This window comes from Lycorma delicatula, chromosome 6 (assembly GCF_047948215.1).
Source record: "Lycorma delicatula isolate Av1 chromosome 6, ASM4794821v1, whole genome shotgun sequence".
In the NCBI taxonomy this organism is placed as follows: domain Eukaryota; kingdom Metazoa; phylum Arthropoda; class Insecta; order Hemiptera; family Fulgoridae; genus Lycorma; species Lycorma delicatula.
This window is the reverse complement of record NC_134460.1, coordinates 126,902,788-127,045,160: the sequence shown is the minus strand read 5'-3', so window position 1 is coordinate 127,045,160 and position 142,373 is coordinate 126,902,788. Positions and strand designations below refer to the sequence as shown.

The window sequence follows — 142,373 nt, the reverse complement described above, 5'->3', positions numbered from 1 at the left end:
CGTTTCAGTTAATCAGAATTGCAAACATAAATTACAATCACATTGTTACAAATCGAATAAAATTGATTGAATAGCAGTAGCGTAAAAATGCAAAAAACAAAAGTTTTTATCCCTTAAAAAATTAAAATTACCTGATAATGGTTTTTATATATATATTTGAAGAGTATTGAATGTTTTCGTCTAGTATAATAAGAAATTGGGAAAATTTGTAATCGTTAAAAAGTTTTTTTACCTTAGTCAAGGTCGAATTTCAAGAAATCTAGGTTTTTATTTATTCACATGAGAATTGATTGCACACCAAAAATCATTAAAAAATACCAAAATTTGTTACCCCAGTAGTGTATAATTATACGATCCTGGGACAAGGTCAAAAAATATATTAAAAAAATTACCTCATGCTGGAAATTTGTCATAACGTGAACCACGATACATGTGCTTGCCGACTTGCACTAATCTTATGTACTAATTAACTTTTTTATTTTGAAGTATCAAATTATAATCCATTGATGATAAAGCCTATGACTTCGCGTATACTACAATAATTTTCGTTGTGTTGCTTCAGACTTGTTTGTTTCAAGGAATGACAAACCTAACGGATATAAATTTGATAAACTTTCATTGGGTTGTTCAGTCAGATGGCAGTCGCTCAACAGTGAGGAGCATCGTCGTGCTCTTCTCTGAGGTAAACGAAGTCTTATGTTGAAGAACATTTAGCTTGAGTATCCCCTGCATGCTCTAGTGGCTTGGAATTCAACCTCCATCCACGAGAGTCCCTCGAACAGCAGGAGACAGCGAAAGCCACTATGCGACACGCTTTGAGCAACCTCAGCGACAGAAGTGAATCAAACTCTACCACTCACAATAACTGACCAACACACTGCCCTGCACAGTATCATCCTCAATTCATGACTGCCCATGAATTCATTCCACCAAAACAAAAACCGACACCTGTCATCATACCTGCTTAGGTGAGCAACTCACCAGGTATATTACATACCTGTAAATTATGTTCTGCTGAAAAGCCCTCAATTAATTCACCGGCATCATCGGTGAAGCCGCTTTGCCACGAAAGTGACAAAGCGGCTTCAGTGATTCCCAGTTTGTGCGGATGTGAACGATATTCACATCCGCACAAACAGGGAATCGACTGGCACCTGAGAATCTTAGGATTTTATACCAGACCTCAAGATGACGATCAGCAGAATATCTAAATTTAAAAAATGAACTTGCACCAGCAAGTTGTTGACCAGATGCAAGGTCTGTTCATCAACACGGACAAAATCAAGATGATAGTTTGTGAACTGCTTTATGAAGTTCGTTTCTGCGCAGATGAACATTACTTTATATTTAGTTTATGTTTGCTATGTTTAACGTTAAGTTATAAGTTACAAAGTTATTTTAAACCACCAAGACGGCATACAATTAAACAGTCCTTCAATAATTAACAAGGTATTGTCTTCATTCATCACCTATGGACGAACACATACAGACTACCCTCGCTCTAAAATCTACCGCAATGCTGTTAACCAAGCGCGTCCCGTCAATGTCGCAACAAATGTACAAATCATTCAAGTGCTTCAAGAAGCAGAAACTGTGGTAGTTGACCAATCATGTTTTTACTGGTAAGGTTCTCATACTGGCCAGATATGATTAATCAACTTATTTTAATCTAAACATTACCATCACAATAAACTGTATTTTATAAAGTTTACGGTTTAGAATCTTACATATAACTTAATATATGAGGGCTAATCAGAAATTAATTCCCTGGTATTTTAGACCAGATGAATAACCCAATTCTAGTAGTATTAATGGAAATATCATTTGATTGTTTGTTCCTGTAAAATTTATTAATTTTTCTTTAAATTTCTTAATCCCGCCTTAAAATTTGGCTTCCAGTGATTGTCACCTTTTCCCAAAAATAAAGAAATAGTTAGAGACAGTGTTTTGAAAATTGAGTGAAAAGTGGTGTTACTATACCTTGCTTAATTCATAGATGGAAGTTATGTAGAAAATTACTAAAAGATGTAGATTTTTATCAATTTGTATTACTTTCCAAATAGCCTCCATAGTTTTTATATGATTGAGTGCATGTACACTCAACCATTCTGAGCAATTTACTTGCCTTTCCCTTTAATTATAAAATATAAAATTAAATTAGTATTCTCAAAAGTTTTTATATGGGAGCACAGTGTAATACCACTGTTGAAATGGATCACTCTAAATTTAGCAATAAAATTGTGTTAACACTTTTACTCATACTCATAAAAAGTGAACACAGACTTATGATGGAAAAATTAAAGATTATGCAGCTCTACAGCTACATCCTTGAGTTCTTTTTGCAGTGAAGATTGTAAATTGGGAGTTGTTACAATTTTTTTAAAGGATAATTACCATGTAGTGAACTTTCGGTAGAGCAAATGTTTTGTTTAAGTCCTGGTTTTTGGACATAACAGCTACCTGAAGAGAATTCAGAAATTTCCTAATAAAATGATCAGAGATTTTAATCTTGTCAAAAGAAGTGTGAAAAACTTCAACTTTTGCCAGTTATATCAAAACTTATTGAAAGAGTAGTATGCGATCACTATAAAGATTTTTTTGGAATAAATTTATTAAAAAAAAAATCAGTACGGCTTTTGTTAAAATAAGTCTACCAGATTCTCTGATTAAGTAGATGCACTTATGCTACTGATGTTGGCAAGAGAGTCATCAAATGCTTTCGTGATCTGTTGAAGGCTTTCGACTATGGCAGCACAAATATATTGTTGAAGTGAAACAGCGTAACAGTGATTTGAATCTAAATTTAATAGGTAGAACATCAGTTACCAAAGTTGCAATCATCAGCTCCACAGACTGTAAGTTGAGGGATGGCACAAGGGTCTATTCTTTATCTGTTCTTTTCTAGATCTATATCAATGGCATAGAAGATAATATTCATATAGAAAACCTTTTTTCTATTTTCAGATAATACTAGAGTGTTTACTTGTATTAAAATCAGTGACCGATTTGCTAGAGCAGGACACTTTAATAAACATTAATAGTTTAGCTCAATATTTCTATAATAATAATTAAAAATAAATCCCGGTTTAAAACAAACTTTGTGTTTACAAACTCCCCCAAGTTAAAATTCTAAGTTAGTTGTGACTCCTACAATCTTATTTATGTGTAGAAAGACTAATGAAAAATAGAATGTTATGTTTGGGGGATAAACCAGGGCAGTAGAATTCTACTAGTTAGATACAGTTAAGAGAAAAAACTGTCAAAAGATCTATCACCCTATAGAAAGGTACTAGTCTCAAATATAGTTTTTTGAGAGCTATTATATTCAATTATTCTGAGGAGCAGTTAAGAAAACTTTTCAAAAGATATATGGCAAAAAACAGCTCTGAAATATTTAGAGTGTATATTTGAACTCATTGTGAGCCTTTGTTTAAAAAAAACCCACATATTTTTTGGATGAATATACTGTACTATATTCATATATACTATGAATTATATATGAAACAAAACATAATTAATGTAAAATTCATTCACCAGTATATTATTAGAATTAGGAATGGTTATTCAGAATATCATAGGCTGTTTGAGAAGAAACCTAAGTACTCGGAAGCATTACTGAAAGTATTAAAAAGTTTCTTTTTCTTATGTTTATGTATATTGTTATTTTTGTATGTATGCTGCCTGAAGGCAGATACTTGTTAGGTCTATGTAATATTTACTGGTCTAAATTATCTTCAACTGAATGTTAACAAAGTATTTCTTTTTCATCTGGATTACAGCTATAAAATATTTTATTATATTAGAACCAGAAATTTTGTTTGGCAGATTTTGCTATAACTAAATTAAGAAAATCATCCAAAGGTTACCTTTGAAGAAGTAATAAAAATAATAAGCTATACATAATAAAAGCTTATTTCCTCCTCCTAGTTATTTTTATTAGTAATTTTATTTTCTCATTATTTTATAACTTCCGATTGTAAGAATGAAAAAGAATTGTAAGATTAGAAGAAAAAATTTATTTTAGAAATTTGTATGAGAAACATTTGGAACAAATTAAAGCAGTTTATGAAGATTCATTTGAGTACGTTTATGAGAAGATTCCAGCTGTTGGCAAATTTCAGCCTGATAGATATGATCTTGTTATCACACCTATTTTGAGAAATTCAAGTGAGTTGATAAATATTTTAATTATTTTCTAATATTATTTGCATTAGGTGAATTTATACCATGTAACATATTTATACAGGAATTCATTTTGAATTGCCTGTAAATGCCGCTTTGATGTTATGTTAGAAACCATTATATTTTAGTGTGATTTAAATGTAATACAAAAACCTTAGAACTAGACTGGGTGCATAGCTTACAATATAAACTTATTGATAATTAATGTAGCTGGCGTTATGATAGTGTTAAAAATCTCTTTTCTTTTCAAATATATTTTCTTTAAACAAGCAAACAAACCACTTTTAATTTCAAATTAGATTAAAACAAAGAAAGATGAAAAGTTTTAATAGCCGTCATAATGCTCTAAACTAATGTAAAATAATATGACATTTAAGAACAGTTAACACGACAGCACTGAAAAGACAAAAAAACATTGAAAATAATTAAGCATGTTTAAAGGATTTACTACCCTTAATTAATAGGAAAGTCCTTCATCTTTTTATCTCAGTTTTTTATGAAGCAAATTAAGATTGAATCATTGTTTATTGAATCAGATTATGATATAAATTGTTGAATTACATTTTTTTAGGAGCGATTCTGATTTCCTAGTATGCCTAAAGGGAGGGTATGTTCTTAAGCATGGTTATGCAATTTTCACTTCCTTGTATGATGTAAAGGAAGTATTGTGATCAATAAAAATTTCGGTTTTCAGATTTTTAAATGTAAATATTTATTCAGACAATCCCTGAATCCATTTTTGACTAGTTTTGGCATGACATCTGCACACGTATTTAACTCAAAAACGATTCGTTCTGAAAATTTTGCATGCATTACTGCTTATGAAGTAATCAGACCATTCTTCTTCACTGAGCCAACAGTCACTAGTGCGAGTTATCTAGACGTTTACTGAAGTATGCAGTACCACAAATTGAACATCAGCAATCATTTACTTCTAACAAGATGGCACATCGCACTAGGGTTTACATGTTAGGGACCCCCTATATAAACCACTTCCTCAATGTTAGATTGGCCGTGATTGACCAATTCCATGGCCACCGTGACCCCTGACGTTATGTCATTATCAACTAAGGTTGTCAATATCAGTGAACTTTTCAAAGAAGAATTTAAGGTGTAATTAATGGAATAACTCCAGATATTCTTTGTAATGTGTGGCGTGAAAATGAATATTGCCCAGATATTTTATGTGCCTCAAAAGGTGGTCATGTGGAACTTGTTTATTAATATAAGTTTTGCAAACAAAACTGTTTAAAATTCCAACAAGGATTTTATTGTTCAAAAAGATGCATGTGAAGTACATTGCTTTATTTTTTTTATTTACATCTAAAATCTGCTGAATAATTTATGACCAATTTACTTTTGAATATGGAATCCACTGTTTACAATCTGTCTTCATATTGTATTTTGTAGGGAAAAACAATGAAATTGTAATTTTTTTTTATTGTCTTGAGTTAGATATAAATCCTTTTTCTGCCCATTGAAAAAAAAAAACAATGAATGGTAATAATCAGAAATCACAGATTTCAGTATTGTTCTTTTTCATAATAAAATTACTTATTTATATGATAATTGTACTGACACAGTAAGATTGCTTTTAATTTGTAATCTTTTCTCAGCTACATATTATGAATTTTTTTAAATAATCAAAGTCATTAGTTTTTAATTGTATTTTCAGATTTAAATCATGATGATTAAACTCCTCAGAACAAAATTCTTATACTAGACTGGAAATGACCCCTGATATACTTTTGGATAGAAGAAGATCCTTTTATAGCAGTTTACTGAATAAGACCAAAAATTATCATGAGGTATTGTATATTTTTTTATAAGTTTTTATTTATTGACCAACATTAATTATTTGACAACATTAATTTGTTCAAGGCTTCTCTACTAAACAGCTGATGAATATTTATTCTCAGCAAAAAAGTATTTTCAATAAATAGCAACAGGCAGAGATCTATAGCTAAGAAAATCAATCAACAATGACTATGATTTTAATGACACCATTCATAATTCTACTTTATGTAATAGGTATATTTCACAGAGATACACATTTATACTTTTCAGTACTGCTTTATTGAATTTATGCTTTTAGGCATGGTGGTCTGGTGGTCTGGACCAATCTTAGTTTTTTAGTCTGTTGTTTGAAAGTTATTACAATTAACTAATTTATTACTAGCTTAGATTTTGAGTTAGAATTATTTTGGTTGAGGTGGTGTAGAATAGCAAATGTGATAGAAATTATAGTGAATAAAGAAATTAAAAACTCTTTCTTATTTAGATGTAAATGAAGTTTTGCAATTTATATTTTTCAGACTATAAATCTTGTGATAAATTTTAAAATTTAAATTGCATTTTGAGTATTTATTTATTAGTTGGAAATATTTTCTTATTTTTCCTATATTTTTTAAGAAGCAAATAAATTTTATCAAAATTTTAATATGTTCTATGTTGCCTTCAGAAACAAACAAACATTTGTTGATAGATAGGGATTTTTAGTTATATAAGCTTCATTTTAAATTTATTTGTTCTCCTTTTTGTGAAATATTTCCTTTTTAATTCTCCACTATTTATATTGTGTAAATTCAATGTACATTCACTCCTGTTTTCTTAACCAAACTCTTTAGTTCCTGATTGTTCCCATTTCCTTTCAGATTGTCTATAATTTTCAATATAGTTAGGATATATATATCTTAATATAGTTAAAAGAAGATAGACTTATTGATCACATATTAAGGCATTCTAGAATAGTTGCTTTAATATTGGAGGGACAGGTAGAAGGAAAAAATTGTGCAGGCAGGCAACATTTGGAATATGTAAAACAAATTGTTAGGGATCTAGGATGTAGGGGGTATACAGAGAGCTGAATCAAACCAGTCAAATGACTGAAGACAAAAAAAAATAAATTTTAATTTTATTTTGTCCATCTGGCATTGCAATATATCTTTTCTTCATAAATAATATGACCCAACCTGTAATTTATATTTTAGTCTGTTTAAATTTATTGGGCGTATTTATAATGTGTATTTTACAGTTCTTATTTGGGAAATGAGTTAATTTGTGTAAATCATGAATAAAGTTTTTTTTATCTGTATTTTATTACAGGAATTCCTGTTAAGCTTGGATCCACCACTTCATGTTTCTAAAGATTCTATTACAAGGTGGCATCTAGAATTTGATGTTAATGGTGTTCCTGATATTGAACCTTCTCCTCCTCTTCCTGAACCACCTAATATATAAAAAGTTGCTTCTACAAAAGATGTTTTAGGTAAAAAAATTTCAATAGAGTAGTAAGATTAGTTGCTGCTATATATGTTTATAAGTATTACCACTCAGTGGCTAAATAATCATAGTTCTAACAATTGTTAATGAAATTTTTGTTTCTTAACATTCTCATCACTCCCTATCAAGTGTGATGCTGGTTTGGCTCCAAAACCTAGCCATGCATCTGATAGACTGGGTCCTGAGTTTTTATTAAAACAAAAAATGTTAGTCTCTGTTACATTACATAATATATAATTAAAAAATGTTGGTTAAAATTTATCGCACATGCCATTGAGCAAAAATTTGCACCACCGGATAAATATTCCATTGCTGAACAAAATTTAAGCAGTGAAATATACTTAAAAAGTAGCTGTTAAGTTTAGCAGTGATTTAAGTTATTGCATTCATCATTTCCTATGCTGAATCTTTTTATAAAACTGGAAGGATCCATCTTGGAATTTCGGGTCTGTACCAATAGCAACCTGTGGAAATCTGCTAAACTACTTTTTTCATGATATGCCATCTATTCTTCGACATTTTTGTTATGATAATGAAGCTTTCTTGTTTCTCTCTGCTCTCAGAAACCAACTTTTTGAGAGCTTTCAAAAAACAGCCAGTCTCCTATAGAGGCTGGTAATTGTCATTAATATTACAGGACTCTAGGGAATCATTCCTAGTATTTCAAAAACTGTTAGCTAAGATATCTATTAGATCCTAGTCTTTTTAAAATGTAAGGTATGAAATGTAACTATGAAAACTTTTACTTTATAAATGAAATGCATAATACCATATAAAATTAACTTTGTTTAAATAAAGATTAGAAATTAATAAAATATGATAATTCTGTAATAAAATTATCATACTTTGAAAAAAAACCTGGTATAATTTCTGAAAAGGTGACATAAATGGATAGTAGTGCATTCTCAATGCACAAAATACAAAACATTAAAATACAACATTTTGTATAATACAAAAGTTTTAGGGAATAGTGTACTGGTGGTTAACTGTCTGTTGAGATGTCAGAAGAAATGGAAATTTTTTTTTTGACCAAAAACTAAAATTGTATGGTGAAACTGATTCGGAATGATAAAAGTTTTGAGTGGTTTTTATGAAAATTCAATTAGAAAAGCCCAAATTTGGAAATCTTTTGTCTTTATGGTTCTGCCATTTACATTATCCTCAATTACCTATAAACTGTTTGTTTTTTTTACTTAAAACTAAGTATAAAAAGTTTAGTTTTGAAGTGCATATAATCCAAAATCTGATGGGAAATTGTAGTCTAATTTAATGCGTAATTTTTACTCTATTTATCATATCGTTTAGAAAAAAACAAAAGAAAATTAATCATTATGAATTTTTGAAAATTTTTCTTTTGTTTATGTAAGTAAACAATAGATCAGCAAGTGCAGCAAAATCAACTGTTTTGATTTCTATTGTAAATTGAATTGTTGTGTGATAAAATAAAATAACATGAATTAAACAAGTAGGAGGTACTTGTTAGTAGCGATTTTACTACATGCTGTAAACATAAATTACAAAGTAGTATCCCAAATGGAATTTTTCTAGACTATTACAAAATTTAAAAAAAAAAATCCTTTTTAATGCTAGATAAAATTTGTTGTTGCTTAGTGATGAGACCTGAAAAAAATTAAAATAATGCCAACAAAAAAATAAATATTAAAAAACAATTTTTCTTCCATAAATAAGCAAGATGAAATTTACCTCCCATTCCAACTAAACTACTACCGAAAGGAGCTCCAATAATTGTAAAAGAAACAGGAAAACATTATTTGACCTATTTCATTATCAGTCAAGACTACCTAAACAAATAAAAAAAAATAAAAAAACCACCAAAAATACAATAAAAATACTATTAGAAAGATTAATATAAGGGGGAAAAAAGTAAATTAAATTAAATCTGTAAAGAAAAGATTAATAGATCTGTTTATTCGCTTTATTTTGGTACCTAAAATGGTTCTAAGAACCAAAAAAGACTAAGAGAATTTTTTTTCTCTAAATTCTGCTTCAAGTAAGAGATATTTCAAGTTTCATGCAATTTGTTTTTTGGAATAAACATATATTTAATAATAGATGAGAACTGATTGTGTCTAAGCTAAGTGATAATTTAATCAGTGTTTACTGTATTTTTGGCTGACCTTTTTCTTTTACGTGGTTATAATGAATTATAAACAAATTAATAATTTATATATATATAAAATATTGTAAATACATTTATATATATATATATATATATATAAATACATTTATATATATATATATATATATATATATATATATATATATATATATGTACATATACAGAGTGTCTGGAAAGGGGTTTAATTACACATCATGTAACATTGTAATTTCATGCAGGAAATGATTCTGCAAACTGTTGTCCAACCACTTTGTTCCTTATTCAAAATTTATCAAGATACTCTATAACAAAATTAGAAACAGCTGATTCATTCCATCTATTATTTAATTTAAATTTAAAATTTTATTTTATTAAAAACTTATTTTTAATTATTTGTAAAAAGTTTTTTTTTCAAGAAAATTAACATGATAAAAACATACCAAATGTGTACTAAAATCACAGCAGACGTTCAACGTGGCCTCCTCCTACTTGTTGACAAAATCCTGGACACATGTAAAAATTATGTACAGCATTTTGAATTGATTCCCTTGATATGACAGTAAATTGAATTATGTAAAACAATATAGAAAATTCTTCTTAGTTTTACCAGATTCTCTAATTAGTTTTATAAACTAAATATCCCCAGAAGAAGTAGTCTGCTGGACTTAAATCTGGTGATCATGGAGACCATTCAATTTGTCCTCTTCTACCAGTCCATCTTGCTGGAAAAATATCATTTAAGAAAGTGCAAACTTGAAGAGAACAGTGGGCTGGAGCTCAGTCTCGCTAACACCATGAAGTTTTCTCAAAAATGATATTCAGTAGCTGGAATAATTTGATTACAAAGCACAGACAGCTTCTCATACAAATCCCCTGTCAAATTTCTATCTATTACAAATGACCCTATCAATGTATCCAATACAATGCCAGCCCAAAAATAGTTTCATCTGAAAAGACAACATTGAATTGCACAAAATTCAGCACACAGATCAAAATCATCCTTCAATAATTCTTGATGCGGCTGAATTTTATAAGGCTTATATGTTTTTCAGTCAAGACTTCATAGACAGGATTTGTTTATATCAAGGTGCCTTCTAATAAACAAAATTGATGTGTGAGGATTTTCTGTTACCTTCAACATGGTATCTAGTTTTACATCTTCATGTAATCACTAAACATCAGACGGTTAGCAAAATCGTTATCCTCCATAGCTTCCTGAGTTTGTTGAGGTCATTTGGTTATACCTTTTAAAGACTTTATATGATATGGTTTCAGTCTTAATCAAGTTTGCAAAATCTTGCCGACAGTCGGCTGTGGAATATCGAATTCACTACTAGTGCATCGAGTTGACTTCTTCAGGCTACAAATGAAACTCGCCCTGAGTCCCTCCACTGTTTTATGTGAAACGCTTGGGCGTTCAGTGCTTTTACCTTTGCACAAACAACCAGTGTCTTTAAACCTTAGAAAAATACTGGTAGTATTGACAACCAGTGTCAATACTACCTTAAAATGCTTTAGTGGTCTGATGGTTCTGTTTCAGACCATCTTTGGAATAAATGCTGCACTGTAATAACAGATAAACATTTCTAATACTCTAAGATACAGAATGCTTTCTGTTGTATAGATGCCATTTTAGAAACTGAGCTTGGGCTACCTGTCGGCGACATAATAAATGATGAATCATCTGTAATCACAGATATATATATATATATATACAAGAGGTGGATCGAAAAATAAGTTCATGTTCTTGAACTGAAAGGGATATATTAATGTCTTGTAGTGGGAGCACTGGTTGTGTTGTCTTTAATGTCTCTATGGCCTTCAGTACGTGTGTAGTGTCGTCAATATGGTGTGTGTCCTGTAGGGGTTTTCATCCAGATTAGAAGTGCATTCAGCAGTTTGATTTTTGTGGGCAAAAAATTACAATTGTTTTGAAATTCATAGCCAAGTTCTTAGGTAAACAGCGAGAATGCAATGTCACACCCCATGATCACAAAATAGTGCCAAATGTTCAGAAAATAAAAAACAAATGTGAGTTATGAATTGCATGCTGGGCGTCATTCAGGTGCAAACCCAGTGGGTAACATGGAACATGTGAATGAAAGGAATTTGAGTGACCAGCGCATTTAAATTAGAAAGTTTGAAAGTGACCTTAACATCAGTTTTGGTAATTTGTTTGTGATTACTCATGATCGGCATGGTTACCGTAAGACCCATTATGCACAATGGGTGCCACATCTGTTGACAAACTTTGTCTGCTCTTTTTTTCTTCAATGTTATTCCTAGACTTGCCCACAGTTTCTGAAATACATAATCACAGGGGATGAGAGCTGGGTGCTTCATTACACTCCTGAGACTAAACGAGCAACACATGAAGAGAGACAACAAAAATTCACCGCAGCAAATGAAAGTGAAAACTTCCCCACATGTTTGAAAGGTTATGCTGACAAGTCGTATTTAATTCTGAGGGAGTTGTTTACAGTGAACAATTAATGCCGAATCTTACTATGAGACTTCGGTAAAGCCATTGAAGATCAAATACCTGGAAGATTGAACGCTACTATTTAGCTGATGTGATAAAACGAGTTACTGCAAAAATTCAAGTGGGAAGTGTGGTCTAAACCACCTTACAGCCCTTGTCTAGCACCCTGCAACTACCACTTGTTTGGTCTCGCTCTGGGAAGGGAGTATTTCGCTAATGAACCGCTAACTGAAGGAAGCGGTCCTTAAATGGTTGAAGGAAATTGGATGAATTTTTTATGAGTGGAACTGAAAAACTAGTAACAAGTTATGAAAAGTGTTTAGAAAAAGTTGGTGATTATATTGAAAAATAGATTAAAAAAATATTTTGTTTCTTGTTCAATAAAAAAAAAAATTGTTTTATAAATATGTTTGTTTCATAGAGGGGGTGTAAACTTACTTTCTGATAGTCCCATGTGTGTGTGGATATATATGTATATATATGTATTACTCTATGAAACAATATATCATAGAGGATGATATAGTTAAAATTTTTTTTTTTTTAACTGTTCTTGAATGTTTCTTATATATTAGTAATTTAATCTTTTTTTATATATATAAAGTATGTTATAAAAAAAAAAGTAGAATGTACATTAAAACTATTGTTTTACTTATTTTTAGGTGATTTAAATAAGCATTTAAACTTGTTGCAAGAAAAGACACCAGAATGGCTTAGTTTTTGTACACTTCGTAAGACAAATTTTGTGAGATTTGTGAAAGATGCAGATATGTCACGCATAATGGCTCACTTGGAATCAATTGCTTCTGACCACTCATATTGAAGCTTTCTTTTTTACATAACGTTCTAAGATTCATAATAACGGTATTTAATATTAACAAACTAGTTAAAATGGTATTTAATTTGTCATTTCTGTCACACTGATAAAAACAATACAATATCTGACAAAACATTAAACAAAATATTGTAATTTTTTCTTAATCTTTTTATTATATTTTTACATGGAATGCTTTGCCTAGAATGTTTTATATGTAATGTGTACTATTAGTTTTTAATTTTTGTTTATGTTGATAACATTTTACTAAATAAATAAACAAAACTTTTTACTATGTTTTTACTGTGTTTTTATTCTATGTTAAATTATTTTTAGTCAATTTTTTTAAGCGTAGAAAAAATATTGATCTACATTTTATTATATTTTTGAAATACATGTTCAGCAGAATATGTGGATACTATGTATGTAGCATGTTGCAGAACAATATACAGCAGCAAGTCTAGGATGGTTGGTTCAAAACCTAATTGTGGTACTTAACACATCATAATATTGTAGCTAATTTTCCTGGTAAATTTACCCTGGTAGATTATAGATGAGATTAAACGAGTATGTATAGTTAATAGTCTGCAGCAGAACATCATACAAATTCAATTAAAAATTACATTAAAATTCAGTTAATTCCATTTAAAATTAAATGGCTTTCGAAAAGTTTGATTAAATTACTAAAGTCTAATATGGCAGATTTGACTTATGAAAAGATATTAAGACTTTCTTTGTAATATCTTTTTCAGATCATAGAAAATGATAAGTTTAACATATTAATGATAAATTAACAATGTTGCTTTAACTAAAAAATATATGGTAATTGATCAATATTTCATGTTTAATTACTTAAAAAACCCACCTGTTGACCAGGTTAGCAGAGGGGTAAGCCAGTTAAGATTACAATTAAACTCCTACTTACTCTAGTTAGTTCTGACTTGATTTGGTTAGGTTTTAGATGGTTATATAAAAAATATATACAGGCATTTCTAAAATAGTGGGGTGGCAATACTTTTTCAAAGAAAAAATGCCATTTTCTCCATCTCCCCCTGTCCACCATGTTATTTTTATATAAAAATTTATATCCCAAGTTCGGATAGAGAGATTACATTAATATTTTGTATAAGCATCTTTGTAATATTTTTAAAATTAGATAAAAATCTGGACCTAAATATCTTCTCAAATTACAAAATAGCGGCCATTTTTATTTTTAAATCCGTTATATTTCCATAAATATAAGTTTTATCAAGCTGTATGTTTCTGCTAAAATATTAAGCTTTATTTTGAACAAAATCACATTTATTTTTTTAAATCCATTAACAAATAGCAGAGTTATGGCAGAAAATTGATGTAATTTTGTCTGTTTTCATGTCCTCCAGTTTATATTCAATTCGATTAAATATTTTTTTTTTTATTCATTTTAATATTGTAAATTAATATCAAATTCAGTAATAATTTTTTTCTCATAATAAAATTTAACATTACATAATAAAACAATTGATATTAATTTTTCACTTTTGAATAATTTTGCACAGCGACCATTTCTGTTGATCATGTTAACAATGTAAAAATGAACCTTCTTTCAACAGGAATGGTGGTCAAAACTATCATAACCAGTGTATCTGGTGTGACAAGAATCTTTTAAGTGGTCTCTCGTCAACAACTGCAACAGTTATCTGTTACTGTATGTCGTGCCTGCCTTTTTAATTGTAACTATCGAGGAGGCCGGACCTTGGACTCTCTTCTTCGTCACTTCTTCTCTCTCTCTATTCAGTAAATCTTCCATATGTCGTCAGCCTTATCTAACCTACAGCCCCAATATTCTATAGCCTTGCATGTCTTATCTCCATATCATTTGTAAAATATGATATCAATTATGTTATCTCCATATCGGTTTTCAGCACTGCAGACTGTATAGTAATTTTGTAACATTGAGTAAATTTAATTTTGTAAGATTAACAACGGGTTACCCAAAAAGTTTTCATGAATGAAAACCACTCTAAAATTGACACCCCACATGGTGATTACCGGGGAGGGCTGTGGTAGTATGGTGGGGTGGAGTTATTTGGGGGAGGGGTTGATAATTTGTATGTTGCCAAAATAGGGTTGGAAAATTTTGGGTCAGAGGTCGGATAGGTCAGAAATGGTGTGAAATGCCTAGAAACAGAAGGATTTTTGGGGGGTCAGGAGATAGCGGAGGCCCTCTGTGGTAATCTGGGGGGTTTTGCTCTGGGATAAATAGGGAGTCAGAAAAAAGAATAAAAGTGATCCCCCCTTATAATTGTCTCTGTGAGGACTTGGAATATTTTCAAAGTCCTTGTTTACTTCATTTGCGTGATGTACACTTGCACAGTCTTGTTTCCTATGTTATAACATCAGAAAAACTGAAAAATCTAATCAGTCCATTGTCCAAAACTCACCAAATTTTGTGTCCATGTCCAACAATCTTTCACTAACAAAATCCAATTCAAGAAAATCACAAAATAACAATCAAAAACACCGAAAGACAGCAGAGAAAAATCTACACGTGTCTTACCACTAACGCAATCCCATCTCGACTATACAAAGACGCTTACAAAATATTAATGTGATTCCTCTATCCAAACTTGAGATATAAATTTTTATATAAAAATAACAATAGCAGACTGGGAAGAATGAAGGAGAAATTGCCATTATTCTTAAGGATATTTTTTGTTTAGTTTTACAAGTAGAATCCAAAAAAGTATAGCCAGCCCACCATTTTAGAAACATTCTGTTTATATATATACGAGGTGCGACAATAAAGTAATGAGACTGATGTGAAGAAAAAAATGTTGCTTACCGTTTTAGTCATGTTTAGTGTTGTCTCCTTCAAAGTAGTTCCTCTCTGATTGCACACACTTATTCCAGCGCTTCTGCCATTGATGGTAACATTTCTGGAACTCATCTTCTGTAATATGCTCCAAGACCCTCGTCACAGCTTTTTGGACATCTTGAGTTGTTTGAAAATGGTGTCCCTTGACCGCCATTTTGACTCTTGGAAATAGAAAAAAGTCGCACTGAGCGATATTTGGTGAATAAGGTGACTTGGTAGTACTGAAATTTGTTTTGAGGTTAAAAATTTCTGTACTGACAGAGCAGTATGGGATGGCGCATTATCGCGATGCATAATCCAATTATCAGCAATGTTGGCACGGACACGAAGAACTCGTTTACGAAGTCTTTCTAAACTTTCTTTGTAGAAATATCGGTTAACTGTTTGTCCAGGAGGCACCCACTCTTTATGAACAATTCCCTTGGAATCGAAGAAGCACACAAGCATGCATTTCACTTTTGACTTTGACATGCGAGCCTTTTTTGGTCTGGGTGATCCCTTTGAGCACCATTGCGAATTTTGGCGTTTTGTCTCTGGATCGTATTGAAAAAACCAACTTTCATCACCAGTGATAACATGGCTCAACAAATCTGGATTGATTTCCGTTTGCTCTAACAGATTGGCTGCTACATTTTTTCGTGTTTCTCGCTTGTTGTGTGAGATTTTTGGGGACCATTTTGGCACATATCTTTCTCATACCAAGATCTTCCGTTAATATTAGACGAACCGTTTCTCGATTGATGTTGAGTTCTTCTGCAATCATTTTCACGGATAATCTTCGATCAGATCGTACGATTTCACACACCCTGGTCAAGTTGATATCTGACCGTGAGGTTGATGGTCGTCCACTGCAGTCTTCATCTTCAACATTCGTTCTGCCTTCACTAAAAATTTTATGCCACCGAAAAACTTGAGCTCTTTACATAACCTCCTCTCCAAAAGCCTTCTGAAGCTTACCATAAGTTGTCGTCGCGTTTTCACCCAATTTAATGCAAAAAGAAATGGCATACCGTTGCGCAATATTTTGTGGTTTCATTTCTGTGACGAGAGACGCAAACACGTGTTCACTTATTACAGCACAACTCACGACTGAGCAGTTGCAACAATGTGCCGCTTGGACTAGAAGTAGCTTATAGACCAAGGTCAAAGATGGTGATAATATGAACAGGATATTAATAATTAAGGATGTATTCTGTATAAGCGGCATCCGGTATTGATAAACGACAGCCTAATATAACTATATCTATGTGATTGAATAAGGTACTTCTAAGAAAACGTTTACTTTACATAAATTATCCTGGCTAAAGGCTATGTTTCAAGTAAACTCCGCACCGTGGACGACAGCGTGGTACACATCTTGTTGAATGAGGATTTTTATCCCATAGTTAAAAGACGAAGTCTAACGGTAGTGAGTTTTTCTTCGTCATGGTCGGACGAAAATTTAATTAAAAATTAAAGATATTTACATTCAGGTTGATGACACCAAGGTCGGTCCGTCTAGTCATGCCGAATATCTGAGGGTGTGTTTGCGAAGTCCTGCCTCCATAATAAACATATCGAGGAAATCACCAAAAAAACTGAAAGGGTGATAAACTGGCCAAATTTATGGGTAGCACGTGGGGTCTCAGAGCAATTAAGAGGCGACTGATTATGACAGCATCCACGTTGGTACTTTTGTACGCTGTATCCGCTTTGTCAGAAGCGCTAAAGAGGAAGAAAAATGTAAGTAAATTGGCCTCACTCCAACGGTGAGCTATGATTAAAATTACAATGACATACAGAACAATCTCCAGAGAAGCAGCCGCTTTCTTGGCAGGAGTACAACCTATTCACTTGATAGCCTCTCAGTTAACTAGAGTCAACCAAGGTACGTCCAAAACAGAGGCAAAAAACCTGCTCATTCAGGAGTGGGAATCGACCTAGGGTAGTTGGACCAGAGTACTGATACTTAGATTAGAACCGCGAATTGGTAGGAGGTATGGTGAAGTGGATTACCACCTCACATAACTCCTGTCTGGACATGGGGAGTTCGGTGTTTATCTACATAGTTTTGGGATAAAGACTCCCCACAGTATATACTATGGGGAGAAGGACTCCCTTGCACATACCTTTTTTTGCCTGCTCGAGGTGGTTACAAATCAAGACAGAAGCTGAACTAAACTAGAACAACACAGGCAATATTATAACACACATGCTTGCAGGGCCACAAGAATGGAATTCGGTAAAGAAATACATTGCGAGGATCATCCAAACAAATGAAGCAGAGCACAGAGAATGGAGTGCTGATTAGCTGACTTTAAAGACTAGATAAGAGAAGATAGAGCTGGAGAGCAAAGAGGTGAAGGACAGCCCTCTGCGGAACTGTCGTTTGTCCATGCTTGTGAGGATGGGCATCGGTAATGAGGCACAGGGACTCCTGAACCCCTAAGCTCAAAAGTACCCCTGGGGCTGAGTAATACTTAATTGCTGGACTGGCCCCAGGAGGGGAGTATCAGTGAGATAGGAGAAAGTTTAATTGTTAGGGCGCAGGTACACATACACAGTCTTAATAACATCTTGCGGAACCTGTTAGTGAGCCCAACACTCAGTATGTAGATGGTATTCCTCTGAGTCACTGGAAAAAAAAGCACCAGCACTATTTTTTTTGTATTTCCAAAATTCTGTAGGTAATAACCATATTCCAGAAAGATGGTTGCTCATGAATCCAATTTTATCTTTAATGCATTAGTGGTTTTTACTAACAAACAAGTCAGTAATAAACAACCACATAATTCTAACCTGCACAATGTTATTTGCTATGATGTAGCAATTTTGGATTTAGAACATAATAAATTAGAAGTGATTGGTGAAAATCTTCCGTATATAAATGCAGCAACTATAACTCTTTATGGAAGCATCACAAAATCCATACATCTCTATTGACTTGACCTGAGAATTAATATTAGGTTTTACAGGTAGATTTATTGTAATTAATTCAATCAAGTGTAACTGATCGTGCAAATTGAGCCACTGCGTCAATATTGTATTGGATAATGTGTCATCCCAACCTAATTTAAGTTTCTGCAGTACCTGTATGAAATGTTTATAAGAAAATAGAATAGACCCAATAAGTCCTAAGGGATCGAATACACCTGCTATGATAGAGAGGATATCTTTTCTTTGTAACAACTGGATCTATTAAAATGAGTTGATTGAAATATTAATGTGTCTGTGGAATTATTCCATCGGATTCTTAATGTCCATAAGTTCTCTTCTTGGCATGTAGGAGTGGTAGAATTGTGTTCAGAAGAAGAAATAACACTGTTATTGCAAAACCATATTGTTGTAATAGTGTAGAAATGCCAATTTTTTTTGAATAGCTTCGTTTAGGTTGTCTGAACCTGTAAAAAAGTCATCGACATAAAAATCATATCGTATAGTCTTACATACTAATGGTAGGTCATATTTATTTTCATCAGCTATTTGTATTAAGCATCTAGTAGCTAAATATGATGCACAAGCTGTTCCATATGTTATGTTAGGTAGTGCGTAGTGCCTTTCTCCTGATCGTGAGTCTCCAGATCAGGAGTAAATTCTAATGGTTAGGGCGTTGTAAATTCAAATGGTTAGGTGTTGCTATTACCTGACAGTACACTTTTGTTATATCTGAGATGATGATATAATTATGAATCCTAAATCTAAGTAATATAGAAAATAGATCTTGTTGGACCACAGGTCCAACTAACACACTATTGTTAAGGGATAAACCGTTAGTGGTTTTCGTTGATCTGTCAAAGATAACTCGTAATTTAGTTGTTAAGCTTGATGGTTTAAATACTGGATGGTGTGGTAAATAGCACACATATAGTCTGTCAATTAGCAAATCATTGGAGTTAAATGTGACCTACATATCAATATTCTTGTATGAAAGTGGAACAGTCCTTTTCAAGATAGAATTGTTAATTAATTTCCTTTCTAAAGATAAAAATCTGTTTTTAGCATTAGTTAAGGAGTCGCCCGATCGAATATTATCAGATTTGTCTGGTAATGTTACAACAGATCTGCTCTCATTGTATCGAATAGTATTTGATTGAAAATGTTCTTCACATTTAGAATCTTTATTGATTGAATAAGTGGTAATCTCTTCTGTTCTCCAGAATTGTTCATATATGTTTGATAGATTTTTATGATTGTTACGAGTAAGAAAGGATGCTACAGTGTTTTTGCCCTTGATATTAATAGGAATGCAACCGCTAATTATTTATCTTAATTTAGTCTCTTGAATAATAGGATATCTAAAGTTTTAAACGTATTTCCCTGGCAGGATAACACTCAAGTAATATTGAGCTTCCATCAGGATGTCAATGTTGTTTAGTATATTAAAACTAGAAACAGCCAAAAATATGTTATGAGGTAATTGAAATGTCAAATGCGGATGAAACGAGGCTGTCAATAATATCTGGTAAAACCTTGAAAATGAAATGTCTGTATCTGGAACACAATGTAATTTTGACACTATATTCTTATTGTGATAAGGAATTGTTTATTTCTAAAATAGGAAGATCATTTTTCATAAGTTTGAGTGCTAATTTGCGGGCAAAACTAAATGTTAAAAAATTTGCTTGTGCACCAGAATCTAATAGTAATTTAGAAAAGGTGGCAAGAAAAGTGTGATAAACAATAAAATCACCTTCGCCGATTACAGAGCCTATAAATCAATGATTTTTGTGTTGATGTTTTTGAGAATCAGCATTCGAATGGTAATTTTTTCCTCGTCTTATTTTTGTTTTTTTTTTTTGTTGAAATTATTATAATTACTATGATTGTTGTTAATGATGATGCTGATCATGAAGTACTCAGTTTAATGTGTCTGTTTAGATTGAGAGATCATTATGTCAACACTACAGTCACAAACAAACGAGCTCTGGTGAACTACAAATGAACTATGACAACAAACCCTCTCTTTTTTCTGTTTAGCCTTCAGACCCACCGTAAGGTATTACTTAGAGGATGATATATATGAATGCAAATGAAGTGTAGTCTTGAACAGTATCAGGTTGACCATTCCTGAGATGTGTGATTAATTGAAATCCAACCACCAAAGAACACCAGTATCTATGATCTAGTATTCAACTCCGTATAAAAGAAACTGTATTTACTAGGATTTGAACCTTAGAACTTTCAACTTCGAAATCAGATGAGTTGCAATGACAAGCTCATCATTAGATCAAACCAGTGGGATATGAGGACTTGTGGGCCACTGTAATTAGTTTGACTGTCTCAACAGTATCAATATCATATTTCTTCATGTTTACTTTATATTATTATTGTTAGTTTACTTTATATTATTTTTTTTTGAGATGATTTTTTATATTATTCAGAGATGACTGATGTAAATCGTGAAGTAATCAAAGAATTACATCAACCGGCTAGACGAAATTACTCTACTCGTAAAGTAGAGCTGAAACAGATGGTTCTATTTCATTAGCTGGACAACAGTAAAAAATTTATATGATACTGTACAGCAATTTTGTAGGTGTAACAATTTAATAATTTCTGCAACAGCCATGAGAGGATAAAAAAAATTTATTTATTCTGAACACAAATTATTTAACAACTTATTTAAAATAAAACAAAATTCATAATATCTAATATTTTATTTTAATGTTTGTAATATGTTACTTAAAAAAAAGTAAACTTCTTTTTTTATAAAAAAGCTAATCCTATTAAAGTCAATAACACCATATTTATGTACTTTTTGTTTATAAATTAAATAATACTTTTGTTTAACAAAATCCATCTGAAATCTCACAAATAAAATCATTTTCAAAGATAAATATTTTTATTTAGTATTGCTTGAACAGAGGACATTTACACTACAAATATACTAATTCTATTAACATGTACTGATATATATATCCTTACTTTTTTTAAATTATAAACTTAAATGGCATTAACTGTTATGATTATGAGCAACTATTACTTGAATGAAAAGTATGTATGAACAAATAATAAATAAGTACATAAAAGAATTTTAAAAAGTAAATTTTCTTATTTCAACCTTAATCTGAGACAAATTATATAAATAACCCAAAAGGGTAATTACAAATTTTACATTAGTATTTTTAGTACGTTTTTCCTAATAGAGAACTTGCTCCATGTTGAATATGTTCTAAAGTACATGTTTAAATTAAAACATGTTTTAATGAACTTATTTTTAGGTTAAAACTTAAAAAACAAACAAGTACTTTAATCTTGTAGTGATGGCTTAATTTTATTGAAAATATCTCAATAAAATTTAAATAAACAGTAGTTTAAATAAACAATAAACATATTTGAATTAGCAGAAAATTACCCAAAATAAGAATAATGTGACCCAAAAAATTATATACATAGAATTTTTTAATGACCAAAGCGTTAATAAACTGACCCTGTTACAAAACCCTGTGGATCAGTGAATCATCATTATACTACCTTTGACTTTATAATATAATTTTCTTATTATTCCAAAGAATACAATTCCAATTTATTTACTTATTTAATTGTTTTTTTCTATTAATAGCATCTTTGAAAAAGCTGTCAAACAGCTGTATTTGTAGGTCTTACCTTATTGAATTGCTTACAGATTTTTTTGGGTATGTTTCGGATAGTACATTATTGATATATAAAAATATGTTAATTACAAAACATATTACTTCCTATGGTATAAATACAATAAATATAATAATATTATCACAGTAATCCATTATTATGATGTTTCATTTGAACAGTTCATATTAATATCATGGAATGATAATGAGAATCTTATTTTACTTAAGTATATCAAATGACTAGTAATTTATAATAATAGTTTAAGTATTTTAAAGATTGTTTCCTTTTTTCTAATTTTCAAGATCATCTTGGTTTAAGTAGAACTGTATATCCTTTCCTTTTTTCAGGTTTACCAACTCCACTTTTTAAAACTGCCATATAAGTACCATCTGGAACAAAATTTAGTCAATAGAGTAACATTTTTATAATTATTCATAACAGCATCCAATAACACGTTTTAACATGAGAACCAACTTATGGTTCTCATAAGTGAAAAATCTTGATCCATTTATTTTGCTAATGTTTTATTTAATAAGGGTTTTTTTTATAAATAATGACTTTTTTGGGGTAATTTAAAAAACATTTTTATCCATAATATACATAATTTTCTTGACCTGTTCAGTTCAGCTTATATAACACTGATTTATCTTTCTAGGATAGAAAATCATGTCAATCAACAGCTGTAATATTCATTAAATGCATCATATACATTAAGTATCTCTTTAACACTGTCCTAAAACATCTTACTTCCCAGCAGAATGGAAAGTACCTCAAGTGGTAATGATCTTGAAACGAGGAAGGCCTGCACATGAGATTTCTTCTCAAAAGGTCATATCTGGACCTATCTAGACCCCTCTAGGTCATATCTAGATTATTTGAAAAGTTATTACTTTGCAGTCTTAGGCCAGAAAGGCTGGCCTAAGCTCTAGGCTTAGGCTTTGAAAGAGCTGCTAACGGCATTGGACCATGGCAAAAAAAAAAAGGAGGATTATGATTATGACCTAGTTAATCATAAATAAACAGATAAATTTAAGCTCATCACACTTGCCATGAGAAGGTGTGAACACAGTAATCTAAGCATATCACATTCATCATGAGAAGGTATGAACACAAACAGTGTCTTTATCCCATAAATAGAAAGTGTAACCTAGAACTGCACCTAGATTGGCGTTTGACCAGAAGGTATCGCATCAAGATGAAAAGAAAACAACTGAATGTGAAGTATAGGGAACTACATTGGCTGCTGTGAAGAAACTCTCACCTCAAATTGTCCAATAAAATTAATTTACAGAGCTGCCCTACGCCCTACGACCAATCTGGATTTATGGTAAGGAGTTGTAAAGGACAACAAGTATTAGTAATGTAGATGTCATACAACATTTCCAAATCAAGGTAATGAGAACAATTGCAAAGGCGCCTTGTTTCACACGGAATGATGAGATTCATGAATATCTGGAGCTTCCAACGATTCATGAGGTTGTAAAACAGTACAGTGTTAAATTCAAACAATGTCTAGAAAATCAATCATGTCAATCACCTTGCAATTAATCTGCTTGATAACAATGGCTATGTTCAAAGGTTAAAACTTTATGTGCTTAACTTAGAGACTACTGAATGACAGTTTGCAGTTATTAGTTGTAAGGTTGTAAGTGAAGAAAAATATAAATATTTTTTTACATTTTTTTGCTTGATGATATCACCATTGAAGCTTGTGCATGATATATGGAGATGTAATTTAGTGGCATATGAAAAATGCCATACCTGACTGGGATTCAAACCCAGGACATCAGGATGAAAGCTGAGACACTACCCTCTGCCAGTAATGGACTTTAAGAACATTACTTAATGATAACGTTTGTTATGGATTAACTTATTGTGGGAGTTCCTTAGGAACCCCGTACCGTGTACTTATTATCATACAATTTACTTACTGTTCCACATAAGGAAAATTGTAAAAATATACAACAAAATTTACAGTAACAAATATAAAACAAATATTTACAAATTTTGAAAAATATATAACAATACAAATTGTAAAATATACATATTATTATGTAACAAAAAAAAAAAATACAAAAATTATTAAAATTATAAAAATTGATCTGACTAGTGAAATAAAATAAAAACTGAACTTGTGTTGTATCTTATAAAGAAATAAAATAGAAAAAAGAAAACTAAATCATTTTTTCAATGTACGTAAATGCAAAGTTAATCTGATTGAAATGGAATAAAAATTCTACTTCGTTTCTTTAATTTTCCCATAATTTAATAATGTTAACTTTGTACTATTGTTAACTATTTCATTTCATTTGTAAGTATTGGTAAGTATTTCATTTAGAAGATGAGAATGGGTGTTAGTCTCAAATTTCCATATATAGGGTTCCTAGCAAATTTTAAGATTAATTTTTCCTGACAAATTTGGCAAATATTTTGTGACTTTCATAATGTTATGCTACTGCTGTTTACTCTTCAAAATATATACATATTTTATTATTTTGCAGCCTCCACCACCCCTGTAGCTGCCAAACTCATGCCTTTTTTATTATTTATTATTACATTAATTTTTTAAGTTTATTGTTTTAATGATTTTTTACATATACATTTAAAAAATTAGGCTATTTTTTGTGATAATTTGTTTCAGAGTAAATTACATTGCAAAGTACAAATAAAACAACAATATTTAATAAGTTTCTTGTATAAAAATGAACATCATGGTAACTAAAAGTAACACAGATAACAAATAAAAACTAACTAAAGCAATTTTTAAAAATAATTGGCTCTCGCCTAAGATTGCTTAAAAATTTTTCATAAAAACTAACCCCACATTATACCACAAAGTAAACAAAAAAATAATATTTAATAATTTTGTTTGCATAAAAATGCTAACACAGATTTCAATTTAACAAAGAACATATGTATGATCACAAATTAAAGAAAACTAAAATCACTCTGACTAAAAGTAATACAGATAAGAAAACTAGAACTGAACACCTTATTTTGTACAAAAAACAAAGATTTACTTGAAAAATATTTTGTCATTATTATTCTAATGTTTACCAAAAATATTAAGAGGAAAAATATGAAATCTCATTACATATGTATTTATAAGTATGTATAAAACACAGGGCAACTTTTCTTCAATATAAAGATATCGAAGAAACATTTGACATTTTCTACAAGTTTAATTTTGGCAGCTATTTGATCTTCTGCCAAGATTGTAGCTTTCAACTTTTCCCTTTCTTCCTCCAGTTTTTTAATTTCTGCTTGCAGTTTTAGGGCTCTGTTCTGTTCCTGAGAGGTGTTTTTTCTTTTTTCTACAAGACATTCTTCATATGGTCTTCTAGAGCTTCTCACTGCAGTAAGCATTTTTCTTTTGGTAATGGAAACATTCTCCTTGTCCCAGCAACTACAATTGCATCAAAAACCTTTCATTGATAAATTATTGTCTCTTGATGCAAATTCTCCAGAAGAAGAGATTTGTCAATGGAAAAGCCACCTCTGAAAATGCAATTCTCTGACATTTTTTGTAATTTTTCCTGACTTCCTGATTTTTTCTAAAAATTCCTGACCAAGTTTATATTTCCTGACTTTTTCCTGTGGGAATGCATATACCAAATGAACTGCCCATACCAGAACATTAATATTGTACCTCCTTTTCATAAGAAATTATTATTGTGTTAATTGTGATTATTTTGAAGTTAATATCATTTTGTAGTCATTTTATAATATTGATGGATTTCTTTGCACGCTTTTTATCTTCAGTATTAATCCAATTTGATTTTCAAATTTTTATAATTTATAAAATTAAAAATGAACTAAATAATTTAAAGTTAAAAAATAGTTAATAAGTAGAGTAAAATCATAAAACTTCTTACTTCAGATGTATAACTGCTGTCACTATTCTCATAGTCATATACATATGTATATATATTATATATATATTTTTTTTTTTTGCAGAAATAGCATACATCTACACTAATCAAACAATATGAACTATACTTACTTAGTATTTAATATATAAATGTTATTAAACTTAGCAATCTTTGTTCTTTGATTAACACTTTTTTAAATTTTGGAATGTACAATAAATCTTTAGTAAATCTTACGTGTTGGCATAGTGATTTTCAGTTTTGCACACTGCAATGTTTCCAATGAACATTTTAACTGTGACCAACAAGTTTGTATCACGTAATTTAAAAAACTTACCCACAAATCATATTTTTCTTAAAAATATCAAAATAATATTTCATTAAACCACACACTCTACTATGTGAAAATTTATTGTTTACTGTCAACATTAAGAGCAACTTTAGTCACAAAATTAAGAAATTCATATTTTTTTCAAGATAATTATCAAAAAAAAAAAAAAATTCCCATGAACCTTACTTCTATTAAATTATGCTGGATGCCAGGAAAAAAATATGAAAGCTGTAAAAAAATGGGGAAAAAATTAAAAACATGCATTATCAGAATACATAGGACCTGTTCTAGTACTTACATCTAGATTCTTGTTTCATTTTTGATCAAAGAAAAACTCCAAAGATGATTTTTCAGTTTCCTGATCATATTTTTAGTAAAAACATTTTTGATAAAGTTTATCTTAACTTTATCTAATGCTCTCTTTTGCATGAAAAAGTGAAAATAGCTACTACCTTTCTAGGTTGTAGCTATTTCTAAAAACTGACTGTTTTTAGAAATTTTTGGTTTTAGAAGTTTTGGCTATAGAACATGTTTTTGGTTTTAAAATCAATTAAAATATATATATTAACATTAATCATTAATCTATAGTTTCTTAATAGAATGATGAAATATACATAGGTAATAAATCAAAATTACTCACCAACTGTAAAATTTCTTGATGCTTTAATAACAACAGCGTTACACATTGGATCGCTATTACAAATAGGAACAGCAAGTTGCAAACTATCAATCATATGAATACAACTGTTATGTGATTTTGAGTTGGTGCAATTATAATCTAAACCCAACACTGTAGTATCAGTCAGCTCTTTGTAACCATCTGAAAAAAGTTGCATGTTAGAGATATAATGAAGTTGTATGAGCAGTAGTGTAATACTTAACAATTAAAAATTTTATACAAATTTTAAATAAGGAGGTCCTGGGATCGAATCCTGGACAGGCAATGCATTTTTCATATACTACAAAATTCTATTTCCATCCCACACACAAGCTTCAAGCTTATGTGGTGATATCAAGGAAAAAAGATAAACATAAAGAAGCTATTATTAAATTTATAATGCATTAAACATATTACTGAAGTATGTGTAAAAGCTGAAAAAAATATTACTGATGGAAAAACTTGTACAGATAGAAAATTTTAAAATTACAACTGTAATTTATTATAATTACTTTATAGTTTTTTTATAATTGTTTATTATATTTTGTTTATTGTAAGTGGCATTAGGGAGAGACAAATACAGCCCCTCTAAGGTAGTGCTTTATTTTGATAAAACATCCATGAACATTCCTTTTGAACTGCATTTGATATACTCCAAATGATAACATAAAAGTACTTTCTTAAGTGATGCTGAATGAGAAATAAATGTTGTTTGGACATCCAAACAACATTTATTGTTAGTTAACAGTGAAAGAAATTTCTTTCAGTCAAAATGTCATGGCATGATCCAATCGAGATGCTAACCTGTTCTGCAAGTTTTCTGACAGTCAATCGGCAATTCAGTGCAATCAGTGCACACACTGATCATAGATTTTCAAACGTGATTTTCATCAGTTGAAGTCAAAGGTCTTCCTGGTAGAGGGTCATCTTCAATTGACTGACAACCACTGTTAAACGGTGGAAACCATTCATAACAATGCGTATAATCCAGAGAATCATCTCCGTAACAAACTTCTACAGTTTGTTTCAAAAGTTGAAACGTTTCTGTGTAAGTTTTCCCCAGTTTATTTTTTCGTTATATCATTGCTCCTGAAATTCGCACATTACAAAAATCGCTACTAATAGTTAAACACGTTGCACTCAAATAAAAATAACATGAAAACTAAACAAGATATCAACAATCCAAGAACATGTGGTTACAGAGGAGGTATGTGGAACACAATGCTATCAATCGCACATCACTAAATATCTCTGTTGCTGCGTAATTAAAAACGTTTGGTTATTTTCTAAACAGACCTTGTAATTCTCATCAATCAGTTTATAATAACCAGTGAAAAAATTTTCTGATAAACCATCAGAGTCTATAACACTACTATTAAAAACTTACAAGCTAGCTTTTCAAGTTTTTAGCTTATGTTCATCACACAATTTTTTTATAGGTACGTGTGTGTTGTTAACACACATGTTCTTAGTCTAATAAGAATAATTTTCACTTTTCATGCACAGGAATAAAGCCTTCAATAATAATTAATTACTGATAATGAAGTGACCTAAGTGTCACTTACAAACAAGAAATACCCTTTAATTTCATAACAATGCTCATTACTTATGAACACAGTGATAAAATGTCTTTAACAATCATACAATTAACAATAATTAGAATGAGAAAATGTAACAAAAGATGATTTAATTTCATTAATTACAAATGAATTTTGTAATTTTAACAATTATCATAAATAGATTGTATGGCTGCCTGTACTAATTTACATATCTCAATCTGTATATTCCACAGAAAGAATTTCATTTTTTAATTTTTACAAGTGTTTTATCAGCTATTTTTAAAACTTGCAATAAGTGAATTTGAAAATACGAGTTTCTACTAATTAAAACCAAAAAATATATACATACATTTATGTACATATAAAAATATATACAATATATATATATTCCTTTTAAACAATTCATATTTTGAAACTTCAAAGTTTTTAACTTAATATTTTTTTAATTATTCATCTTTATTTATAAATCATCTTATCAAAACTTTTCTGGAGTTGTACTCTTATGACAGTAATACATCATGAATATTTTTCAATTTTCTACAGCCTTTAAGAAAATTTACCTTACATCCTAAAAATATAAATTCTTGGGAAATTGCAAAACAAAAACTAATGTAAATGAATTATTTTAATACATTTCTGGTCCCTGCGTAGCTTTTTTACTATAAGTCTTATCTCCATAGCTTTATTTTCATCAGTACCCTTGCACTTATAATGTTTCATTAAATTTGAAACTCTCTCATAAAATGAGTTTTAAGTATTGACACCAACAAAAAAGATTTTAGGTACCATTGCACACATGATGCTATTGAATGACTCATTATCACTATTATTATTAGTGTTGTCGTTAGTATATATTTCTAAAACTATTGGATCAGCCCCCAAGTTTTAAAAAGAACTGGTTTAATAACTTCCATTATAAAAATACTGATATTTTTATCTCTGAATTCTGATTTCAAAGATATTAGTAAATAATTTAAGGAGAATTTTTTTTGGAATAAAATAGTTTAGATAGTAAGAACATCTGCTGAATAGTCTTTATTGTATCTAGAAAAAGTTAAATAAAAAGTTCATATAAACATAGGTCTGGAAATGCTTGATTTTCGAGTTATGGCCAGTGAAAGATTTCGCCCAGATTTCAGCTTTTCTAATAAAAAGAAGACCTACTTTAATTTTGGGACCCAAATTAAGGAATAATTTTGGTGGTTTCTTACATAATTTAGCTGGGAAATAGGATAAAAGAAGTCCCATAATTGTAACTTCGATAGGTTTTAAGATATCCGATGTAAAACACAAAATTCAGTGTTGAAATACAAAGTTTTGTAGGTTTGCAATACAACAGCTTTGTTAAAGATTATTAAATGATTACACAATTCAAAATCCCATGAAGAAAACTCGCATGGTGTAGTTGAATCAAATTTCAACAACGATTTTCAGTGGAAATTTTTAGTGGACAAAATCAATAACCAATAGGACCTTTCATGAACAACGTGTCACAAGGAGAAATTATCTGGAATTTTTAAACAATGATTTTCTTAAGGTGCTTGAAAATTTCTCACTGGCAAAACTAATTAAAATGTACTATCAGCTTAATGAAGTACCAACATATTTCACAAACCAAGTAAGACAATTCTTAGATGAAAAATTTGCTGATAAATGTATTGGATGTAGAGTGCCGGTAAATTGGCCACCTAGATCATTGGACCTTACTCCTTTAGATTACTGTTTAATGAAGATAAGAAACGAGAAACAAATGAGAAGAGGGAAATGCAGTTGAAAAGTGCATAGATAGATGTCAATGGTGGAATTTTCAAACATTTATTGCAAATGAATACAGTATAAACCTGAATAATTTTTTTATAAGTTAAATTTTTTTTATAGTAATCTTAAAGTATTTTAATTTTTCAAAATTCTAAATCTATTATACTAAAAACAGCTGTTTTTAATTTGTACAGATTTTTACAGTTATTTTATTATTTCTAACAATACTTAATTTTTGTTTTGGTTTTCATAGACTTTATTACATTATTAAATTACAGAATTAAATTCTCTACAAGTTTTGATAATAAAATTTACACATTTAATAGTCATTTAACAAAGTGATTGTACTTCCAACCTAAAAAAAAAAGAACTTGTTTTTTGTCACTGAATATTTATTTTTTACATTGGATATCATGTAAACTAAGGGGAACACAGTTCTGGGACCTCTTTTATTTTATTTTTCAAGTCAAAAAACATAAGAAACCATCAAGTTTAACTACACATAACAACGCCTTACAAAATTTCAGTACACCTTATTTCACTGGGGGAACTGAAATTCAGGTGAGATTTTTCGCTAGCCGTAACTTGATAACAAAGCATTATTGATAAAAGCGTATTTGTATTAACTTTTTTCCATATTTCAAGCTCTATTATCAGTCTCAAACTACTTCCCTTTCCTCTTGAATCACTTGTATATATGTATGAAATACTTAATATTTTCATACCCCCTTTTACTAAATTTTGATATTTTTAATTAATTATGAGTATGAACAGACAAACTATGTACCAAGAACTACACAAACATACAAGTAAACAGTGAAAATCGTTTACAATATTAACCATAATCACAATATAAATATTATTAATAAAATTATAAGTTTACATTTTTAGGACATAATGCAGACTTTCATAAATCAAGAAGGTAAAAATACACCATTAAAAATAAATTAACTAAATTATAAGTGCAAGAAATGAGTAAATTAATATATACTTGTCTTACTTTTTTTCAGAAGGGATATATTAATTTGTTGGTTTACATTATCTTCCTTGATCTTTTTTTGGCTAGAATATATGTAAAGGACTTAAAAAATATAACCCTAATCAGGTTGCTTTCTCTAACAAAAATTGTGTACCTCCATAGCCAGTGCCTGTGGTAAACAGAATGGTGTCAATTATAGAGCTGGACTTCTGCAGTTTCATTTTGGTGGGCTTGATATATATATATATATATATATATATATAGCTAATAGTATGTTTTACTCAGTAAAAAAGGGAACAAGAAACCACTTAACTCTCACTTTCCTTTTAAGTTTGGTGCAGGATGTTTGTACCTTTGAAAATGGCTATGCCAATTTCAGGGGTGACATATCTCATGTAAGGTCATCTACAGCCTTCTTTTTGGCTTTTTCACCAAACAATTATGCATTTAATAATTTCAGTAATTATTATAAATAGTTAAAGAATTGCATACCATAATTACTATTTGAATATTTTCCAGATGTGTATTTCATTAATAATTTCTCTGTTGCTTGTAATATTCTTTCAGAATTCCATGAATTAGATCTACTATAAGCATCAACCAGATTCTGAATATGTGGTTCCAAAGAAGATGGAGCCCTCAACGGAAGAAACTGACGAATAAAGTGTTGACCAGCACGCCAAATGTTAAGTCTCTCATTATAACCCACACAAAACCCATGACTGCATGGAACACCATCAATAACTGTAAAATGAAACACCAAGAGCTTTTATTATTAATATTAAATACACTAAAATAAATTATAAGAATTGAAATAAACTGAAATAAATATATTTTAGTTCCAATAAACTTGATTTTTTATTTTTTTTTTTACAAAAAAAGTAAAACAGGATAATTGGAGGACAGAGTAATTGTCCAGAGACATAATATAAAAGTGTTACGATTCTAATTATACTGAATGATTTACAAGTAATTAATTTTACGGATTCATCCACAGGAAACAAAATCTAATGGAATAGTTGAATATAAATTTCTGTAGGAAAATGTTTAGGAAAATTTTTTATTCGCTATGTACTCTGAACATATCCTTTGCTAGAAATACTCTAATCTGTGCAAATTGGACACAGGTAAATTGTTATCTAAATAAATAAAATTATAATAGAACTTTACTGATTAAAGTGATTTCAGCTACAACCAAATGTTAATAAATTTTGAATTCAATGCCATTTTTATGGAGAAAAATCAATATTTTAAAGAGTTTTTTGGACAACACTAGTAAAACAAAATAATTTTTCTATATCAACAAATGCATGACTGTGTGTTCGAATTAGGTAAACCCACTATTTTTGAAAATATATCCATCATCAGATCTTTCGAAAATAAACATTGCTGAATTATTAAAAATTTCATGGGTCGTAAAATGAAAACATTAGATGAATAAAAAGTCATATTACCTGTGAAATTCTTTTACATAATTGTATAAGTACATTATTTCAAAGATACAACTCTTTTTTATTCTTTTCTTTAAAGAATTATCTGCAAAATTCATACAGACTTTAATTTTTACACAGCTTTTTATTATCAATAATAAATAAAATAAAAATATCACTTACTGCTTGTTCTTTTTAAAAATTCACATTAGCACTTTTGTGGTGCGCACCACTTCATCAGATGTGTTAAAAATACACTTTCGTAAATACATTGGATGAATAATAATAATTATATGAATTCTACTATTTGTTGAATACATTCATAATATTCAAATTTCACCTGCTCATTTATAATATTAATATCATTTTTTTTATTGTATGAATTTTTTTCAAGATTCTATGTTTTTAATTTATTATTACTTATTTCTAATACTTTTATATCCTGTAAATTTGAAAATATATGTTTGTTGTATTTTATGTAATCTCCTTAGTTTGATTTTTGTTTATTATAATTAAATGACTGTAAGTGTTCCTTAAATCTTTTTTAAATGTTTTATTTGTGAAACCCTATACAGAATTTATTAGTTATTGGTAAAATTAGTTTCCTACACACAGTAGCAACTTTAAAGTAAAATATAATACTAATAGAATAAAAAATAAAGATAAAAATAGCTTAATAATAAATTCAAAAATTTTAAAAACAAAATTAAATTCAAAACATTTAACAATTTTATTAAAAATCTTCTATTTAATTAAAAAATAGTTCAACAATACTGTTTTTATTTAACTTGCTCCAGACATAATTCTTAGTTTTCATTCATCAAGATAACTAAAAAAACTTTTACATATCAAAATGTTTTTTGACTAAATAATCAAATCACTATAACCAAGACAAATTTTATATAAGCTTAAGAATCACTTTTGGTTAATTTAGAAAAGCGAGTTGAAGAAAAAGGAACTAAAATGTCATTTGTATTTCTTAAAAATGTATCTGCGAGTGTAATAGAATGTTTAAGATTTTGCAGATGATAGGACTGAAACTTAAAGAAATAAGAGTTATTTAAAATTTCATAAAAATCAGGTAGCTATAAGAGAAGAAACTGAGAAAAGGCTTACTGCAGAAAAGAAAAAAGTAAGATAAATATGTAGCTTACTCTTTGCTTTTTTTTATTTTTTATACAGAAAATGCAAAAAAGAAAAATTTGAGGGCAGAATAACGCTCCAGAGACAAAAAATAAAAAAAAACATTTGCTAATTATATTAAAATATTTAGAAGTAATGAAAGTTATTGATTCATTGTCGGGAGAAAAATTTAAGTTTATTAGACAGTAAACAAGAGTAAAACATTAGTAATAAAATAAAAGCAGTTGAAATAAAATATTATGACTTCAATTTTAAATAGAATAAAATATAAAATTCTATGGTGGAATTTTTTTATTTTGGATAGTAAAGTTACAAAGGATGGTCAATATGGTTAAATCATAAACCCAGTAGTAGAACTATATGCAGAAAACTTTAGTAGCATCAAATTTAAAATTAAGAATCTTACAGACAGTTATATGATGTGTTATATGGCAGTGAAAACACTGTTAAAGAGGAATGTTGGCAGAATCTCAGAGAAAGAACAAGTTTGATGGGCCATATAGTAGGCATCCAGCATTAATAAATTCAGCTTTAGAAGCAAATGTCTCTACACTTTTTTCTAACATATAAGTAAGCAGTATGTTTAACATAAGAGACAGAAAGGAATAGCGAAGGTGTATCAAACTAATCCCACAACTAATGCACAGAAATCTTCAGTTTGTTTGTAACTAGAAATGACTAAATGATCTCTTTGTATACAACAATAATTTTTAGTTTATATATTATTAAAATATCTTGTAAACTAAACTTACTAGAGCCATTTTGAATTCCATATATAATACAGTCTTTGTCTAAATGACAAGTTGGTTCTGAAATGCCAACATCATCAACATCCGACAACTTTAATGTATTGCCAACTAAAACAAACTGTTGACGACGAAGATCATGCATTGCTAAAGAACCAAGAGGAGAATGAGCAAAATGATGTAGTATTCTAGCCACACCAAGTGCAAGCTGTAAAAAAAAAATCACAACATATTTTCCAATGAAAACGAAATAAACATTACTTGAGATTATTAAATATACATTATAATTATTAACATTACATTATGAGAACTAAGCTTAATTACAAAAAAATATTTTATTCTTTTTAAATATTATTTTTTATAATGTCTGCATAGTTTGTTTTTTGCATATTATTAACGTGTGTACTGGTGTAATTATCATATTCCTCAAAGTTTACTCTAATCACAAATGTTACCCAACAATTTTAGGAAATTACATCATAATTTTGAATTATTTACACATGTCTAAACAAACTTCTACAAATTACTTTTTGTAAACAAAATGAGGTACAATTATTATTACTTTTTTTTACTAGGTTTATATGCACAAAATACATCATATTTCTTGAACATTTAACAACAAGACCATATTATCCACGTATTAATGATATGAAAAGATACTAACATTCATACATACATTTAAAAACTTCTTTGACCTAAAAAGATAACAAATGTACCAACTTAAGCAGTATAAACACAAACATTTGAAGGTTTCTTCAATAAAACTAAAAATCACCCCATCAATCCAAGGTCGTTAAGGAAACAAGAATAGAAATTGAGATTACACTAATCTTGCTATCTAATTGAAAGTTTCCGGATAAATGAACTTAAACAAAGAGAAAACTCTTGCAAGATCTTCTGAAGGCACAGCACATAATGTGAAAGTGAATGGTTAATCATTCTTAATACTCTTTTTTAAGTTTACCACATTGCATCATGCTTATCAATTAGTCACATTAAATTACATTATAACCATGTAATTTATTTGAATTCTTCTTATCTGGACATCTGGCTAATCCTTTCTTTTTCCTGTTTAGTCGGCGGGAATTCCATTCAGGTATTACTTCAGAGAATGAATGAGGATATATGTGAGTGTAAATGAAGTGTAGTCTTGTACAGTCTCAGTTTGACCATTCCCGAGATTTGGTTAACTGAAACCCAACCACCAAAGAACATTGGTATCTGCAATCTAGTATTCAAATCCATATAAAATGCGTTCATTACTAGACCAACCCTGAAGATATCTGGATAATCCCGGATGACTCAGTAATGAGATGTATTAAACATACATTCTTTTTAATGAAGATTCATAACCCATTTCTCTCATTTCTTAAATTTATACTTTTCATAATTTTTGATTAGAAAGTGAAGGACACAATATGCCATAAGGCCTATTATTAAGGACCTTGTAGCCCATAAGTTAGTGAATGTGAGTGTGTGTGTGTGTGTGTGTGTGTGTGTGTGTGTGTGTGTACAGAAAAAAGCTGTTAGAAACTGCAAAGGCAACCCACCGGGTTGGTCTAGTGGTGAACGAGTCTTCCCTAATCAGCTGATTTGGAAGTTGAGAGTTCCAGCGTTCAAGTACTAGTAAAGTCAATTATTTTTACACAGATTTGAATAATAGATCGTGGATACCAGTGTTCTTTGGTGGTTGGGTTTCAATTAACCACATATCTCAGGAATGGTCAACCTGAGACTGTGCAAGACTACACTTCATTTACACACATACATATCATCCTCTGAAGTATTATCTAAACGGTAATTACCGAAGGCTAAACAGGAAAAAGAAAAAAAGAAACTGCAAAGGCAGACTGAATTCACCCATCCTTCCTTCAAATAAATACTAATGACAAAGTAATCATATTACATGCTTATTTCTTATTTTATAAACCTATATTCTCCTAAACTGATTAATCTAAAATTAAAATAAAGTTTGAATTTATTATTATATACAAAACGTATGACTCTTGAATTGCCCAAACTTTTATCTATCTGGATCTCATCCAGTCTTATCTAGTACAATTTAACAGTTTTATGATGCTGTATATTAATTTATGAGATTATTTTTATATAACCTATATAAATAACACAAAATAAGTTAGATCTAAAATTCGAAATTTATTTTAATACATAAAAACTAAACTACTCCATTTTTAACATAAATATATTGATAAAAAATCTGAGATATAACATACATTACAAAATCAATATAAATTAGTTAATACTATCATAAAGGTCAGGAAATAAATAATAATGTTTCCATAATAATATATAATTAAAATCAATTCTGACCTGTAATCTATGTTCCCATGATAACTGTAGTAGTTTCACAATATCTAAAGGGTCACCAAGTTCAGTAGCAATAACAACTGGTCCGACAGCATCTGGGACACAAGATCCAATAACCTGTAAAATAAATTCAAAATTCTATATTTACTAATAAATCAAATTAAAATTGTAAAATGAAGGGAAAATGTTTTTTTTTTTTACTGTAATAACAATTAAAAAAAATAAATTATTGTTAATTTAACTTACTATAATGAATTTGTTGAAAGAAGTGGTTGTGATTGAAGTCAATGACTGTCTACACCTACAAGAACAATCATTTCTAGAGGGCAAGTTATTTATAGAAATCTGAATATAAACTTGCACAACTATCAAAACAAGATTTTTAATGTTATGTATTCTTTATTGAAAAAGAATATGTTAATACAACTCAAATTGCTTTCTAAGTAATAAAATGTAATTTTTCATTTCAGTTCAATTTTATCCTTGATTAGACAAATGTTCTATTCGTCTAATATCATACACAGATGTGCAAGTTAGTTCAAGGTATCATCATGCTCAATCACCTATTTATAATCTCACATAATTCATTTAAAATTATATTAAAATGTATTCTTTCATAAAAATAATATTAATTTGTTACAAATTAATTTTCAGTTGAAATTTCTAAATGAATTATATAGCATATGAAACCCCTTACTGGTGTTTAAATTCAGAACTTTCTAAATGAAGGGCAGCGCTACTACCACAGTGACTTAGAGAAGAACAATTATAAGTTTAGTTACCGACTTAAAATCAGAGGTTTAAGAAATTATAATTTTTCTATTGATATATATTTTTATTGTGATCAGGTGACAAATATTTACTTATAAATGTTAATATTTTACAGAAATGTCATTAACGGCAATTTATGTAATTTATAAATTAACTACATAACAAAACCACAAAAATTAATTTTCGAAAATGGATTATCATATAAAATACAGCTCATAATGGTATCTGATATATTTAGATAAAATTTTACAGATTTGATATAATTATCAAATCGTAAAATATATGATGAATCAAAAAAAAAAAGAAAAGTTAAGCCATATACGTTCTAATGAACAGAATTATAATTCACATGTATATATACAAGCTGTTAATAAAAAAAAAAATGTAAACTCCTTTTGTGTACAGACATATATAAAAAATTATTCGAAGATAATAGCAATAGGCGGTTAAAATAATATTACAAATTTTTCAAAATTTTTAAAAACTTGCTTTATACTTTTTAGTAATACTTTAATAAAATTATTATCCATATATTGCATGAGTTTATTTATTAGGTTAATTTGAATTTCAAAAGATAACATCATATTTTGAAATTTCTAATATATTAATAAAATATCAAATAAATTTTCAATCAACCATTTACTATAAAAAGTAACGAAATAATGACGTTTTTTCATAGTGAAGTCTTTATTTCATTTACTTAATTAAATTATTAATTAAGGAACTGTCTCAAAATACTACCCACCAAAAATCATCTGAATATACAGTATTTCTAAAATGGTGGACTGTCTATATTTTTTCCGATTCTACTTGTAAAACTAAACAAAAAATATCCTTAGAAAAAATTGAAAATTCTCCTTCGTTCTCCCACTGTCCACCATTTTGTTATTTTTATATAAAAATTTATATCTCGAGTTCGGATAGACAAATCACATTTATATTTGGTAAGCGTCTTTGTAATAAAATTAGAAAAAAATTACGACTTAAATACCTTCGCAAATTACAAAATGGCGGCCATGTTTATTTTTCAATCCGTTATTATCTTCATAAATTAAGTTTTTTTTTTATAACCTCCGAATCCACCATTAGGCATAATTCAGAGGATGAGATGAATGATTTGTAGCGTCTGTGAAAAATGCCATGCCTGACCGGGATTCGAACCCGGGATCTCCGGATGAAAGGCCGAGACGCTACCACTTGCGCCACAGAGGCCGATATAAATATGTTTTATCAAAATGCATTTTTTTATTAAAACATTAAGTCTTTTATTTTGAAAAAATTACATTTTATTTTTTTAAATCGGTTAACAATTAGTTGAATTACGGCAGAAATCGATGTTGTAATTTTGTGTTTGTTTTCATGTCTTTCACTTTACGTTTAATTCGATTAAATATTAATTGGTTTTATTTATTGTTATTTCTAGTAATGTAAATTAGTATCAAATTAAGTAATAATTTTCTCACAATAATGTGATGACGAAATGTTGTCAAATTCGAAATCACAAAAACTAACAACGTACCAAGTTTTTGTCATTTTTTAATGTGAAACGGCTATCGGATTTGTCATCTGCGACCCCCAAAACCCCGCATAGCTGTTTTGCAGATTTTGCAATTTTTTTTACATCCGCACCCTTAATTTAGCCCCGTATGGAAGGATGTTTACAAAAAAAGTAATAGTGGAATATTGTATTGTCACCCACCCGACCTTAGCAACTGTCCAAAATTTCATCAGTAGTTAATGTCAGGAAGTGTGTTAAATTAAGGATGCTAGATTTGAGGACAAACATGAAAAAAAAAACATTATACTATAAGAAAAGCAAGTAATTACAAATGATAATTAAGACGGACCGAACTAAATTTTAAACGCAATATCTTATTTTAAACTTAGGTCAAAACATTTTTAGCAAAAAATTGAATTGAAAATACAATAAGAAACGAAAAGAAAGTTAATGTTTTTAACTACGCGTATAAAATTAAAATATTAAAAGAAAGATAACAAATTAAATAAATCTGTTAATAGAAAAAAATACATAAAAAATGTATAAATTTTATTGACTTAAATCTTTCTGGACGAAAATAGGGTACTAAAAAAGAATGAATTAAAAAAGAGAAAGAAAAGAGCAGATGATTTTTAAGATAAAAATAAGAGAGTATAAAATAAGATTGTCGAGTAGTATAGTGTGGGATGATATGAAATAGAACGGCAAGGGAAATAGGGTGTGGGTCGGTATTATAGTAAGATAGGTCCTCTTGAATGAATTTACACTTTAGTTCTTCTGATCGATAGATGGCACGGTTGCTATGGAAGCTATGCGTTGTCAAGGTGTTCCACTACTCCAACCATCTACCCTCTCGAACAACAATATACCCGTCGCTATAGAGTTGTGACAACATAAGTGAGAGAGAAAAAGAACTATGGAATGAAAAGTAAAGAAGAAATAAAAAGATGACAGTAGTCTCACAATAATTCATTATTTCGTGTGGTCGTCTTCTATGTTTGAATTCATAAGATACGTAACGCCTATCTACAAAACTCATAATATTTTATTGTTCTTTTCTCCCCTACATAAAACATAAAGTTCAAGGGTGTGTATCTGTAGTAAAAGAGGAAGTGACAAATTTTTATCATCTGTCACTCAGATTACTATTACTAATCTACAGTTATTTTCACATTCATGACAACGAAATTTAATAAACATTATTATTATGATATAATCGGTTAATTTATTATTATTTTTTTTAAATATCTCATAATCGGAATAATATAATAAAAAGATGACAGATAAAAGATAAAAAAGAAATTTTCCTTTTTTTTAAATTTTAAAATTAGCTCAAGTTATGTTTATACAATAATTTCAGTTAGACTCAATAAATAATAAAAAAAAAATTACAATGAAATTGTAAACTGTACGGTAAGAGTCTCGCACATATCATTTCTTCCGCTCAAAAAACAAAAATTTCTGTAATATAAATAAAACTGTTTTTTAACAAAACGATACTGATATCAATAAAGGTAAGACACTACTACATTTATAATATCAAAATCGTTTATTAATTTAGAATTTTCTTTAAAAAAAAAAATATATGTAATGGACAATAGATAAACAATAATGGATAATAAAACTATGTTTAAGCGTTACATATAATAAGAAAAAAATAAAATAAAAATTTATTACAAAACTCTTACCGACCCGATTTTATTTATTAAACAACGAATAATCATAAGAATTGTATTATTTCTGTAAATGTGATATGTATTACATATAAATTAAATCGGGCCGATAAGAGTTTTATAACAAATTTTTATTTTATTTTTTTCTTATTATATGAAACGCTTAAACATTGTGTATTATTTATTATTGTATAACTATTGTTTATTATATATATTTAACATGTATTTTTTTTAAATAAAATTCTAAATTAATAACAGATTTTGATAATAGGAATGTAGTGTCTTACCTTTTTTGACATTAGTATCGTTTTGTTAAAAACAGTTTTATTTATATTATAGAAATTTTTGTTTTTTGAGCGAAAGAAATATCTGTGAGACACCGTACGGTTTACAATTTTATTGTAATTTTTTGGATATCACTGTGTTTTGTTAGATTATTCTTTTATTTTTTCTACGAATTACTAATTGTTATCTTATGGACTTATAAAATCCATTGCCTTAGAACAAACAAATTTAATTTCACGACCAATCTTTTTTGTGGATAAGTCATATCATTCACTTCACACCACATTTTTCCTTTTTTAATAAAACTAGTATAATGACCTTTACGAATCGAAAATCAGTGATGCAATTATTACTTTGTAAGTAATAAGTACACTTAATTTTTATAAGTTTTCAACCGAAGGTCCCGGGTTCGAATCCCGGTCAGGCATGGCATTTTCACACACACTACAAATCATTCATCTCATCCTCTGAAGCATTTTGATTTTACCAATCGAATTTATTTCTATTTTATTTATTCCTTTTTTAATAAAACTAGTACAATCTGTTGTAAACTATTGCTTTTATTTTTTTTTTTTTTAAGAAGTGAAGGGAATTAACTTTCTTCTTTGACGTTAGTTGGCTTAATTGGGAGTTTCAGAATGAATAGGCCTAGGTACAGAAAATTTACAAAATTCCCGAACGTTTCTAATATTTACGTATTTCTGTAATTCTTATTAACAGATTTAAGTTTTTAAAGAAATATATTACTCTATATAAGTGCACTGAGCACGAAAATTAGTTAATAAAAATCAAACTGTACTAACTTTAAAAACCACAAACTCTGAAAAATAAAAAGATAAACTATAATTATATTGCACAGCTGATATTAATGAAATTTTACTACTCAAATAATACTCAATGAACTTCACTACTAAACGAAATAAATTTTCTACTATAAAACTGTTATGATAGAAATTGAATTGTTACACCAGAATTAGTTTTGTTGAAAACTGTAGTTTACAAAAGTTGAAAATTTATTTTTCGGGTACACAAAAATAAAAATCGCTCGGGCAGTGCATTAAAAAGATATATAAATAGGATTCTAACCTAAAGGAAAATTTAAAGCAAAAGTTTATGCTCCAGATCTCCATACATAAAACACCTGTTAAATAAAGCAATAACTGGAGAGACGCTTTGGTGGAGCTTTTTTACAACTAATAAGATAATTGTAACAAAAATGAACTGAATTTTTATGAAGAGAAGCGCTGAATATCTTCAAAGTTACTTAAAAAAATCATACACGAGTGATATATATAATCTTTTAAGTTTGCTCTTAATGGAATGCATCATAACAGAGAAATATTGTAAAATAATTTTTTACCTATACAGATTAGGACCGTACAAAGTAAAACTTTAGGTTCAATGTTCAGTAAATAACTCAATTTAGATTAAGATAAATATATTCTGCTAGTTTCATAAAAATTATTTCACTGTTTTTTAAATGAAATCGTAAAAATTGATAGAAAGATATACAAAAAAAAATTGGAAAAAATTCTTAAAATAACAACTAAATTAGCGGGCAACACAAATAAAAACAGAACTTTTTAAATAAAAAAGCAATAAATCCGAAGCAGGAAGACGCGAACATTATATATAAATTAATTGATACGTGTACATATAATTTGTAGACGGTTATTTCTAAACATGAATTATTGACAGCGTTAACTAATACAGTTAAGGATGATGCATAATATAACAGACAACTAAATTGAAACAGATGTTATTTACGTTTTCAAACGCAGTTAACATAGAGATAAAGCTAACTGACACACATTCATCAACGCAGTACACTTTGTAGAACGAAAATTAATCAATTACTGGCAGTAGAAGAGAGAAGTGTTGTTAGAAATAATAGTAGTACTAATACATTAAAGTTGTGACATGACAGTTGGTAACCCTGATTTATAACCCATGTCAATAACATGACACAAGTGAATGTGAATGTAATAGTGATAGAAATTGTACAATGAATTACCAGAACTGTACGACAACAATGATGTACCTACTCTTCCTTTAACAATGAATCCACCACACATATACACATTATACAGCTTACTAGTTCAGCCCAAATAATGATGTACATTGAACGCTTTTTCCATCAGAACAATACGTTCCTTTAAGGGTAAATATAATCTAAATCAATCTAACCTACTTTTAATTTGCATTCTTTTTTCGTCACAGTTTTTGATAAACATATTTAAAATAGTAATATTGCCTGGATTTTATTTTTCATAAGAGTGTCGGATTTTATTTTATCTTTATGAAAAAATAAATTCAAGATTCTTTAGCGGTGTGATTAAAATTATTTAAAGTGAGATTTTTCTATAAAATGATATACAAAAAGATACGTAAATACTGTCTATGTTCGTCTGTGTGTGTTTGCTCGCGAGTTTATGTATGTTTTCAAGATCACACACATATTCAGTTGTGGAAATTGTTCAGTTGTGATAAAAGATTCAAAATAAAACATGTAAGATATAGGTTGCATTATAATATGAGATAATGCACAATAGCCACAATACAACCACTGGCTTGCGGATGATATTTTAACCCTACATGGCACAGAACGTATAAACGCAGTGTGGTCGTAGTCAATAAAGAAGTGGATGCAAAAGAGATGTGGGAGTCTTTCTATTTAAACAAACCTTGTTTAGACCGCCAGCAGCTATATACATAACACACGCGCGCGTACACACAAACACACTCATGCACGATAAATATAAGGACGGCAGACTAGTTCGTTTGCTACGTGAAAAACGACCAACCTTGCCTCGCTTTGCTTTTTCTTCCTTCTGTATGCAAACAACCACACTCGTCTCGACAACACCGCTCTTGCCCGTACCTTCTTTACAGTCTCTTACCTTACTACAACCAATCTTAAGTCTATAACCTCAGCACTGTTTTTATTCATGGCATTAAATTTTCTTTTCTACCGAACCGAACTATATATGCAATGCAATCTACTCCCAAGTATGTATATTTTATTTACTTCCAAAAATAAAAACTCAAAACACATTTAATAATAGGTTTTCTAATCTTCATATCAACAAATAAATTTCATACCGTCAAAGAATTTACAAAGATGAAGAAATACGAAAGAAAAGAAATACGAAAGCTCTTTCCTTTCCTTTTAATGAAAAGGAATCGAATGAACTGCAATTATAAAACAAATTTATTATTTAGATACGTTTTCGTAAACTTACAGGTTACAAAAGGTTAATCATAAGATCACCATGTTAACACCGTTTCTCTAAATAATCAATTACTTTTATTAAAATTATTTATTTATTTGTCTTTGTATTGATAGAAAGAGTTATAGCATAGTATTTAATTCTAACAAAAATCCTGACAGTATTTTTAATTCTAAATACAATAAGAATTTTTAAAGTTGTTATGCCAAGATAACCCCATCTGCCTATTTATCGGATTCAGAAACATAATTTTTTTTCCTTCTGTCGAACCACATTTTCCTCATTTCATCAATACTATTGGGTATATATTTATTTATACAGCAATTTTTGGCTGTGTCGAGTTAATAGTAGCGATGTTTAGTGAAGTATTCCATGAAACATTACTTTCTTAAATCCTGTTTCTTAAGTAATAGAATAATATAGCGACAAAAACGTCCATAATAAGCAGCAGAAAAAAAACATTTAGTTACGCCAATTTTGATATTAATTTTTTGCAAGTTTGCTTTAAGATAATCTATTATTTATTTCAACGAAGATTTTTTAAAGAGTTCATTCAACGGCTTTAGATGGAAATAAGTTTGTTAAGAGTAGACAATTATCTAAGATGGTTAAATCTCCTTCACGATTTCCATTTTTTGTCAATACGGTATATCTTCATCAGAACCTGTGTCTTTATTCTCATAATTAAATTCTCTAAAAGCTTTGATAATAAAATTTAGCCGTTCAGTTATTTGACATATTATTAATAATAATATGTAATTTAACGAAGTTATTGCACTTCAAACCTAAAAGAAAACCTGTTTTTTATCAACTAATTTTTTTTTTTACATCCTTATTCGAAGTGAATGATGTATTGTGATCGCGAAAAATGTCGGTTTTCAGATTCCAACGGAAATATCCATTTTGACTAGTTTCGGCGTGACGTCTGTTCGTACGAACCCATGTATCTCGCATAACTCAAAAACGATTAGTCGTAGGACATTAAAATTTTGGATTTTAAGACTGTTGTAACAACATCTAGTTGTGCACCTCCCCTTTTGATTGCAATAGACTGAACCAAAAATGTCCAAAAAAAGCCCAAAATCCATAAGCGGTACTTATTTTCATTGGTTATAGTATTCCAGAGTTATAGCCAAATAAAATTTTAATTAATGAAATATTTGTATATTAGGATAAGGTACATCGGTTCGAATCAGACTTTGTCTTTTTTTTTAACTTTTTTTCATTTAAATATATTGATTTATTAATAATTATTAACCTCCGATTGTAAAAAGAAATTGTATCGATAATAATAATAAAATGAAACTATTAGAAGTTGTTAATGAAATTAAATTTTATGTACTTTCATTTTTTAAACAATGTCTATATGTAATTTAATAGGCGTGCAAGGAAGTCATGTGGTGTCCACATTAGATTTTTTATGTTGGATATCATAAAAAATACGGGTGATACAGTTACGGATCTGTTTTATTAGATTTTTCAGGTCAAAAACATAAGAAACCATCAAGTTTACCCCTTACATAAAGCCTTAAAAATTTCAATATGACCTTTTTTTTACCGGAAGAACTGAAATCCGGGCGAAATTTTTCGATTAACTCGATAGCAAAGCGTTTTCGAACAGTTTGTATGAACGTTTTCCTTATTTCAAGGTCTAGGATCAGTTTCCAAATTACTTCCTTTACCTGAATAACTTTCTTATATAACCCATCTACTTTGAAAATCCTTTCATCAGCAGACAAGTAAATGATTTATTCCGGTCGGTAGATAATAATACAATATATATATTATGCAATAATAAACTATTCAGGAATGGGTAGTTATGCTACTCCACAGATAAAAAAAAGAACTGTACCAGCATTTCTCACGGTTAACCTTGATCAGAACAGCTTCAAAAAAAATAAACTATTAATTATAAAATAAAAATTAAATGTGATTGAAATTCATATCAGCAATTTCAAAAAATACATGAAATAATAGTAAATTAAACATGTAATATATTAAATTAAATAAATGAAATTCAGTAAATGTTAACAATTATTATTTGAACAAAATTATATACGTACACGTTTAACGAAATGTAGAAAATTCTGTTTTTTTTTTTTAATTTTTTAATTGCTGCTATTTAAAACTCATCTATTGCGTAAAATTCTTTTCTGTAAAAGATAATCTTTAAATTTTATTTTTTGAAACATGTTTTTATAATTTTTGATAAAGTAAATAGGATATTTACTATTTTACTATTACTTAAGACGAATAATCGGCGAGAAAAAAATGTAAAACAGATAAAAATAAAAATATTAGAAAAAATCTGTTTGAAAATAAATCAATCCTAAAAATATTTTAGTGAGCGAATGATGAATATTTCAGCGAATATTATTCTATATTTTAATTGGCTAATGAGTTTCCAGTTTGAATGTATAAAATATACATGTGGTTTGTAAAGCACACCGTTGAAATATTAAGTTCACTATTAATATTCTTACGTTATATCTAAGTATAATACGTATATGTGAACCGGCATTTTATTCATATGAAATTTAATTTCTAACAAAAACTAATATGAATGACTTTGTAGTATCAAAAAGAACGAGTTCGAACTTCGGGATTAAAATATATATATATATCTGATGAGAAGAAACTAATCCATTGAGCTGATACTGATATACGTATGTTAAAATACAAAGGAACTTTTGTGATAGAGTTAGGATAAAGAAGGAAAGAGAAGGAAATGGAGAAGAATGATCAGAAAAAGTGAAAGCTACGTTGGTAGAAATAAAAATGTAGCAAATCTACTTCAATCGCAATTCAAATTGAAATATGAGGTAGAAGGTAATGTTGGTACGTATTTATGTACATGCGTTGGTGTGTTTGAAACTGAATAAATTTTGACTGGATAAACCGATTTTGATAACATTTTTTACAGAGACAAAATCGTATATATGGATCAAGTTTTTGGTAAAATTTTGGGAGTCGATATATCTAGGAGGTAAAGGGGTTTTTTGGGGTCAATTTTCTCAAAATTATGCAAACATAACCCCACTTTATATTAACATTTATTTTATTTATATACGTCCATGCTTCTCACCAATTTAAAAAAAAAAAAATTGCCCCAAAATTCCTCCCTTCCACAAAAATTGAAAAAAGCTATATTTTTATTTATGCATATTTTTTAACTGATTTTTTTTGTTGTTGTTATCTTCCTAGGCATAGCAGCAGTGCAAGCAACTCCAAAAAAAATACTTTTGAGGGCAATACTGGGGTGGGGGAACCTATCAAAGTTTAAAAATATCGATTTTTTTTTAATTTTTCAAAACTTTTTTGTGTTTATTTAAAGTTTTAGTAATAATACTACAATAAAATTTCATCATAATTCACCCCCTCCCAAAAAAAATATAAGGTAACTTTTTATTGGTTGTACACTTTTTACTGGAATTTTTTTTTGTTTCTTCTATATTGTATTCTAATATTGTAAACGAAGAAAAATCAAAAGGTGACTTTGGGGATAAAGGAAGAGAAAAAAATAAAATACCGAGTTTTGAAATTTTAAAACGTTTGTTGTTTATTTAAACGTGTAATGATAATTTTACAATAAAACTTCATCATAAATTACTCCCACTCTAATTAAGAAATCTTAGGTAATTTTTTTCATGTATAATTATTTTTCCACTACATAAGAATAAATAACCAACGTCAGGAAAGTATTACAACTTTGTTGTCATATTTTTATTATTATTATTTGCATATGGTAATTTTACTTTGTTTTAAATATATACTGGACTATATATAACCTGTACACGTTTTTATAGTTAAGAAAACAGAGTAAACATTGAAGCATTAAACTAAACAAGTCGTAAAATTTATAACATAGCTGAATAAACAATTTTAAATTTATTCTACAAAATTTATGAGAGAATAAATTCTTTATAAAAAATAAAACAGTAGGAAAAAATATAAAAGCTTGTGGAAGTTTCTTAACTACTTTATTATCTAAACAATAACAGTTTTTTCTACTTCTTATTGCCAGCAGCATGTGCAATCTGTTTCTTTTAACCCCTGTTTTGAAATAACTTTTAGATTATTTATGGAACAGCACAATAGCGTAATAGAATACAACTAGAATGTATTTTACATCCAGTAACAACCATAAAAATAAGTTAACGTCTACTGTACATTCAATTTTACAAAGGAAATGTGAATAAATTAATTAAGTATTTAAATCTTGTAAATTACTTAAATAAAACACAGAAAATATTATATTATAAAATAACTTTGTTAATTTTTTTATATTTCTTCATGTAATTATTAACTAAAAGTGGAATTTACACTTTAAAGACTAAAAAAAAAACTTTTATTACAAAAACAGCACAAAACAAACAAAAAATTATTTTCTTTCTGTCAACTAAAAGGTAAAACATAATGACATGGCAGGTGACAGACGTCAGAAACTAAATAGGGAAAAATTATAAATGTAAAACAAACATGAGGTAGGATATCTTGTTTTCCTTTTATACTTCTTTCTTTGTTTATCTACAACATGTTGTGTTAACTATCTTACGCTGTATGCTGCACCACAGAAATGTAAGTATATTATTTTACTAATACTTATTTCATTTATAAAATGTAAAAATTTACTATACTGTTATAGTCGCGATATATGTTTTATCTTTACTGATAAGTTTGGAATTAAAATTATCCCTTCATTTATTAATTACATTTTACAAAAGTAAGAAATATTTTATTTCCCATTCTTTTTCCTATTGACCTAAGCAACTCTTTTGAAGATTTTCAATTTTTTGAAGATTGTCTTTAAACATTTTAAAAACCTAAAAAAAAAATTAAAAAAAAAAATCTTTTTGGTTATTCTTTCACATCCTATTATACACTCATTAGAAACGCTCAAAATACATTTGAAAAGCCAAAATAAACAGGGCTAATTTTTTTCTCACTATCCTCAACGACTTATTTTTATGTATAAAATATTTACTAGTTAGTTACAACTAAAATGTTTCAGGCGATCTAACAAAGATACAAGTCACTCCCGAAACTGCCATAATCATTATCAAGAATAATAAGCACGCTATTAACAGGATCACTAAAGAAATAAATACTTTACGAGTAACATCATTATTCTCAGAGAAAGCATTTTTGCCCCCTCATGCCTACTAGAAAGACTAGTCTAAACTATTTATTTATAACCTACCCCTTATGTCGAGAAACAATGTAATATACACATATTGCCTGTACTTGGAAGGGAAAATAAAACACGGATTTTGAAAAATAATCTTAATTACACGTAATTAGGAAAAATACATATTGTGTTTTGTAATTTCTTACTTTTCACTTTCCCATAATTTATTCTTCTTTTTTGTTTCAATACGAAATATAAATCACTCATTTCATAAAAAATATTGATTCCGTTCATTCCTATTTTCTAAGATATTATTTTTTGCTTTGGCTCATTAATATAAAGACAAAAGGGTACATAGCCTTTTTTAAGTAAAACTTATTTTAAGCAGTCATTTTTTGTTTTTTAATAAAAAATATTCGTTTTCACTATCTGTCTCCATATTTTAAATAGCTATGACCACATATACACCATTTGAAGAATAAATACTATTAACCAGAATTACTTTTTCTGTAAGTAATAATATCATACAGCCGCTCACTGAAATGATCAGAATTAAGGTAGCATTAAATATCACTTTCATTTCGGTGAGCTTGGCTCATTGGTCATTAACATTATATTTGAGTCGGTTAAGATGGGAAACAACTTCACTAATTTTCTTCAGTATGCTGCTTATTTTTGAAAATAGCTTCTCTATTTTGAAAGACTGATTTAAAAAAAAAATCATTTACAACTATTATAATAAGACGTAAGAGAATACATTAAATTGCAATTTTAAAGTTAACAATATGTGTTTGGTTAATAATCTATATTAAAAGTTTTAGTTATTATTATATAACTAAAATGTAGGTGGAGTTTTTTTTTTAATTGTATATATTTGGTCAGACTTTCAATAACAGAACATAAAAGGGAAGGTAATTGATTTTTTTAAATAGATAAACTTTCAAATGGGCTGACATTAAAAATTGCAGATATAAAAAATGTTCAAATTGTTTTGAGATCTCTACAACATTTATTTGCAAAGATTGAAAATTAAAGAATAAAAAAATACAAAAAAAAATTATGTGGGCAGTACATGACTTCCTTGAACGCCTATTAAATTACATATACACATTTTTTTCTAAAATGAAAAGTACAAAAAAATTTATTTCATTAATAACTTGCGACATTTTTTCATTTTTTTTTTATTGTTATTGAATTATTATTTATTGTAACTTTTTTTTACAATTAGAGGTTAACAATTATTAATAAATCAATATATTTACATTAAAAAAAAAGTTATAAAAAAGAAACTTTTGGCTAAGTCTATTGCAATCAAAAGGGAAGGTACACAACTAAATGTTACAACAGTCCTAAATCCAAAATTTCAACATCCTACGGCTAATCGTTTTTTAGTTAAGTAAGATGCATACGTACGTACGTATAGACATCGCGCCGAAACTAGTCAAAATGGATTCAGGGATGGTTAAAATGGATATTTTCGTTGAAATCTGAAAACCGACATTTTTCATTTCACAATACTTCCTTTTCTTCGTACAAGGAAGTAAGAGTGTATATTTTAGTACACGAATAAATTGAGTCAATAGTGGAAATGAGGCGAAGATGAATAATTTAATTTTTCCGTCAATCTCGTAAACACATCAGACAATTCATACGAAAATAACTGACATTCAACCCCTAGCCAGTCGAACATCATTACTCTACGATTTATATTATATTTATTGTTTCACGTATGAAAAACGGTGTTAACGAAATTTTTAACTCAAATTCATGATTATTCCTGCCTTGTCCCCCCAAAAATAGAACGATTTAAAGGGTTTGGTTTAAAGTTTATGTTAAAAAAATTTAATATAATTTCTAAAAATAGAATAACTATGGGGGGGCATCCAAAGAGGCCAAGAGTTGGTTTGAGCATGCGCACTTGTTACTAAATGCCCGGATAGTTCTTCGGTCCTACAATATTCAGTATAGTCTGTTTAGTATAAAAAGCAGTATAAAGACATATAAATAATGCATTATTATTATGTATGATGTAATAAAAATTTAATATATTTTTATTGCGAAGGTGAATAAATTCCGAAGCAGATTAATAACCTGTTTTAATATAGAAATTTTTATTTTAAACTCGGAAATTACTTTCTGCAGATTTATTCCTTCTAGATTTAGCACAGTTGGTTTTTAATTACCCACTGCACTATTTAAACTGTAATTCATAAATAAAGCTATAATCTTATTTAGTGATCAATAGTAAATATTTAAAATGTTTATAACAAATGATATAAGGAAGAATAATAAATATTATTAACAAGACTAATAATTAGCAAACTTTATTTTGGAATAACATATCTTCAAAATGATACAAACGATCCATTTTTTAATAAAAATATCCAGGTGATTCAAAAAGGACTTCAAACTATAAAGGCATATAAACATTTACATAGATAAATTTGTATATTTAATAGTTAAAGAACCCACTTTCTAACAGTTCTTTTGTATATACGTTCAAGCGCTTTCACAATAAAATTCCATCATCAGGAACTTAGAAATTATATTATCTTACGTTACATAAACAAATTTACATAACGAAGGAGTTTTAGTTTTATTAAGATTAGTCAAGTCCTGATGATGGAATTTTATTCTGAAAGCGCTTGAACATATATATAAAAGAATTGTTGGTAAGTGGGTTCTTTAATTATTAATTATATAATCATACCAACGGGCCATGTTTGATAAAATTATTATAAATTTTTTATATGCTTTTAAATTTGTGAAGTCGTTTTTGAATCACCCAGTAGAATAAAGTTAATATAATTTTATTTCGGTTGACTTTCGATGTATTTGTATATGAACGATTGTAAAAAGAAAACCCTTAACATAAAATTACGTTTTTAAAGAAACATTTTCTAATATTTCTCCCATTACTTGTAATAAAAGTTACTAAAATTGTGATATGAGTGATTAATTTTAATACTTGGCAAGTCATGTTCTAATACAAACGATCGTACCCCGGCGAAGCCGGGGGTTATTGCTAGTTCATAACTACGTAGGATATAACGTCCGCGATATGATCAAAGACTTAAAGTATGGAAACGCGCGCGCGCAACGAGAATGGGCAAACATTAAAATAAATAATCTGTATGATTGATGATGTATAAATAACAATTTAAATATTCAGAAAGGTATTATGGAGGCATATGAACATAACTGGCTGCATTATAAGTACATAGAAACGTCAAAAAAGACTAATATAAAATATAGTATAATTGTATCCGGCCTTATATGACAAGAGAACATTTACATACAAAATCGTAAAGGAGTATAAATAGCTGTCATTGTATAAGGCGTTTTCTTTCTTTTTTTATCATCATCCTTTCTCTTTTTTATGCTTTTAAATTCATCTCGCGTCTAATTCATAGTGCGAATTACAGGGGACCACAACAATTCAATTCCAACATACAATAATGATTAGAACACACGTTTTGAATATTTAAAATCTAATTAATTTCATCAAGAATAAAAGTTTAATAATTCATTTAATAAAATTCAACGTGTAATAAATATTAATAATGATTAAAATAGATTCATATGTTGGTTAAGAATTCAAATGATTTATCTAAATTACCTAAATTATTATTTTTTTTTGTTTATCAATTATAAGAATACAAAAACGTCAATCAATTAAAATGTTTCTGATGGGTACAGTATTAATAGAAAATTAATCTGATTTAAACAATGAAATTATAGGTGAAAAATCAAAATATTTCCAAACTTGGTACCACTGGTACAGAAGCCGGTAACTGCTAAACCAACCTATGAATATACACCTTTATGATTATATCTTCAAGCTATACTCAAAAGGAAACGCACTAATCTAATTTATTTTTTTAAGGAAGTTCTTCTAGTGGCCATGTTCTCATATAATTTGAATAGAAGATATTTTAAACAAAAATTATGTATTCCCGTAAACGATTCGAAGATATTCTTTGTTATTTTTAATTATTACTTAATACGAAATTGTCAGTAGCCTGAAATAGGTATAATATTCTAGGTATTTTAATTAAAAGCTTGAAATTAAAAAAATAATACATTAACCTGTACACCTTATCCGACGATCAATAGATGTTACATAACTTTTCTCCACACAAGTTTTGTAATTTCTATCTAGATGCTACTCATTAGTTTTTGATGCCAAAACACCTTTCTTTCTTTTCATACGTGTTTATCTTTTTTATCAAAATGAAATTGCTAAAAATAAACTTAAAAAATCCTGGCCAAATATTTTGAAATACTAGTCTATTACTCTTAACCCGAACAAAAATTTGATTTCAAAATCAACAACACAAAAAAGGAAAATTCCAAAGCGCTGAATCTGGAATAAGTCCAAAACATAGTAGGCGAACTCAAAAACAATAAAACGGCTGGGAAAAGCCAAATCGTAGCGGAAATTTGGAAGAAAACCAATCGAAAAGCGAAAACACGCTGGTCCAAATTCTATAAGAAATTTGGGAGAGAAGAAATTCAAATTGACTGAAAAATAGCTCTTAACATATCCGTTGGATAAAAAAACAAGATATACCCAAATAACTATAGAGGACTCTCACTGCTGGAAATAACGAACAAATTTTTTATCTGAAGCTCTGCTGAATCGAGCTGAACCACAACTCGATCTGCAACTGGGAGAATATCAAGGAGAGTTCAGAAGAAGTAGATCGTGTGCGGAACAAATATTCCAGCTCAAAAACAAAATGGGCTACTAAAAACTGGCAGGAAAAAAATAAGTGATGACATTCATAGATTTTAAAAAATCATACGATTCTATATATAGGAAATTATTAAGATCCATGCTAAAAGAATTCTGACAATTTAACAATATAACGAGTCTGATCAATGTCACACTATCAAATACCTATTTCAAAGTAAAATTCTTGAGTGAAATTTCCAAACTGTCCGAAATCAGAACGGAGTCAAATAAGGAGAACGGTTTTCACCCATGCTCTTCAACTGTGTTCCAGAAAAAGTAATCAAGGGATGAATTCGGAGAATGAATGAAAACGGCGGAATCAAAATAGGAACAAAAGATTTGAAATGCAATTCCTTAGCTTTCGTGAATGATATCGATCTGCTGGCCTAAAGCTGGGAAAAAGCCGAACTGCAAATACAGGAATTGAAAACTCAAGCGATCAAGATCAGATTGAAAATTTCCTTTAAAAAAATCTAATTAATTATTGACATAAAATATCCAACGCAACATCTACTTAACATACAAAACGTCAGTATTTAGGAGAATGGATAAGCTGGAACGCGTCCGAAAAGAAATTGATGAGAAAAAACGAAGAAGGTGTAATTAGCATTCTAGCTGACCAAAAAAATTTACAACAAAAAGTTATTTAACTGGAATTCCAAACACTACAAAACAGTAACAAAATCAAAATCTCTGTACGCAGCAAACACTACCAATAAGTAGCGAAGGACAGATTGAAATACTGAAAAAGAAAAAATTTAGAAAAATCCTCGGTGACATTTTAAAACGATGAAACAAAATTGAAATAAAGAACTAAAGAGGAAAATCGATAAACACGCCAAGAAGATGAGAAAAAGAAGAATCAGCTTCTACTGCCATATCAAAAGGATGAACCAAAACAGATTGACTAAACAGATTTTTGACTAATTCACAAACAGAAAAACAGACTAACCGGTTCAAACACACTCAAGAAGATATAAAAAAAAACAACTAAAGATCCAACAAAATAACAATACCTTTAGACAAAACATCAGAAAATAAGACAGATACTGAAAGTTCTAACGTTTAGAACTTATCTTCTGTTGGAAAAAACAGTTACTGAAAACTTTGACCTAAGATCTCAGTCTAAAGCGGATCTAAGATGTCAAAAAAAAAGGTGGAAAGCTACCTCAGAAAAAATAAAATAATATTGACAGAAGAGAAAAGAACACAAAAAAAAAGCTTGATTTAGTATATTTACAGGCGGGTAAATTCGAAACAAAATCAAACCACTTCAAATAACGCACTCGCTAAAAGTAATGCTATTGTTATTTAAATTTTACTTTTTTGAATTCGATGTCAATTTAAAAACATAATTTACCACTCTTTAATTAGCCGCTGACTTCATAAATTTTAAATTTAAAGAACTAACTACAGCATCAGAAACGGTGTACTTTCGGTTTTATTTTTTGAAGTTTTCCATATTATCTAAGAAAACTAAGAAGAAAATCCTATGATTTCTGATGATGGTCCTTATTCCATGAAGGGTAGTATTTAAAAAATACTCTTTTTATACTTATTCACTCATACTAGCAACGGTAGGCTGCCATCCATTAACAATTAGTACTTTTGAATGAATGTTAAACTACAGTATAAGAGAAAACCTTACCTTGTAAATAAGACAAACACTTTGCCACATTTGTCAGCCAAACAGCATATTTTTTAAATTACTCTTTTAGGTAGATTTCATTTAATCTTTTAGGTAGATTTTCTATTGTAACGGTAGTACCATGAATCGACTTCCGGAAAATTTTGACATATCTTCGCGTTTTACATCCCCCAGACCACAAAACGTCGGCTCAAAATTCTATATATATATATATATATAAATACATATTTTTCATTTTCTTGTGGACACGATAACTGCCGCAATTTTGCGCCAATTACTTTCAAATTGTTCCTTAAAAATAATTCGTCCCAAAATCTCAGTCGGGTTTGTTAACGGTAAAATCGGACCAATTGGGTGGAAAGGGGGGACTTCTTTTTTTTAAAATAAAATATCACTATAACTTTCTTATTAAGAAAAATATCGAATTCGGTTAAGTTCCTACTATTCTTTGGATAAGGGCCTATAACTTATATAAGTAAAGTTTTTTGATATCGCCAACCACTGGCCCAGAGAGTGGTAAAAATGGAGTTTTGAGACAACAATGTCATACTTCCCTTAATAGCCTTTGTATCAAATCGGTTTAAAGTAGTCGTTATTCTTCTAAATATTACCAAAACTTGATTACCAATATGACCAACTCTTACGGTAAGTGATGAACAAAATGTTGCCGGAATTGTAAGAAGATAGGGTTGTCGTATGCTGAACATGTGAAACTTTTTTTCACATGCAACTATTGAAGTTTTTCTTAACCTTAAAGTGGAAACATTTTTTGTCACCTACTTAGAACCGATGAAATCTACCTCCGTCTTCCGGCGTGCCGAAAGGGATTTTTTTTAATTGGCATCTTATTTGTGAAAATTTTATTTTTAAAGTAACATTAGTATTTTTAAAGGCGCTGAAAATATAATATATTTTTAATTTTATTCCATTGTTTTTTTTTCTGTACTAATTCCGAAGGACTTTTTTAAATAACCACTCAAATTTCTTTTGTTTTTATAGACACAATTACTTCTAATAAATTATTGTATTTACATATTTTTAATGCACAATATACTATATGAAACCGCTCAAATATATATTTCTCTAATTGAATTTTGAAAAAAAGGTTTTATACGATCAACAAAAAATATATTTTTTAATATTACTTTTTAACAATTGAAGGAAATATATAAATCTATAGTCTGTCATTCGGTTTTCATTAAATCTTTATACAAATATAAAGCACATGTATAGTATGATAAATCATTAAATTCTAATTAAATAAAATCGGTTCAGACGTTCTGCAGTTACAAAAATACTAACAAACATTAACTAACACATTCCCCTCCTCCTTTGTTGATGGGTAGAAATTAAAAAAAAAATCGTAATTAATTGAACGTGATGTCTAAGAAAAAAGTAACAACTAATTAAACCAATTAAAAAGATAATAAATTCCGAAAAAAATTAACAATAGAAAATAATTAAGGTCAAATAGGTCTACTGACTAATAATAGTACTACGCACAATTAAGAACTAAAAAAAAACAATACACAAAAATTGAATAAAACGAATAAAATTCAGTTTAGTTAATTAACAATAGCTAGCATTATTATAACAAATCTACAAATCGCTAGCGTTGAGCAAGGTACTAGATAACAGAAGTACATACAAATACACGTAAGGCAAGAAAGCTGAAACAAATGGTGTGTGTGTGTGTGTGTGTGTGTGTGTGTGTGTGTGTGTGTGATGAGGGGAGGGAGGGAAGAGAGATGAGTGACGACAGATACGATGTGGAACAATTAGGAAGGCTGGTTTTCCAACTTGATTAAGGCTGAAACATTAGGTTTAGCAAGCAGCAAGCCTAGCAGGATATAGAATAGTAAGTTGGTTGAAGTAAGTTGCACGATGCTTGTTAAACTTAATTACAGTACTTTGTTTATGTAATTTAGTTTTGCATAATTATTAAGGGAGTGCTACATTTGCTTGTTATTATTGTTAGTTAACCGATCAGAATATTATTAAAATTTTATACTTTTATTTAAAAATTTTATAATTACAATAAATACGGTGTCTCAAAAGTCGCTTAACAGAGGAGAATAGACAAATTTATTTTTTAATTAATTTTATATACTTGAACGACATTTCCTGTTTATAGTTTAGGAATCACAGTTGCACCGCCATTGAATAAAACGTGACTGTAATTATTTGTATTTTACGAATGGTAAACGTGGATAGTTAACTTTTAATAAATCAGCGTGTATTTTATCTTACATCATTAATGAACACCAAATTAAAATATTAATAACTTTAGAAAAAGTTAACTTAAGAAAACTTTTCCAGGAACTTCAGTGACATCAAGATAACCCATCTACACTTTAAAGAAAGGTTTTGAAAAGATAAATTAACTATCGTTAAGTAATTTACCTATGAATGGGAAAATTCAAACAGTTCTAACTGACGAAAATATTACAGTTGTGCAAGCAACAAAGATTTAACGCAGCACACTATAATTTCATAATGATATCGAATTAAACGATTATAGATTACAACCCAAATTTCTTAATAGTTCACAACAAAATGTGTCGAAAATCAAAATTTTCATAATTGTTTGTAAACTGTTGTGAGGCTGGGCCAGATTTTCCAAAACAACTACACCAGGGCAGAGGAAGTAGTTTCAGGATGAATGGTCGCATAAATATTCATAAAGGTGTTTACTGGGTTATAGAAATTAAATTATTTAAGGTAGTACAATCGTAAATTCATATTTTTAATATAATACTGTAACTACAGAATAATAACCGGATATTTAAAAAGAAATAGCTTTACTTGAAAAATAATAACGGAAAATAATCACGGAATTTCAAAAATCTTTCACTCTGCCGATATCAGTAGTGGAGTAGTTGTGTTTCAATATTTTATCCGAAGTTCTCGGATTCAAGTTACGATCAAAATTAGCATCGTTTCTCTATACTGAAAAAATGCCAGTGCAGCAGAGGACAGTTGAGTAGCAACAATGGCTGAGGTTCGCTTATGAGGTTTGCAAGGCTGTACTGAAATAGTACTGGAAGTACGAGAACAATCACGAGGTACAACGGCAGTGGCAGGGAAAAATTAAAGATGTCCAAAAGAAAAGATCCGGCCGATTACGAACAGTTGTTACAAGTCCGACGTCCAGTGCTGCGGTGTTGCAACATTTCACCCGATCACCGAGAAAATCAGTGAACCAGGGAGCGCGCGAAAGTGGAATAAGCCGGTCAAGGTAAGGCGCATTCTGAAAAGTGGATAGTGCATATTACAAGACTGCTACATACGATGAATGAGGACGACCCAGATCGAAGGCTGAAGTAATATGAATGGTTTCGGCACATAAGACGATAATGAGAAATTTGCAGGGAAGTTTCCGTGGACTGGCGAGGCGCAATTCAAACTTAACGGTACTGTGAACCGCCAGAATTGTGTCTACTGGGCTCCTGAAAATCCTCACGCTCATGTGCACAGGGCAGTGAATCTCTTTTTAACAACCGGATTCCACGGCATCCGGTTGTTAACCGGGTGCCGTGGCATCTTGGGGTTGCTGTGTGGTGTTGTCTATGAGTGCGTGGTTTGACTGGTTCCTTCTTCTTCGAAGGTGCCGTAACTGGTGAGGTATATGCTTTCGACAAGGATTTTGCCTGCCATCCATAACCTGTACGATGATGAACTTTTTTAGGTGCAAGAAGACGGAGCCCCGCCTCACTACTATCGAGATATCAGATTGTACTTCAATAAAACTCTACCCGGACGGTGGGCGGATCGAAGAGGTGCTATTGAGTATCCACCTCAGTCACCTGATTTGACAACTCTGGACTTCTACCTCTGGGAGGCCGTCAAAAATGATGTGTATCGATTAAAAACCAGCAACAATCGACGAGCTACGTGAAAAAATCGTAGAGCCATGTGCTGCCATTACACCAGATACTAACAGCAGCAGTTCGGCGCGATAGCCGTTTTATAGAAGCTGCTGGTGGTCATTTCGAACACATACCACAACACCCTTCAGTTCCAAAAATCGCCACGTCAAATCAAATTTGTTACGAGATATGGACTAGTAAACAGTGGGTACATTTTTTGGACCCCTCTATATTCATAGTTTTTTTAAAAGTATAAACTTTCAACAAAAAATGTTGGAAAAATAATTAAACCGAAGGGAGAGTAAAAGAACAAAAAACATTAAATTAAATAATTTAAGAGATGGAGGTTGATTCTGTTAAAAAAGATTTTTTTGGATTATTTATATATTGCATTGTAGGTATCAAATTTGCTTTAATAGAATTTTCCCTAAGTTGCCTCAGAAGATATCGAAACTGTTTTTTCGCGATATCCCGCCACCACCTTAAAGAATTTAAAAAAAATTAATATGATCAGTGACCCATATATATAAATATTTGAGCCAAAATCGGTTGGTCAGTACTGAGATGTAAGGCCAAAATCAGTGCGGCACATATCCACAAGGTAGGTACATACATGTTTTTTTTTTGGTCTAAATGAACCAGTTGGGCCCTAAAACGTAAATATTTGCGAAAAAAACCGATACCGCATTTTTTGACATAAATACCATACTTTTCCCTTTAATATTCTAGCTGTATTCGCCGGGGAATTATGATATATCACATCAAATGAGTAAATAAATTACGGTGAGCTGCAGTTAAGTAATCTATCTTATGCTATTTATTTTAACAAGGATTTCATGCGCGAATTCCATTCTCTTATATATCTGATATGTTCTCCCACACCTTATGTGTTGTGTTGTGCGTGCGCGCGCGCGCGCGCGCGCGCCAAGTGATGTAATCATATGAGTGAAGTCAAGTTCATGGTGTACGCCTTGAGGGAACGGATAAATAAATCAATTTAAATTGTTAATATATGATAACGTATAAACAAAAAAAGTCACCAAAAAACTAGATTTTTTTAATATCTGTCAAATGTTATGAATAAAAAAATGTTTTATGTCTAATTCGTTTATTTCAGACAGCAGATAGTTGAAACAAGAACAAAAACATTCAGATTACTTGGTATTTTGCCAAACCTATACACATAAAACTAACTGCGTTTATTGTTAGTACACTCTTAAATCTTTACATTGCATCATACCGTTTAAAAATACGTTCACAATTCCATAATCGACACTATCTATATAAATAGATCATATTATATTTTTAAAAAAAAACAAACAAGTAATAACAAAATTTGCCTTTTATACTGCGTTTTCCAAACTCTGTTTTATTTAACAATGATTAATAACTTTGTAATAAACCACACAATGTCTACAAATAATTTTAAATAAATTCTCAAATATTTTTAAGAAAGTCAATGTCGGAAGATAATATTACTTTACAAAAAGGTTGAAACAAAAAAAAACTGAAATTATAATGTTATAAGTACGTAATAATTAAAGTGGGATATATTGAGTTCAATAATAGATGAGAAAGACTGATTTGGATTTACGATTAAAGACCGAAAGAATATTGAAAATATAGCTGAATAACTCATGACGAAAAGTAAAACAATCAGCAGGATAGAAACGTTACTCTAGTAAATGAACGACTTGATTACAAATCTATCAAATCATTGGGCAAAGTGACGAATGAAATCAATTGAACAAAATAGTTTACAAATAAAACACAAAAATATCCTTCAGAGTATTTTTAATCAGGCACAAATTCTAGTCTGGCCTAAACTTAGACCGACAGCTTACCTGTTAAGATTTACAATGAAAGAAATAAATGCTGATCTCAGTGGTGGAAGTGGTAGCATTTTGGCCTTTCATCCGGAGGTCCCGGGTTCGAATCCCAGTCAGGCATAGAAGTTTTCATACGCTACAAAATTTTCATTCATCATATTGCCATGCCAAAGTTTCCAGATTATAAGGTGAAATAAATCATCCAAAAACAAAAACCAATGATTGATTTTTATAAACCAGAAGTATCAAACGTACATATTGATGGCTATTCAACTACAAAAAATAAGAAAAGAAAATCAAAATTATTACTGAATAAAAAATTATTTATATTTAATTTACTACGTATCTGGCACCGTTGGTATTAATACAATTGTATAAAATAAAGTTCCACTTACCAAAAATTTTAAAAGTATATATCCGAGTACTTTCGGAGCCGTTACTCCATCATCAGGGATTTCCCAAAAGATGTTAATTCAAATTCAAATGTATAATTGCATTTAAATTAAAACTGTTACGTTCATAATAGTCGGTGGTCAAGAAATAAAATTAAACTGTAAGTTACTACGACCGTAACATCACGTTCGTAAGATGTTAAATTATAAAATAATAAATTAAATAATTAAAGTAATAAATCATAAAAAATTATTACTTCATATAAAATATCCTTAAATCCGTCTCAACATGCGCGGACAAAATATTCTCAAATATATTTAAGAAAGTCATGTTGGAAGATAATATTACTGTACAAAAAGGTTGAAATTAAAAAAATCTGAAATTATAATGTTACATAACTACGTAATAAATAAATTGGGATATATTGAGTTCAATAATAGACGAGAAAGACTTAATTTGGATTTACGATTAAAGACCGACAACGAACTTAAAATGATAAAAGATACTAATCAAACAAAAAAAAAAAATTATATAAAAAAGGGCTATTTGTATTTTATGTAACTTTGGGTTACATCAAGTGAAAGGAATATTTAGTTACTTCATTGATTCCCGTAAAAAATACTTAGAATTACTCAAAACCCAACAACGTAATACAGAAAAATGTAATACACTTCAACATTCCGCATGAAAAAACTTAACCACGAAAATTTAGAAGCTTTAGCCACGATGATATAAGCGAACACTAGATACCTAACCTACATTCTCTGATATTTTAACAATCACAGAACTACAAATAAGTCACACATCAAAATTGCAGAGATAGCACCGAGTATCTTTTAACTTAACACAAAACATTCAATTTAGTATAATCCGGTTACCGTTGTAATAATTAAAGAAAAAAAAAGATTTAATGAATAATTCATGGAAGATTTACCCAAACAATTACTTAAAACACTCTTTTTAAATTATTCGCATGCTGTATAATTGAGAAGTTAGCAATCTTGCTAAAATGTAACTGAATTCATGAAAAGAATTTACAATCAGGAAACGAAAGAAAAAATATAAATAAATGAATACCAATCTCAAAACTCTACATTTATACTAAGCAAAATTCATTTGAAAAAAAGAAGGATTGGATTTAGCAAGTTACAATGTTAACTGGGAGTGAAATTATAAAGAAATGAGTAAAAGATTAAACCTATTACTCATTCCTTTAACATCTATAATACTAAATAGTACAAAATCACGACTGTAAAGTCAATTAATTATCAAACTTCATGCTACATTAGACGACTAAATACTAAATCCATTACCACTTGTATGTTATTTGGTGTGTGTGTGTGTGTGTGTGTGTGTGTGTGTGTTGTGTGTGTGTGTGTGTATATATATATATATATATATATATATATATATATATATATATAGCATTTGGTGGTGTTTATACAATATCTAAATAAGACTGTTATGGGTATTTAAACATATAAATCAGTGTATAAAAGTAAAGGACAGTTTCGAGAAAAAAGGAATTTATTCCTGAAAATATGCATGTACAAGAAGGAAATTAATTGACAAATTATACATTACATAATACGATCGGTATAAAACCTTGCAAAAAAAATAAATCTATTTTTAACTGAATCTTAAAATTCCATTTTGAATTTAAAAACACACAAAAACTACTATTAATTTTACATGATAACACAATTAATTTTCAAAATCCTTGGTACATTTTTTGTAAACTGTTTGATAAAATTAAAAAAAATATGGAGGCTCTCAGTTCGACCTTTTATTACATATGTTCGAGGCTTATTATTCATTCTACTTTACTAGATACACTGATTTCCATGACTTATATTTTAAAGAGGAAGTTCTTCTAATGGTTGCATAATGAATTTCAAAAGAGATAACTTAGTTTTTTTTAAACAAAAATTATATAGTTTGTATGTAGGTAATTTCAATATGTGTGTGTATATATATATAAATGTTAAGTTCGTTTACGAACTTAATATTAAGTTAAGTTAACTATAAAATGTTAAGTTAACTTAACTTAACATATTATAGTCGTTGTGTACGGCTTCAAAAACTCAAAATGTTCTGCACCGATTGAGCTCAAATTTTAACACGATATATAACCCGCATTAAAGATTGTTTTCATCTATTTTTAATAAATCTATCTATTTTTAATTTGTACAGTTTTTTAATAAATAAGAGGCTAATAAATCAGATGGAAATGTAAACAAAGGAAAACCAATCAATGCAAGATGGCCGCTGTCAAACACAACTACCAATCACAAAGAGCCCGTATGGCCGTTGCCAATGTAAACAAAATCACAACTGATTAAGTAAAAAATTTCTTTGAACTATATTTAACAGCTAAAACATCTGTATTTTATTTAAAAAAAAGAAAAGAAAAAACAGCCACCAAGAAGGATGACTTACAGTAAATAAATTAAAATACCAAACTTTCTTATAGCCCAGATAGACTTAAGACTATGCAAACAAAAAAAGCCGCAATAACTAAATACACAGAAAATAATATCCCTACATAATGACCAAAAAATTAATGATTTATAGCGTATGAAAATGCCATGCCTGACCGGGATTCCAACTCGGAACCACCGGATTAAAGTCCGAGACGTAACCACTCGCGCCACGGAGGCCGGCAAACATATTCGTTAGGAGCCGAATAAAAACACGACTTACCGATATGGCGTTGTGTGTCAAACCAATTTTATACGGACTATAATTACTTTTAATGCGCGAAACCCTTCGCAATGATTGAACGTTAACTTAAACCTCTTCATAAATTATTCCTTTTAAACTAAGCCACATTTTGATATCATTGTTTTTGTATAACAAGGCTGGAATTCTTTTCGTTTAATGATAAGAAGCGTTGTCGAAGACAATAACCGAATTCTCTTCCAAAGGACATAATACACCGCTAAACTATTTCTTAATAATTCAAATTCGAGTAATTTTTTTACGAATCGCGTTTTTATCAAAATCTCACCTTTTTCTCAATTGTCCTGCGGGGTTTTGTTTTCTTTGGAGACCGTAATTCATTAGTAGATTCATACTCGAGAATCACGTTGTACACTGAAGCAGCACAACTTCTACTTACGTTAGCAGTTTATTAACATCTGAAATCAACGCCGTTTGATTATTCTGTAATTTGTAAGCATTACTTTGCTTTTGTAAGCATTTAAATGATGTGTTTTTTAAACACATCATTTTAACGTGCTCGGTTTTACTGCGAAAAACCGAGCCTTTTGCATCCCAAAAGATTTCATCATGATTTTCCTGCTGATGGTCGGGTTCGGAATGTTTTCCAAAGGTCGATGAACTCGTGTGCCTTAATTTCATGATCGGTCTTTTGGACTCCGATTCATAATTGTGAATCCATATCATAGGTTAGAATAATGTTCATAAATGCATCACCATCTAATGCATACCGTTGTTTCATCTCTGTGCAAATGCGAAGTCTTATTTCCTTATGATGGTCAGTCTACTCTCTCGGAACCCATCTTGCGCTTGTTTTACGGTAATCAAGCTCGTCTGCGATAATAATATACATTGTATCGACACTTACTTGTAATTTTTCACCTATAATCTCAACTGTAATCCGTCGATCTTATCGGATGAGAGGGTCTACGCGAGTTCCAAGTGCTGGAGTGAAACTTTAATCGGACATCCAGAACGGTGCTCATCAGTCACTGAAGTTCGTCAGTCTTTAAATTTTTTTATCGCTTGTAAAAATGTTTGCGGTACATAAAACTTTGCCCATGTTTGATCCTAAGAGAGTAAATAAAAATAAAAAAAATTGGGTGGTTTTTTACCTTCGCAAAGTAAAAAATTCATCATACTAAATTAATTCCTCGTATAACCCTATTCGCTATACACAAGGGTTGTTCAAAAACCCTCGTATGTAATTTAATATTAATGTGATTTTCAAAATATTTTCAAATAAAAAAACAAAAGAACTGAAATGTTCCATTAACGTGCCCAAAATTTAAATAATAAATTTAAAAAAATAATCTGAAAAATTTTTTTCACAGTCATGTGCAAAAGTTTCAAGTTTTCCAAAGGTTGTCGGCGATAATAGTTTCTTAAGCCATCTTTTGACATTCCCTTTGGTATTTCGAGAAATAGTTGTCTCGACTTTGGCGTTTTCTCGAATACCTTTTTTCGTAGGGGCAGCGGTACTTATAAGCCTAATCATATTTTAAATAAAAAATATTTTTTTTTTAGATAAAATACATTTTAAAATCTTATTTCTGAAAAAATACTGTAAAAATAGTATTTTGTTTTCAATTATTCTTTAAATGTTTGCTATTTGAAGATTACAACAAATAACTTACTTTAATTGTTAATTTGGATCAATTTTAAACAGCCGAAACTTAAAGAAGTGAAAATTAAAAAAAAAAATTATATTTAGTATATTTAAACCTTTAATATACATATCGTTTAATTTTTTTTTCTTAATCTAAAAGGATAAAAACTTCACGTAAAAGTTTCACTTTTTTTATAAATATTTTAATAATTTTCATAAAATTTAAAAACAAATGTTGCTTTTAAACTTCACTCCTTACGTTAAATAAAGTATATTCCTTCATACTTTTAAAAATAGTTCTGATATACAACGAACCATTTTTAGCCGTTTGCGGGTCATACAAATATTACCATAAAATAGTTAAAGAGGGGAAGTAACATCACATACGTTTTAAATGAATACTATATTTGGGTAGGGATGACACAGATACTGAACCACTAGTGGAAGAAAGCCACTTGTATTAAAAATATACTTAAAAGAGTTTCTTTTACAAATAATTATCGATTTTTATTCATATGAAACGTAATAAATAAAATAATGTGGTAATTTGAGGTTACCGTGAAATTATTATTATTAGTGAAAAATCAGACGTCTTTATCACGTAATTCAGAGCGTGCCTTGAGTAACGCAACATAAAATCTGTAACGAGTTGTGAACTGCAATAAAAATTGTTACAACATTCTCTTTTCATATATCATCAAAAACAACCAAACACATTAAAGCTTTTTTGCTCGTTTCATTTGGCTATTTTTTTCTCTTACTTATTTTTACATCTCAGGTTTTTATAGTTTAAAGAATCACTGGTAAAATAAGGTTTAGTCTAACTGGAATTGTTATGCCAACATTTTGATGGCATTTTTTTTTTACATTTACGTTTTTTAATGTTAGGTTATTTTATATTATACCATACCACAATTTGCATCTACCATATATTAAACGACAGTTTTACGACTTTTGTTTCGCATTCATGCTGTCCTCAAAAAATAAAATGTCCTTTTAAAAAATATTTAGATTTTAATGTTCAAAAATATAATCAATTCTCTGTTACCTGCTGGGTTTTCTATTTTGTTGTTTTCAATTTAAAATGAAAGACAGATTAAAACGCTAGAGCAAAACCAAAGAATTATGGATGTGAAAATGATTGTCTTCCAAGTTGAATGCAATGATAGTGTAGAGATATATACTCGTGTGTGTAAATATATATATATATATATATTAGGATACAGGCGAGAAGGGGTTTAGTACATTTTTATTTATTTTTGTTTGCATCGTTCTGTTTATTTATTGTAGGGAAAAACTAGCTTATTTGCTCGTAAGTAGATCTATTGAAAAACCTCGTATCCGGCAAAGAAGGGAATTAATCTACTAAATATGCAAAGAAGGAACTCAAGTCCAGCGCATCATTCTCTGTACTCTGAATATTCATCCTGTTTTAATGAAGATCATCATTACTTATAAAACGGTTCATTTAAAACAACTTAATTCGGTTTTAGTAAAATTGTTATGCTGTGAATACGTACAATATTTTCTATTATCAGTTTCGTTTTTGGCTTCATTTTTAGTAAGTAATATTTATTTTATGTTAATGATAACACGAGTAGAAGGAGTGAAAGTAGTAGAGAGTGAAGGAAATTATAGAAATACACGATTTAAGAAATGTAAAAGCTATGGCAGATTAACTGTCGTTAGTAAAAAGAGTAAATTAATCATTAGTACGACGATGATTGTAGATGCTAATGAATTACATGTCTGAGGCTGTTCCAGTTGCAGGTAGAAAACAGATCCTTAATTTAATGAGATGAATATTAATGACCGAGCAGAATGTTTATTTATTTAAGCTAATAATGGTCGTTGTTGTCCAGCCAAAATTTAATAGGCAGTACGAAAATGATGCAAATTTTAGGTAGATAAAGCTTTATTTATAACGTAAAATTTGACATTGACAAAATAGTTTAAAAAAATTGAAGTTACAAAAAAGGATTTATTTCTATCCAAAGAGTAATTAGGAATAACTGAACGCTTCAAAGATTTATTTGTACATCTACTCAAGATCAACAAGGTAAAAACAAAAATATAACATATTCAGTAACCGAAAACGCTACTGCTACAATAAAAACAATATTGCATCATTTAAAGGCCTGATTATTCGTTACACTATATCAAATACATATTATTTTTTCAATATTTTTCTAATTAGTTACTTCATTTTTATAATTTAATGTTTTTTTCCTTAAAATGTATAATCATTTAATTACATTAATAACATTTTTCAGTGATATTAAAATTATATGTAAATTATTTTTTCATTTCATAACTAATTTGTTGTTTCAATATAATCTATAATGGGGAAAAGTTGTTAAGTCCGCAATTTAACCCTTTTTTTTGTATGTAAATTTTTTTATAAAGGTAACGAATATGATTACATTTTCCTGTATTTGATTTACATTTTTAATGGGATTGGTATTTTTAGAAAACATTTATCGATATGGACCATTAAATAAATTTCAAAAACTATTTTTTTTAACAGTAACAGATTTTATAAGAAAAGAAGCTCTCAAAATATGACTACACCCTTTTTTCTCCTTATATATATATATATATATATATATATATATATATATATATATATATATATATATATATATATATAATTCAATATTTATAAAAAAGTACATAAATATTTTAAAATAATATTTAAAATAGGATAGTACAAGTAGATAACTTACTATAGTAAAGTAGATATTTAAAGTAGGATAGTACCACAAGTGTCAAAATGGAAGAAAAAATTAACGTTTTCTTTTGTAAGAATAGATATTTTTATCTATTAGGAAGTCTAAATAATTGTTTTTTAGATCCTCTTAAAAATGAAAACCAGCCCACACATAATGGATAGAAAAATTCGAAGAACTGCTTCATTATGAAAAAACAGCTCTTTTAAATTGACATAAATTGACAAATCAATCTTGTCACATCCAAAATAAACAGAGAGAACAATTCCAAAAATCCCTGCAGAGAGAGCTTTTCACCCTATTTTATAAAAGAATCTATTGGTTGAGAGGATAAAAAAACGTTTACACAAGTTTGCTTTAACAATGACAGCAAAATGCACCGGAACGAACAGCAGCTTTTACCTGCTGCTGACTATTGTTGGTATTTCGTTTCGAGTGAAAAGGTGTGTAAAGTAATAATGGATCTTTTTATTATATAAAAAAACATGTTTGCTCTTTCCGGACTGCGTGTGTCCTTTTCCAAACAATATCTAAAAAAAAAAACATCAGGAATTGATTGATTTATAAAATAAATTCTATAAAAAATTCGCACAAATTAGGAAAAAAAAACATTGTAAATAGGAGGCATGTTAAAATATATAAACATATATTTATCTTCCTGAAATTGTCAAATTAATTCAATAATACTCTTCAATCAGTCAGCGTAATATCAGCTGTACCAAAAGGGCCGGATTAAGCTAAGCCGGGTGTGTTGATAAATATAACAAGGGTCTAGGGCCCGTAATTCATAAGAGCTCAGCTACAGTACAGGAAAAACAGAGTTAAATGAAATTTTAAAAAATATTTTTTTTTATTTTATGTTTAATATTATAGAATATTATGATATATCTAAGTAATACAAATAAATTTCATCGTAATAATTGACAAGTAATAAAATCGGATTAGCACCTCTAGCTGATGCGAGGGAGGTCAAGGGGGGTCCCCCTTGGAGGTTAATGAGCTTTCTTTTATAAAAGGTAAAAAATAAGTAAATCATTAAAATTAAAAAATCTGATATAGACACCACATAACTTCCTTATTCGCCTGTGAAATTACATATACACATTTTTAAAAGTACATAAAATTTTATTTCACTAATAACTTCTGATTTTTTCTTTTTTCATATTTTATTTTTTTTTGTTATTATTGAATTATTATTTATCGTAAAAATCTTTTTACTATCAGAGGTTAATAATTATTAATAAATCAATTTACTTAAATTAAAAAAAATAAATTTAAAAAAAGGAAACATCGGATTTGAACCAACGTGGCTTCCCCTTGTAAGATCAAAATATTTCATTAATTAAAATTTTATTTGGCTATAACTCTGGAACCAATGAAAATAAGTACCACTATTATATATCGTTGAAAAGCTCTCAACGGTAGCGTATTACAGTAGTTCAAAATCCAAAGTCCAGGTTTTTTTGGATTTTGGGCTTTTTGAACATTTTTGGTTCAGTCGATTGCAATCAGAATGGGTGGTGCACAACTAGATATTCAGTCCTAATTACAAAATTTCATTATCCTACGGCTAATGCAGGATTTATGCAAGACGTATGTACACGCGTCACCCCGAAAGTAGTCAAAATGGATTCAGGGATGGTCAAAATGAATATTTCAGTTGAAATTCTGGAAAACGAAATTTTTCGCGATCACAATACTAACTTTACTTCGTAAAAGGAAATAAAAAAAAAAAAAAAAAACAATACATACAAACTTATATAAATAAATCCGACATAAAGAACACACTAAAAAAACGTGGTCATTTATTTCTGAAGTATACTTTATACATTTCGAATAAGATTTTGGGTTCTGAAAATGAAAAATTAACTATTTTATTTTGAATTCATAATTATAATGTGATAACTAAAATCGAAAGGAAAAATATAGCTCCTACATTATTACTAAAATTTTATAATGTTGCCTACAAGGAAACGTGGTCTCAAATTTCATAATACGAAAAATGAAGAAATATGCTAAACTTTTAATTTAATACTAAGAACCTCCAAAAAATGTACTAAAAAGTAAAAAAAAAATAGTTTAATGTTTCTCTAAATTTCAATTCTTTTCAGTCCTCGCTAAATTAAAAACAATAATTTTTCATTTGGCATCTACAACGAGAAAAATATTTTTTTTTTTATCAGTGACTGGTATTATGCTAAACCCCATTCCTTTCTGTCCGGGGTGATAGATAAAATTTTAATATTTATTTTTGGTAAGTATTTTTGATCTTTTTTTGATTTTAAGATTAATATTTAACCTCAATACATTTACTACAGTCTACATTCTCAATCAGATATTCCACTCTTGTCTTCCTGCCCTACACGTTCCTCGATCTCCAAGTTAACTAAATCTGAATGTTTCTCTAATGTTGATCGTTGATTTAGAAAATTCTGGTACAAATTTCACTACTTTCCTACTGGTCTTAAGGGCTGTTCATTTCGAATTTAATCGAAAACAGGAAATGTTGAATAGTTTATTTCTAATCGTTTTCTTATTTCTTACTATCCGTGCTCAATTACCGTGTTTATAAGTGCTATATTCAAAAATTTCTTTCAATAGTTAAATTCATATTTGATACTCTTACGCGTGAACTGTTCTCCTTGGTTATGCCAGTCTGCTCTTCTTTTCTTTCTTTTTCCTGTTTAGCCTCCGGTAATTACCGTAATTCAACGGAGGATGATACGGATGAACGGAGGATGATATATATGAGTGTAAATGAAGTGTAGTCTTGTAGACAGTCTCAGTTCGACCATTTCTGAGATGTGTGGTTAATTGAAACCCAACCTCTAAAGAACACCGGTATCCACGACCTAGTATTCAAATCCGTGCAAAAATAACTGACTTTACTAGGACTTGATTTCGACTTCCAAATTAGCTGATTTAAGAAGACGCGTTCACCACTAGTCTAACACGGTAGGTTATGCGAGTCTGCTTTTATCCTTTTTAAATTTAACTATCTTGTTTATTTTCTACAACCAGTTTTCCAGCTATTGTTGGATCTAGGTGTGTGTGTGAGCACACACACATACACACGTTTGTATAGGCAAATGCAATTACTGCTACCGGCTTGCCAGACCTGACGTAACTACAGTGTAAGTGTATATGCACCGGAATCATGAAGTCTAGAACACACTCAGGTCGATCACTCCTGAGACTTGTGGTTATTTGAAGCCAAACCATCAAAGAACACCGGTATTACAGTTTAGCGTTAAATCCATATAAAAACAACTCCCTTTACAAGATTCGAACCTTAGAATGCTCAAATTCGAAAATCAGCTGATTTTGCGATGAGTTTAAGAATTTTAGCTTCCTAATTAACAAAATTTTCCTATTAATGATTCTCAATCTTAATTATTAAGAATGCCCTCAAATTTCCGTCATTTCATTATTTTTGTTTTACTTTATTTTTTTTCAGATTAAATTTCTTCTAATAATATTCCAATGCCATGGTTAAAAATAAATCTATTTGTTAAAATTAAATCCGTTTGAAAAAAGAAAATCTCTCAAGAAATAATAAAAAAGTACTGGCTTATTTTTTTACTTTTTACCGAGTTCGTTTTTTTAAATATTTATTTCTTTTTGTTTATTGTATCAAAAATTTCAGCTTTAAAATTATCAAACACGATTATATAATCGTATAAAGTATTAACTTTTCTATTTGGCTTAGGTAGATTTTTAAATTTCGCTTTTTAATATAAGAATGACGAGCGAATTATAGCGTAAGTAGTATTGGTATTTAGATAATATTAATATATACATGTATTTATTTAAATAATTTATATATATTTTATAAAACATTAAAAAATGCATAGTAGACTAAAAAGAAATAGGTTGAACATCTCAGTATTTTTGTTAATTTAAATAATGAACCCAAAAAATTTCAATATTTAATTAACATTATTTATATAAAAAGAGAATAAGAAATGTCTATATGTAAATTTTCTATAAAAGGAAGGAAGGAATAAATATTAGAGAAGCGGCGATGGAAGGACGAGGTAATATTTGTTTTAGATTATTTAATTAAAGGCGATTTAAATTACCTTACAGTGATTTTCTACTTGAATTTAGTTACGTTTTATATCTTTTATTCGCCTACGTAGTTATACAAAAGCTAGGGAAGTAGGTATAATATCGTATCATATAAATGGATCTATAAATTGTTTTGAATGTTTGCCTGGAAGCGATTTCGTATATACTGTACTCGTTTTGGTGGTTTAATAATTAATTCCATTTGTATAAGGGAGAAAGAGAGAGATAAAAGTTGACGGTAAGAGAAAGAGGGAGATAACAGGCATGAAATAGTGTCGATGCTGTGCGGTGCACGACTCACACATAAGCACCAACCTTGTTAGAAGAGGGTTAGAGATTAAGTGCGGAGGGCGGGACCTGCTGAGTGAAACCTGTTCTCGGTGCTAGGTCCACGTCTCTCTCATTTTATCTCTTTCTCCCCTTATAAAAGTAAACTTTAACTCTAACCTCGCACACAATATCTTTTAAACTTCCTCCCCCGTCCCATTCGTTTTCTCTCGATAACTCTTTACGTAGCCCCGTGTAAGTCTACACAGCCACCAACATGCACAGAGCCTAGCTATAGACTCGAATATATTATACATTCACAAATCGTGAGTGAATACTAAGCAGTTTATTGTTTAACTTAGCTACATTAGAATGAACCATCCTTTATGTTTCTGTCTTTCTGAGTTTTGCTTAGCTGCTTGTTTACTCAGCTATACTATAGGGTGTATCACAAAACAAAATACTTTTTGTCGTCCCAGTAGTGGTGTGAATCTTTCACCCTTTACTACGCTATATTTTATCGCTCGTTCTTATTCAACATTAAATGAAACGAATTTATCACAATTCATAAATTTCCTTGCATTAAAAAAATTGTGTAACTATGTTCAATAGTAACAAATTAATTTCTTGGATACTATAAAACGTGAAAGTTGAATGAAGTAGAATTGCTATGACGAATATATATAAATAAAATTTAAAAACTGAACATGCTAATCGGAAATCAGTTTACACGCACGGTTAATCTTGTGCAGTCAGCCAGGAAACAAATGTAGGGTTACCGCATGCAGCAACATTATCGTATGAAAAATACACTGTATTTTTAAATGTCATTAATAGTTTACTTAATGAACTACGTTACGACGACAAATGTGATAAAGTTTTGAATAAAATTCAAACGCAAGTAAATTTTATTTAGAATGAAAAAACAAAATTTACTGTAATATTTCACCAAAAAGTATCTGAAAAATATTTAAAGGTCTAAATAAGATAAGGCTAACGATTTTATGCCAGGTGACTCAATTACAATTTAAGAAACTGCACTTCTCTTTACAATAAAATTAACGAAAAAAAAAAAAGATTATTTGGTATGTAAGCAAAACTGTCTAAAAGAAAACTAGCATAAAAAAAAGAAAATACAAAAAAATCAATGCCCTGTGAGTGTTTTTTTGTTTTTGACAACTATTTTGAAAAACTTTCTTGAATTCTACATCAAGCTTAAAATTTAACCCCTCCATTAATAAAACTTGAATTTTTTTTTTTTGCTTTTATCAATTTATTTATTTCTTTAATTACAGTTTATTAATAAAAGAAAAAAGTATATACATCTAATATATATTATATTATTTTATTACTAATTATTAGATGTTTTAAGTTGTTTTTAGAAAAAAACTCAAACTGATGATAGTTTGAAATACTTAAAATGTACAAAATTATATTTTTTAGTGTAAAAAGGAATATATTTTATTAACAATACCGATTTTCGAGACTGAATCGTTGCGCTTCGGCCTTTCCTTTCATCCGGGGTCCCGGATTAAAATCCCGGTCAGGGATTGTATTTTTCACACGCTACAAAAATTCGATTTATAGTATATTCCCACACACAAGCTTGTCTTGCTTCTGTCGTTAATTACTTCATCAAGCAAAAAAATGTTACTTTAATATTTTTTTTTTGTAACTTAGTTCAAATAATTTTTATTACACCACAAAAAGCTGGTCAATTTGCAGTGTTATTCTTCATTAACTGTATGTTATTTTGTTCCTATTCATCCATTTTTTTTTTGTTTTTTTTTTTTGTTTAAATGGAAACCTATGTTCTGCCTTTTCTCTTAATTTATAATATTATTACTATTATGATTTTACATATAAGTTTTTTATAATTAGGTGCTTTTTTTAAAAGTTTGCCAAACGTGCGAGCACGCGCGCACACACAAACATACACACACACACACACACACACACACAGAGAGAGAGAGAGAGAGAGAGAGTGAGTGAGAGAGAGAGAGGGGGGGGGTGGAGGATACTATATTTCTTTAGTTTTATATTTCTTCTCTTTCCCTCTCTTAAAAAAGATTCATTATCTTTAAACGAATTTATTATAATAAATGCTTTTAATAATCGAAACAAGAAGAGTTATGTATTGTTATCTGTTTAATTATACAAAAAAACTCTGTCGCCTTTCAAAAAGACAAGATCAGAATATTGAATATTTGATGACTTTTTGAAAAACGGTTACTACATTTTCTTGATAAATTTAAAAACAAGTAGTTTAGGATTAAATCTAATGAAAAAGGTGTGTGTATGTATGTATGTATATGTATGTATATATATATATATATATATATATATATATATATATATACATGTGTGTGTGTGTGTGTGTGTGTGTACATATTTTTTATAAGCCTATAAAATTCTGGAATAGAAATTTTACTATTGGATTTAACCTTAAGACGTCGAGAAATACGAACAACACAGTAAGTAAAAATTAAAAGATGTATGTAATAATAAAACATAAAACCTGTAAAAGAATCAACTTAATGTAGTAGATGACAGTTTGTACTATACTCTTTAAATGAATTTATTTATTTAAGATCAAAATTTTTAAAGGAAAAAAAATATATATATATATATAGCCTTACAATGAAAATCTACAGAAAAAGACCTACATAAATTTAAGGAAATATATAAACTGAATTCACACAGCATGTATTTAGCGACTATTATATTTTATATGAGTTACGATGCTGTCTTTTATAATAAATAATAAATAAATAATGGGAGGCAAAAGAAACCAGACAAAGACGACTCAGAGAGAAAAAACACCTGTCTTGTGAATATGAGATTTCTTCTTTTTTATTCCTCTCTCCTTTTTCTTTCACGTACAAAATATCGTATTTCTTCCTTTTTTTTGTAAGAACGACATAAGAAACCTGGCATGTATCTCGTATATTTTATAGACCACCTATTAAAATATGATCCTGAAGGATGTACCTTTTTTATTTATATTTTTGTGTATAAAAATTATGTAATATTAAAAATGACAGGTTATACATAAATAACTCATGTTTGCATTAGCGTACAAATACATATATATAATATATACATTTCCAAGTATAAAATTATATTCTCTGTTTATGTAAAATATTATGTAATATTTTCCTAAAAAAAATTATGGCAATAAATAATAAAATAGATATCTTTTATTTTTAAGATAAACGGAGAGGAAATAACATTAAAATTTAAGCAAGAATAACAAGATAAAATTTTTGCGTAAGTTAATTAAGATATTTTTGTATTTATTCGAGTAAGAATTCATGTATAAAAAAGTAGTCATAAATTAGCATAAAATGATTCGTATAATAAACAATTTACATTTGACAATTAAATTTTCATCAGTTCAAGTTCAAAAACGGTTGAAAATACTACAATTCTTACAGTTACAAAATTCTTAATAAAAGTAAATATTTATTCTTCGATATTTTAAAATTGATTTGCTGTAATATTATTTCATATTAAATAATAAGAGAAAGATGACAAATAATAATATATCGAATAACAGAAACTACGTTTAATTTTATTTTTAATGAAGTAAAAATTCATATTAAAAAATTGTTTAAGATTTGAAATCAATCTGCGAATGAAGGTCACATCTCCCACCTCGCGTACCCATCCTGGTTATTATCTCTTGTTAGGCAACTGTTTATTAATTAAAAATATCACGTATTATGATTACACATTGCTTTATTCACACATTGTTTTAAAAATTCAGTTGTTCCATAAAAATAGATTTCTCTTAAATTTCGTCCAGAGTAGTTTAACAAAAAGACCGCTTCAAATAATATATTTTTAAATTTATTTACTTCAAAAAATATGATTTCTGTGATGAAGAAATGTATTTTAATATAAACGTAATTAAATGCCTGCAGTTAAACCCGGTTACATTTTTATAAGTAGATATCATCGTTGTTTACGTTCAGGCTATTCGAATATAGTAATAACAAATGGAAAATCTGAAACACAATTCGTTACAAAGTTTTATAAATTTACTTATATATTCATACTACTTCATTATGACATTACTGCATTTCTTTTTCTTTTTTTTATACGCTGATTACATAATTACATCAATCAGATTTATACCAATCGATGTGTCCTTTATCATTTTTTGCGTTACACTTTTAACAAAAATGCATATAAAATGTCCAGATGTTCATCTAAATAAATTGTCTATTTTGAATGTATCTATTTAATGGACATTTTATAAAATAAACCTAACGCTACTCTTGAAAAAGTATTTTCGGTAGCGTTAAAAGTTATTTCGTGAAATACGATAAAAAAAATTTATGCAGAAGCAATCAATGTGGAAAATCTGGCAGTGATGTAACAAGGAGCTTCGTTTGAATTCTGGAAAGAAAATACTCGATAAAAATAGATAAAGAATTTGCAAAAGAAGGATTGCAGGATAAAATTTGAAGCGAGTTTTAATAAACTCTGTGAATACAAAGGTGTTGAAAATTATTAAATGTTTTTAATGAATAGTTATCACATATATTCAGGTGTCTCATGAAGAAACTTTCAGAATGTGTTCTACTGGAGAAAATTATGAAAAAAGTTCATATAAACATAGGTCTGGAACCGCTTTGTTTTCGAGTTATGGCTAGATTTCGCCCGGATTTCAGCTCTTCTAACAAAAAATTCTATTTTAATTTTTGGGACCAAAATTAAGTAATAAAGTTGGTAGTTTCATATGTAATTTGAGTCGGGAAATAGGATAAAACGGTCCCAGAACTGTAAAGTCCAGTAGTTTTTAAGATATCTTACTAAAACACAAAATTTGGTGTCGAAAAACAAGTTTTTTTCGCACTTATTAATCTTTTAACAAAGTTATTGAACTACAAACTAATCACTTTTTCTGTTTTAGCCTCCGGAACCACCGTAAGATATTATTACTTCAGAGGATGATATGTATGAATGTAGATGAGTGTAGTCTTGTATAGTCTCAAGTCGACCATTCCTGAGATGTATTTTCTTTCTTTTCCTATTTAACCTCCGGGAATTACCGTTCAGGTATTAGTTAAGAGGATGATATGTGTGAGTATAAATGAAGTGTAGTCTTGTACAGTCTCAGTTCGACCATTCCTGAGATATCTGGTTAATTGAACCCAAACACCAAAGAACACCAGTATCCACGATCTAGTGTTCAAATTCGTATAAAAGTAACTGCCTTTACTAGGACTTGAACGATGGAACTCTCGACTTCCAAATCAGCTGATTTCGGAAGACACGTTCACCACTAGACCAACTCTGTGGGTTGTTCCTGAGGTGTCTGGTTATCTGAACCGAACTACCAAAGAACACCGGTATCCACGATCTAGTATGCAAATTCGTATAAAAGTAACTACCTCTACTAGGAATTGAACCTTAGAACTCTAGACTTCGAAATCAGCTGATCTGCGATGACGGGCTCGCCATTAGACCAACCCGATGGGTTGTACTACAAACCTAAAAAAACAACTTGTTTATCGATACCGAATTTTGTGTTCTACAAAGGATATCTTAAAGATTACTGAGTTATAGTTCTGGGACCTAATTTATCCTATTTTTCAGCTCAAGTCACCAACATTACTACTTAATTTAGGTCCCAAACATTACAGTACAACTTCTTTTTATTGGAAGATCTGAAATCCGGGCGTAAAATCTTTACCTAGCCGTAACTCGAAAACAAAGCCTTTCCAGACCTATGTTTATATGAACTTTTTTCATTATTTTTACCAGTAGAAGGTCTCCTGAAAGTTTCTCCGTTTCTTCTTGGAGCACTCTGTATATATAATTATTTAAATAATTTTAAAATATGAAGTTTAACATTGTATCAATCGGAATAATAAAGATAAATTATATTGTTAAGAGTAAAATATTTCTTTAATTATTTACTTATTATATTATACACTATATAAAAACAATCCCTATTTTAAAAGAAAATATATTTTGTAAATCGTGGTAAAAACGTTTGAGGAGAATGTTAATGTGTTACGAGTACCAAAATGTTACATTCACCCGCCATTTTTTTTCAAATAGATTATAGATAAATGTATGAATATAATTTTGATACTATACAAATTTGTTTACGGATAAACAGTGTTATTCGTATGAACGTCTGATTCTGATAAAAATAATGTGGTATGAATTATTAATACGATCACACCATAGTAATTACAAGCATACAAACCTAAATATACAAATTTGATCTCGTACGAGTAATTTATACATCCAACTGTTTTTACGAATGTTAATGAGAATCAATTTTCTATGAAAATTTAACCTGTTGAATTTTTAAAGACAATTAGCAAAGACGGTTGATTACTTCGAAACAAAAAAAAATCAATTTGAAGAACAGAATATGAAAAGCAGAGATACGAGTATATATTCTTTTATACTGATAGTATTTGCGAATGGAAAATATTATCGTTGTATGTAACATTTAGGACGTTTTATAAAATAGTCTTATAGTACGAACCTAGGAAAAATATTACATAAGTATCTAATTGGTTCAAGATTGGCAAAGTGTATCTGGAAATGGAGACCTATATCTTGGTACTAAAAAAGTATTCAAGGATAGGAAGAATTTTATGTCGGGTCGCTTCACTAAATACTTATGTAGCTGTAAGACAGAGTTATGTTATTTATTCCTGAGGGGAGGACAACAATATTAAAGTTATCTGATGAATATATAAATTTTAAAGTGTTTCAAACGTTTTAAAAAGCTGTGTGAAAATACATATGAAATAACTCCTTAAGCTAAAATCAAGAAACCGTTATGATGATTAGTCAGCGATTGAAAGAGAGGATAATATGTAGCAAAGAGAAAGTATTCAAGTGAACAAGAGTAAAGTACTAACTGTTGACAGCTAGAGTCATTTAATTTGAATACATCTACATATTTAAGTGATTTGATAAACGATCTGTAAACGAAAATACAAACTAATAATATTGTGTATATAATTTTATGATTATTGAATAATATTGATGTTAAAGATTGCAGATTTTATTGGAAAATACAATTTTAACTTGTAAAGGTTACTAATTTGTTCTAAAGTTATTAACATAAAATTTTTTAAATTTGTCTTCGTTTTCTAATCCTAAAAAATAGTTACGCAAATTATCCCAGTAGATTACGTAATTATAAATAAATAAAATCTCTATTATAAATACGATAAACGTGACAAACAAGATGCAAATAGGATAAAACACGTGTAAGATATTACAGAACCAAAAACCTTTGAATGATTAGATCTTTGAATATGTATTATAACAACGTACAAGAAAAGCTAAGTAGTTACGTAAGATTAGCTGGAACGGAATGTAACCGCTGAACGTTATATTATGAGCGCTAAGTTTCAAATCCTTAATGCTACCGATTAACTAATACTGCAGCGTAATACTTACAAATATTCAACAAAATGAAATTGTTTTAATTTTAATTAGATTTAAGTACATCCAAAATTATACAGTAGGATTAAGCGGTGGAGTAATTATTGTTAATTTAAAATAATCAGCCTAGGAAGATTAGAAATTTAATCCCAAGTAATTTAAATATTAAAATTACCACTATACGAAGAGAAATAATCTACGAAGTTAATAATCATTTAGGAATTTATATTTTTTAAACTTTTTTTAATACGAGAAAAAAATGTAAAAAATAAAATCTGAGGAACTAGGAACAAAAAATCAAAAAAATCATGCCAATATACTATCATTCAAACACAAGGAATCATGATCATGGTTATCTGCCAGTAGGCAGGTCCCTCGCATTGCACCATATCCGTTTTCATCTCCTTTATTCGCAGGAAACTTTTGAGTTCATGATAGCTTCCGCTTTCCGTATTTTCATCGTCTATAATCTTTACCCAAATAATCGAAGAGCATAAGAAAGAGGCCGTAATAAAAAAAAGGGAAGTCCAAAGATGTTCCCTATCCCCGTTACCTTTTAATGTTTACATAAAACTATCAGTTTATAATATTAAAGAACAATTTAAATCCGGAGTAACAGTGCAAGGTGAAAAGATAAAGTTTCTACGATTTGCTGATGATATAGGAATTCTAGCCGAGAGTAAAAAAGATTTAGAAGAAACAATGAATGGCATGGATGAAGTCCTACACAAAAACTACCACATGAAAATAAAACAAAAAAACCAAAGTATGAAATGTAGTAGAAATAATATAGATGGACCACTGAATATAAAAATAGGAAAAGAAAAGATTATGGAGGTAGAAGAATTTTGTTATTTGGGAAATAGAATTACTAAAGATGGACGAAGCAGGATCGATCTAAAATGACGAATAGAACAGGCGAAACGAGCTTTCAGTCAGAGATATAATTTTCTTACATCTCAAAATTATTTTAAACGTCAGGAAAAAAATTTTTTAAGTATATGTTTGGATCGTAGCTTTATATTGGAGTGAAACTTGGACGATCGGAGTACCTGAGAAGAAAAGATTAGAAACTTTTGAAATGTGGTGCTACAGGAGAATGTTAAAAACAGATGGGTGAATAAAGTGACAAATAAAGAAGTGTTGCGGCAAATCCATGAAGAAAGAAACATTTGGTAAAAGATAATCAAAAGAAGACACAGACTTATAGACCACTACTTAAGGAATAGTCGCTTTGGTATTGCAGGGACAAGTAGAAGGGAAAAATTGTGCATACAGGCAACGTTTGATTATGTAAAATAAATTGTTAGGGGTATAGAGTGTAGTAGGTATACCGACATGAAACGACTGGCACTAGATAAGGAATCTTGGAGAGTTGCATCAAATCAGTCAAATGACTGAAGAAAAAAGTTTTATTCTTTTTCGGCCTCATTTTTTGCACTCTTTATTGATCCTTCTATCAATATTTTAACAATTCCTTGTCCTCTTATAATGCCCTAGATAAATAAGTTTTCAATTCAAAACGTAATCTTCATAAAGAGTTTTATAGTATAAATAAAACCAACATTTAGGGATACATAAACGTTGAACGATACTCACGACACTGTTTTTATCTAACTGCTGATTTTCTCAGATACGTAAAATTTTTCAAAAAATATGATTTTAACACATTTCAATATATTTATTGAAAAGTGAAATACTACATTTAAACGCACCTTATTACCACCTACGAACTATTTTCATTAGATTACTTAAAAACAAAATTATCTTTTCAGATTAAAAGTGTACTATCAGCAGCAGTTATAAAATCATTGCTCGAAGGTAATTCCTATCGATGTATTTCGAGTTCTTAGAACGTCAAGTTTTTAAGAAAAGAAATAAAACTGACTAATTCTTGAGTCAACTTTGTGCAAAAGTTTGTTCGCAAATTCCTCTGAAACTATTTTATCAAATGTTTTATAGCTGTTCTATACTATTCAGTGGTGTACGATCGATTTAAATCGATTATTTTTTCTATTCAAATCAATTCCAATATAAGTTGGGCCTATGTGGGTTTTTAAAGGTCAAAAATTTGATAACGAGTTTTTTTATAAAATTTCAAACAATACATAACGTATACAGGTTATGTGAATAATGTAAATAAATAAATTTTTTGGTAATATTTCCAAATTATATTTGAAATATTAGTTTGTAGTAGTGATGTAAATGAAGAAAGTTCGTTAAAATGAGTAAAAAGTCTAAAAGGAATCTCAACAAAGTTTATTGCTGTTAATATATTGGATTTTTCAAATGTGCCAATTAAACTCAAAGATCTAACATATGTTAGACAATTTTTGATTGCTAAAGTGCAGTCAGTAATTCGAGAGTACAGGATGAAAACGGGAGGATTCCTGTTCAATACGCCTGCTAGAATAGCATTGTTAATATTGGTTGCTAGTTATTTACCCCGTAAACCGGCTTCATTAAATAAATAAAAAGTTCATCATATTAATAAAAGTTAAACTAAAATTAATAATAGTTCAATAATGATTGGAGGAGATGAATTAGGAAAACGCTATTAATATTAATGAAAATAGAATATTTTCATAACCTACGAAAATAAAAAAAAAATGTTAAAACCTCACTCTTAAATTAAACGCACTAAAAGGTAAAACATAATTATAGGTATCTCAGAATGGATTTGACAACAAGCTTTGATGGTGATTATGATTATGGTATGATTATGTGAGAAAGTCATAGCTTCAAATTAAAAATTTGATGTTTTTGCCAATTTTTTTTTTATGAATGAGCACCCATGAGTGGGTGTTCATGTCAAAGTAAAAATCCTTGCACCATTATAAAATAATTATAATAATACTCAAATACAATACCCAAATATATAATTGTACCTTTTGGTACATTTAAAACGTGTGCGAATTTTAGATTTAAAGTTACCGAAACAGGCTACGTTATCTTTCACTAAGAAAATAAGCATGTAAACGAGGTTGCATAAGATCAAGAGGCATTTTTTCCACTTAGCAACTTGGGGCATCTTAGCGACTTGAAAATGTTGCTAAAATGTTTTTTTATCTCCTGATGATAATTCTGCATTCAGGTTTGCTCCTGCAAACATGTATGCAAAATTTCAGGGCGAATGAATAAGCGGAAATGCTTCAAAATCCGACTGAAAGGTTCGGTAACATGAATCTCACATACATAGTCCAACAGCGAGTTAATATAAGAGTCGTAAAAATATACACATTAAGTCAATTTGAAAATCATTAAATATTTGTGATATAAGTAAATTTATGTATATAATTCAAAAGATTATTGTAATTTCATGTGATGCACGTCGGAGTTGATTTCTTCCGACAATGTGCAAAGCTTTCTCTGAGTTGTTCTACAGCAGCTTCAGGAACGAATGGGCAACCTGGTGATTTTGTAAGTTTAACAACCTGTCTCAACGAGGGTTTGGTGCCAAGAGGAAATTGTATGCTTACTAGGAGGCTCCCTACCGTATTCTCGACGAAAATTACGTTGAACTGCAGTTGCTGACTGCAAATCGTGAAACCACAACTCACACACAGCTAGTAAGTTCCGCTCCAGTAAACGTATCCATTTTTAGCAACACTGGTGATGGCCGAATTCGGTACTAATTAACTATGTGAGTCAAAATTTTATGTTTGTTATGAAATGAGACCTCAGCCGAATCTGTTAAGTTATTTCAATAAATCTTTATATGCTTCGAAAATTGTCAAGTCCATTTTGAAACACCAAGTATATCTAACTGCTTAATATATATATCCATTTTTTTATAATGTACAAATTTGACTTTATATTATAAAAAATTTGGCAATATTAGTTTTCGTTCTTTTCCAAATAAATCAGAAAACATGGTTTCCATTGATCACGTAACCTTACAATATATTAAAGGGAAAAATATCTCTATTTACAACACTTTTTATTTAATTATACCTTTTTATATAAAAAAATTGGATATAAGAGCAGAATAAACGACGAAATTAAAAAATGAAAGAAAATTAAACTGGAAATGAGAGTACCTAGTAGGAAAAATCAAAAAAAATCTGGAAACCTAAATTCGGAATGAAGTAATTTAGGTATTACGGTACTCATTTGTTTTAAACTGTCGTATTCTGTTTACTATTCGGTCAGTGGTTTCACAGGACACGGCTTGAATTAATAACTAAAGCTATTAAAGTACATATGAGTAAACCCAACCTAAACACATATATTCTATTCCTGTCTGTAGTTTCTACAGAAAGTGTAACCTTGAATACGTGCACAGTATTGACAAGCACAGTTAACTGAACGCGAAATCAAATGTTCAGCAACATATTACATTTGACATTAATTAAAGTTTTATCGATTTAATTATAACATTTGAGATATTTGTTTTCAATCACAATAATAAAACATTTAAAATGTACATCTAGATATTAAAACTATAAAAGAAAAAAAATACTACAATAATTTTTGAAAATGACAACCGCTTTCAAGAATATCAAGCACTCAATGCTAGGCTTACTAGAAAAAAATGAGGGGTGAAGTGGTTTCTGGTTACCTTCTTTAGTGAGCCAAATTATACAATTGAATATCATCAAACAAAGTCCACGAAATGTAGATAAAATTCAGTCATACAAGTAATAATCATTCTGTTTACCACAGGGAGATGATGAATAGTAAACATCTTTATTCACAGAAACTTACGTGTTGTATTTCAGGTGCTATATATATATGTATCACAGCCATATGAAAGGTTGGGAACAGATAGTGTTAAAAAAAGATTGATTTGATACTTTTCTCCAAATTTTAACCTTATGCATATTAACTACAATCAATATTTTCAGTTATGTATTTCATATATTTTTAACTTTCGCGTCCTGTATGATTAACTTTCTAACCTACAAATTACCAAACTTTAATTTCCTGCTACCATCTGTAAAATTTTTTTTTTTCAGTATACCATATCATATTTTCTTTATTTCTTTTCCTGTTTAGCCTCCGGGAATTAGCGTTCAGGTTTTTACTTCGGAGGATGAATGAGGATGATATGTAAAAATTTAAATGAAGTGTAGTCTTGTACAGTCTCAGTTCGACCATCCACGATATAGTATTCAAATCCGTATAAAAGTAATTGCCTTTACTAGGACTAGAACGCTGGAACTCTCGACTTCCAGATCAGCTAATTTGGGAAGACGCGTTCACCACTAGACCAACCCGGTAGGTTGGCTCATATAACACTGTCTGTATACTTACATAAATCACTATAATTTATAAATTATACTGATATATATTTCCCGATTTCTTATTAAGATTACACTGGGGTAATAATACAGATAAGAAAAGATTACCTTAAATTTACAAATAACGATCTCTACTAAAGATTATTGAAATAAACTGGATGGAATACGATAAAAAACTATTTAAAAATAAAAAGACAGTTACTTATAATCTAAAACTAGATGGCCGTTTCGTCTGTTAAATATTGCATTAATTAACAATGAGGAAAAAGTGTCTGTAAGAAAATTAGGACACAAGTGGAAAATAATAATAAAATATAGACTGATTCAGAATGAATGCAATAGACTTTCAAGACATGTTTTACTGGTGAAAATAAATAAGAAAATTCATATAGACTAATGAATTGTTGTATTTATTTATTTTTAGATTACGGACATCGACTGCTACGCAAAAATTGGACAAGGTCTTATCATTAGCCCTTGTCTTGTTTTAATTAATTTTTCATTTTTATATTCAGATTGTTTATTTTTATAAAATATTTAATTCTTTTGTTTTGTAGTATTGAAAATTTTTTTCGTTTAATATCTAGCTAAAATCTCCTATGTTTTGATATCTTCTTTTTTATATTAAATTTCGAACTTCTTACGTTTGTATTTAGTTTCAATGGACTTCATTCATAATTATTTTACTCAGAATAAAATTATCTACAAGTTTTGGGTAAAAGGTTTACATGTTTAGTACCCATTTAACAAAGTTATTTTACCCCAAACATAAAATAGTATATTTTTCGACTGCAATCTTTTGTCTTTTACCCCAGATTTCTTGAAAACTACTAAAAATGCCTACTGGTAATACACTATGGGATCTATTTTTTTATTTTCAATTTCTCATATCAGATTTCAAATGGAAAAAACCACTAAATTTACTCCTTAATTTCGGTCCCAAGAATAATCATAAAATAATAATAATCTTTATTCTACAAAGTAAACAGATTACAAGTGAAAATAAAATTATTTACAGTTATAAATCCTTAATGCATAAGCTTAGCAGACATACAACCCAACAATATAAAATAGAAGTAAAATAATAAAATAAACAATTATTACATAATCTTGTGGAATAGGTACCCCGTAGAGTAAAAACTGTATTGGAAGTCTAATTAATTACAGTCTAGTTTAATTTTACGAAAGGTGCAGAAATCAGGGCGAAATCTTTCGCCAGTCAATACTCGCTAACGAAGCGTTTCCGAACCTTATGTTTATATGAACTTTCTTATTTATTTTCACCAATAGATCGCGTTCTGAAAGTTTTATATTCTTCGTAAATCACTTTTTATATTAAGTGAAAAGTAACAATTACTAACAAAATATTATAAAAAGGGTGTTTTTTTATCAATTTTGTTAACATAAGGGTAAAAAACTTTTTAACTACTGTTGTTGTTTTTGGCAATCCAATAGAAAATATAAAACGACAATATTTGTTTATATTTTTTACTCCAATTCTAAAAATATTGATAAAATTCCTTTTTTTGTAATACTTCGTAAATAATTTTTATTTATCATTAACATTTCTATTATTTTTATTTTGTTTAAAGTAAGATTATTTTTCCCTCAGTGTTTATTGATTATGATTGCTTAATAATTCAATTAGTTTCAGATTTTAAGTAATATTTATTTAAACAGTTTTTGAGTATAACCTTCAGTTTGTTATACTTCTATTTTAATCAAAAATACAATATAATAATTCAATATTATATTGATTAAGGAGGAATGGAAATAATTTGGGGACTGATACTAGAGGCTGAAATAGGAAAAAAGTTTATACAAACGCATATCCAAAAACGCTTTGTTTTAGCCGAAGTAGCTAGTTCACACAAACACATGTCCGAAAACGCTTAACGTTTAACCGAGTTACTGCTAGCGAAAAGTTTCGCTCGGATTTCAATCTCCCAAGTGAAATGAGGTTATACTGAAATTTTTAAGCCGTTATACGAGTATACGGGTTGATGATTTATCTATTTTGACATAAAAAATCGAATAAGACAGGTCTCAGTACCTTATCTCCCGTAGTCTTCATAACATCCAATGTAAAAGAGAAATTCGGTGACGAAAAACACGTTTTGTTTAAGTTTAAAGTAAAATTACTTTGTTAAATAACTACTAATTGCGTAAATTTTTCTACTTTTGAAACGATAGTCCTGAATATAGCACATCAAAAAATTGAACGAAATCAACAATCTAGAGGTTTATATTAACGAGATATTATAATAAAAACCCTTTAAGCTCAGGACCACAAAAAACAACATGGCTGGTGAAATAACAGAAATAAAAGTTTTTCATACTACAATATTTTCACTTTTATAAATATAATATACCAGAAATTAAAAAAGGATTTATTTGTAGGACTATTTAGACGCTTTGAAAATGGAATTAACAATTTTTGGTCGAGCCAGGAAATATTCGCCTCTTTTATTTTAAAAAAACGCAATCATAAAAAAATCATGAGAATAATCTTACGACAAAATTATTACAACTTTTAATATTTCATTTTTATAAAAGCTACAGTGTAAACAAAACGAATGTAATTATTCAAGTTTAATAAAACGGAGAGGACATTAAAAATTGTTACACTGGGATACAGATTTTATCATTAAAAAGAATCTATAAATGAATGCAAAAATAAATAAAAAAATGAACGAGAAAGCTATAAAATACGTAGAAACTTATAACTCAAGTGCAAACGTATTTATTTAGGGAATGGTATGATATAATAATGGCCAAGATGGCGACGATAGAAAAATAAACAAGACAAGAGGAGGGATATAAACCCTCATATCACATTAATCATCATCTTTACCCTCCTATATCCTGTATAATATGAAAAAACATACACACACACATCTATATATATATATATATATATATATATATATATACACATAAACAAAATATAACACAACAGCCAATCTCCTGCTGTTTTTACCCCTAATACGCTAACTTGTGTATGATGCTACAATGCTATTCCAAATGTCACAACATATAAAAGAAAAAAAAAAGAATAAATAAATGAAATAAATAATGCATAACATACCAACCATATTAAAAGGAAAATAATGGTTCTTTCAGATATCTTATTTTCTAATCTACTTATTTTTACATGAGATAAAGCAATTTAACTTTTTTTTTTATTAAGAAAACATTACGCAATACTGAGTTAACTGTTATTAACAGTTGCGATATATTTTTCCACACTAAATCAGATAACCCACCGGGTTGGTCTAGTGGTTAACGCGTCTTCCCAAATCAGCTGATTTGGAAAGTCGAGAGTTACAGCGTTCAAGTCCTAGTAAACCCAGTTGTTTTTACATGGATTTGAATACTAGATCGTGGATACCGGTGTTCTTTGGTGGTTGGGTTTCAATTAACCACACATCTCAGGAATGGTCGAACTGAGAATGTACAAGACTACACTTCATTCACATTCATACATATCCTCATTAATTCTCTGAAGAATTATCTAAACGGTAGTTACCGGAGGCTAAACAGAGGGGAAAAAAGACTAAATCAGATAAGTAATGTTTTTATTACAAATAAGATTTACGATAGAAATATACTATATAAACAATAAAAGGAAACCAATTATTTTTAATCCGTTGAGTAGGACAAAAATAGAACATTTTTTCCATTTTAGATATTAACAATATATATATTACAACCGTTGGATTAGGAAACTTGAGGAAAATGATGTAATTACATCATCTTTCTTCATTTTATTTATAAATTAATGGAAAAATAAATTAAACTTTAAAAATATACATAACACAATTTTGAAATACAGAAAAAAAAACAATTTATAAAAGTGTAACGACCCCCCCCCCCCCCCACAAACTGAATAACTATATTATTACCTAGGCACTACAGTATCCCCTTGAAAATGTTTTATAATGTAAAAAATATTTTTTTTTTTTTTTAATGGAATCGACATCAAGACCGTGTAATGTGATGTACGTATATAGAATTATAAGATTCCCACTGTTCCTATCGATGTTGTATATTATATATAGTGTATATTGGGTATGAAAGTTTTAAGGTGAGATATCTCGATTTTTGATGATTTTATTAACGGTGCTACATATCTTGTACAGAAACTCACATTACCTGCCCTACGGAGGACCATGTAACATCATCTAACGTGACGTATACTTATAGAATATCAGGATTCCCACTTTCCTTAATACACACCGGAAGGCGAAAAAAAATTTTTTTGTCAATTTTCAGATCGATTTTTTATATGTCTAAAATGTTTTTCAACAACATACCACCACAAAAAGCAGCTGCATCGATTGCAACAATATTTATTACAATCGGATTAACATGAAAAAAGTATGCCCGAAGAAACAGAAAAAAAATACGGGTCGAATATATAACCTCCTTTTTTGTAGTCTTAAAAAAAAAAGATACCTTTGAATATTATATTAATATTAAAGAAAATCGGTTCCTTTCCGCTTAATTTTACCTGTGGAACAATAGCGCTTAAATTAATTCCGGATTATATCAGTTTTGAACTTTCATTTGACTTTACATCACCGCCGTCAGACATATTTTCCAGAAAAAGACGATCCTCGCTTAATTATCTGCTTACTAATATTTAGGTGAGATACTACAATGGATATGTGCCGTAGAATATTGATATGTATATAAAAATATGATGTAAGTATAGCGGGATAATTGATTATACCAAACAATGATATGTACGTAAAAGAGTTTCCCTTATACAAAGAAATTCATTCTCGTAACTGATGTAGATACAATTATTATAATTATTTTATTTATTTATTTATTTTTATTATAAACAGGTTAAAGGAAGCTACAGTATTACCTTACTCGGAGTTGTTAAAAAGAAGTCCATTGCCTAAGTCATATTTATTTTTTATTTTTTAAGTAATCACGCAAGAAAATATACTAAATTAAATCAAAGATTAACAGTGGTAGATGATATTTAAAAACACACATGCCATTTCTATAGTATTGGCTACAAGTCATTTGATTTTATAGGGAGTTAATCGAGCTGGAGAAGTTATAATTAAAATGTAAGATAACCACGAACAAGTTGGAATGAGACAACTGCGAATGGATTGACAATAACGATTTATACTTATATTATTTTAACATAGTCTGCGAGGAAAATTAAATGTGTTAACTAATAAGCGAGCCTTAGATGTCCCATTCTATGAAAAATAACCAGTTCTTCTCACACATACGAACACGCCACCAATAGTATTCATAATGCAAATATAATGATTGACACGTATATTTATAACGTAAACATATTTCTTCTTTTAATTAATAGTCATCTCTCACTTAAAGACTAAAGCATCCACGGGTTCTCCTTTCAGTAGCTGTGTGGTATAATAATTGTACAAAAAAATCTGATGTGGACAATGACTTCCTTGTACGCCTGTTAAATTACATATAAAATTAATTTTTTTTAAATGAAAAGTCCATAAAATTTTATTTCATTAAAAACTTCTGATATGTTTTCATATTTTTTTTATTTTTACTATTGAATTATTTATCATAAACAATTATTTTTACAATCGGAGGTTAATAATTACTAATAAATCAATATATTTAAATTAAAAAAAAGTTAAAAAAAAAAGTTGATTAAGTTGGTGACTTCCCCTTGTAAGATCCAAAAATTTCATTAATTAAATTTTTATTTGACTAAAAGTTTGGAACCAATAAAAATAAATACCACTTATAATATATCGTTGAAAAGCTCTCAACGAGGGCTTATTACAGCAGTTAAGAAGAAGTTCAAAATTCAATTTGTTTTGGATTTTCGGCTTTTTTGGACACTTTTGGTCCAGTCGATTGCAATAAAAAGGTCAGGTGCACAACTTCATGTTATAACAGTCCTAAATCCAAAATTTCAACATCCTACGGCTAATCGTTTTTGAGTTATGCGAGATACATACGTACGTACAGATGTCACGCTGAAACTAGTCAAAATAAATTTAGAGATGGTCTAAATGGATATTTCCGTTGAAATCTGGAAACTGACATTTTTCGCGATCACAATACTTCATACAAGGAAGTAAAAAACCCTGCTGTTATTAAATTATTATAACAGTGCTGACATAATGTATATGATTATAACCTCGTTCATTATTATTGTAGTGTAATTATACATTCGTTTTATTATTAGAGTATATATTTTTTTGTACATAAATTAGTGAATGAAAGGTAAAAGGACCAGTTGTTAGAACAGATGATTGTAAATAAGTGCGTGGCACCAGTAAAATAAAATAAAATGCTCCGATTCCAGCTAACTAGTAAGCAAGATTTATAAATGAACAGTATACAAGAGCAGATTACGACAATCTTAACTATATTTAATTAAGCCAAATCGTTTTCACTTAAAAACAAATATCAATCACGTTTCAAGTTAGAACAAATGACATTTACCAAATAATATTTATTACTATTATTGAATTTATTTTCGTACACCTAAAAGTTGTAGACGACAGAGTTCACCATTAATGATAGTTTAAGGTGCAGATTAAATTACGTCATAATTCAAAATAGATTAAAAACGCCCAGATTTTAACCAGATTTGTGTTTGGATAAAAGATGCTTAGGAAGGTAGTTCCACGGAATTAGTAAGAAAAGTTTTAAAAATGCGGAATATCTAAAGAACTTGATGGTAGTGAAGAGGATCATCTTTGGCAGAGCGATGTGGAGACTACCGGTAACCCTTCTACAGACATTGGACAGTGACAGAGTGATTAATTAAAAATAAAATCCCATAAATCCCATCGTTGTTACAAATGCCACCAGTTTCGACACACAACTGAACTTTGTAAACATCTAGTGGTAGTGTGCTTCTACTTTGGAGATGAGAGACATAAACGAGAAGAGTATCCTAAGAAGTCGGTCGGGCCCATTTGTGTTAAGTGCAGATGTCTTCGGAAGGACCATAAGTACTCTTTATAATAGTAAGTACCGTATTTATTACCCCCGCACTTTTTTTCTTGGAATTGGAGAGAAAAAATAAGGGTGCGGGGCTTATTTGAAACATAGCCTTTAGCCAGGATAATTTATGTAAAGTAAACGTTTTCTTAGAAGTACCTTATTCAATCACATAAATATAGTTGCATTAGGCTTTCGTTTATCAATACCGGATGCCACTTATGCAGAATACATCCTTGATTATTTATATCCTGTTCATATTATCAATAGGAACGAAGTTACGGTATTTTTATAAAACTGATTCCTCCTGTACAGGCCGGTTCTAATGACACTACAGTTACAGTATCAGTTACCCATCGACGTCTTGTCAATTTGCCATAGTCATTGTACTGTTAGTATATGTAGAAGGTTATGCGCATTTTATCTGTTTAGTTTATCTTGTAAAGTTTAACACGGTGATTTATTTTAATTACGGCATTAAAATGAGTACAAAAGGACAGCGTCTACGATCTTTTACAGTAAATGAAAAACTGAGCGTTATAGAAGAGGCTGAAAAAATTGTAAATCGGGCGGCAGGAAGAAAATTTGACGTAGATTAAAGCTGCATTCAAGACTGGCGTAAGAAGAAACAACTTCTGGTGAAAGGCACTGGTAATAAAAAAGGGCTTTTCGTGGCTTAAAACCAAAATACACATTCATAGAAAAAAAATTGTATGACTTTGTTATGGAAAAAAAGAATGCGGTTATGCTGTCACGTCAAAAATGTGTTAATCATATACTCGTGAAATCGCTAAATCATTGAATACAATTGATTTTAAGGCAAGCCGTGGATGGATAACACGATTTATTGCACTACATGATTTGTCAATAAGACGAAAGGCGACCATTTCTCAACGACTTCCAGACGCTTAAGAACAAAAAAATATTACATTTTCACAAATACATAATAAATCTTAGAAAAGATAAAGGCTGTTTGCCTTCTCAAATAGGAAACGCTGATCAAATCCCCGTATATTTTGAAATGACATTTGACAAAACCGTAAACAAAAAAGGTGAAAAAAGTGTTACGATTCGCACTGGTGGTAATGAGAAACAAAGGTGTAGTGTTATGCTTTGCATTACTTCTGATGAATCAAAATTACCTCATTACATTGTTTTTAAAAGAAAAACTCTTCCTACCGTACAAGTAAATGGAGTTATTATCAGAGCACAGGAATCAGGTTGGATGGACGAAACCTTAATTTTAGATCGGATCAGGTGTACATGGCAAAAGCGATCAGGATATTTACTTAATAAAAAAAATACCGGTATGCTAGTAATGGATAGCTATCGGGAGCATACGACTGATAAAGTGAAAGACATTTTAAAAAAGGGTATGACAGATCAAGTAATAATTCCAGGTGGATTGACATCTCTAATGCAACCACTAGATGTCTGCATTAATAAACCGTTCAAATCTGCATTAAAACAACTGTACAGTAAATGGATAGCTGATGAAAATTTCTTTCTCACGCCTACAGGAAGAATCAAACGCCCAGATTTTAACCAAATTTATGTTTGGATAAAAGATGCTTGGGAAGGCAGTTCCACGGAATTAGTAAGGAAAAGTTTCAAAAATGAGGAATATCTAAAGAACTTGATGGTAGTGAAGACGATCACTTTAGCAGATCGACGTGGAGACTACCGGTAACCTTCTACAGACATTGGACAGTGACAGTGATTAATTAAAAATAAAATCCCATATTAAAAAGTGTATTGAAAAGATTCTTTTCAACATGATACTTTCTTTTCGTTTTATTGGCTTAGTGATTCTGAACTAAACTAGTACTTTCGGTAACTAATTATTAATGTAATATTAATATTGTAATTTAAATGAACGAATTAAATGCTTTACTTTCTGAATATTTTCGTATTTACGTATTTTTTTATCATACCTGTTGAACTTTAAAATACTCGATTACCAAATACTTTACCGAATACTCGTATACCGAATACTTTAAAATATACTCGATTTTTATTTTTTTATTTTCAGTCCGGAAAATCGAGGTGCGGGGCTTATTCGGTGGCGAGGGGTACTCGAATAAATACGGTATTTTATATTTGACATTCTGTTGGTTGAAGAATATAAAAAAATAAATTAATAATGATAATAAATCAATAAATATTTAAATTAAAGACTAAATAAGTTATATTAATTGAACGAAATCAAATGATCAGTTACGTAATAAAATAAACAATAACTTAAGCATGTTCGCCATTGTTTATACGAGAATACTATAAATTATATATGAAAAAAGATTAAATTAATTATAAAATACGTACTGAAATGATTGAGTGTTGGTTGTTTTAAATTGGGTATAAATAACTTAAAAAGTTGTTATAAAATTAACTGTTGGTCATAGGTAGGCTAAAACGTGGCACGGTAAACTAAACTAACAAGTTAAACAGGAGTACAGGCAGAGGGGAACAGAGGGATTGCTCCTAGTATAACGAACATTAATAAATCAATTTTAAGTAGTCACCGCTTTGTGTATGTGTGTGTGTGTCTGTGTGTTATACAACAACGAAAGAAAGAGATAAAAAACGCTCAGCTCTTGTCGGTAGGGTAGAACGCGAATGCTTATATAAACAAGTTGGACTAACAAACAATTGGAAGGGATAATTGGCCCCACACTGTCTTCACAGCTGTTACAGATTAGAAAAAGAAGTAAAGAAATAAAACAAGAAATAAAAATTGACAAAAAAAGGAATTTTAAAAAGTGATGCATGTTAATATATATTATATTATATTATAATATATATATTATATTAATATATAGGTAACCAGATGAAATTTTGCCGGCATAATTTTTTGGTAAAATAATTGCGTACTATATTTAATACAAACATCCAGTATTCTAGAACAAGAGAAAGTTAGGAAAAAAAATGCTAATTAAAAAATAAAAACTCTAGTTTTCGCCGTGTACTATGTTGAAATAATGGTATTCAGTGATATTTATTTCCTTCTTGGAATGATTTATGTCTTATTTTGTTATATTAGCTAATATTCTACATTAATTTATATAACTTTTTTTTTTCAATGTATTCGGATCAATACAGGAACCTACGTCAATAAATTATAGTTCTAGGATAGATTTCATTCTGTCTTTCGAAAACGCAAGAATATTAACGGAAATAAATTTTTTTCTTTAAAAAAATTTAATAAATACGTTAAATAATCTCTTAAAAATTAAACTGACTACTTGTAAAAATTTGTGTTGTAAAACTTTTTTTCTGGAAAAAAAATTAAAAATTAATTTACAGATAACTTTAATTAAAAAAGGTATTTTCTCGGTTTCTGGTTTTTTGCACTAACAATTGATGGTACTTTAAGAAAGTAAAAGAAACTAATTAAAAACACTTTGTGAAAGTGGTCTAATTAGTTTTTCTTATAAAGTGTTTTTAATTATCTTTTTTCAAAATATAACAAACTACAAAAAGCCGTCTTTGTGAAAGAAATCATTAAAGAAACAAAAGCATAGATAGCTCAGTGTTGATTAAAATAAGATAAAAATTCAGAGAAACGATATAAATAGCCGATCACTCGATCAGGCACTCTGGAATGCAGAAATACATGCAGCATTTTTATTTTCCCAGCTATAGCTCTGTTCCTGCTATAGCTATAAAGAAAAAGTATATAAATCGGCCCACAGTTTCGATGTCCGGTTTTTTCTGCATGTTGACGTTACATGCACGAGCCCGCTGAGTCAAAAAAATGTAAAAACAAAAATATCCGGAATATGTATGAACGTATGTGTATCGGCCTGTACTTTTGATAATCTTCGGACTGGCTCGACATAAATTGTTCGAAAATACCTCAAAAACTTTTTATAATATATGGCCCTAAGCTTTGGGAAAATTAAAAAAAAGGGGAGAGAGAGTTTAAGCCATTTTTAATTTTTTACTTCTAGTATAGTGGTCGTAGAAAATTGATCTTAGTACATTGAAAGTTCCTATTAAGTCATTTAAAATTCCAAAATTTTAACTGAATCGGAATTAGGGGTGGGAGAAATTATCAATGATATTTCTAAACAGTTTTTACTTCATACCTCGAAAACCCATTGACTAAAAACATTTAAAATTGGCTTTATTTATCCCAATTATGGCCTGATTTGGACCTCATTTGACAACGGAGCATCACGGCACCCAGATTTTTATTTCCCCCCTCACTACAGGATGTCGAGGAAAGTCTTTACCAAACTTAAGAAATTAATTCAAGACATCAAAGTAAACAAAAAGGTTCCTGTAGACAGATCCCATATCTCGCTTCATTTTCCTCTCCGCCATTCCACTCGCCCTCCCGAGAAGAGCTATTCGGATGGACCCGGGAGATGTCAGCCAAACTTAAGGACTGATTCAGGACATTAAAATAAACAAAAAAAAACTTTATGTGGATAAATGCCTCACCACGTTTTATTTTTCCTCAGTTTGCATTTTGCGTTTTTTCAGTAAAAATTTATTTCTTAAGAACAGATTTTGATATCTTAATGAAATTCGGTATATAAGTACGGAACAATATCTTCTACAAAATAAGTAAGTTTGGAAAATTTACCTTTGAAAATACAAAAATAGCGGCCAAAATCTTTTATATATTAATAATTTTACATATCAGTTTTATCGGATGTTTTATTAAGTAAATGTTTAAGCCTTTTATTGTGAACAAAATGATACCTCATTTACTCAAATCCATTGATAAACAGCTGCGATATTACAAATTGTTACGCAAAAATTATGCGTGAAAACAAGCATAAAATCGTACGCATAGAGTTCATAATTTCCAGTCCAAATATAGATAAGCGAGGAAGATGGTACTGCATCTCACGTTGATTATTTTTCTTCTAATATCATTAAACAGATTTTATATTAACGCGTGACATTTACACAAAAATATTCCTTATAAAGGAAATACACATTGTTAATTAATACAGATTATTAATTTTTGCATGAGGAAACATTGTTACATTCGGTAGAACCTCTAGAAACACTATAAAGAAACAGGGTTTAACAAATTGTTTACTAAATTTGTTATCTAAAATCTATTTTCAAAGTCGTTACCTATTTGTATTTCATAATTTATTTGATTGATTTTAAATAAAAAATAGAGGACTTAAAAATAATAAATTAATTAAAATTTAAAAACCCAATCTTGTATTGGGTTTTGGGTTGGAAACACAGGTCTGTCAAGGACGAATCCAGAAAATTAATGAACACTTTGCCGTCATTTTTACTTTAGGTTTAGTTAAAGCAAAATAAAAAAATAAAGCCGTTTACTGTAAGATAAAAAAACAAATCTGACGTGGACACTACATGACTTCTTTGTACGCCTATTAAATTACATACAGTTTTGTTTTTTTTAAATGAAAAGTACATAAAATTTAATTTATTAATAACTTCTGATATTTTTCATTTTTGTTTTTATTGTTATTATTGAATTATTATTATTATCGTAAACATTTTTTTACAATCAGAGATTAATAATTATTAATAAATCAGTATATTTCAATTTAAAAAAAAAAAGTTAAAAAAAAAGAAATGAAGTCAGATTCGAATCATTATGTGCCTTCCCCTTGTAAGAACAAAATATTTCATTAATTAAAATTTCATTTGGCTATAACTCTGGAACCAATGAAAATAAGTACCACTTATGATATATCGTTGAATAGCTCTCAATGAGGGCTTATTACTGCAGTTGAGAAAAAGTCTAAAATCCAAATTCTTTGGAGTTTCGGCTTTGTTGGACACTTTTGGTCCAGTCGATTGCAATCAAAAGGGGAGGTGCACAAATAGATGTTACAACAGTCCTAAATGCCAAATTTCAACATTCTACGGCTAATCGCTTTTGACTTATATAATACGTACGTACAGAGGTCACGCCGAAACTAGTCAAAATGGATTAAGGGATGGTCAAAGTGGATATTTCCGTTAAATCTGATATCCGAAATTTTTCGCAATCACAATATTTCCTTTACTTTATACAAGGAAGTAAAAATTAGACTTTTTTTTTTAATTTACTTTCTTTCATTAAAGCCAACCTCCGTAGCGGAGTGATAGCGTCTCAACCTTTCATCCGGATTTTGGTCAAACACGCATTAAAACAACAAATCACGTTAATGATTTAATAAATATTTAGTAAATATTTCGACAATGTTGCACAAGTATTGAATATTTTAAACGAATATAATTTGAATGTCATTATTTTATAATTATTCAAACCAGTTCACAACAACGAACAATAATTTGTATAAAAAATCTATGGAAACTAATTGATTTCAAATAATTTTTAAGAGTTTTCAGAATATGTATTCAACATACGAAAATACTTATCAAATTACGAACCTCTAACATCGTTAATCTTAAACAGATTTGTCTAAACAGATTTAGACAAATTAAATGAATATATATTTTATATAAAATAAAATTGGAATAAAACTGCAACACATGAGTGCTAGTCAACGGTAAAAAAAAACTCAAATTTGGTCTCAGACTCATAATTTGGATGATAAGCCAGGATTTGGCTTCGTCCACATAAAGACTATTAAAACAGTTTTAATTAAACAAAATATTAGAAAAAGGCTTATTTTATTAAGACAGATTAAAATGTTTACATATCGCGGTGTACTTACATATCTCGTTTAGTATAGTCGGAAATGGAGAAAATTTGCAATCATTGTTCAATTTTTTTTACTTTTCTTCACCCCCTTTCAAGGTCGAATTTCGAAAAATATAGAAATTGGTTTTTAGATATTCCATGAAGATTAAACACACACACAAAAAATCAAGCTGAGATCTTCATTTTTTACAGAGAAATTAAAAACTTTTAAAATCCATCTACACACAGATTAAACTAATCCATTAGATCTTGACATCACTACTCCAACCAAATATTTGAACTGAATTCTGGATGCAAAACGTAAATTCGCATTTCCTCATTGGTTTTTGATCACAATTGAACAAATTATCTTATGTTTTTTATTTTTTTTAAATCTAATTTCTTACCCTTTGTTTCATACGTTTTTTTTTTCTAAAATTTGAAATAATATTTTTTCCGGTAAGGAATTTTATCTTACAAAAAATTATATTTTTGTTTTAAACCTAAGAAAATAAGATTGTTCTTTTCGTTTTTTTATTTTTATTTTGCCCTGTAAATCATTACTTGCAAAGATGAAAATAAAAAACGCACAAAAGAATCTTAATATTAATATCTCAATATCAACTAAAATACGGGTAATATTCCATATCTCTTTACACCAACACCAGTTCACTAACTCATGACGTTTGAGCCTAGAATTTATAGAAAAATTAGAACTAAATAAACAAGATGTAATTAACGAACGATTAAGATTTTAACGACACACACACACACACACACACACACAGAGAGAGAGAGAGAGAGAGAGAGAGAGAGAGAGAGAGAGAGAGAGAGAGCGAGAGGGAGAGAGAGAGTTCAAAAATACTGTTCATCTCACTATTTTCCATTGGTGATCGTACTTCGTTTCTCTTTCTTTTTTTTTTTTTGTTATTTCATGTTTTTTGGTCAGGTAACCGGAGACAGCTGCAGTTAGTCTCGTCGCAAACACAGTTAACAGTGGCATTGGCTATATTGTTGTGGCGCCGCCGTACAGCGTCACACTCCTTAAAAGATCGAAATTTAAAAAAAAATCGAAAGTGGATTTTAGATATTTATCTGAAGAGAATTTGCAAGCCCAAATCAAGTGAATATCTCGTTTAATATAGTCGGAAATGGGGAAAATTTCTAATCATTTTTCAAATTATTTTTACCTTTTATCTCCTTTCAAGGTCGAATTCCGAAAAAATATAGAATTTGTTTTTATATTCCATGAAGATTACGCACGCGCGCGCACTCACAAACACACACCAAAAAATCAAGCTGAGAGCTTCATTTTTTACTGAAAAATTAAAAAAAATAATAGAATTTAACGTTACATAATTTTAACCCTATAAACTCGGAATTTCAAAAAATCCTTCTTAGTGTGAACTTTTATTGTAAGAAGAACGCGTATTTTAATCAGATTCTCATCAATTTATTTTCAGTAGTTTTTGCTGGGCGTTGATTATGAATCAGTCAGGACATGTTGTTTTATAGGTACAGATATAAATGTTAATATAATTTTAAAAATTTAACGAGTACAGTTTAGCAGTCGACTTCAGTTTCCCATAGAAAGACTACATTTCATTCTATCGATAACATTTTAAGTAAAGCCTTCTTTACTATTACGCGAAAATTAACTCCAAACAATTTATGAACAACGTCAAAAGGAAATTGTCGGATACTTTTCTTTCCGATCCGTGAAATTTTATAAAAAACTAAATTAATACATATAACAAATTTGTTAAAATTTATAAACTACCGGAATAAAATATCACAAAAGTTTCGTTTCAAAAGTTTTATTTTCCTGATTTCTTTTAATCTTTACTTTCTTGAGAACTCTGAATAATACAGGGCGATTCAAAGAAACGGGAAATTATGAAAGTTGTGTTGGTAGCCGTGGGCGATCGGTACCACTTGATAAGTGGCGTCAGCCTCTCTAACCTAACCTGCCATTTAGTTGTCATGGATCCTTTGGAGAGGTGTGCAACGTGCATTTGCTATCAAAGTGTTTTACAAAAACAACGACAGTGTGGAGGGAGCGCGTAGAGAATTTCGCCGTCATTTTAATCCGGGACGGCACGACCGTGTTCCATCAGCAGGTGCAATTAAAACACGGATATCTAATTTTGAGGAAACCGATTCGGCGATGAAAAAGAAACCTCCAGGCCGTGAGCGGTTCGTCCGTACACCACAGAATGTTCAAGCTTTACAAGATGCCGTCATACGAAGTCCACATCGGTAAATCCGTTGTCTCTCAGCATCTTTACAGTCGCACTGTTCAAGTGTTCGAAGAATGTTAGCGAAGGACTTGCAATACCATCCGTACGAGTTGCAGATCGTCCAGGAACTGAAACAGAACGATGCAGTTGCGCGAGCACAATTCTGTAACGTAACGCTTCAGAAGATAACGAAGAGTTTGTTCACGAACTGTAGATGTCAGACGAAGCGCATTTCCACCTCAGTGGATTTGTTAACGAGCAAAATTTCAGATACCGGGCACAAGAAAATCCTACGCAGCTACACCAGCGTTCGTTGCACAGCCAGAAAGCGACCTAAGAAAGTGTGCTATGTTATCTTACGGTGTTATAGGCCCTTATTTTTTTGAGGATGACAACGGTCTTGCGATTACAGTAACGTCGGCTCGTTACGTAGCCGTGCTTGAAATCTTTGTTGTGGAACAACAAAAGAGATTTCCACCGATTCTTAACACAGCCTGGTTTCAACAAGACGGAGCAACGTCACATACTGCACGAATATCGATGGCAGCTGTACGCCGATCCTTTGAACAACGTGTCATTTCACGAAATGTTGACATTAGATGGCCTCCCAGATCGCCTGATCTCTCAGCTTGCGATTACTTTTTGCGGGATCACCTTAAAAGCAAAGTGTTCCACAGTAGACCTGCTACAACAGAAGAACTGAAGGCAAAGATCCGAGAAGCGATTGCGGAAATTCCAGTCGAGATGTTACATCAAACCACGAACAATTTAACAAAGAGACTTCGTGAGTGTCAAGTAGAAGAGGAGGTCACCTGGAAGATGTCATCTTTAAAAAATAAACTAAAATGTATGTATCCTATAAAATGGCAACATTTGTACAATTACATGAAATAAAATTCATTTTCTAAAAAATGTTTTCATTAACGTTATTTAATTTTTTTTAATTTCCCGTTTCTTTGAATTACTCTGTATAAGACAAAATATTATGCAAAATATTTGTTTGTTTTTATAATTAAAACAGGTTTATGTAAAGAGATACGTATTCTTAAAACATAATATGTTTTGAAACATTTGACGAATTTCATATTATTTTCATTAATCAAGAATTCATAAAATAGAAATGAAAGAAGTAAGTAATTTTTTATAATAGAAATACAATTATCGTTTTAATTAGGCTTTGCCTAGGTATACTTATGGAAAATGGTCATAAACTGCCTTTTTATTGAACTACCCAACGATTTTTTGAGCAAAAAAGAAAAAAAACCATTAAAAGCTTAGTTATAACACAAAACTACACAAAAAAAAATTATAATTTGAATCAATGGATTCGGTGATAAATCTAACTCACGTCGAAAATAAAGGATTTTTCAAACTCAATGAATCGGGTGTACGATCATAATAACACATGAACAGTATCGCTGATAATGTGACATCCGAACACGACGGATAACATCGCGAATATTTTATGGTATTTTTCCAATTTTAATTATATTCTTAAAGTACTTTAAAAAAACGTAAGTCAATACAATATAAACCGATTAATTCATTGGTTCAGCTGCACTTTTGAAGCTATTAATCAGCATCCATGTATTGTATTACAAGCCACGCTACGCACTAAGAATGCTCAGAGTTAATGCTGCATTATTTTAAAGTAGAACAGGAGAGATAAAAAAGAACAATAGAGAGGAGTAGCCTAGGGAGAAATAACGTACAAACACAAAGAGCGGAAACTGAATAATTTCTAGACGACTGCAATAAATTTTTTTAAATAAAAATAATTAAAATAATAAAATTAGATACAAAAAAAAAAAGGTACTCTACAAATAGGAATATATCAAACCGCCGTTATATAAACTATCAAACATTAATGTAACATATATATGCATGGAAACGTATGTGAAGAGTATACTATAATAAAAAGGAAGTGCGTAGTTCTTACACACGTTATTCTCCCACACCTACAAATGAATAACTTAACAGATTTTCAAATAAAAAAAAATAGAGTAAGAAACGGAAATCTCTCCTGAGACTTCACGTTCAACATACATCACAGAACCACGTGACGCTTGACTTCATTTTATATCTATAAAATATGTAGGTCTGTACAGTTCAAACACGCATTAATCTTGGATTTTTTAATATTTCATGAAATTTTTCATAGAATTATTTTTTTATTTAAAAAGAAAAATATGTTTGTGCTAATAAAGTTTTTCCCATAGTTTTAAGATCTGGGGCTCCATTAGTAAATTTCAAGTTGCAGTTACTAAGCCTCACTCACATATATCTGCTGTATGTATATATTTTCTGATGTAAGTATAAACAAATTTAAACGTAAAAATTAAGTTTTAAAACGTTCTATTATATATCGCCTTTACTATCAAACTGGGCGATCTTTTTGTAATACAATGTTCCAAGTATTCTAAAAAAATTTAAATATATAACAGTTAGAACGTCTAAGAACAATCAAGGTTGAGGTTGTTTGGCTAAGCGAACTGTAAGCGGGGACTGCTGTCAAGGCAACGTGTTCTTGCATGAGCTCTAATCGTGTGGAAAGCGTAAAATAACAAAAGAACTTCGTAAAGTACCGGGTTATTCAAACAGAATGAATCGATTTCATAACTTAATATTTTATTAAGGTAAAGTAATACAAAATTCTTACCAAAATCACATGTATTCTACTCATAATCAAGTTTCACTTCTTGTCTTACAAGTGTTCAATGTGACCAGCAGAAGCACACGGACAACATCAAGGAGATAAGAAAATTCGTCCCAGACGCTTAGCAACATGTCACGATTTACTGAATTCATTGCAGTTGACATTCAATGTTAAAGGTCATCGATGTTTTTAGGTAGCGGTGGACAAAAAACAAGATCTTTAACTTATCCCCGCAAGAAAAAAATCACATACGATTAAATCTGAAGATGTCGCTGGCCAAGCACAAAGAGCAAGATCTTGGCCACAGTTTCGACTAATCTATCGTCGGGGCATTTTTTCATTCAAAAAAGCTCGTACCATAAAGTGCCAACGAGAGGATGCTCGTTGGTTGGTTGGAGGATGCTCCATCTAGTTGTAAAATGAAGTCATCTGAATCTGCTTGCAGTGACGGGAAAAGCCATTGTCAGATGAATCGGTGGAATTTAGAGAAACTTGAGGAAGGTACAGAAGATTTTTGAGGAGGACATCGCAAGAGGTCTGAGTAAAAAAGGTAAGGTAGAAAATATAAAAGAAGGATTGGAGAATGTTAAAAAGGAATTTCTTAAAATAGCAGAAGCGAACTTAGATGGAACAAAGAGAACTGATAGAAAATCTTGAAAAGCAAATGATATATTGGAGCTGATGGATGAACGTAGAAAGTATAAGAATGCTAGTGATAAAGAAGGTAAAAGGAACTATCGAAAAGTAGAAAGTACTATAAACAGGAAGTGCAAATTAATGAAAGAAGAGTAGATTAAAGAAAAGTGTTCAGAAGTGGAAAGAGAAATAAATGATCACTGGTAAAATAGACGGAACCTACAGGAAAGTTAAAGAAAATTTTGTGGTACATAAATTAAAATCTAATAATGTGTTAAACGAAGATGGTACACCGATTTATAATACGAAAGAAAAGTTCGATAAGTGGATGGAAGAATTAGGGAAGAGTTATACAGAGAGTTATATGGAGGAAATGAATTAGAAACTGGTGTTGTAGAGGAAGAAGAGGAGGTCAAAGAGGATGAAAAGGGAGATACAATACTGAAATCTGAATTTAAGACAGCATTAAAAGATTTGAATGGGAGAAAGGCTCCTGCGATAAACGGGATACCTGCAGAATTACTATGCAGTGCAGATGAAGCGACAAACAGATTATACAAACTGGTGTGTAATATTTACGAAAAAGAGGAAGTTCCGTCAGACTTCAAAAAGAGTGTAATTGTCATGATACCAAAGAAAGCAGAAGCAGATAAATGTGACGAATACAGATTAATTAGCTTAACTACTCGTGTATCAAAAATCTTAACTACAATTCTGTACAGAAGAATTGAGAGAAGAATGGAAAAATTGTTAGGAAAGACCAACTTGGTTTCAGGAAAAGTATAGGGACAAAGGAAGCAATTTTATCACGCAAATTAATAGTAAAAGAAAGATTAAAGAAAAACAAACCAACATACTTGGCATTTATAGACTTAGAAAAGGCACTTGATAACGTAGACGAATAAAATGATCAGCACTTAAAAAGATTTAGGGTTCAAGTATAGAGATAGAACAATTGCTACATTTGCAGGAACCAAACTGCGACAATGATAATCGAAGAGCGGGAGAAAGAAGCAGTAATAAAAAAGGGAGTCGAACAAGGATGTCCCCTATCCCAGTTTCTTTTTAATATTTACATAGAACTAGCAGTTAATGATGTTAAAGAACAATTTAGATCCGGAGTAACAGTGCAAGGTGAAAACATAAAGATGCTACGATTTGCTGATGTTAAAGTAATTCTAACTGAGATTAAAAAAGGTTTAGAAGAAACATTGGATGACATCGATGAAGTCCTTCACAAGAACTGCCGAATGAAAATAAACAAGAACAAAACGAAAGTAGTGAAATGTAGTTGAAATAATATAGATGGACCACTGAATATAAAAATAGGAAGAGAAAAGATTATGGAGGTAGAAGAATTTTGTTATTTGTAAAGTAGAATTACTAAAGATGGACAAAGCAGGAGCGATATAAAATGACAAATAGAACAGGCGAGACGAGCTTTCAGTGAAAAATATAATTTTCTTACATCAAAAATTAATTTAAACGTCAAAAAAACATTTTTGAAAGTATATGTTTGGACTGTAACTTTATATGGAAGTGAAACTTGGACGATCGGAGTACCTGAGAAGAAAAGATACAAGCTATTGAAATGTAGTGCTGTAGGAGAATGTTTAAAATCAGATGGGTGGATAAAGTGACAAAAAAAAAGGTGTTACGGTAAATTGAAGAAGAAAGAAGCATTTGGAAAAATATAGTTAAAAGAAGAGACAGACTTATAGGCCACATCTTAAGGCATCCTGGAGTAGTTCCTTAATATTGCAGGGACATGTAGATGGGAAAAATTGTGCAAGTAGGCAACGTTTGGAATATGTAAAACAAATTTTTAGGGCTGTATGATGTAAGGGGTATACCGAAATGAAACGACTGGCACTAGATAGGGAATCTTGGAGAGCTGCATCAAGCTAGGTAAATGACTGAAGATTAAAAATAATATAAACCGCACGTTCAACAACATTTTTACCGATATTTTAAAGGCCGGAAATAGCGTATGCGAAAAAAGGGTCGTAAAAATCATATTTCCTGCACTTTTCTCGAGAATTTAAAGTCGGGTTTATTGTTTGAAAAATTTCTTTATACAATAATATTGAAAGGAACAAATTTTCGTTCGATATAGAGAGAAATTCACGAAGCATGTAACGAATTTACAGTCTAGTAGAAAAATTCGCCGAGAGGAAGTGGTCCTCTGCCGATTACAGTTAGGAAATACTAAGCTACTCAAGAATATCTGATGTCATCAGCAAACGTACCACTACGTGTACGATGTGACTTCTGCTTGACTGTGCGCCATATCCTTGTGGATTGCCTATGTCATGCGGTCTTGCGTCATAAATTTAAATTGCCGAGAAATAATCACCGTATCCTAGGCAATGATTTTAGACCGACCGGGAAATGTTACTAGTATTTCTACGAAGTATCAATGTGTCTCATAAAATTTAATATCATTTGACATATAACACCAACAATCAATTTTTTATTCAATTTTTTCTAGGGCTAACCATTTATATTATTTTAGTTTTAATATTATTATTATGTTTTAATCTTAGTTCTTGAATATTTTTGTAATCCCAGAAGTGACACTTTACACTCCTCTCGGACTTCGTTAAATTTTATATATATATATATATATAAACACATTTTTTTTTTTTAATTGTGATTTGTCCAGCGTTTTTTTTACACTGAAAATTTGTGATCAGGTTAAGTACGGTACAAAACTCCACATCATGAATAATTATATTAAAAGAAAAACAATTATACCAAAACTGTTATAAAAAAAATCAATAAAATTGATTATGTCCACACATAATTAATATACAACAGTTCACCAATGTATCAAATTCGTGGTTAAGTGAACCAAGGACATACATAACTTTTATAATATAAAAACGTCATATACGAGATACATTATTAAAGAAAAAGCAATATTTTTTTCTTTATTTTTCCATTTAAACGTAGTAATTTCATCTCTATTAAAAAAAAACTCAATCTAAACAAAGATAAAATACAAGAATAATTACTTAATTACACTTTAAATAAAAACCTAAATTATACAAGCGCAGGCCTAATTATTTTTGTGCAAGTTATTTATTCGTAAAGTATGCATATAAAGAAGAATTTAAAAACTGAGCTTAGTCAAAAGAAAATAATAATAACTAAGATTATATAAAAACAAAAAACTAGTTAATAACAAAAATTAGAAAAAAAAGAAGAGATTGTTATTTGTTTTAAATTATTAGTTAGACCAACAAAGCTAACAGAATTATTTTATAACGATATTATTGTACTCTTGTAAATAGAATATACTACACAGTAAACCTAGTAAATAAAAAGTAAAAATTCAAGTACTATGAAATTGTAAAATTATTAATAATAATAATACAATGTAATTATATATAAAATGCGCATGCATATACTCTCTACTGAAGATACATAAAAATAAAGATGATAAAGTTGACTGCTAAAGAAGTAGAAGAAAGAGAGAACGAGCAAGTGACTACGAGTGAGGGGGAAGATTATTATACGGCTGAGTAAACACTGCCTGACAGGACATGCCAGTGTGGCTGCCTCTCAACACAAATAATTACCCCTGTGAAGATAACAAGGCAAGACTCATTTTACCTAACTCAATCCCCACTAGTTTCTCTCATACCACCAAAACCCCTTTATTTTAGATCGTTTCAACTTAAACTAAACTACAGTCAACAACTCTCTGTCTACATTTATAGTTTATTATTATTATATTCGTTTAAACTACTTCGTACCTGCCCCCAAGCAAACAAATAAACTAACAAGCTCCCATCATCAACTCAAACTCATTTCAAATTCTTCCTTTTCATCTTCTTTTAGTTTGTTGTTACAAATAATCGCCCTTCTAATTTGATTACCCGACAACCGACTAAAACAAAACGTCGACATTAACCAGTTTATGTTCACCGAATACACTTACAACAATTCTATAGATAATAGAAATAAATGTCGTTAAAAACTACTTATCACTACTTATAATGAAAATTCATTGCGATCTAAATTATTTTTTCAAAAAAAATACTTAACGTAAAATTAATTTTATCATAGTTTATTATAGATAGTACAACTATCAACATTTTCTTTTTCAAAGCATCTTCTATGTGTTCTGCCTGGAAATCTTCTACCCGGTAGTTTCCTTTTGATCACATGCTTAGGTAGTAGGAAGGTTCTCATATTTCCTTATTTCTAATACCTCTAGTTTAATTTAGATTTTAATGCTTCAAATAAAATTTTATTTCAAAATTTATTAAATGACACTAATCGCTCAATCTCTACTGAAAAATCTAACACTGATTTACGTACATAAATTTAGAAACTGCTACAGTTTAATACGAAAATTTCAACCAAATGGTGTTTCCTAGTTGTATTTACCAGAAACTATTTATTAACAGTTTTATATCTATATATAAAAAACTGTTAATAAATAGTTAGAATCCTAAAGTTTCAAAATACCAATATTCCTTTTATAGTTGTTAAAAACATTAAAAGTCAAAGTAATTAAACTGGAAAACTTGTTTCAAGATGATGGATATAACCACAACCTTAAAAACATTTTTTTAACTTTTTTTTATATAAAACACCTGATATTTTACAATTATAATGCGTAATTCTTGAAATCAAATTATAATAGCGGAAGTCAAAGATATATTACATAGTTTTAAAAAAATGATATTCCTCATAATTTCTTTACAATTAATATTCAAATACACGCGCATACAGTTGTATGTGAGTAAACAGTTATATGATGAGTGAAGGAGAAATGTCTAGTCTGATAGGTGTTTTTTGTAATGTTTTTTTCCGTGATTTACAAAGGACATTACCGTTCTCTAGAAGACATACTATGACACAATATATTCAGAATAGCTCAATGGTAGAACATTGGCTTCCCAATCCAAAGGTTGCTGTGATTTACTATCTACTAAAGACGGTTAAAAAATATTGTCTAACAGACAAATGCCAAGGAATACAATTCAATTTACTCATATCTATATATATAAAAACTAGCTCTACCCGCCACGCTTCGCTGTGGCACATTGTGGTTGCATGGATGAGAAATAAAACAAAGCATACGTTTCACAGAAGTTTAATTTTGCAATACTTGTGGATATACAATATTTTTTGTTTTTCCACTGTCTGCGTAGATATAAAGGCTATCTGGTTTGTCGACTCAGGAACACACAACATAGTTCAAACGGAATCATTTTTGAAGAGGTTTAAGTTAATTTTCAATCATTGCAAAGGGTTTCGCGTATTAAAAGTAATTATAGTCCGTATAAAATTGGTTTGACACACAACGCCATATTAGTAAGTCGTGTTTTTTATTCGGCTCCTAACGAATATGTTTGCCGGCTTCCGTGACGCGAGTGGTAACGTCTGGGACTTTAATCCGGTGGTTCCGAGTTGGAATCCCGGTCAGGCATGGCATTTTCATACGCTATAAATCATTCATATCATCATCTGAAGCAATTCATAAAGGTGGTTTCGAAGGTTAGAAAAAACAACAAAAAAAACGAATACTTAGTTGTGTGGTTTTAGTGTTACTATTTGTGAATTTTGTTCTTTGCTTTTACATAGCAAAGAACGCTAAATGACCAAAAAACGATTGTTTGATCATATATATGTAAAAAAATAGCCTAACAAAGGATTTTTTGGTCATTATGTAGGGATATTATTTTCTGTGTATTTGATTATTTCGACTTTTTTTTGTTTGCATAGTCTTAAGTCTATCTGGGCTATAAGAAAGTTGGGTGTTTTAATTTATTTACTGTAATTCATCCTTCTTGGTGGCTTTTCTTTTTTGTTTTGATGTTTTTTTTAATAAAATACAGATGTTTTAGCTGTTAAATATAATTCAAAGAAATTTGTTACTTAATCAGTTGTGATTTTGTTTACATTGGCAACGGCTATACGGGCTGTTTGTGATTGGTCGTTGTGTTTGACAGCGGCCATCTTGCATTGATCTGATTGGTTTTCCTTTGTTTACATTTCCATTTGATTTATTAGCCTCTTATTTATTAAAAAACTGTACAAATTAAAAATAGATAGATTTATTAAAAATAGATGAAAAAAATCTTTGATGCGGGTTATATATCGTGCTAAATTTTTTTTTATCGTGTTTTTTTTATTAATAAAATACAGATGTTTTAGCTGTTAAATATAATTCAAAGAAATTTGGAATCATTTCTATACGATTGTGGCCACCAAGATCCCCGAATCTGACTAGTCCAGTTTTTTTTCTGCGGAGATAATTAAAATGAATTGTTTATAGGAGCAATCCACACATCCTGCAGGAACTGAAAACAAGCATTACCAATGCCATCCTGGAAACAGACAGGGTACAGCTAACAAGAGTAACCAGGAGCACGCTCAAACGTGTTGTCAAGTGCAAAGAAGTGGATGGATTTTCAACAACTTCTGTAAATTATAAGGTAGGTTTTACGAATAAATTATTATTTATAGACTACAGTAAATAATGGGGCCTCTCGAAACTCTGTATACTACTTACGTCTATTGGTTTGTTACGCTGCATCCAAATATGACATCGGGCCGGTCTCCGTGGCGCGAGTGGTAGCGTCTCAGCCTTTCATCCGGAGGTCCCGGGTTTGAATCCCGGTCATGAATGGCATTTTCACACACGCTACAAATCATTCATCTCATTCTCTGAAGCGATACACAACGGTGGTCTCGGAGGTTAAACAAACAAATAAAAAAATATGACATCGGAAGAATTAACGTTGAAGGGCTTGTTGTAGAAATAAACAAGTCTTCTTTACTTACCGCTAAAATATTTACAAGGAAAAAACTTAATATACAATGTAAAAGTTCCTGATAGATTAGCGTATAGAATTTCAGTGCAGTAAAAAAGTTCGGTATTAACTTATTATCGAAAAGTTCAGCAGTAATTTCGTAAAAAAATTCATTGCAGTTTTTATAAAGACTATAAATACCACACTAAATTTTTTTATCCTTTATCCTTTTCAGGATAGCCTAAAGGAAAACAAGAAGATTCTATTTTTCAACTAAACTAAAATGCGATAGTCACAGAATAAAATAACATTTATGAGAAAAATATTTCAGTGAAAAATTACTCTGCAAATCATGCCTCTCGGTGTATTTATTGATGAATCCAATTCATCAATAAAAGTACAATATTTAATATTATTTAGATAATTTTTATTCTCATATATAATTTTGTTTGAATGTTCATATTAAATAGATTATATGTTTATGTTCACTCTTTAAATTACATTATTAACTGAACGACAATGTCTTCTTGAAAAAGAAATTAATATTTAAGAAGAACTATTTACATATGACAACTAGTTAAAAAGAAGAAATGATACAAGTGTTTCCACGACTGAAAAATTCTATCTAATGTATATAGAGAAAAAGAATTATGTTAAAACGAAGAAAATTACTTAATACTGACTATCTGGCACGCAACTTTTGACTGGAACAATAAAAAAGTAACCTTCGTTTTTATAAATGGTTGATTTAATGAGATTTTATTTTTCGATTAATTTTTTTTTCATTTCATAACCACTTTTGCACGAAACTGTAGAATATAGTCAAATGACTAAATTACTAAAAGTAACTTAATAATGAACAATATATTATAAATAGTAATGACAAATAACATTTTTAAATAAATACTTTTCAAAGATAGTATATTATACTTTATCAATGAAATAATAAAAACGATAAACATATATAAAGAATTCGTAAAAAAAAATACTGAAGTCGAAAATATAAATTGAGACGATAAAATGGATAGACAAGTTGAAATAAATAGGAAAAAAGAATATTTTATACGTTACAGAAACCTCGTTAAAATACCAACAAGACACTTGTCAACATTTATATCCTGTGTAAATAGCAGAAGTTGACTGATAACGAAAAAGATAAGGGACAACACGCTATATTTTAACTAACAATAACAACTAAGAACACCTTACACCTCAACAAAAAGAGTGGGCAGAGATAGAAAAGGAGAGTAAATGAACAAAAGAAGAGGTATATCAAACCGATAGCACAAAAAGATAAAGATTTTTTCTTTTTTTTCCATGCGTATAAAAAAAATAAATATTATAAAATTATTTATATGAAAATTTAAAATAATAAAAAATATTAAAAATATTAAAAATAAGTCGATCGAATTTTTTCTAATAATTTTATAGGTCATCTGAAATATTGATTGCCATTAAAGCAAAATTATTTTTATTAAAATTATGAAAACGAAAGAAAGAAATTTTAATTTTTATATTAAAACACAAATTACGATATTATAGTGCAACAAAATTCTTAAGAATATATATATATTTTTTAAATAAAGTGAATTTAATTACATATAATTAGTAAAATTAATTTTATAAGTGATAATCACCAATAAATTAAGTCATGCTAAAAAACAATATTTCAAATAGAAAACTAATAATTAAATTTATTAACGAGAAGTGAAACTGGTGTTTATTAAATAAGGTGATTTTTATTTTAGTTCAAAATTTTATTAAATTTAAATTTACTAATAACAAATCTAAAGAAAACATTAAAAAAACTAAAGCTGAGAAAAATCTGCGCGTTAATCAAACTCTAACAAATGTAATAAGTATAAATTTAAACATTTATTTAATTACGAGGTTTATTTTTAAATAAAAAAAATTCCAGTCTTCTATTTCTAAATAAAAAGAAATTCCCTCTGTCAGCTTTTCACATGATACCGAAATATTATCACTCCTAAAACGATATATTGATTCCATATATAATTTTGGTCAAGGAGTTCATTTTTTTTATTGTTTTTAACTACCCTTTAGAGAATCTTATTTATCTGCATATATACTACTATGTCCCTTGTGGGTCCTTAATGGTATAGACCTGAAAACTGTTCCGAAGAGCTTTTACTAATTCAAATTAACACAACGACCTACTTATTTATTCATACATTAAAAAAAAACTGACAACCCAGTTGTACGACTTTCTAGTCACACGGATAAAACCGCGTTCCGGAAAAGTCCTACAACTGTGGGTTGTTTCTGATGCGCGACTTACACACGCATACACACACAATTTAATTTAAAATATTTATAATTGTATTTCAATGATTCTAACTAAAGCACGCACGTATAGAGTATTTATTTCGCGAGGGTGAGGCGGTACTAGCGGCGACGGTCGGCCAAACTAAACTAATGTAATTTCACTTGTGCGGTCGGCAAACTGGTGTTGCCACGACGATTAACACACCAGGTACCGAGTCAACCAGGCGATCGATTTCGAGACCCAGCCAGAACGAGATACTTTTTTTACACTTTAGATATTATTCATTTATTTAATTCTACTGCTCACCTATTGCGCCATAATATAACATAAGTTTGGAGCTTTTTTTGGGATCGAGGTGCGATTTTGAAAATATTTTTTTGTAAATATTGTTATTTTTTTAATTGTTAATAAATGTGCCTAAGAAAAATATGACAATTAGGCGAAATCTTAAGATACCTTTAGGTTATCTTGATTACCTTTCCCTACAGCCTCACCCCCTTTACCTTGAAAATTTAATGGCATCAATGCCCTATATCTAGAAGTGAATCTGACAAAGTCTGGTCAAAATCGGTTCAGTAGTTATGGAGATATAAGGTGATTTAGAGGCCAACACCGAACACACGAACATTAACAACCGGAAAATTTCCATCCGGTTTTTTGGGTTCCTTATGTGTCAAAACGTCAAAATCCGGTGAAAAACATATTCCCAAATTGGATCGATTATAATACTTTCACTTCTAGAGCTAAAGCTCTGTTATAGCGCTAGACGGGAAAGTAAAAACTAAAAATAAATAACTAGAAGTGTTAATAACTAAAAATAATAAATAGAAGACGGGATATTAGGGCCTATTCAAGCCGTGCGTTCTAGAATAAATGATACCTTCATTATATATTAAACCTAAGTTCTCAAGAATTAACGTTCCTCGTTAATGGTAATTGGGTTATACGAACCGATATCATAACTCTAATGGTTTAATCGCTTTTCCAATTCGCACCTGTACTACTGTTTTCAACCCCTAAATTTAAAATATGGTAGTTGAACTTGCGATTTCATTGACAAACTTCCATACAGCCCGACAATATGATTCGCGCAAAAAAAAGGATCACCATTAATCAAAGCCTTACCCTTAACTTCGAAGTTCAGGATACTATCTCCAGTCCCACCACCAGAAGCAGGGCATCCCAACCCTGTAGGGAAAGATACCCGCCTTGTGACGCTTCCGGTCGCCACACCATCCCCCCTGTTCCTAGCCCTGATGGGCTTTAACGGGAGACCAGAAGAAGGGCAGTCGAATATGCGGTAACGGATGTCACCAGAGATCAAAATTCAAGGGTAAACCTCTACAAATAATAGCAGAATTTTTATTTTATTAGCTACCGTTGATCTTATATTAAATAGGATACATTCTCCCCAAGAGTGATATAATTTATGAATAGCCAAGATGAAGTGACCTCTCATTTTGCCACGCTTTCAGAGCAACATCTTAAACCCTGTTTGTCAAAATAATATGGATTAACGAAACCGTAATTAATAATTACATATTGCACATTTCAACGAAATCTGTAATTAATAATATCATTAGCTATACTTTCTCAGACCGGTATTTCGCTAATTATAAGTAGCTAGCTCATCGAATATCTCCTCCACTTTCTTCTCCTTATCTTTTGGGTAAAACATAGAATTAAGAGATTTTTTAAAGAAACTGTATTTTCTGAAACTATGTGTAATGTATATTTAAAAAAATCTAAAACGTTTTGTTTTATAAAACTAAAAAAAAAAAGAATGATGATAGAATCGAACCGCATACAGTTACACCAGGATCTGGTTGAAAAACTAGATCATCCTTGACGAAACAGTTGATAAAAAATAGATACATATAAAATATAAGTAAAGAAAATCATTGACAAATTACATAGTTTTATTGAAATTAATAATTTTGGGTATTCACGCATTAACGCCACCGCAGCTACAGCTTTATTTAAAAACAAATTAGTCAATCGGATTTCGGTGAAAATGGGCCGATATAGAGTTTAACATAGATTCAAAACAGTCTCTTTATTATTTTTAATAAATGGTTATTTATATTTATTTATTTTATAAATATAATTTAACCAAACTTAACCTACGCTCGCTAACCTTGACTAATTAACAGGAGTGTTTTGATTATTTAAATAATAAATAATTGCAATAATTACTGAATTTATTAAATAAATACTCAAAAAATTACGGTGTTAATTAGTCAAGGTTAGCGAGCGTAGGTTAAATTATATTTATAAAATAAATAAATATAAATAACCATTTATTAAAATTAATAAAGAGACTTTCCACCGAAATCCGATTGACTACTTTGTTTTTAAATAAAGCTGTAGCTGCGGTGGCGTTAATACGTAAGTACCTAATTTTGTTTCATTCCATCGATTAGCTTTCAAATTAAGCGCAAAATAATATGTTGATGAAGATTGTATACAGATCGAAGTGAAAGAATTTTATTAAAATTAAAGAAAAAAATAAATAATTATTAATAAAATATCTCAGATTAATGAAATTTTAATTTTTTCACATATTTAATTATCCGAATTTTAACTAATACTAAATCACAATGTTACAATCATTTAAAAGAAGAGAAAATTACGTTATGATAAAATGAACAATTCCTCTTAAGAAAATTAAACAATATTTATTTCATGTTCCAAAATTAAATCTATTTTTATGCAATCTTTAGAACTTTCTGATTTTTCTGGAAATTATTATTTTATCTTATTAGAAAAACAAAATCAATAAATAAATGATCGTGCAAAAAAAAAAATAAACATAAGTATTACAAAATAAGGTATTTTTTTGGAATTTCACAGCCAAAAAATTTTTTTTTTAATCTTATTTGCATATTGCAAATATTCCATATACGCAAAACTAGATTGGTTTATGTTAAAACAAAACTATATAGTAATGTTATATAGTTAGGGAGCGTAGGTTATGTTTAATTAATTATTTTGATTGCTTATACGGACGAAACAAACGTATATATTAACACAATCTAACCATATATCACCTACGCTTCACTAGGTAATCTGGCCTAATTTACGTTAAATATACAACAAAATATATATACAATTTAATAATAACAAAAGTGATATTTAAACTAATTCTGATTTTTTCTTTTGGCTGTGAAATTCCGAAAAAGAACCCAGAATAATTTAATTGCAAATAATTGTTGTTAATTACCTTAACAAGATTTCCATGAGACAGTTCCGTAAGAAGAATCAGCTCTTTAAGAATTTTTGCAGCAGCACGTCTGTAACACGAAGCTACAGTCGGTTGAGGAACACGTTTTAAACATTGTTGAATATCATGTCCATTAAGATTAACGGTTTTAACAGCGATATAATCACCACGAAATTTACCACGGTAGACCGCTTTAGTCCAACCGGCAGCAATAAATTCTAAATCGGTAACTTCTTGTAAAGTGCTGCAATCGATACGATGATTATCAACTGTTGACATAGTCGGCCATTTTAAACCACGTGATGTTGATGAACTGGCTACATGAAAGGTTTCGTTCAACAATAATAATGAATTTAACCAAACGTAATCGTTTTTCTGTTTATTTACTTCGTAATCAAATAATTCATCTTTAGTATAATCTAAAGATGAAACACTCTCTTTTATAAAACGACGGTCAATTAATTCACTTTTTCTAATATTACTGTAAACATCATATTCACTAAATTGTACGTTACTTCTAAATAACGGTGTAAATAATATTACACTCGCTATTAGAAATAAACTTAAATATACTGTTACGAATAAACACAACCCAGTAGAACGTAATTGCAATAAAGGCCAGTTCAGTGACGAAAAATAATACATTTTTTCTTTTTTCTTCTCTTTCCACTATTAATTCACATCAACACATCACCAACATTCTTAAACTGCGATCTGAAAAAAATAAATAAATCTAATTTAATAACATATAACTAATTAAAATTTTAAATAAACGTTAGTTTTAAATAATACATTACTTTGCTTAAACCATAATACTACCCAACAGAATTTAATATAAATTTTTGAATGTTTCCACATATTTTAGTGTAGATTAAATCTCGTCTATTTATTTATGTTTTATAAGCCAATTTTAAGAAATTTTTCATGATACGAAGATTTCATATCTATTATACGAGGGCTTTCTTTTCCTTTCTTAGCCTCCAGTAATTACCTTTCAGATAATACTTCAGAGGATGAATGAGGATGATATGTGTGAGTGTAAAAGAAGTGTAGTCTTGTACAATCTCAGTTCGACCATTCTTGAGATGTGTGGTTAACTGAAATTCAACCACCAAAGAACACCGGTATCCACGATCAAGTATTCAGATCCGTGTAAAAATTACCGATTTTACTAGGACTTGAACGCTGGAACTCTCGACTTCTAAATCAGCCGATTTGAGAAGACGCTTTCACCACTAGACCAAGCCTGTGGATATTATACGAGGGCTGACAAGCAACTTTTTATTTTTATCAATTTATTATTACTATTATTTATTAATACTATTTTTCTAAATAATCATTTAAATTGAGGCACTTATCATAACGACGCACAAGCTTTACAATTCCTTCTCTGTAGAACTGCCTTCTTAGTTTCAACCACTTGTTTACATCGGCATGACGTTATGCGTCACTGTCAAAGCTCTGTGTTGCGAGCCAGGTCTTCATCCCTGGAAAAAGGTGGTAATCGCTTGGCGCCAGATCCGGACTACATGGTGGATGATCAAACACCTCCCATCCAAAACCATGCAAGAGCTCTCGGGTTCGATTAGCAGTGTGTGGACATGCGTTGTCGTGAAAAAAGAACGCTTTTGAGCTCAGTTTTCCCCAACGCTTGTTTTGTATCGCTCACCTCAGTTTTATCGATGTTTCGCAATACCTTTCTGAGTTAATTGTTTTGCCATGTTCAAGGAAATCAACCAGAAGCACTCCCTCAGCGTCCCAAAACACAGTTGTCTTAATCTTTGTGGCTGACAACGTTTGCAAACATTTTACCGGTTTTCTGAGAGAACTCGTGTGCCCCATTCCATGGACTGTCTTTTTATCTCACAATTAACATGCTTTGCCCATGTCTCATCTCCCGTTACGACACGAAGAGTAGTAGGTTACCATCCTTGTAGTAGGCTTCGAAGAAATTCAGCGATGCATCAAGACGCTGTTTTTTTGTGGTCTTCCGTCAAGATTTTTGGCACCCATCTTGCACAAAACTTGGGATAACCAAGTTTCCCCGATAAAATCTCATGCAGTAGACTTCGTGAAATTTGAGGGAAATGAAGAGAGAGTTCCGTAATCGTAAAGCGGCGATTTTTACTATTTTTATCGTTAATTTTTATTCTCAGTTCATCAGTCACAAGGCTAGGCCGACCACTGCGGTCCTCATCATGAACATTGGTGCGGCCATTTTTAAACTGAATGGGCCCCTGCCTCACTCCACTTTCGCTCATTATTCCATCTCCGTACACCCCACAAAGTTGCCGATGAATTTCAATTGGTTTGAGGTTTTTTGCCAGTAAAAACCTAATCACTGAGCGCACCTCAACTCCCGGGATTTTCTATTGAAGCGCACATTTCAGTAATTCACAACGAACCAAGTAGAAAAATCACAGTTCACACGCTACGACAGCTTGATGCGTACCGAGTGTAGAAACGTTTTGACGCCAAGATGGCGGCTCTATCCCCACCCATCTTCACGCTAAGCACAAACGTAAGTTACTTTCTGGACCGCCCTCGTATTTACACAAAAGAAGAAAAATCATTGTTTTTATTTTTATTTAACCAAATTCAAAAAATAATATTCTGCGTTTGACCGAAAAGCAGACTCGCATCAATTTATTTTGTATACCTAAGAATAATTTCTATTAGAATTACAAGGAACGTAAGAAACACGAACGGTCACTTCACAATGGTAAATAGTGAAACAATTACAGACAAGTATGATTTTTCCTTACAATAAATTGTAAGCTAACATCACTATATGACTAGACTTTTTTCTAACAGACGGTCGAAATTTCCGGTATTTTTTTAATGCGAACAAATGAATCATTATCTCCCGAAAGTCACAACCAACAAAATGCCGTCCTACAGATGAACTACAACGCAATTTTAATATAAGTTTTCATAAAACGTTTATCGGAACAAACATAATGAAAAACAAGCCAAATTTTGTAAGTATAATAAACAAAAATGCAAACATACATAATTCTGGATTTTACCAATTCTGGAAGGACCCCTACGAAAAGAAAGAATCAGACAAAGATGAGTGTTGAGCATCTGAGCTACAAAATAACCCTTTATTTGAAAATATTAATTTAATTTGGCAACATGATGGTGCTCCACCGCATTACAGTTTGTCGGTAAGAAAATGTATTGGCAGCAACTTTGAGGAGCGCATCGGAAGATGAGTTACAACTGACTGGCTACCAAGATCATATGATTTTACACCGTTAGACTTTTCAGTTTAGGGAATTTTTAAAAATAATGTTTTCTCATATAAGCCTACAGATTTTCAACAGCTGAAACAAATAATCGAAGATGAACGCATTTGTTAAATGCAAACAAAGATTTGTGTAAAAAATTGGTGGTTATAAGTGTAAAAACCCGCTGTGAAAAATGTATTGAAGAACATGGGCAGCATTTTGAGCAACTCTTGCAAGATTTAAAAAAAATGTATAATATATTTTACTATGTATAAAAGATTTATTGTTGAAATACTAACAAGCCATTGTTTTCGCTTTTGAAATATTGTATTTCTCGGTCAAGCGACTTTTGGGATAACCGGTATATTAAAACATAGTAGTAGATTAAGAAGTTATGTGGTAAAAAATCTGATTTGGACACCACATGACTTGTTATTATTGAATTATTATTTATCGTAAATTTTTTTTATATTCGGAAGTTAATAATTATAATTATTTATACATCATAATAATTATATAAAAGTTAAAAAAAAGGAGATGAAGTCTAATGTGAACTGATGTGCCTTCCCCTTGTAAGATCCAAATATTTAATTAAAAATTTATTTGCCAACAACTCTGGAACCTATGAAAATATGTACCACTAATGAAATATCGTTGAGAGCGAAGGCTTATTACTGCAGAAGAAAAAGTCAAAAATTCAAATAATTTGGACTTTTATGGACACTTTTGGTCCAGTCGATTGCAGTCAAAAGAGGAGGTACCCAACTAGATGTTACAACAGTCCTAAACCCAAAATTTCAACATCCTACGGCTATTCGTTTTCGAGTTATGCGAGATACATACGTACGAAACTAGTAAAAATGGATTCAGGGTTAGTCAAAATGGATATTTCCGTAGAAACCTGAAAACCGAAATTTTTCGCGATCACATTACTTCCTTTAATTTGTACAAGGAAGTAAAAATTAGTATAAAAGTACTTAAAGCCTAAATTATGTTATGCTTTCATTAATAATATTACATTTTTTTATCAGTTAAAAAGTTAATTAGGCTACATTAACAATTAAATAATTAATTGGACAATCTGACGTACATATAACTGAAAATTCAGATGTTCTAATGTAAATATATCATAAAATACTTGCAAGCGGTGTACAGAACTAGCTGAAATGTGTAATTGAGTACTTAATAAATATAAATATTCTAAGTATGAATAAAATACGACTTGGATATCATATTCAACACAATCACCCTGTTCTTTAAAATGAACTAATTTTCTACATAAAAATCTTAATGAAACAATGAGGTTGAAATTGGACTATCAAAAAAAGAAACAGACAATTTGTGTTTCTTTTGACTAATTTTCCGTAATCTTTTACAAATTTCCTTTAAATAAAATATAAACTCACCCACAAAAATGTAAAAAAATAATTTTTGTACCGAATAAATTTTATATATTTCCATCAATATATAATTCTTCAAAGAAGCGCTTTTTCTCTCGTAACACATAGTAATACGACTACATATACAATGATTTTCTTTTGAAAATATATAAGGTAATTCTTAGATTTCTTATAATGAATGTTTATTAAGCACTATAAAATTAAATGATGTAAAATGATCATGGACGTACGAGTTTTAAAGAATATATTAAAATGAACTTTCTATATAATAAAAAAACCGCGTTACTAAGCTCTTTAACTCGGTTGCCTATGTTGAAGAGCAAACTCCAACTTAGACAACGAAATACTTGAATACTTATATTAATAATACATGAATTCTAATGAAATAAGAAACACACAATTACCTTATCTGGCCAGTAAATGTAACTGGTTTAACTAATAAATCAGTTTTAATGCTTAAATAACTGGATTTTGTTGTTCTTAATAACCTTTTTTTCCACTTTTTACACCCGAGAAAAGTTGAACATATTCACTAGTTGTTTAAAAATGTAATCTCTTGACAAGTCAATATCTTAAAATTATATTTTAGTATCAATATTTTTCTTTCGTTTTTAACTATTTTTTTAATAACTATCTACGTTTTTTCTTAATAATTACTTATTAATAAGTTAATGTACCAAAAGGGACTGTGATAATGTATATTTTACTTTGAAAGTCATAAAATGTTAGTTCCATAATAAACTTATCTTTTATTATCTGCAGAATAGAAATGTTCTCTTTTTACGAATTAACTTGTTATTAAATGCAGTTTTAAACAAATGTTTTTGCAATAAAATAAAGATTTTCTACAATTTTATTCATCTTCAAAATTTGAACCGGCGACAATTAATTGAGGAATTATTCGATTTTTCACATTAATTTTTTTTTTTAACGAGTGTTATAATGAGAAACACAAATCCCTACGTTGAATTCAGTCATCTTTTTTGTGTACTAATTATAATCGTAACTTCACAAAACAAATGAAACATTTCCATACAATAATTTTATTATCATCACATTAATGACGCTCTTTTTCAAGTAATAGTAAAGCGAGATCTTAACTTGATCTTAACATGCAATAAAAGGAGAAGATGTAGGGCAGAAAAATTAAACGTTTAATAGATTTAATGGCAATATATGAAATTAAAAAAAAAAAATGAAGAAAAAACTAAATTTTTATAAATAGCTTGAGTCAACAGAGATTCAAAAAGGCCTTAACCTCGAAAAACTTCATTACAGAAAATGAATTATTGGGGTCGATTCGGAAAAGTATGTAGAATAAAAGTGTTTGTGCTCTAGCGGACATGAGCGATTAACTGTTTAATTTGTTGATTAACTAATTAACGAGAATCTTAAGGTTTTATTAGTTAATTCGTGCAATAAAATGAGAAGATGCAGAACAGTAAAATGAAATGTTTTAATAGATTTAATGACAATGTATGGAATTGAAAAAAAATTTAAGAAAAAACAACATAACTAAATATTTATAAATAGCCAAGTCAATAGAAATTCAAAAAGGCCTTAACTTCGAAAAAAAGGTAAATTAATTAAATCTTAAGTTTTAGCTTTATTGTTAATGGCATGTAAAAATATAAAGCATAAATAAATAGCTGAGGAAATTTTGCTTAAAAAACAATTCAGGTACTTTTTTTCCGAGCAAATTTAAGGACGCTAACGAATTTTACAATAAGCATCAAATTCGCGCTATAGTTAGAGTAGCTTACAAACTGGATACCATCTAGTACACAGTAAAACTAAACGAATAAATAATTTATTTATCCCTAATTTCTTAATTTTGCTAATAGAAAAAAGTGTTCGGAGCTTTTTATGCAAAATCGTCTTACTTTTCTAGCGGCGGTATTTATTTTTTCATAAAATTAGAAATAAACAAAATATTGTCGAAAAACTAAATATTTTTTTTTCAAAAACCACCTTTTTTCCACAGACAGCAAAAAATTTGTAAAGTTTTAAAAAATCAATGAAATCTAAGGTTAAATATTGATAAATGATATTTTTTACATAAATCTACGAAGTTACATAATATCTGTTTTCATTCATTTTTGTAACAATTTGTTTATAGGGTCATTTTCATGCGTGTACAAAGTAAACTAAGATTCCTAAACTCATTGAAAAATTAATGTTTTTGAAAAACCATCTACGCCATATTAAAATACATGTTTTACTTTACAAATAATTAAAATATTTTTATATTTGAAAAAATAGAATTAATAACGACTGGTTTTGAGTGTTAGCCAAGGTATCAAAACACGCTTTTTCTAAAAATGCAATTTTCAAATGTTGATAACAATTAAATAAGATATAGAGATATCCCTTATGGAATGAGAATGCTGTACTTAAGAACAGAACGCTATACGTTTTCATTTTTACAATTTTTTATCGTTATACGCTTTTTATCAACAACTTGCAAATTTTTACGGTAGATTAACGGGCAATCGGAAATTAAAACTACTTCGAAAGTTTAACTAATTAGCCTTGGGTCTTATGAATCCGTAATTTTTTTTAATTTTTAATTATAGGAACAGAGTTATGGAAATTTATTGCGCGTCCTATAGTTACGCTAGCTATGTATCACAGCTATAGCGCGATTTTGTTGCTTATAAAATTCGCAAGCGCACTTAGCTCTAAGTAGAAAAAGGTACCCGGGAGGTTTTTTTATGCGAAATTTCCTCAGCTGCCTATTGGTGCTTTTTATTTTTATATGTGAATAAAAATAAAGCCGTTATTTTCGAAAAACTAAATTTTTTTCCTTAATTTGTCAATTAATAAATTCAATAGTTAATCGTACATGTCCGCTAGGGCGCATTTTATTTCACATACTTTTCCGATCCCACCAATAATTTATTTGCTGCAGTAAATCTTTTCGAGGTTAAAATTTCTATTGACCCAGCTAAAATCACACTTTACACTATAACGTCCTATAATGCAAATTAATTCCAAATACAAACGATCTGAACGAACGCTCTCTTTCATTTGATTTACCTCCATCTATTAAATTTAGTACATAATTTATTTATTACTATTAAACCTCTAGTGAAGATTATATCTCGTAAAATACAAGTTGAAAATTGATCTAAATTATCGATGTAATTAATGACAAGTAAATGAATAAAAACTTCATTCTTATCGGAACGTAATTAGAATTACGAAATAATTTCATTGGCAAAAAAAAACCTTTTCCATTATTATTCAAGTATCAAAGAAAACCGTAGAAAAATCATGAGATCAAAGTACTATAAAAAAAACAAAAATTAATAAATATAAAAAAGAATGTTACTGTGCAAAAAAAAATTATATGAAATAATTCTGTTGAAACAACGAGTAAGTAATAAACATATTAACGTTACACCTGCAAATTATTAAGATGCGTTTCTTATAGAACACCTAAAATTAAAGTAAAAAAGCTTTTGCTTCATTAGCTTTGTTAATATTAGCATGTCTGATGATTCTTGAAATATTTACTTGGGGATAATTGTCTTAAAAAACAAAGATTTCAACTTTCCCAGGAAAATTTCTCTTTATTCGAACGGAGAAGAGTATTTTCTACTCTTCTATTAGTATAACCATTTTGTATGGTTATACAAGAACAAAAACAAAGTAATGAAATATATTAGAAATAACAAAGATGGACCACTGAATGTGAAAATAGAAGGAGAAAAGATTATGGAGGGAGAAGAATTTTGTTATTTGGGAAGTAGAATTACTAAAGATGAACGAAGCAGAAGCGATACAAAATGTCGAATAGCACAAGCGAAACGAGCCTTCAGTCAGATATATAATTTGTTTACATCAAAAATTAATTTAAATGTCAGGAAAAAATTTTTGAAAATATATGTTTGGAGTGTCGCTTTATATGGAAGTGAAGTTTGGACAATCGGAGTATCTGAGAAGAAAAGATTAGAAGCTTTTGAAATGTGGTGCTATAGGAGAATGTTAAAAATCAGATGGGTGGATAAAGTAACAAATGAAGAGGTATTGCGGCAAATAAATGAAGAAAGAAGCATTTGGAAAGATATAGTTAAAAGAAGAGACAGAATTATAGCCACATACTAAGGCATCCTGGAATAGTCGCTTTAATATTGGAAGGACAGGTAGAAGGAAAAAATTGTAGGCAGGCCACGTTTGCAATATGTAAAACAAATTGTTAGGGATGTAGGTATACTGAAATGAAACGACTAGCACTAGATAGGGAATCTTGGAGAGCTGCATCAAACCAGTCAAATGACTGAGGACAAAAAAAAAATTGTATGGTTTACTATCTCCTTCAGCTGAAATGACATATTCAAATATCATTGTTGCGGCTTTACATATTGAATAACCATTTTTTTTTTTTTAATTTATGCATACTTTTGGTCTTACGTATTAACGCCACCGCAGCTACAGCTTTATTTAAAAACAAAGTAGTCATTCGGATTTCGGTGGAAAATGGGCCGAAACAGATTCAAAACAGAATATAAATGGTTATTTATATTTATTTAATAAATATAATTTAACCAAACTTAACCTAGGCTCGCTTACCTTGACTAATTAACACCGTAATTTTTTGAGTATTTATTTAATAAATTCAGTAATTATTGCAATTTGATTATTTAAATAATAAATAATTGTAATTACTGAATTTATTAAATAAATACTCAAAAAATTACGGAGTTAATTAGTCAAGGTTAGCGAGCGATGGTTAAGTTTGGTTAAATTATATTTATAAAATAAATATTTTTTTTATTTATGTTAAACTCTATATCGGCCCATTTTCCACCGAAATCCGATTGACTACTTTGTTTTTAAATAAAGCTGTAGCTGCGGTGGCGTTAATACGTAAGTACCATACTTTTCACTTGAGAAATTGTCTTCTATTTATATAAGTTAACAATAAAAAAACTAGCGGAGTAAAAATGAGACGAAACATAGAACTAAAAAAAACCCGAGGAATTGAAAAAAAATAAATAAAATACTGTACTTGTAATATTATTTTCGGATACATGTTAAATTGCAGCAAATTAATATAAAAATATTTCTAATATCAAGATTTTAACGTAGGTCAGACTGACAAAACAATTTCCATTAAATAACATTATTATTAATCTTTAATCACACCTCTAAAAAGTATTTATTGAAATTAATATTGTTTGTTGTAATGCATTTTTTACTTACTTTTTTGTTGTACTGGTCTGTGATTTTTTTAACGAGTTCGTTATGTACTTTAAAGATATTCTATAAAAGTAATTCATCTTCAGAATTAATTTGTTAAAAATGCGACTTAAATTTTTTTATTAATTAAAAAGTTAAACATAACACTTTAAATCATATTAAATTGTAAAAAAATATTCATTCCTTTTGTTCATTAAATTTAAAATTGTTTTATGCCTAATCCACTCGTATTATGCACCGCGATGTTCGGAAAATAGAATTAAACGCAAATCAATATTTAATTGGGTTTTTTTTTTAGTTTTACTTTTATATGTTGGTTTTTTCAAATTAATGTACTCGTAAATTAAATTTATTAGTAAATTTAATATTGCTTAATGTTCGTGGCCTTTTACTTAAGTAAAACTAAAAGGTAAGCCAGCCCCCGTGGCGCGAGTAGTAGCGTCTCGGCCTTTCATCCGGAGGTCCCGGGTTCGAATCCCGGTCAGGCATGGCATTTTCACACACGCTACAAATCATTTATCTTCATCCTCTGAAGAATGCCTAACGGTGGATCCGGAGGTTAAAAAAAAATGCTATGGTTAATATATTTCTTCTTCCTTTCCTAATGAATACGTTGCAATCTGCTGTTGAACTAGTTTACAATAAGCAACCCACCCACCCACACAGACCAATGAGATGAGGATGATATGTGTGACATATGTAAATGAGGTGTAGTCTTGACAGACTCAACTAGTCTTTGTATGTCTCTACAGACATTTCTGAGATATCTGGTTAATTGAACTCCAACCATCTAAGTACACCGGTATCCACTGCCTAGAAGTCAAATCGGAATAAAAGCGACTAACTTTAACTAGGATTTAAAACTAAGAGCCTTCGACTTCGAAAATCAGCTGTTGAACAACTGATCGGCGACAAGTTAACCACTAGAACGGCCCGGTTAATATATTTGTATATGTATTAGTAAGCAAACATTGATTCTGTTTTTTAGTGTTTGCTTAATAAATGTATGTGGTTCAATAGCCGAACGGTCTACCCAAAGAAAGGTTTCAAAAAATTAATGAACTTCAATACATCTTAGATTACTGCGCCTTTCACAGCTTTTTGTTAATGTGGGATACTATATCTAAAGTAAACAGAACCCTCGTAGTTAGGTGGTTCGATAAGCACTGATAAAGAATTACAACCTCAAAAAATGATTTTAACACAGTCCTGACATACTGTCGCCAAATTTCCGATACACGCGATTTTTTTCCAATTTACAGTAGTTCCCTCTTATACGTAAGTAGTGATTCTTTTCTAAGACCTACTGTGGATAGTCGCTGTCCGATAAAATAATATACGAAGCTGTTTTTAATTTTATACACACATAGGTAACAAAATGTATTTTTTTTTAATGAAATACACAACAGAATATACAAAAATCTTCTTAATTTATATCAATAATATAACATTTTTAATTTCCGATAATTTAAGTACAAACTTATCAAATTACAGAAATTCGTCAGTTATCCATAAATTGTTTTAAAGTTAAAAATAGAGATAAGAAAACTTTTAACAGCAATGAAATATCTTTCAAGAGTAAAAGTAACATAGAGAAATAAAATAATAACTTTTTAAATATTTCACAGTTAATTAGGCCAAAAAAATGGATAGTATTTTAAAACAAACTATTTATATAATAGCAGATACTAACTATATAAAAATAATTTTTTTTATAACTATATAAAGCTACTATATAAATATAGTATAGTTTATTAAAATATTTATTACTTTACTTCTGTTATTATTAATTTGAAGTAATTATTATTTAAATGTTTTTTTTAACGTATTAATACATAACTGAAAGAAAATCGAAAAAATGACATTGTTTTCCTAATAAAAATCATCATTGGGTTATTTACATTAAATTATAATGAGCAGATAAGATGAGTATTATCGTTCTCTAGATGACAGAGAAATTAATGTATCAGAAGCATCAAAATATATTTACACTTACCGGTCTTTTCACATGTGCGAAGATAAATTATTCCAGACGACGGTAACAAACTCAACCTGTACACCACGTTATCACCTTTCAACTGGATGGTTCGATTGCAAGTGATCAGATGGCGTTAAAGCGATAGCAGCGCTACCATCGGTTATTGATATAACTTCAAAATAACAGAATGTTGGTTGTTGAAGGGATGGTTCCCCCTTCCAATTTCTTACCAACTAACTTCAACTTAACCGCATCGATACAATGTAACGTAAAGTCGGGTTTATAATATCCAGTAATAGTACGATGTTGACGTAACATAATTCCATATATTATTTAACCTTCCATTATTATTAGTAACATTTACTATATATTCAACACAAGTCCGGAAAAAGTCACCATACATATGTTAGATTTTACAAAATTTTGATTTCTGAAAAAATATCTTTTTAAGTTTAATTTATTTAAATAAATAAAGACTTAATTTTGAACAATATGTAGACTGAAAGAGTTGGAATACTTAAGACGGTGAATTTATTTAATAAAAAATAAAATTAATTAAACTTCAAAGATCTTATAGTCATTCGACCACCACTTTAGCTCTCGCAAGTTTCGAGTAATTGACGTCATTTCATATTGCTTATATTTTAATGTTACTGTACATAATAAAATTTTATTTTCAAAAAATGCTAGTGGTGTATTCATTTGTGCTTTTTTTTATGACAACATAAATACATAGTGCAAGATTTGTTTTTAAAAATCGTAGGAGATCTAATTTTTTGGTCACTCATATAAATGATATAATTTCCAATTAAATTATTTTTTATAACTTCTAAATTTTAATTTTTTTTCATTTTCATGTATTTTTATTTCTCTTATAAATTTATAAGTAATAGTTTTTATTTTATTTTTATAAGTACAAATGTTATTACTATATGATGTATCGGTTTCAATAAGTGAAAATTTAGGGCAAGGCAGAAATGGTGGACATATAACAAATAACACTCAATTTCAGAAATAATAAAACATTCCTAGCAAATTGCAATAAGAATGTGTTGTTTCACTAAAAAAGAAGTTCATTCATTTTTTGCTTTGCCTCATCTACCCCAATCTTTCTTATTACTGTGGCACATAAAACTTCTGAGGTACCAGTCAGGATTGCTTTTACTGAGAATAATGATGTTCACTGTACAGTCAGTCATCCTACAGTGAAGGAAGTGGGGTTGTCATTTATAAGGCTGAATATCACCTGCATTTTGACTGGTGTAATACATTGACAAGTTTGGCTTGGTGAAGAAGGTAACAAACAGGAGACTCATTTCATTTCTCTTTCCCAGTACCCGTGGCACTTCAGCTTGTTATTTTTGAGAATGGCTATGTAGTTTTAAGGAACGATTTGGAACTATTGTCACCACATAGTTCCAAACTATGTGGTGCCTTAACCAAACTAAGTTCAGTTTATTAATTTTTTTTCATTTCTTGAAACGGTAATCTTGATTAATTTAAAGTAATATAACTAGCAAAAGTAATCATTACCTTTTGTAAATAACATTAAGTTATTGTTTTTACATGTTTCATTGAACTTACGTAATTATGTGATATTAATATGCACATCTACAGCCATTTGAATTATACAATCTGCACTTTGTTTTCTTTTGTCCTCAATCTAACCACTGTAAATATATTCTATCTGGTAAATTTTTGTACTTCCTGTCCACACACTCACACAATCTCTTTTAAGATTAAACATCCTAAAATGTTATAACAATATAATTCAGCTTGTATTATGTTTTGTGCCAACTGCATATGAGTGTATTCATTTTTATTATTCCTTTCATTCATCAGCTAACAAATATATTTACACTTTTAATTACACTCTTAGCAAATATTGTGGAAATTTTGCAAGCTATTCAATTAGATTAAGTTATCTATTTTAGTTATATTTGTCTAAAAATAAAAAAAAATTATTGAGTTCCTTTAACAAAGCATAATTCTTCAACACAACTGAAGTCTATTTTTTTTTTAAACATTTATAGTACTGTGTTTGTTAAAGGCTAGTACCTGTTTATTGCAAATTTTCTTTCTACAATATCTCATTTAACAATTTCAGTAGTGATTGGTACTTAATTTCTGATGAAATACACCAGAACAGCCTTATAGCACCTCCTTTTCAGAGTGTTTACTGCCGGAGTAATTTATGTTATTTTATAAAACACCACATTTATTTAAAATAACTAGTACTAACTAAAATTTAAATCCAAACCTACTGAATAAAACTAGTGAATTTACTGATTAAATAAACTGTATTAATACAGTTTTTTTTTTAAATGTGAAGCTTATGTGAAAAATATTTTTTTTTGTGTTTAGCTTCTGAGAATTACTGTCAGGTATTACTTCAGAGGATGAATGTGTATGATATGTATAAGTGTAAGTGAAGTGTGCAGTCTTGTAAAGTCTCAGGTTGATCATTTCTGAGATGTGTGGTTAATGGAAACTCAACCACCAAAGAACCCCGGTATCCACAATCTAGTATTCAAATCTATATAAAAGTAACTGCCTTTAGGATTTGAACATTGGAACTCTCGTCTTCAAAATCAGCTATTGAGAGTTCCAACGTTCAAATCCTAGTAAAGGCAGTCACTTTTATCTCATCCTTCCTGATAACAAAGTATCTTCAACCTGGCAGGATATTTTTAGTCCTAAGTCTACCTGTAATACATATATTCAAAATGAATAGGGTTGTCTCTTTAAATAATCTATAGGTTCTCTTATGTTAATATGTTCAGTAAAATAGTCGTACTCATAATTTCACAACCTTGTGAAGTTAGACAATAAATTGTAATGACAGAAATAAAGATTTTGGTCTTTGGCAGAGAAAGCAGTTTGTTCCATCACCTCAAATTTTAGGAAATTATTTCTGGTTATTATTGATATTGTGTATAAGGTAAACTCTCCATTGGTGATCTGGCGGAGTGGTTCATGTATTTCCACATCTCATACAATTTTGGGATTGGTGTATTAAAGAAGCCTGAGTTTTATCTCAGATAGCTCTTTAGTACCTAGAGAAAGCAATTTTTTTTGCAGCAGGTATTTAAGTTGAAATATCCAAAGTTGTTGATCATGTGCTATTTCCATCCTTGGTCACCCTGTCCTCTAAAGGGGTTCCACACGGTTTGGATACAGTATCAGGAAGGACCCTTGAGTATTCTTTGGTTAGAGTTATTTTTTTCGTTTAATGGTGCTTCTGAAGGTGGATAGTTTCTTTTGTCACCCACTCATTATCACATAACTTTCTTTTGGTTTTTGTTAGATTTTTCTAAGATTTGTGTTAAGAATGAATGAACCTCATTGATTAAAGTCCTCAGAATCTATATAATTTGAAAAAAAATCTGCTCTGATTAGAGGAACATTGATTCCTATCCAGTGAATCTGGGGCTGAGGTAATACTTATTAGGTAAAGGTGAGCCTCCTAATACAACACAATGCAAAGTAATGAAAAAATGGAAAAACTGAAAGCTTGAAATAAAGCTTAAAAAAATAAACTTGAAATTTCTGTGAGAAGAAATCGCAAGATATGTAAACTGTGTCATTAAAAGTTAGTTAAATATTTTACACATAATCTCTAGTTTCTACCGAATAAAAAATTCTGAAAACCTAGTTCCTTTTTCATTTTTTTGACCAAGTTAGTAATACACCATTAATCTTCTGTCACTACCTACTCTGACATTCAAGTTCTTCACTACATTAGATTTTTTATCATTTTTACAAACCTACGAGTCATATTTTTCCATTGTTTTCAACAACAGAATTATCCAATTACATGTATGAAGACTTGAGTTTCTGCTTCTATTTGTTTTGATAATTAATTAATTGACAATTTTAAGAACTACTGAATAAACTGTTGCTCCCTTTCAGTTATCATTCCTTAATCTATCTTCTACTGTATCACACACAATACACCTACTTCATCTCTCTTCAGCAGCAAGGTTTTATGGTTATTACAGAGTAAATATTGCAAAAATAACAAAAATTTCAGATCTGGCTAAAATGTTCATATTTCAGTTTGATATGTTCACAAACACAATTCTACCGATGGGCAGGTATTTTCATTAAGAAAAATTAAATCTGTCCTGAGGTGCATTTAGTGAGATGGCCTTTTGGTATTTTGAGGAAAAGAAATTTGTTGCAGTGTGTGTATATATATATATATATATATATATCCTACCCTCCTAAAGGGCATTTGTATGTGTGTCTCTGTGCTTGTATATGTGTTGGTCCCCCTTAGCTTACAGGCACTGGAATGTACCGATCACTAGTGGAAAATCTGATTCATTAGCAAGTCTTGTGGTAGTCAGTTGTATACTTGTATTATTACACATTTATTACCTGTACTTATTATTTATACTTGTAATATATATTTATTTCTTTAATCGAAATATATGCAAAATATATATTAATAATATATTTTTACTTCCTTGTAAGAAGTAAAGGAAGTATTGTGATCGCGAAAAAATTTGGTTTTCATATTTCAGCAGAAATATCCATTTTGACTATCCCTTAATCCATTTGGACTAGTTTTGGCATGACGTCTGTATGTAGATACATATGTATCTTGCACAACTCTAAAATGATTAGCCGTAGCATGTTGAAATTTTTGATTTAGGACTGTTGTAACATATAGTTGTGCACCTCCACTTTTGACTGCAATCGACTGGACCAAAAGTGTCCAAATTATTTGGATTTTAGACTTTTTCTTATCTACAGTAATAACCCCTCATTGAGAGCTTTTCAATGACATCATAAATGGTACTTATTTACGTTGGTCCCAGAGTTATAGCCAAATAATCATTTGAGTAAGTCATTGTGAAAATTTAAAAAAATTGAATATCATTCTGTGATTAATTACTTGCATTTGAAAGGCAATACACCTACACAGATAATTACCGAGTTGGACACTGTTTATCGGGACTCTGTCCCATCATTTGCCACTGTGAAAAGATAGCAGCTGAATTTAAACATGGTGATACCTGCTTGGTTGATGATGAGTAATCAGGACAGCCAAAAACTGCAATCACCACCTATATCACTTAAAAAGTTCACCAAATGGCCCTGGTTGACCGACGAATTAAGGTTAGAGAGATAGCAGAGGTTATGGGCATATTGAAAGAACGTGTTTTTCATATATTAACTGAAGAATTGGATATGTGTAAGCTATTAGTGTATTGGTTGCCAAGTTCGCTCACTTTGAACCAAAAACGCATTCAAATGAGCATTTCCAAGGCCTAGCTGGAACAGTTAAAGCAAAACAAGTCGGATTATTTGCGTCAATTCATAACTGTAGATAAAAAGGTGGATCCACCACTACACTTCTGAGATGAAACAACAGTCAAAATAGAGGACTGCAAAGGGTCAACCTGCTCTGAAAAAGGCGAAGACAGTTCCATTGGCCAAAAAGGTGATGGCGACTATTTTTTGGGATAGTAATGGAATTTTGTTTATTGATTATCTTCAAAAAGATAAAAAAATAACAGGACAGTATTATGCATCATTATTTGATAAGCTGAAGGCAGAAACTGCAAAAAAAGACAATATTTGAAGAAGAAGAAGAAAGTGCTTTTCCATCAGGACAAAATGATGGTCAATCTGTTGAAATGTGAACACCTGCTCACACTATAGCTATAACACCGGTCACCATAGCTATAATTCATGAATTGCACTTTGAATTGGTTGACCACTCATCATATTTATCAGATCTGGCGCCAAGCGACTTTCTTTTTTCCTAACCTTAAGGTTTCACTTAAAAGAGAGAAATTTTCATCGGACGAGGAAATTATTGCATACATAAACGCCTATTTTGCACAGAAAGATGCCAGCTATTATTTGGAATGGTTAAAGAGGTTAGAGCATTGCTGGAAAAATTGCTTAGAGCATTGCTTAAAAGGAGACTTTGTTGAAAAATAAAACTATATTTGGCCATCTTTCTGTGTCAGGCTCAAAACTTTTCAGACAACCCTCATACCATTACCATGGTCTAACAAACAATGTTGATCACTTAGATTAAGAAAAGAGGATAAAAACAGTGGCATATAAAATTAACGTAATGCACTTTCAAATCTTTTCATCCACCAATTTTTTGTTCCCCCCATTGGTATAGTGTTTCTTCATGAAGATTTAAAATACTTCTCTTTTTACTGATGACAACAACTTAGTAATCCTGATTTAAAACTACTAATCTACTTTACGTTTTATATAATATTCACCATTAAAAAAAATTATTCCTAAACCTTTGTCTATATAAAAAAATCACCACAAAAAAATCTTCTCAACATCCCAAGGGATTTAAATATGCTTTACATTATTCGTCTTTTGTCTTAAATAGAATCAGCAACAAGAAAACGCAGACATTTTTCCATAAAGAACTCACAAAGTATTTGCTAAAATCATAATTATTTAAAATAAACTTTATTTTCAGTTTAATAACTTTAATTTTTCAGTTACCACTTTTGTATATACTTTTTAATTCTTAATATAAGTATAAAATATAATTTTTCCTAGCCAGTGGAAACATGACATTGTTTCCCATTGAAATGGTTACATTACTTCGTTGCTTTAAACTATATGCCTTGATCTTTCTTATGACAAAGTAAAGCATCTGAGTTATACATTTCACTCGTCAAAATACTTTTTTTTTAAAGTAGTGATGTTCATTGTCCATCCATGTGATGAACTGAAATGAGATGAATATCACCAGAATTTTGGTAGGCTTGGCATGCTGGTATGTAACAGTATATTCAGTTCAAAAGAAATGACAAGAAACCACATTATTTTACAATACCTCTCTATATCTAATTTGGTGTTTCTGTTATACTTCAAAAGGCTATACCATTTTTGGGAATCAATTTCTCAACTCAGTTTGTTTACAATTATTACAGTTTATAAATACAAACAAACAAAACGTAATAAATTATGTTTGGAAAATTAAGGTGAGGAAAAGCAATGAAAAATGGGAGTTAAAAAAATGTTAAGATTTTTTAAAAAATAATGCCAGTATGTAACAGAAAGTGAGGTTAATTGTGATAGAAAATTCATTGGCTTTCTTGGAGTGTAATTTTATTATAAGTTTGCATTTTATATTAATTTATTTTTCAATTATTACTCAAAAATGCAGTACTAAAATAATATTAATGATAAATATAATTTAATACATATTGCTTCATTTATAATGCTTAACATTTTTAAATATATAATATTATTTCATATAATAAATATAATCACATATTATATAATATAATAATATATATTTTTCCTGACAATAACAAAACTAACAAAATCTAATGTAAGCAGATCAATTTTATGATGTATCATTAAATTGGTGTAACAATTACAATACATGACATTATTTTGCTTGAATTCTTTTTTTGATAGTTAATTTCAAAAATGGCATTTGATAGAAATTAAGATATTAAAGAAAGAATTAAATTTTTCATTTTTATTAATATTAAACTAACATTAACAATAAAACAATAACTGTAATTATTAACTAAATTAACTATTAACATTTTTCTATATAATTTTACAGTAAAATATAGTATTCAGGAGAAAAAATTTGTTTATAAAATAAAAAACAATTTTTTTAAAAATAATTATATTATTTTAAAACTGTATATATACAAAGTAAATAAGAATTTTCATACATAAAAAAATAAAACTTTCTTAACAATAATTGTTAAAAATAAACTAATGTTTTTAAACTTTCTAAAGATTTTTCTTTATGCAGACTTAAATTTCATTACAAAATAACTGTTATATCTATCAGAAGACTTATTACTTTTATTAAGAATTTTATAACATTTACAATGTATGTATATGGAAAAAATTATGATAAAACCAAATTGTATTTTTACATATAATTTAGTGAAGTAATGTATTTTTTTTATATAAAACAAAATCATTTCAGTATCATGTTTTTCTTTCTTTTGATATTCTTAATTCAAATTAATAGTAAATTAATATGTATGAAATTATTTCCTAATGCAATGACTAATAATAATAATAATAATTTATTTTACTTCTTTCCATCATCATAAATCATACAATTCATAAAATCTGATACAAAATAGAATAATTATAAGTATATAAATATAAAATAAAATACAAGAAACACAATACAAAATAATATGTTACAGTACATAAAGTAAATTATGGCAAGTATTACATATCTCCCCCCACAAAAAAAAAAAAAAAAAAAAAAAACGATAAATGGAAATTAATTAATCCAAAAGAAAGGTTTTTTTAAATTAAAACCCTAATATATCATTAGGGTTTTAATTAAAAAACTAAACTGTCCTAAAACTTTAAAGGAATAAGAAAGAAAATAATATGCTTGTCCGTTTGACTAAAAACACATGCAAAGTGTAAATTAAATACACGGGCACAAAATTTCACTCACATAAACTAAAGAAATCTCATCAAAAACACAAAATTAAAAAATGTATTTGTTAAAAACACAAAATTAAAGATTAATGATATAGTTGCCATTAAAAAATTGACTCAAACATAGCATGTTGCAACTCTACAAAACTTATCAGTATCAGCTGAAAAAGTCATCTCAGCAAAAATGAAAAAGTCAAGACGACATGTGTCATTTTCTATTCATCAACTTCTTGCATCTGTCATGTGTGGTTTTACTGTACAATGAATTTTTACTTAGTTCTTTTATGATGACTACAAAATGAAAGAAGATAGTCTTAACAATCTAGCAAAGATTAGAAATCTTAAAAAAAATTGAGAACAGTGCTACGAGAAAACAAGTTTCCTTTGAATACAGAATAGGTGAAACCAGTGTTTGAGACATTTTAAAGCAAAAAAATTAACTGTTATCTTCGGACAGCTCTTCTGGTATAATGAAAAGGAAGACAATGAAGACATCAACTAATGAAGATCTTGATAAAGCATTACTAGAGCGAGTGTCTCAGTTCCGATCTGAAGGCTACCCTATTTCTGGCACTATTATTGCAGAGAAAGCAAAATTTTCCTATAAAGCACTTGGCTTTGAAGATGATTTCGTTGCATCATCTGGGTGGCTGACAAGATTCAAACATCATGGTATAAAAGAAGTAGGAATTTACAACAAAAAACTTAGCAGTCAGCAGCTGGTGAGTTCAAAATTTTTATTGAAAAATTGACTTTGTCTTAGAATTTTTTGTGAGAACAAATTTATGGTGCAAATAAGACTGGACTTATGGAAAGACTTGCCATTGTGTACTTTGGCTTTTAAATTTGAACAGCAAGCACCAGGATACAAATCAAGCAAAAAGGCTTACTGTCTTGTGTTGTAGCAATGCTTCAAGGGAACATAAACTAAAACTGACTGTCATAGGGAAATCAGAAAAACCACAGTCCTTCAAAGGTTCAGCAAAAAACCTTTCTGTTCATTATTATAACCACACAAAAGCCTGGATGGATATGAATATCTTTGAAAATTGGTTTAAAAAACATTTTGTCCCCCAGGTTAAAGAATATCTCAGTTCCAAAGGCTTGCTGCAAAATGCTTTACTGATTATTGACAATACACCATCACACCCAGGAGAAAGTGTTCTTACAACTGAACACAGTTCAATTTTGTAAAATGTTTACCACCCAACAATGTGCTGCTATTATACAACCCATGGACCAAGGGGTTACAGCAGTTGTGAAGTAGAAATATAGAATATTGAGAGCTTTTAGAAGAAAAATTGAAAAAAGTTATGACCTCAAAAGCTTTTGGAAAGACACCATTCTAGATGCCATTTATGATATATCTGCTGCCTGGGATTCACTTACACGTTCTACTCTCATGAAATTATGGAGGAAAGTTAAGCCAAATGTAGAGGGTTTTCAGCATTTTAACGAACAGATAGAACCAGTGACTCAGACTGGGTCTTGTGCATCTGATTTGATGAATTTAGCAAGATCAGTAGCTGAAGGGAAGGTTGTGGAAGAAAATGAAATTTCTGAGTGGTTGAAATGTGATGTAAATGAATCAACATCTAAGCACTTAACCGATGAAGAAATCATTAGCAGAACCAAAGAGGGGCTAAAGATGACGGCAACATCAATGAAGAAGAAGAGAAAACTGCGCAGCCTAAGATTACACACGAAACAGCACTCTTATATGTTAATGGACTACTGGATTATTTGGAATAATATCAGATTATTTCAAAAAAAGTTTAAAAAAAGGGTTTCTTTGCATATAAATTAAATTTTTGTTTTGAAATAAGGTACTGTATTCACTTACATAATTTTCACAATTAATGTTCATTCCTTGTTTATTATAGTTAAAAATTAATAAAATTTAATATTAAATATAATAAGGAGTTTGTATTATGAATAAATGTCTTCATTACAATTTCCTTCATTATTAGCAGATTATCTGCAAATTTCATGCCAGCCATTACCGTGGATAACTGAGAGTTTACTGTATAATTTCGCTATTAACATAATTAAGGAACAAAAAGGGGCTTAAAACAGAACCTAAGGAACTACACATTTTTCTATTAATATTGAACCAACATCAATACCCACTTTAACAGATTGAGTTCTAGCACTGAGATAACTATTTTACTCATCTCCATTCCTTTTCTATTCTAATTATCTAAATTTATGAGAAAACAAAAATAAGGCGAAAAATGTTTTTTCTTTCCTAGAATATATACTTCCATTATTTAAAACAACCACCCATTGTCAAATACATTACTTTGTGAAATTAGATAAATATATGTTGTGGAACATGTACTGTGCATAATGCTTCAAGGAATAATAGATTATCTCCAGTAAAATAAAAAGATTTTTAAAATATTTTGGATCAAATTCTAAAGATAAATAAAATTTATACATGAATTAACTTCTAATGAGAATCTGGCTAAACTGTTTTTAATTAAGTTAGATATTTCCACAAAACTTACAATTCGATGGATAGCATAGGTTGCTCCTTTTTCAAGTAACTGTTCTTTGGAAGCTTTTTAATTACTGAAGGAAAGAATATTTGTTTTGGGATATTCTTAGTAAATGCGAATTCACTGATCAGTAATGTATTATTATTATTAACTGGAAAATATCCCAATCTGTCAAGGAATTTGAATACATACTGCAGAAGGGAGCCTTTCTTATACGGTAGAACTACTATCTATGCATTTCTTCATAGTAGATCTTTTTTCATCACCACCCATCCTATTTCTTTATCCTTGATCAATTACTTCCCATTTTCAGTTGTCTTCTATCAAGTTGAAAATACTGAGACTTATAGAGCTAGTGCCTATACTTGGTGTAATCTGGTGGTTGGAAGGGGGGGGGGGTTCTTGCCTACAGATTGATCTGGGGATTCTGTCTGGCATCACATAGATAGCTGCACAATAAAGCCTACTAACTCTGAAGTGAGGTAAAACCATCAATCCTAATCCCTCCTAAAATAAAAAATATATGCAAGAACTAGAAAACAGACAATTTAAATGCTTTCTATGACTAAACATAGATCTATCTTGTATATCCTGTTTGAAATGCTCAAATTGTATAAATAAAAAGTAATTATGCCAACAATATTAGCTGATTTATATAGCTAGCTTATATAGCTTCACATTAATAATTTTATTTTTTTGTAAAAGATAATGTCATTTAGATTCTTATTTATAAAATTGTTCAAAATAATAGGCATTAGATCAATTTTTTGTGCAAAAAATTGATCTAATACCATCAAATTGTATAAATAAAAAGTAATTATGCCAACAATATTAGCTGATTTATATAGCTAGCTTATATAGCTTCACATTAATAATTTTATTTTTTTGTAAAAGATAATGTCATTTAGATTCTTATTTATAAAATTGTTCAAAATAATAGGCATTAGATCAATTTTTTGTGCAAAAAATTGATCTAATACCAACAAACTTTTTTTTAGTGTTATTTCACAGTAGATAGATAAGCTGATTTTCAAAATATCTCAAAAATTATTTACGAGTTAAAGCTTGAAGTAAGCAGATATATTAAGTAAGAAAGATGTGAAACTGTTTAGGAATGATGTAAACACACAAATTCTGGATTTTAAAAAGGTGAATCATCTTTTAAATGTCTTCTACTGAGATCACAAATGCTATATTTTAAAATAAAAATTCTATATTTATATTAAAAAGGGGATAATTAACAATATATGTGCTAATATATGTTATTAATAACACACACACTGGTATTATAGTGTCAGAATCTACTATCTAATCAAAATGTTAATAACTCATTTGGCTGTTGCCTTTTTATATCCATAGTATATGATTTATAATATTATTGTTAAAAAAAACAACTTTACAGTCTGTTTATCAATGACATGGAACGATAACCATATGAAAAGACTATTCGTAGATCAACTAAATAGCAACTATTCATAATTTTTTTAAAGAATATTAAACCAGTTCAAGAAATAGAAAACACATTTGAAAAACAAATATACTTCCTTTATTAACCACTAATAAAAGGGATTTGCATATTCTCCTCTCCAAATAAAATGCCAGATAAATTCTTAAAGGCAATTAACAAATACAAAACTTAATAGGCTACATATTTATGAAAATCATTTTTCAAGATATTCTCAAACTCAACTTCATATGAACTTAATCTAATAGTAACCATACATACTTTTTCACCAGAACTAGAACAGTTTCTTAAATTACATCAGAAGTAAATTAAACAATGTCATTTATGACTAAAAGTTAAACCGACATTCCATCACCCTGTTGAAAAAAAAAGAAATTACATAATTTTCATGATGAATCTACTTCATGAAAGTAAAGATAGAGATTTGTAAAAACTTTTCAACTTTTTGAACTCTTATCGTTAAAAAATGAATTATTTATATAACATTACAGCAGATAATTTGAAAAAAATAATTT

At 29.6% G+C, this 142,373-nt stretch overlaps 1 protein-coding gene across 1 annotated transcript; it reads right to left on the bottom strand.

Annotated features, from left to right (window-relative positions):
- Window positions 1–21,286: 21,286 nt before the first annotated feature.
- Window positions 21,287–129,622, bottom strand: LOC142326208 (extracellular tyrosine-protein kinase PKDCC-like). The gene is made up of 7 exons (XM_075368493.1): window positions 129,481–129,622; window positions 117,647–118,360; window positions 37,108–37,221; window positions 34,783–34,984; window positions 31,950–32,201; window positions 27,144–27,323; window positions 21,287–22,692 (listed from the first exon to the last, which is right to left on the bottom strand). Exons 2-7 carry the CDS (start codon window positions 118,289–118,291, stop codon window positions 22,607–22,609), a joined length of 1,479 nt encoding a protein of 492 aa, XP_075224608.1. The 5' UTR covers window positions 118,292–118,360; window positions 129,481–129,622; the 3' UTR covers window positions 21,287–22,606.
- Window positions 129,623–142,373: the final 12,751 nt, after the last annotated feature.

Coding starts and splice junctions, on each gene's coding strand:
- LOC142326208 (XM_075368493.1), bottom strand. CDS start 118,291: ATGTATTATTTTTCGTCACTGAACTGGCCTTTATTGCAATTACGTTCT. Junction 32,202..34,782: donor TGGAATTCAAAATGGCTCTA/GTAAGTTTAGTT, acceptor TTCATTTTACAG/TTATTGATGGTGTTCCATGC. Junction 22,693..27,143: donor ATCAAGAAATTTTACAGTTG/GTGAGTAATTTT, acceptor ATTTTGTTCCAG/ATGGTACTTATATGGCAGTT.